Source organism: Nicrophorus vespilloides, unplaced genomic scaffold (genome assembly GCF_001412225.1).
Source record: "Nicrophorus vespilloides isolate i.1.1-1 unplaced genomic scaffold, Nicve_v1.0, whole genome shotgun sequence".
NCBI classification, from domain to species: domain Eukaryota; kingdom Metazoa; phylum Arthropoda; class Insecta; order Coleoptera; family Silphidae; genus Nicrophorus; species Nicrophorus vespilloides.
The window spans coordinates 330934-475112 of NW_017099643.1; the positions used below are offsets into that span (position 1 = coordinate 330934).

At 29.8% G+C, this 144179-nt stretch overlaps 10 protein-coding genes across 17 annotated transcripts in view; 5 read left to right on the top strand and 5 right to left on the bottom strand.

Annotated features, from left to right (window-relative positions):
* Positions 1-9351: 9351 nt before the first annotated feature.
* Positions 9352-64430, top strand: LOC108564989 (putative transcription factor SOX-15). Its single transcript, XM_017924215.1, has 4 exons — positions 9352-9601; positions 30216-30464; positions 31474-31706; positions 62191-64430. Exons 1-4 carry the CDS (start codon positions 9552-9554, stop codon positions 63660-63662), a joined length of 2004 nt encoding a protein of 667 aa, XP_017779704.1. The 5' UTR covers positions 9352-9551; the 3' UTR covers positions 63663-64430.
* Positions 64431-89896: 25466 nt separating this feature from the next.
* Positions 89897-92068, top strand: LOC108564974 (BSD domain-containing protein 1-like). 3 transcript variants are annotated; one of them, XM_017924191.1, is made up of 8 exons: positions 89897-90031; positions 90116-90161; positions 90218-90334; positions 90521-90578; positions 90629-90729; positions 90889-91100; positions 91166-91278; positions 91545-92068. In XM_017924191.1, exons 1-8 carry the CDS (start codon positions 90021-90023, stop codon positions 91850-91852), a joined length of 966 nt encoding a protein of 321 aa, XP_017779680.1. In that variant the 5' UTR covers positions 89897-90020; the 3' UTR covers positions 91853-92068. The 3 variants fall into 3 exon arrangements, with proteins under 3 accessions (XP_017779680.1, XP_017779681.1, XP_017779682.1); XM_017924192.1 differs by having other exon boundaries at positions 91548-92068; XM_017924193.1 differs by having other exon boundaries at positions 91575-92068.
* On the bottom strand, positions 91997-95521 carry LOC108564973 (ATP-dependent RNA helicase Ddx1). Its single transcript, XM_017924190.1, has 13 exons — positions 95378-95521; positions 95212-95263; positions 94970-95151; positions 94690-94912; positions 94415-94631; positions 94192-94362; positions 93756-94136; positions 93545-93688; positions 93151-93487; positions 92875-93092; positions 92596-92821; positions 92140-92230; positions 91997-92086 (listed from the first exon to the last, which is right to left on the bottom strand). Exons 1-12 carry the CDS (start codon positions 95391-95393, stop codon positions 92190-92192), a joined length of 2208 nt encoding a protein of 735 aa, XP_017779679.1. The 5' UTR covers positions 95394-95521; the 3' UTR covers positions 91997-92086; positions 92140-92189.
* Positions 95522-96083: 562 nt separating this feature from the next.
* LOC108564960 (bromodomain-containing protein 8-like) lies at positions 96084-99030 on the top strand. Its single transcript, XM_017924170.1, has 2 exons — positions 96084-96633; positions 96687-99030. Exons 1-2 carry the CDS (start codon positions 96237-96239, stop codon positions 98834-98836), a joined length of 2547 nt encoding a protein of 848 aa, XP_017779659.1. The 5' UTR covers positions 96084-96236; the 3' UTR covers positions 98837-99030.
* Positions 99031-100891: 1861 nt separating this feature from the next.
* On the bottom strand, positions 100892-101751 carry LOC108564961 (ejaculatory bulb-specific protein 3-like). The gene is made up of 2 exons (XM_017924171.1): positions 101490-101751; positions 100892-101165 (listed from the first exon to the last, which is right to left on the bottom strand). The coding sequence occupies exons 1-2, from the start codon at positions 101686-101688 to the stop codon at positions 100966-100968; spliced, it is 399 nt and encodes a 132-aa protein (XP_017779660.1). The 5' UTR covers positions 101689-101751; the 3' UTR covers positions 100892-100965.
* A 12662-nt stretch (positions 101752-114413) lies between these two features.
* LOC108564980 (ejaculatory bulb-specific protein 3-like) lies at positions 114414-115401 on the bottom strand. The gene is made up of 2 exons (XM_017924204.1): positions 115128-115401; positions 114414-114768 (listed from the first exon to the last, which is right to left on the bottom strand). Exons 1-2 carry the CDS (start codon positions 115321-115323, stop codon positions 114572-114574), a joined length of 393 nt encoding a protein of 130 aa, XP_017779693.1. The 5' UTR covers positions 115324-115401; the 3' UTR covers positions 114414-114571.
* Positions 115402-115950: 549 nt separating this feature from the next.
* On the top strand, positions 115951-139656 carry LOC108564955 (ejaculatory bulb-specific protein 3-like). Of its 6 annotated transcripts, none has more exons than XM_017924162.1 (3): positions 115951-116061; positions 138979-139189; positions 139253-139656. In XM_017924162.1, the coding sequence occupies exons 2-3, from the start codon at positions 138982-138984 to the stop codon at positions 139456-139458; spliced, it is 414 nt and encodes a 137-aa protein (XP_017779651.1). In that variant the 5' UTR covers positions 115951-116061; positions 138979-138981; the 3' UTR covers positions 139459-139656. The 6 variants fall into 6 exon arrangements, with proteins under 6 accessions (XP_017779651.1, XP_017779650.1, XP_017779649.1 ...); XM_017924161.1 differs by lacking the exon at positions 115951-116061 and adding an exon at positions 135708-135837; XM_017924160.1 differs by lacking the exon at positions 115951-116061 and adding an exon at positions 135714-135748.
* LOC108564958 (ejaculatory bulb-specific protein 3-like) lies at positions 120770-121709 on the bottom strand. Its single transcript, XM_017924167.1, has 2 exons — positions 121496-121709; positions 120770-120997 (listed from the first exon to the last, which is right to left on the bottom strand). The coding sequence occupies exons 1-2, from the start codon at positions 121677-121679 to the stop codon at positions 120801-120803; spliced, it is 381 nt and encodes a 126-aa protein (XP_017779656.1). The 5' UTR covers positions 121680-121709; the 3' UTR covers positions 120770-120800.
* The window catches only part of LOC108564957 (ejaculatory bulb-specific protein 3-like), a 24323-nt gene continuing 4271 nt past the window's right edge, over positions 124128-144179 (bottom strand). The window contains exons 2-3 of the mRNA XM_017924166.1: positions 124587-124757; positions 124128-124333 (exon numbers count right to left, since the gene is read on the bottom strand). Of these exons, the coding sequence (XP_017779655.1) occupies positions 124137-124333; positions 124587-124757 (368 nt within the window). The 3' untranslated portion in view covers positions 124128-124136. The remainder of the gene's footprint in view (positions 124334-124586; positions 124758-144179) is intronic.
* The window catches only part of LOC108564954 (ejaculatory bulb-specific protein 3-like), a 1010-nt gene continuing 126 nt past the window's right edge, over positions 143296-144179 (top strand). Inside the window, exons 1-2 of the mRNA XM_017924159.1 lie at positions 143296-143542; positions 144043-144179. The exon at positions 144043-144179 is cut by the window's right edge and continues 126 nt beyond it. Of these exons, the coding sequence (XP_017779648.1) occupies positions 143305-143542; positions 144043-144179 (375 nt within the window). The 5' untranslated portion in view covers positions 143296-143304. The remainder of the gene's footprint in view (positions 143543-144042) is intronic.

The following is a 144179-nucleotide window of genomic DNA, read 5'->3' on the forward strand; positions in this document are numbered from 1 at the left end:
ATTATGTTAAAGGTAAATAATAACTATACGATATTTACTAAGTAAATTGTCAACTATTTGTGCAAATTGAAATAAGTATTCTAGTTTGTTTAGTAATTAATTACGTCTACTAAAAATAATGTAAAAAATAATGTATAAAGAATGTATAGAATAGTCAGCTTATGAATATCCAATAATAATTACATTATTTATAACTTTTTACAGAAATATATTGTAATTGTAATAGAGTTAGTAATAATCACGAAAAATCAATACTTATATTTTTTTTATTAAAATAATGTATTTAATGTTGTTGGGAAATGTACATTGAATTTGCTATAGTAATAGTTTAGTGCAGTGCTTTGCATGCTGTGGGTCGTAACTCGATTTTTGGTGGGTCGCAACAAGATTGTGAAAGTATATTTTGAAGATTTATTCTCGCACATTTAATTTTTTTATTTTTCTTGATGTAAATTTTAAAAATTTAATGCGCTAGGAATCAAGTGTCACTTGATTCCTGTTTAAAAGTTTAAGAATTGCTGGTTTTGTGTATAAAATATACTCAATTGGAAATTGGTTAATGTGTAAAGCGTTTGGATCTATCAGATGAATGCTAGTTTTGCTGAAAAACTATTAAATTTAGATATTAAGGCCTTATTTCTACTACTTATAATGCCATGGATTTCTTTATTCCAATCTGAGATTCAAACGTATCCCTTATTTTCATTAATAAATACACATAAATTATATTTATGTCACACGTCTATAAATTAGCTGTCATTGACAATTTAGAAAAACATGTCATAATGTCATTAGTTAGTTACTGTAGATCTTCTGTGGATGTTATGAATTTGATATTGGAATCAAGTATCATCATTTAACTGTAACGGGTATTGTATAATTTAGAAGTATAATCATTCCGATTTTCTATAGTTTATTCCTTTGTGCTTTTGGGTCATCTGTATTTTGTATACATGTAGAACTATTTTTATCAGATCCATTTATATACAACAAAATAATGGCGCTAAATTTAAATCCGACGCTTTCTTGAGACACCCTATAGTAGATAATATGGATATGCCTATTTTTGATCATTCTATATTTATTTGTATATTATTACATATATTTTGAATGAATTTATAAATAAATACATAATTATACATTTTATAGAAGTTAAGAAGTCAATTTTCATTGAATATTATTATTGTATAACATTATATAAAGACTTAATAATTAATATATATTATAACAATGAAAATACAATGTTAATTTGCAAATAAAAAGTAAATGTTAGATGAACATTGACTTTTATACAAATTAGTATTGAGCTGTGGAGCTAATTTAAAAGGTATATTGAAAATAATAAATAGATTATTACTTAATTATACATCAAAAAACTTTTATAAAGAATCAAAATTCTAGAGTGGTTTTGTCAAGCTATGTTATTATATTATTATTTTTTTTTTCTATTATTAATAATAATAAAAAATCTTTATTGGTCACCAATTGTAACCAAAGGGCTTCTATTACTATTAAATACAGAAAAACCTTTTTTTGTTCGGTAGATAGGGACCGAATAAAAGAAATCGCACAAAAAAAATATTTGAAATTTTTATAAATACTTACTTATAAATAACTTTGTATAATACATTACATAAACTTTTTTATGCGGTGGATAGAGACCGCATAAAAAAAATCGCACTTAGAAAATACGTCAAAAATTTACGAAATACATGAGAAAGTGCATCAAAAACAAAATAAATAATTATATTACACATGGAAACATTTTAACAACATTTAATTCCATATTTTACATATCGAGACATTTTTAAAATGCACATATATAATTCACTGCTACTCGTGTTATCCAAAACGCGCATCTTGTAATGAATAGGTTCAAAATCAACATATGCACACTAAAAACATTACAATGTCGCCAAAGCCGTTGGAATTAGTTGGATTTCGAAAAATATGATCTACTGAACTATTAACGTTTTGTAGAATAAAGGTTTTATAATTGGTTTCTTAAACACAATTTATGCATTTCTAAGAAATTAGGGTATGAATATATAAGAAAGTTTATATTATAATTAAGTATACGAGAGCGACGGTAAAACATTTAAATTTTTAAAATTCTTTATTATTCATCAGTCAGGCATTTGTGGAGAAAGAAACCAAGTTAATGAAGAAGTTCAAAACATTATAATATTCATCACATACTATATAAATATATATATATATATATTTATGATATTAAGGAGCGGTCCGAGAAATTGTGTTAAATATTTGCATATGATTTTTCATTATTGAGGCCAATAATGAATAACCGCTGATCATTGCATCCGTTTGTGAAAATGAATGCCATTACTGAGCGTTATACCGCACGTGATTGAACAAATCATTGATAATCATTGGATTTCGGTTTGAATGTAATTGAATTGCAAAAGTGATTGCAATTGAATTATTGTGTTAACTTTATGATAATGATGATGATTATGGGAACAAAAAGGTAAAATAAATATTATGAAAGTCGACATTACTAATTTTTTTTAAGTGATTATATTTGAATTATGAGATTATGATGATGATGTTGATGATTTTGAGAGCAAAGAGGTAATCGAAATGTTATAAACTTGGAGATTACTAATCATTTGTTTTCATAGTTGAATCATTGTCGATCATGATGATAATGATTATGATACCGAGGTAAAAGAAAGGTTATCAAAATGATTGTAATTGAATTATTCCTGATCATCTTTATTCACAATTAGTGTTATGATAATGATGATGATGATTTTGATGGTAAACATAATATATAAAAGTCGTCATTACTGATCATTTGTTTTGGTTATGATTTTGAGAGGAAAGAATAATGTTATACACGTGGAGATTACTAACGATTTGTTTTCAAAGTTGAATCATTGTTGATCATATTTAATCGAATTGAGTGTTAAGGTTAAGAAATCATCATGGCGATTTGATTTTAATTAAAATTTTAATAAAATCAATGCTGAGCACTTGGATTGATTATAAAAGTACGGCGATGATGATGATTATGATGAGATGGGAGCAACGAGGTAAAAGAAATGTTATAAAAATGGATACGGAGAGGTGTGCAGTTATAATCATTTAATATGTGTGAACCAGAGTTAATTGCAAATTAAAATGGAGTTCCTTCTGAACCGTTAGCGTCGCTCTACAACCTTGCATGGTTCACGACGAACAAAAGCAGATTCACACAATCAAATGCGTTTCCCATCATAATCTCTTTCGTGGCGAGCAGAGGAGCAGAGAGGTGAGGATAGAAAGAGAGACGCGGATTTTTTTCTCCATTTATATTTACGTGTGTGTTATACACATGCGAAGGAATGAAGAATCAGCAGACATTTTCACTCCTCTTCTATCCTTCTCCGATTCTTTGGTTTTGTACGGGACGGACGATCGCGTTTTCTGCGCCATTTTACTTAGTAGGGTAAGAAACCGTTCTTTCTTTGCTCCTCGTGTGTACGTCATGTGAACGTCTTTTATTTACAAATATGTAGAATTGCTCTATCTTGATTGGTGTTGTTAAGATGAGGAAGGGAACTGATGAAGAAGTTCAAAACAATTTAGTTCTTGTTAAGCGATTTACTGCTTAATATATACGTGCATAACCATAAACAGTTCTTCCAATTTGCATATTACTCATTATTGTAATTTACTGTATATATATTTTTTTTGTATTTATAATTAGTAAACTTACTATTAAATAAAAAACAACTTTCACAAAGAATATTTATTTTACCGGAGAGATTATTCTTATTGAATATGGAAAATTTAAACAGATTTTCTTTTTGCAACTTTTGTAACACAGTTTTCAAATAATTACACTATAACACTTATTTTTACGTTATTATTTATAATCTGATACGATTAAAAGGAATAATTATTGCAACTATCTATTTTATTACCTTTTTACTTTATTGCTTTATTCAATCCTATTTTATTATTTAAAATCATAACAGATTTTTTTTTGTAATTGGACAAACAATAATAATTTAATTCATAATGATTTAAAATTCTTATTATTATTATGATAATAACTAATTAAATAAACATTTAGATATTTTATCAAAATAAATTTCTAATTTTACATATAATTAAATAGTAATAAATATATTAAATTACTTTGAATTTATAGACATATACATTTTTCAATAAAAACTTCCTCATCGAAAATAATTCATCAATCAATATCATTCCTTTTTATTTTCTGACATTTGAACATTTTAACACAAATATGCATACTAATGTCAACTGTTTGAATGAAATATAGGTATATATTATATAAACTAAATATATATTTATAGATTATTTATTTGCAATAAATATAAATTTTAAAATAAATTTATTGAGTCACTGAAATTTATATTAACTACTGGCGCGGTGTATTTTATACACCACATGTATTACTGCCAGATAAATTGCATAAATGATTGTATTACGACAAGAAAAACTTTTTCAAGTTAACTAATGCTTTTTTATTAGATACATAACTATTAATATAATCATTTCTGAATCAGAATTGTCCTCATTGGGCTCTATAAAAGCGTAAGAAGAGGTATCAGAATTGTCCGCTATTACACTAACACAATATTGCACACTTTGGACATAGGTTACGTTAAGTGTCATAGATGGGGGAGAGAAAATATAGATGTGGTATCATTTCTTAGAAACATGGTGTACTTTTACACGAGTAGTTAAAGGTTAATTGTAATGAAAATATTGAATAAAACGATGATCGGAAAAATATAAATAAAATACATATAATATTGTATTTTTGTAATACAAATCAATAAAAAGCAAGAATCTAATAAAATTTATCAATTTCAATTAGTTTTTCATGTTTTAATAACAATATAGACACGTCAGTTCATTTCGATTTAAAATCGTGAACTTTTAATGAGAATTATATAAGCCAATCATTGATTTTTTATATTACTTAAAGAACATTTCACTATGTAATGAGTAAAATGTTAATGTTTAATGAAAAACATACAATTTCTTATATCGAAGAAATTAGAAATGAAATGCCTCAATGAAGAGGCTTCTAAATGACGATGAAGAGGATATCAGGAATTAATAGAACGCCGAAGATTAACGTTTTTTAATGGAAAATTGTTAGCAACTAAGACAAAGTAAATGGAGAGAGAGAAAGAAGTTTTTAAAAGGAGCTTAAAAAATATTGAAAACGTTTAAATTTTTTAGTGAAAATGTTTGAGTGATAAATGTTAAATGTAATAACTCCATGTAGGTAATTGTTAAATGAAATACAGAAAAAGCACAAACAATCAACTTTAGTGTTTTATTGAGTGTTTATTTAATTTAACTTTTGTTCGAAATAAAGCGTTTAATTCTAGATATAGTATTTTTACCTTAGAAAATGAAGTTTTTCTTAACGAAGTATGTAATTTTGTGTAACGCATCCGTTAATTGATAGTTTAATAGTTCTTTTATTTATAACATATTTATAAATAACTAACAAGTTGTTTACCAAGCATAGCACATATGATGTGTGACGGTCCGAATTCTGTGAGAAACCACGATACAATATCCATACTTTTAATACTAATCATTAATTAGACAAATCCTGCAACAAAAACATGTCACAAATATGTGACTTCATAGTCTACTTCAGAATTTCACAATAAGTAATGAATGTTTGTAATGTTTTTCTTATTATTCAAAATGTTATTTATGATGTCTTCTTAGCTATCTACACTATAAAATAAATAAGGTGGAAATTTCAGAATTTACAAAATGTTTCGTTGTAGGAAAAGTTTGGGAAACCCTAGTCTAGTTATAGGAAAAAGAAGATATAGACCGGGGGCACATATATGTGACACGCTAAAATATTGTTACAAATCTGTTACAAAAATGTATAATTATTAGTATATATAACTAATACATGAAATTAATTTAATAAAAACAATCACCTGTTAAAGTTAAAAATGAAATAAAATATTCGACTTTTTTGTAAAATTATAATTAATAGTCGTTAGTCGGTTTTTTGTTTATTAAGATTATTTTCTTCCAAAAAGTTAATTTGAAATTTATAAATCGAAAGCAGTTAGAGAAAAGATAGAAAAATAAAAGGAACAGTATTTCACTGTCGTTGGTTTCGTGTTCGCATTTTCGCTACATCCATTAGTTTTTCGTGTCGCTACAAATGCGTTTCGTATCCCATATTTCTTCTTTATTATTATTATTATTTTGTTCTATGTGCATCGCAACGTGAGGCATTTTTCCTACGTCTGCTCTGATTTTAAACGGTGCGACGATTTTGAAATCGCAAAACCATCTTCGTACCTAAACACCGGTAAACTTTCACAGGCTCTCCAGCCTCATCAGAAAAGAAGAACATCATGTTAGTATGTAGACCGCTTCAAATCATTCCCGCTCGCACGTGACATCCACATACACACACAGCCATACATTATGCCAATCCTAAATCCTTGATAACATCCGGCGCGCATTATTTTAAACAAATGCATTCTTCATAACATAGCAGACTGCTGAATATAAAAACAATAACTCAATGATACATCAATGATACCTAAGTCATACAATATAAAATAAATACCTTTAGGTTGATTAATCCCATTGTAAGTTGATATCATAGAAAAAATAGTGTTATGTTTCACGAATGACTATGATAACATAACTTAAGATATCTGTTTAAAGATACAGACATAATGGAATGACAACAAAATTACTAAATTGTAAGACATATAAGACACAATTAATCAATTTCAAAATCTCGAGCCGTTACGATTTTCATATGAAATCTTGGGCGGACGCCATTAATCATCATTATTGTGTAATTAGTCTTCGAAAAATTAGATTCCATTGCAGATTGCGTATTTTATAATTTCGAATAATTGTAAATATCAAGTATTCCACGCACACACACATATTAATATTTGTGTATTTCTTAATTACAGATACATATATTAATTAATTAGTTGTTATTTTTTTTATTACCGAAACGGGGTCGTGGGAATACGGCCGAACGCAAAATATAATTAATGTTAAATTAAATATTAAGAAGAAATCTTCAATAGTTGTAATGAGCGTTTACAAGCGTAAACTAAGTATTAAATTAAAAATTCTGAAATCATTCTGTTTCCAATGAGATTTCATACAAATTCATTTGTTTTTTTCCAATGAACTGTTTCAGTATTTTTCATCAAACTTTGGAAAATCATTACGAATGAATAGAAAAAAGAATTATTAGTCATTAAATCATTTTGTTTCCAATGAGATTTCTTTCCTACAAGTTTATTTCTATCATTGTAACATTGGTATATAAGTGATAGTTTCTTTAATATTATTCATTAAATATAATTAAACAATTCTTTAGAAAAAAAAACGGTCATTTATGTATTACCAAAATCTGTGGACTTATTTTTTTTAAATTTAGTTTGTTTTGAAATTTTCAAACCAGACTAACGGAAACCGCACTATGAGAGGTATTGGTAGTATCTATTACAAAACTTAACAGTTGTTGTCAAAATGTTTAATTTTCTTGTTTCATTGTTTACTTTGATTTTTTTATGATATTCATATACAAATATTTTTAACTTTCATATTTTTTGGGATGTATTTTTTCTTATGTATTCATGTTTGGCAAATAAATTATTATTATTATTACAAAAATATTTTTTTAAATATTTTACAGAATAATAAATTTTCAATATGTACGTATTTTTTTGTTACAATTTATATTTTATTGTGTCGATTGAGCGGAAAGACTTAGGTCGATAGCCCTTTGGTTACAATTGGTGACTAATAAAGATTTTTTATTATTATTATAAATTTTCATATTTTTTTCATTAAATCAGTTTATAAAATATTAACAATTAAATGTTTTTATATAATAAATATCTACAATAGAAGACATATAACATTATGAAATAATTATTTTCAATGAAATAAATAAATAAATAAAGAATCTACTATAAATTTACAATAAAAGATGTCTTATTGTAACCTGAAGCAATACTTGAATGAATCAATGGATTTTTTTCAAGAAATACACATTAATACATTTAACCCAAAATCATATTTTTGTAACAATAAAACAAACTTTAATCGAAATTAAGATAATCATATTTTCAATATTGTTTCCGATTTCAAAAATGTTGAAATACATCTAAATAAGTTAAATTATAATGAAAAACGAATATAAATGCAAGGAAACTAGCTTTTAAAAAGTGTACACATAATCAAATATTTATATTATTTTATTAATGACATATAAATGATCTTTATTGTTAATTTTGTTTGTTAAATTATAATAGATTAACCGCCTATTCATTCTTTAAAAAATATGGAAATGCATCAAATTTATTGAGAGCATCAGTTCAATTTTTAGCTCAAGATTATAATAAAAAAATAAATTATTTTGCAAAATATAACTAATGCTTTTTAATACAAATTAGTTAGTACCAAAACGGATTCGAATAGTGTAAGAAATGTGAAGAAATATAAATAAGAATGGATTTAATAAAATCGATAGGATGGTTGTAATCATTGTATATATTATAAGAAAATGTTTATTGATAAAATATGAATGATCTTTAGTGTATTTTTTTTTTGTATTATTCTGCGTAAAGCTTTTATTCGATGCTTAATGTAATGCTTATTGGCATTTCGACTGTAGTTCTCATTGCATCGGATATTTACAATTTGATAAAAATGTATTTTAAAAAACAAAACAAAAATGTTAGCGAAAAGCGCGATCCTTGCGTTTTGCCTTTGCTTTTTCGTCGTTCGTTAGTTTGACGGAGGTAAACCATTCCACAGGTGGCAGCACGTTAGATAAACACGTACCTGCTAGGTAAGTTGGAGGTAAGGCAGGTATTGGATTGTACCAGCCCACTTAGTATCAGTGAACAGCGCGCACTGTATAGACGCGTGTAGTAGTTGTGCTGCTGGAAACACCACGAAACCCAGGGACTTTTCGCGGATACGATCCGTCGGCCTTCCTTCAAAGCAACCAAGTGCCTTCGAACATACAACAACCAACCCTAACAAAAACAAAGCCTTCTTCGAAGTGTCCTCAGGAGAGTACCCTTCATCAAATCCTTCCGATACGCTTACCCAAAAGACCAAATAGATCTCATCCCAAACATCATCTTCAGAGACAGGAACATAGTGCGGAGGTCTGAGCAATAAACACAAATCAACGCACCATTTCATGCATGTTTGAAGTGTTTAAAGGTTTACCAGGTTAAGCGCGTAAAGTGTAAATATTGGAAGAACTGAGCAAACAGCAACCGTGCATCGACGCAAACACGTCCACCTCATAACTCTTCAATTGCACCAGATATATATATATAAACTCTTTTATTAATCCATTTAAGACGGACTGAGGCGAAAATATGGGGATAATAATCGAGTGATTGACACTTACGAACTATTGACTATCAGTGATAATATTTTTTATTTGCATCTGCACTAACAGAAAAATTATCATCCTGTCACCATATAATTTCTCAATTTTGTTGGTGACTTGAATACATCTTTTTATGAACACCATGGCTTCCGATGAGGATTGTAACACAACATTTGGATACGGGTGAGTTGTCTTTTTTTTTATAATACCTACACTTGCGACCGTTTACTATTTATGAAATGCTAATTTTATTTCCGTAACAAATGGAATTATCAAAACAACCATTCATCATTTTCATTATTCTTCTTTTTTCTGTTAATGTTTTCTTGCTCTTTTTCCCATTGGATGGATACGCTTTGAAAATCCCCTGTGAATTCACCTAGCATCTTGAGATCGTAATCTCTTCAAGTTTCCAGAATCAGATATCAAAGATAAAGCACGATCATTGAAAATGCAAAATATTTTTACCAAATACAGAAAATAACTAAAATATTTATAATCTTATATTAATATTTATAATATAACATAAATATTTACTTAATTTCTTTATATAATTTCAAATTGAAATTACAAGTATTATTTACTCAGTTTTTTTTAAATAGATTTACACAATACATGAAAGTAATTAAAATATTTTAATAATCAATTTAAATACTTAATGCCGCGTATTTCTGTACGTTAAAGATAAACATGTTAGTTCGCAAATGAAAAATATCAGCTATAACATTTCATTAAACAAAGTTTCATCTTACATTAATATTTACCACACAATAAAAAGTAAGAGCATATATATATATTATATTTATTATTAAAACTATCATTAAATTTATTTCTTGTTAAATTAAAAAAGAAATACCACACAATAAATATTTGAAAAATCCTTAAATTTTCTGGGAAAAACGTTAAATTTTAATAAATTTTATTGTTTTACAAAATTTGTTAAATTTTCGAAAAATTAATGATTTAATATTTTGTTTCATTAAAATTATCCGTTATATAAAAAAAAATAAGAAATTTTTTTGTTAGATTTGCGTAATTTTAATTTTCATTTAAAACATTATTTTCCAAAGCATCTGCAGATGTTCAAAGTTTAATTTATACTTTATTTCTATTCTCTCTTATTTATCCAATATTTCAATATTTCATTCAATATTTCATTGAAAATAGATGATTTTCAGATTTTTTTTTACAATTAAATAATTATGTTAACGCAACGTAACATAAACAATGACAACTAAAATTAAAATAAGGCTGATAGTAAAATTTGCATTAATGTTTTGCATTTTACACGTTATTTAATTACAATTACACATTTAGAAAAAAATCTAAAATATGAAAGTAAAAGTAATTTTTTTAAACTATCGTCACGTTTCTAATTGGAATTTGTTATTACTATTATATGAACAAGTGTTTTCTGTCTTTGAATAAACAGAAAATATAATTAAATTTTATTAATGATTTCTTTAGAAATTTTGACTATATTTAATGTTTCCTCGAATAATTGTTGCAAATAAATTGATTGGAAAGTTTTAATTTTGTTTTGTTTTTTGTGGAAAGTATTTACCAGATTAGCTTCTCGCATTGTGCAATTACTGCCACTAAAGCAATAATAGTTTGTGATTGGTAGGAGAAAATGAGAAGAAAATCTGCCGTAAGTCGGGCCATAACTCTTGCAGCCTTGATAACCGGCAATAATTGTACACTTTTCCAGCGAACCATTTGACGTATAAAACTGATAACCGAAAAAGAAAAAATAATAATACGCAACCTTTATTACGCGATAAAAGTTGAAACGTGAAAATCTATTACCTACATTATTCGTTTTTATTTATATGTTTTTCGTTACGTTTCGTTCGTTCCAAGATAAGTGAAAATTCTCTAATAAAATACAAGTATTGCTATTTGCTTTTATTCAAAGATTTCGTCACACACCATTTTATACTGTTATTCGGATAACAGCTCTAATTTATTGCAAATGAATTGCACAGCTGCGATTCCAATCTTCCGATCCTAATTAAATGTGATCTTCTGTTAATTACGTGGACATGGGTCACAGATTGAAGTTCGATTCGAATGTGTCCACGTATTCTATTTTAATTGAAAGTTCTTAAGTTTCATTTGTTCATCCTTGTTCTTTCTTTCCTGCAATTAACACATCGTCGGGTGTGTATAATTGCGTGTAATGTCTTCTCCACCTTTGCGACTGTCACCGGAGTGAGGAGGACGTAGAAGAAGGAAAATGCGGCTGCAAAAGAAAAGATAATTATGAAAGAAAAACTTTCACTTGGACGAATTGAGCACGCGATTTTGTATGGGGGAAAATGTATAATTGAATCCTCCTCCGGGTGTGAAATGCTAAAACAACTTGATTGTAAACATTCATTAAGAAAAACACAAATTCCATCTTATACCGATTTCATAAATTGCATAATATTTTAGATTCTTTTTTACTAGAAATTGACAATAACTTAATCTTCCCAATGGAATAAGTTAAATCTCTTCAAATAAACTAAAATTATATAATTAATAAAATAATTGCAAACGCAATTTATTTATTATTTCTATTTAATAACAAAATAATCAGGAAATATTAATGATTTATTGAAAAAGTTTTAATTGAAACACTTTAGAAGTACATCAATACCTCGAACAGCACGGGCAATTGTTTGAAACCGGACTAATCGAGCATCAAAATACATACATAAAATAAACCGCACAAAAAGAAGTATGAACTTGTATGAAGATAAACTTTTATCATTATGTATTTAGAAAATTTACTGATTGTTTTTTAAATTTATTTTTATTATGTCAATGACTATAATGAATCTGGACTGATCGAAGCTGCACTATGTATTGCTGTAATTGGTTTAAATAATTGTTTCTAGTCATTCAAGATGTGTAAAACTTAGGAAAATCTTTGCAGAATCAATTGAATATTTATAATTTACCAGAAAATATAACTTGATATTACCATAAAATAGAATTTATGTCTTAAAAATATCTTGATTCTGTATAAATAAACTTGTTTTTTGTATTTTATTTTTATAAGATAATTAACAAAAAATGAATAAACCTTGATGTTGTTTTAAATGAAACACTTTAGAAGTAATTGAGTGGAATCATTGTTTCCAGTTGTTCGAGATGTGTAAAATCCTGTGGAATCTCTGCAAATTGACGAATCAATTTGACGTTTCGTTGAAAAAAAAAATGCAGCAAGGCCATAAGAAGCGTTCACATTGCGCACATCTAGCTGCCGCAAAAACGGCTCAAGACTTAATTAAACACCTCTTTGTAGAAAAACCGAAGGCTGCATCAATGGCAACATTCAATGCTAAAAGCAATGTGGAAAACTTCGTTGCGAGTCGATTCAATGCAAAAACGACGATTTTGCTTGAATGCACCTCACAATACTAACTCGACCCTTTCTAAAAATAAACAAAAACAGAGAAGAAAAAAACTTGAATTTGAATATTGTTAAATACTTCTTCCATTCAAATTTGCTGCATCCTGGTGCGCAATATACGAATACTCCAGTTACTTAGATATGCGGATCGATGACAGGAAGTCCTGTGTTTGTTAATATTTCTGTTGAAAATCATTGCAAAAAGTTATATAATTGGTATCACGCTTCAAACTACTTCACTTCTATTATTTACATATTTATCATTTGTGTGGTTATTCAATCATTTCCTATATTCCATTGAATAGAAGATTGAATAAAAGAACTAAAGAAAATATTATTTATTTTTATTTATATTAGACTCATATTTTTTTTGATTATGGAACGATTTACATTAAATCGAAGCAGTTTGAACTAAATCGACCTTCAATTTTTTGTAGAGATTTGCAATATTTCAATAATAATTCAATTCAAAATTGTAAACATTTTGAGGATTTCAATAAGTTTTAAGAAAGAAAGAAATAATAAAAATATATAATATTGTACGCTTAATATTGATTCATTTCCTAGGTTATATTCTATATATAATAGTTTTTAAATAATTTTAAAAAGTAAACATTAAAATCTATTACTTTCATATTTCCAACGAAAAGTTACAATCGAATTCAAAACAATGTAGACTTTAAACTTAATTTTCATTTAGAAGAACTGTAATTCCTGTGAAGTTATTTTTTAAATTGTATCTTTTATGAGATAAGTAATTAATAACAAAAAAATAGAATAAAAAAAATACAAACAGTGGTATCGTGTATCATATTAGGAAGTGATTGAGAGATTACGGATTAGCGAGCGAAATACCGAAATTGATATCTGGGAGATGCATTGAATTCCTTTGAATCCATTGTCTCTGAATACAATTGAAATTGAACGCTGGAACCTTGACCTAGCTCAGCAGTATTACAAGCATATTTATACAAATTGAAAATCGATTTTCCTCTTCGCGACAAATCACCGTTCGTTTTGCGTTTAGCATTTTTAGCATTTGAATCAAATGAATTATATTAACTAAATAATTAAATAAATATAAAAGATGTTTGCAATGACGTGCAATAAGTTTTCCATAATTGACACATTCCTGAGGAAGAAGGCTGTCTCCTTGTTATGGTTTTTGGAGTAGCCGCATGTATAATTTCTTGAGAGGAAATCAAGGCAATAAATAAATCGTTTTCGTTGGAACCGAAATTTTTCGCTTCGGCCTCTCCGAAATTCTGCACATATTATGGTAAAATAATCAAATTTATTCAATGGCGAATAAGAAGAAGACAAAGTAGTAGAGGTTGATGATGAAGAAGAAGAAGAAAAGACGCAGAAGCTGGGTGAAATTAAAAGGAGAAGTATTTTGGTGAGATGCGATGGAGAGAAGGAGCAGATGGACCTCTGGATTTTTGGTCTTGGATTTGGATTTGGACTACCTTTTCTTCCACTTCGGGTCCCGACTCCAAATGATTTATTCGGAATGCATTGATTTATCGATGGGCCCGGAACCGCAAAAAGCGAAGAAACTTGAAGTGAAAAACAAACAAAACAAAAAATAACGTCGACGACGAAAGAGAGAAAGGAAACACGAGAGGCACACAAGTATCAGTCGACCCGCTCGAATTGAAACAATATACTATCAATTTTAATTATATATGCAATAAAATTGTTATCGCGACGGCGTTATGGCATTTCGTTCGATTCGATTGAAATTGGAGGAAACTAGAAACTAACATCGAACATTGCGACGTTGCCCATTTACAATTTACCATTAACCAGTTCTGGATGAGGCCACCTTTTTGCTCGTTGCGCCTACAAGAATTTCGGCGATTTGATGTGCGCGGCCAAATTGGACAGGATCTTGTCCAAATTCGCGATTCGAGTTGACATAAAAGTCCCGAACTCACGAACCTCCTAAACACCATCGTCGCAATGCAACAAAAAGAAATTGTCTTCAAATTCCGTTGGGTACGAGACGTGGATGAGAATCGCAAGACCTCAAACGTATACGTTGTCCCACTCTTCAACATTCGTCCTCATCGTACATCCATTCCCACCGAATTTCCATCGGGTTTTAATGGAAGTTTTCTAACGCATCAAAGCTGCGAGATTCTTCGCTCGGACCTCACACAATGGAAGATAGTTACGTGATTCCGATGTTAAATGCTTCCTAATGAGAGTGCACAATCCACCACTTGCATAGTTAAATTACACTTAAACATCAAACTCTTACTTCAAATTATAGAAACAAAAAGTTCTATGCTTGGACAAAAAGACCACAGCTTAAATAATAATTCATTTCATTTTCAAAATATTTATTGTTAATAATTAAAGTAAACTACAATGTTAAACTACTTGATGAATTGATATTCATTCATTCATAATTATGAAAATAACAGAAGAAAAAATTCTATTTATTGCAGTAAAAATAAAATTTTATATCGTAATTTAAGTTGATAAGTACCTAACTCAATGAATTGAGAATTTCCAAGGAATAATCTCAGTAATATAAACTAATTTTATTCATTTCAATTAAGTATACATTTCTAATTTAGGAAATCTCGTGGGAATTATTTGTATTCCATTTACTTTCTATATGATTTCATCAATGGATTAAAATTGAAATCTGAAGATGAAAGTTCAAATTAATAAATCAATGGAATTTAATAATTTCAATGAATAACACTATCATTCACTTGAGAGTGTTATTCATTGAAATAATCTCAGAGATTTATATTAATCCAGATTGACCATTTTTTTATGTAATTTCATCAATAAATCAAAGACTTGGTAAATTTTAATTAGTAAAGTAATGAAAATTAACTAAAAAAGGTTTAAATGGTCTCTATAGTATACCGTAATATATTTTTGAAATGACTTAAGTACAGGAAACTTAACTTAAACATAACGTAAATACAAATAATATTGAATATAGTGTTTCTAACATATTTTCATTAACTTAAAATCAATTTAAGAAGCACCTGCATTTATAAAAACGTTTCAAATGTAGAAGATTTTTTGTAAGTAGTGTTAATATTTAATTATGTGCAATATTTGTAATTTATAATTATAACAAAGAATAAGTGAGCTCGGATAAAAACAAAAGTTTATAAATAAATGAGAAAATCAAATATACACACGTGTATTTTCTTGCACAACATAATATACATATATAATGAGGAAAAAGGCTACGGAATGTTATTATTATAAGTATGAATAAAATATAAAATTGCACTTAACTCGTTTCTATTTTCATTTATAAAACTGCTTTTATCAAGAGTTCACGTGCTAATCTCGAGTACGGAATCTACGATTATTGCTGTTTTCCTCTTGATCTTTCTTTTATTCTTATATTATTATTATTTTTTACTTCAGTTTGATTTTTTCTCGTTTTGTTTCTGTTTCTTTACGGCTTTTCGCATTCGCGATTGCAAAAGGATTTTGCAAATGCACGATGGATGTGTGTATGCAAAGTGGGTGAGCTGGTGAGACAACTGTTTTTTCTTTGAATTATTACAAAAATAGTAAAAGTGGAAATATCGCATAACTTAATTATAATTAACTCACGACTCGAGTATGAAACTCGCATGTGGAACTAAAGTAAAATATCAGATTATATGTAAATGACACGAGTCGTCAATTTATTACATCATAAATTGCGTTTACTTTGCACAAAAATAATAATAATAATGGTACTTGATGTATTACGCCTTTAAGGTTGTATCATGATCATAATAGTTGTTGCATCAATCTGTTTATCTTGTATAAAAAGATATTGATCATATCAGGAAATATCTTCTTTTTTTTTAATAAATACATACAATTTTAGTTAAGCAACATCTATTGAAGATAGTACTTGAGTGGATGATATTTGTCGAATATTACGTAAATTTACATAATCAAATGATGGATTAGTCCGGTTTCAAACAGTACGGATTATTGATGGAACTAAACAATATATATCAAATAATACAATAGTATACTAGTAACTTACTCTCTTTCGCCGTATATGTTACAAACTTTTTTTTATCGGTTTTCTTATTAGAGAACCGAAATTGTGCTCAGAAACCGAAATTTATACTGTTTGGAAACCAAAACCGTATATTGTTCGAAAACCGAGGATTTATTATATCAGTGTAAACAATGAATTCTAAAATAACTCGCGTTTAAAATTGCAAATTACGAATTATTCACTTTGCTGCATGTTATTTCTGAATAATCTTGCATTTTAAATTGTAAATTATGTCTCTTAACTATTACGTGCATTTCAATTAATGAATTCTTAAATTATTAAACGTACATTTACAACCGACACTTTATAAAACAGTTTTATATCTCGATTAAAGTATTATTTTTTTTCTTAGAAGGTTTTATTGCTTTATTCTTAAACATCAGCATTTGCTTTTGGTTTCTATGAATATGAATGGCATTAGGAACATGAGCAGAGCGATATGTTACAAACATTGGATGCGTTTCATATATGAAACTGGTTTTTCTGCAAATCAAGTCTGGGGTGATTAGTGAATGCGCTACAAAGAGCGTTCGCAGCGTCGTAATTCATCCGAATTTGTGATTTCTATTTGCCGAGATGTACGTCAATCAAGGGGCCGGGAGGATATTTATCCTTTTTTCGAAATGGTAATAACAACTTACCACAAACATGGATGGAAATGGAATGCGTCGTCTACTCTTCACATATATATATTTTTTGTATTTATATGTGTATCTCTCCCTTCTATTTAATAGTACGAAATTGCAATTAGTGGTTTCACCATTCATTCGGTTTTTGCTGTTCGAAGATATGCCATTATATGTATTACGATGATGACGCGAAAAAAACTGTCTCTTCATTTAGAACTTTGCGCGCATTCCCTTAACTTGTATATTGCAACTAGTTAAATTCAGATTACACACTTGACTTGTTATTTGAGCTTTCCAATTCTGATTATCACTCATTACTCGCTTCAAAGATAGATTTAATTATACACAAACATTGTATAAAATCAAAAGTACATCTAATATTAATATACACTTTTATAAATCAGATAATTGTTATAGAAATTACTAATTTCTTTGATAGTATTGTTTATTTTCAGATTAATTACATAAATATTTGTTGCATTAAATACAAAAAAAATAGCTACAATGTTGTTTACTATGAAAGTTTTAAAACACATATGAAATTTGAAAGTATACTGATTTTCTTTAGTTTAGATCCAATTCGTTATTAACTTACTTCGTCAAGCTGGGCACATCTTGGAGATGATGTGATTTAATTTTTAGATTAGATTAGTTCATGATAACTATAGGATAAAGTAACATGATGATTGAGTAAGATTATGATAGGATAACCATTTATATGATTTAAAATTAAAAGTTACATAATACAAATTCATATATTTAAATAAGGAAATACCTAAATCCACTATTATGGTGGAAACCGGACTAATATAGTACTTTAAAACTATATAACAATAAATCGCACAAATAGAAACTTGACTGTGTAGAAGAAAAACGATTATTTTTTGTATACAATTTGTGTAGAATTTATTTTTATTTTGCTCAATTGAAATTTAGTTTTATTGAATCTTTCAATCCGAACTATACTGAATCTGGACTAATCGAAACCGGACTATACGAGGAATTGCTGCAATATGTAAAAACATAAAGAAACAATAATAAGTATAATAATATAGTATATATTTACTACAAAGATTTAATCAAATTTATTAATAGTAATATTAACTAAAACAAATAATATAGCTGTTGAGTTACCAATCTATAAGACAATTACACCGACAGAAAATTTACTTAACAAATTAAATAACAAATATAAGTAATAACAAATTAAAGTATTTAAAATGTGGACTTATATGTTTGATCGAATGATTGACACTATGAATAAATAGTTTGAATGTAATTCAGTGTTGTTGATCTGAACGCTAAAACGGGTAAAAAGCTTTGAAGAATCTAGTAAACAGATCGGAGTGTTGACTATGTTTATGTTAGGACAACAAATTAAATTATTGAAAATTTTGACTTACGTAATGTAACTTGTATGGTTGATAATATAAATAGAGAGTTTTATTGGAATTGTATCTATCTGATATTGGGTTAAAAAGCTTATAAGATGTGAAGGCGTTATGTCCAAAGTGAGTCGACTAAAAACGTTGACGATTGACAAACGAGTTTTAATAACGAATAAACAGTTGGGTTTTTGCGGCTGAGTCGGGTGGAGTTGGCTGAGGATCAGAGCAAAATGCGAGCGAAAGAGTGAGTGATAGAGAGAGAGAGAAAGAGATGAGGCTGTTACATCCATCGAATATTGGAAAACAGTTTTTATCCCTGTTACGATTTATTGGACTGTCCAATGCAGAAAACGGTTTATTTATGGCCGAAGTGGAACAATTAGCACCGGATAAGAAGAACCCGGTGCGTCGGATAAATAAATAAAATGCGCGGTGCGTTATTACTTAATCAATTTTATTGCGTCGTTTCCATCAAATCATCTCGCTGATTTCTCGGAACGGCGATCGCAATCGAAGACTTAAAAGGAACTGGCGGAGGGGACGTCCTCTATTAATTACCAACAAACCACCATTTTCGAATGCTCGAAGAATTGAGTGGTTATTACTAGAAAATATATGGTGGAATATACAGTTTCGTTATAACATACAAATAATACTAGGAGCTGTACCATAGATATAATTTATATGATCAAAAGGTAGACGCGAAGATGAAGATGAAAAAGAGGCAAAGATCATCTTCTTAATTTTTCATCTCGGATACAATGAATGTGCTAATTTAAACGTTAATCGAACGTCACATCTCTTATTTTTTGCAATTACTTATTTATTGAATCTCCCGGCTTCTCGGTATCATTGCGGTTTTCTTCTTCTTCCCCATTATTTCTGTGTTTCGCTTGATGTAACGATTATTGAAATTCGCAGGGAAAAAATCGTCCTCGGGAAATCCTAGAAACCGAACCGAACTGTTATCTCGATTAACTTTAATTAAACGAATTTAATTACTCCAGGTATTTACCATTAATTATTACTAACGCATTCAATGGAACTCAATTCAATTAGCCTACTATTTCTTTCTTTTTTGTTTGTTCTTCAATGAGATTTTTGCTACCGCTTTTATTTTATTTGTAAATTGCATATTTAAACGTATACGTTTATCACTCGTTTTACACGGTACTTTCTTTACACGTATTCACTTTTACACGGTTTAAATAAAATTAATTAAAAATAAATGTTGAAAATAACCTACACGATTTACACGATTTTACATTATAAAAGTTACAATTTTCATTTATACGTTTTTACAGTGTATTTCTAAAATAAAATGTATTCACTTTTAATACTGTTTTTATTTTGAATCCATATAGTTTACATTGATGAAAATGGACATATAACATCTAGCAATTTTCACAAAAATATTCATTCACATACAGTTGACCATTAGTTAAATTAGTTGTTTGAAGAATAGAAGACACGAGCGGTTTAATAGAAAAATTGAAGCACAATTAATTTTGATTGATAAATTATTGCTGACTGAGCATTTCTAGATGTGTATTACAACGGGTGAATCAATTGTGAAGTGTTTAGACTTTTTTCGTCTCCTTCTTCATATTTTTATTTAAGTACCATATGATTAATAGTCGCTCGAATCTTCCACCCGATCGACTGCTATCCTTCAGCATTTTTTTTCTACGTACGGGGACCCTCATAGAACATATTGACAGGTGGATGAATTCACCTGGCAATGAACAAAAAACGTGACGGCTCCGAACCGACCAGATGCCAACTGCGAACACGAAAAATGAACCGCCGATGAGTTTCACCATAAAATTACATTAGATTATTTCAAAACGACCAACCAACAAACAAACAAACAGCAACAACAAACGACGATTATGCGATGAAAGAGATTTGCCGACCTAATCAAGCACTAATTACAGCGTTGCGCGAAATTAAAATGAATTAAAACGACTTTCTCTAATTATTCGCGTTTTTGCATAACGGTTATGCAGGCAATTGGTTATTAGCATTCGGATGATCTTTTCACGAAAAATAATATTAACGATGATGTGTGGCGAGAAACGCGTTACACCTATGCATATATACATGCAGATAAATATATTTATATCCGTAATTGCGACTATTTCATAAACGATTTGTTAACCCATAAAAAGTAATGACTTCTTCTGCTTCTGCCAGCAATAATCAAATCCGCGGTTTCCTATCTCGTCTCTGTTGTTCCTCTCAGTACCAATCAGTTTACGAGAGACCAAGAGTAATCACTATAAAGAAATAGCTTAATTACTTTGTAGAACTTCGCAGAATCCTCGTATAAAGAAGTGTAATTCAGAGGCCGGCTTAGAGGAATCGTTAAAAGTTTTAAATATTAATAAAAAAATATATATATATATAATTTATTATATTTAAATACTGAGAATGAAAATGAAAAGAGATTTTTGTACTTGATACGATTTAATTTATTTCAAGTTGGAATTGTTTCTAAAGCTTCTACGTTTAGAATTGGGTTAGTAAGAGTAGGTCAAGATTAGAAATTAGAATATAATTTACAAGTTAAACTGGGCTCTAGTTTAATATTTTCCTTATTGTTATCATTATGATTACTTAGTTTGAGGTGAGGTTTCTATCTTTAATATGAATATCCCATATAAATTGATAAAATAACGTTTACATTTTCTTGAAATATATCTTTGAACAATAGATTTTATGTCTTTTTAGAAGATGAAGTAAATTAACTGAAATAAAACATTACCATTTGTATATAATTAATTAATTGTATATGTTAAAGTAAAATTAATATGGTTTTACTTTAATGTATTAAAATTCCTGAAAAAATCTAAACAAACATATTTATTATTTGCTTTTTATTAAGATACAAATATTTTCAAAAAACTAATTATCATTGGGTATAAATCTGGGAAACTCAATGCAATGTATTAATATAAACAAAACATTATGAACATAATTTATTTTCATCTTTGGGTAAAAGTTGAATTACTTTGTAGTATTTTAACATTTTTATTTCATTTCATTAATGATTATATTATGAGATTATAAATAATGATAATAATAGATTTACATTTTAATTTCATTCTGATTATATCAAAAAATAGCAAAAATGATTTTTTTTATAAGAGTTGAGTGTGTTCTTAGATATATGAAGTAATAGGTATGGTAGGGTCGTAATCGAACGTTGCAAATTGTTATTGATGAACAAATAGAGACGTTCAGTATGAATATTAGAAATGTTTGAAATTGATCTGCGGTCGTGTGAACTTTTCTTCTGCGTCGCACCGGATTGTCGCCGCCTCGATTATATAAGAAGGCGCTTTTTGTATGAAGTAATAATGCAAGTGAGGCGATGGCGGCGCAAGAGCAGAGCATCATCATCATCAACAACAACATCAGAAACAGAAGCGAGCAAGCAAGCAGCAGCATCAGGATCAGAAGCGGTCGAACAAACCGGGAACGATTTCATATATAAAATAATAGGAATATTTGCGTTGGTTATAAGCACAGCACCATTAACATAGTTGGTGCTTGATTTAAACGTGATATCTTGTAGCAAATGTCTTAATTATTGGCTGCAGCGACGGTGCGAATTTAAACTGTCTACTAAGGCCTTTTCTGGAGACTCAGCATCCAATAAAAAGGGGCCGTTCATGGAACGACGGACGTGACGCGACTGCGGATCTCCTTCAAGAGCCTCCGTGAATTATTTCTCGTGAAAAACTGTATGCTACCAGTTTTTACAGGCGGGCGGACGAATGGAAGGACGGATTCAACAACCATACCTTGGTTCTTGGCTCTTCGGAAAGGGAGTCAGTCCTCCATCCTTGCAAGCATCCTGCGGCTGACGCCGATGTTGACGCTTCTACTTCTGCTTCTGCTGCTTCTCGCTCTTGCGCTGGAATTTTCGGGGCTTTTGAGATTTTTATTTGCCTCCTCGGAAGACGAGGACGAAGATGCTGGAGCCCTTTTTTAGCGCCCCAAGGACCGGATCGGCATAGATTTCTTCGCGATATTATTTCCCTTTTCGGCCTCCGCGACTCTCCGTCGCTTTTGCGAGCCGCGCTTTTTCCACCTTTCCTCAGGTACATTTCGCGAATACTTAATTGCCACCCCAATTTTGGTACCGCCGCACCGGTCTTACATTCATCTACATATTTTATTCATTAAATCTCTCTTTCTCTCTCACACTCACTCACTTTATTTCTTAACGCAATTACAACCAACAGCAACAACATGTTTTCCAGCTTTCCCATCTTCAACTTTCAAAACAAAACAACCCATACTTTACATTCTTTCAATACCAACTTTTTATATATATTACCATTGACATTTATAAAACCAACTGTCAAAATTAAACATATTCAAATTTTCTAATCTATCCAAATAAGACTTACAAAACAAAATTTAAACTTTCCTATAATTATTTTCAAACTTTAATATTCTAATAAAATACACAAAAATGAATAAGGTAATTAACAAAAATTAATTATTTCTAACAATGTTATTCATTAAATTATGCAATGAACCGTTCTAATGGAATTGTACATGTTTGACCACATTTAGTTTGTTACATATAATTATTTGTAATCCAAATATGAAATTTGTTCTAAATATACCAAAGTTCATAGAATTTAATTAAAGTTAATTATGATTGATTACAAAGTAATTAACATTTTATAACTTAAGGTTAAATTAAATTACACAAGAATCAATAGGTATTTAAATTTGATTTTTATTGATCATTGTTTAATGATTAGTTTATAACTTAATATAGTAATTTACAATAAAGTAATTATCAGTACATATTTCTCTATGAATTACCAGCACTATTTTATTATTAATAGATAATTTTATAAATATTATCTCTAAATGAGATGAAGCATAAATTCAATTTTTGTGTCTATACATTGAAGACTGTTAAAGTTAATTTGTTAACTAGAGAATTCTCCAATTAGAAGAAAGCCAATTCTAATCGGAATTTCGAATAATATACATACATTAATCACAGCTCGTTTCAATAAAGGAGTCTACATTGCCACGTTTTTTTTTTTGGAGGTACAATATATAATAATGAATGTGTGAGACAAGGATGCAGAATAGAAAAGGCAACTAGAAACTAAATAAATATGTATAATATAATTTAACGGTCAATAGATTTAATATGCAAATCTTCGTGGAATTGAAGGAGAAGAGATGTAAAAAGAATATATGTATGGAATAAATTACAATAAGTCATCTCGTAAAGGTCCGGTCAATAGAGGAAGGCGAGGATGGATGTTGCTCTCAGACACACGGCACATCGGATTTAATATTATTTAAACATATTCCGTAACACCTACTAGAACTAATCTCAATTTCCATTGTGTTCCTCTTCTTCTTCTTCATCATCATCCTCCTCCTCGCGGAAGACTCGAGCTCTTCGAACAGTGCCATTCGTAAAAGCATCCCAGTTATTCTTCCGACCCGTCTCTTCTTTTTTCATTTCGTTGGCATGACCCGAGTTCTTCTATGCGGCCTATGCAAATTCTCGAATTAACATTCAGAAAAAATATTCAATTATATATAAAAATAAACTTCGCTTAATTAAAGCAACCTCGGCAGAAATTATGTAAACATGAAGAAGTATGTATATATAAAAAACGCGTGATCTTGATTAAAGTGTAAATCATAGATTTAACAAATTGTTATGACAAATAAGTACAGCTTATTCATTGGAAGTTATGAGCTTTGAAATTGATTTCAGTTGATTGCTTTGAATCATTTGTTGAGTGTGATGCATATAAATAAATGTTGCAAATGTACTATTAATCATGCATTCTTGTCGTTTCACCTATCCAATTTTGTATTTTTGTGGCGCATGCATTTTAATTTCTTAATTTATTTCTTCATTCATTTCCATATCTAAGTAATGATGAAGTTTCAAGGTTACTTGCAAAATTAACTCTCAATTAAATGCTGGATGATATTCATCTTAAAGTTTACGATTACTAAAGTTAAACATGAATGGATGATTTAGGTGGATTGTCAAATATTAGTGAAGAGTAAAATAATTAAGAGAAAGTTCTTTAAAAAAGTAATATACTACAACTAATAATTGGAAAATTAGTTTATGCAATAAATGGGTTAAAAAGAAAGTACAAATACAATATTTGGTCAATAGATAAATTAAGTAAAGTATATCGTATTTATCTACGGTGCGAAATGTTGTAATTGCTGTTACTATTAGTGAAGGATTCGAACAATTTCTGAGTAGGCTAGGTATTTCTCGCTGTTTCTCGCTTTACGTTCACTTTTCGTAACATCTGGGGCATTTTAGTCTTCCTCTCTGCCTTTTAATAGAATTTATGAAATATTTCCAAAGGCCAACAATGCACAATAAATCCAATACGAAATACTCAAAGTCCATCGTAGCCTTAAGACTTTTTTTTATTCTTGTAATATAACTATAATTAATTTCAATTCACTATGTTTTCTTTATTTACTAAAGATATTTAAACAAAAATGAAAAAAGAGATTATTCATTTGATTTGAGGTAAATTTTTATTTTCCAAGTGTTTTATAGAAAGCAGAATAAGCTTTAAATATTTGATTAATTGATAATTCTCAGAAAATGAGAAATAAGCTGAAGAATAGATGAAATTTATTGATTATACAATTATTTCTCGGGAACTAAAAAGAAAATATAAAAATTAAAGGTTAGTACACACTAGTTAGTATTTGTTCACTTAAAGGAAAGTATGAGCTACTTGATATATCACAAACGAAATAAGTTTCTTAAAAAAAAACTTACTTTTAAATTGATTATATGTCTTTCTTTTAACAGAAATGATAGTATAAATTGTAACAGGTTATACTTTCTCAAAATAATTGTACAAATTGTAGCTAATTTTACTTTATAATGATAATTTTATAAGATTTTTTTATTCTAATGTTGCGTCCACACTATTCGTGAAACACAACACAAATGTTTACCAACTACAGTGAAACCACCATTAGTTCCAGAATCTTACTTGTAATGCAAAACACTCTTTAAATGAAAAATTTCAAATATGTCTCAACACAAGTTTAGAAAATTATGTAGTAGGCCCATAATCTGGGACTTTCCTTTTCCTTGTCACTCGTTATGCGAAACGTTGCTCGTCAAACCATAATCATTTTTAACTCGTTAAGCGAGGTCCCACAGTACTACATGTAGTTAACAAAGATTGTTCCAGAAAAACTTAAAGAAATGCATTCATAACTTCTGTTAGTTAAGGAAATATATTGTTAATGAAATAATTGTTGTAGGAAACTAACAGTATGCAAAATACTAATGATCAAAATTTGATATTTTTTGTATGTCTATGAGCTAACAATAAGCAGATATGGAATGTAATAAGTCAATTTTGACTTATTTGTCAATGTTTATTATAAACAGTAATAAATTTATTGTATCTACACAATGAAGACAGATCAAATATGTACTTATTTATGAGCTATAACATTTCTTAAATTTTTAAAAATTTACTACTATAATTATAATTGTTACTTTTGTAAGATTATAATTTCTTTCATACATATAATTACAAAAGGTTACTCTACAAAACGTGAATATTAATTAGATAAAATAACGATAAATCAACCGATAGAAAATCCTGCTTTATTATTGTTCTTAATACACAAGACTAATAAACAAAGGAATAAGAAACTTCTAATGTAATTACCACTTGTCCATAAAGTTTTCACAGCATCTTTGATCCAAGTTGTAAATTTATATGAAAAGGGTCACACCTTGTAATCAATGAAAACATATCTATTTTCTCTCCAATTCAATAAAAAAAATGTTTACGTTCGACATCAATCAATGGGTTTTTCTACGCGTTTCCACCTGTCTCTTTCTCTCCAAGATCCCAAAAATAAAGATTAAGGAGAGTGGGGAAAAGGCATTAGATAAGAGCAATCGGATAAATGGGAGTGTATCAATTACGGTTTTTGTTACGTATAAATTTGAAATAATTTTCTGTCTGGCGAAACGTATTTACATACAAATATTCGCTGTTAGTTATCGCACAATCTGTAACTGGCAATCTGATAATGTGCGCATAGTTAACATGAATAAAGTGTACTAAGTGCGCCGGGCTGTCTCACTCGTGCACACGTGCACACTATGCACACGCGTGACGTAACGCACCGTACCGAAGTGCAGTATTTACAATAGCGAAACGTAACGAGTGAGAGAGAGAGTGAGTGAGATAGACAGAAAAATAGGAGAGAAAAAAGACAGGTAAAATTCAAGCTAAATGTATTTGTGTGTGCATGCACGGACATTCCGATAAATATTCAACTTGGGAAATATATTATTATTACGGAGCGATTTGCATAAACGGTGTCTGCGCCTGGTATCCTTTATTCAGTCTGCACACATAACGTAAGGACAATTTGCACATTCGATACGCCGATTATTAAACTCGAAAGCTTTTACACATAGACGTTTATTTTTGTGGTTTCAACTCTATTTTTATTGATCAGATTTTGGTATTTTTAATCCTATGTACTAAAAATACACGTAACTACATCTGTACCTGAGATAAACGTATCTCCAGTTTATTTTTAATTTATATAAGTACGAGTCATATAGTCAACAGATTACAAAAAAATACACACTTATTTCAATCTTTTCACTAATTATAATTTTAAACAATTATTTCACTAATTTTCAACAAACAAACAAAATTGTTTTGTTTATTTCCGTTTTTTATTGATATTATGATTATATTGAATATTTTAACATTTACTTTTCCATCATTTTCAACTAAAATTGAGAAAAATATGTTTTTTTAAGTACAGCAATACCTTGCATAGTGCGTGTCAGTCCGGAAAACAAACTAAATATACCAAAATAAAAATTAGTATACAATTTTATACATAAATGATCGGGTTTTTACTTTTGTCTATTCGATTAATCCGGTTTATAAAATATTACCCGCACTATGCGAGGTATTGCTGAATTTATAAAATACAAAAATTGACTTTCGTCCATTGAACTAAGAAATTTTAGAAGATCATCTTATATTCCAGATATAAACAAAACTAATATGGATAAGATTAATTTAGATGCAATATTTTGTATTCGATTTGCATGCACTAAATTTGTTACTAATAATTCTATAAATCTCATGGTCGAAATCAACAACAGATTTATAAGCGAATCCTTACGAGTAGTTACATGGAATTACTAATAACAAGAACGCGTACAAAAATAACCTTCATTTGCAACACGTAATTAGATTCTCTCTAGAAAAACGAGATTGAATTCTGGACAATGTTTTTTTTATATTAATTTCATCCCGAGGTTATGAATAAAATCTCAATTAAAATAACCTTTAGTTAAATATTAATTGATATACTAATTAGATGAAAAGCAATAAATTGCAACTAGTTAAAGAGAATTGAATGATATGCAGTGCAACGAAGATTAAATGGAGTTCCGGTCGTTGGTAATAGCATGCGATTACGCAATATCCCAACAATATCACAGATACATCAATTATCCTCTCGTTTCTTTCGATCTGCGTTGTTTTTTTCTCTCTTTCTTTATTTCTTCTTACGTCTTGCGGTTACAATTACACCGAGGATTTAAATAGAAATATAAATATTCCGTGTCGGATCCGTGCGTTCGGTCTCCTGAGACTTGTAACCGTTGAGTAATGGGGCGTTCGGGTGTACTTTCAATAAGCCTATACCCATATGAGATGAGACACTTCAAAAACCTATCGATTCTATTGCTGTCAATTAAAAGTCCTCTGGAATGATTCAAGGAACTACACCATTATTGGCCTGTAAACGCACACGAGAATTGACAATTTCAAATTTCAACAACAGCAACAAGAACAAGTAAGAAAAATAAGACGAGAAGAAATTTATAGAAAACAGTGGCAAATAAATGTGTAATAGCATCTTCAATTGCCATCTTATGAAATAGTAAATCGGTTTTTCCTTATACCCGTATTTAGAATGGAATAGAATTTACTTTCAAATGTACATGTTTTCATTGATAATCATTTAAACTTTGATTCTGAAATGCAAAGTATTGATAAATCCAACTTTTAATAAAAAAAACTGAGTATAAATCTATAGAAATCATTGCTAAGTATAAAAGCGTTTTCAATTGTCAACTTATGAAATAGTAAATTAGTTTTTCTTTATGCCTAGTTTGTAATACAATGAAATTAATTGCGTTTTGTTATAAAATGTATGTTCATTTGATCATGAATTTGGTTCTAATACATAAAATATTATATTATTTGATAATTTCTTCTCATAAGAAAACAAATGATTAAAAAAGTTATAGAAATCTGTGGTTAATAAAATTGAATGAGTAAATTGTTGTTTGTTTATAAATGTCGACTAGAATTTAATTGCGTTGTAGGTTTTATATTTTTTTTAGAAAATCTAAAAGTTTTATTTGTATTTACCGTGGACTTTAAATAACAAATATTTTTTAGATAATCTAATCTACACGTTGTTGTTATTGATTTTTTTTGTCAAATAAATTTGTGTAATTCCTGAAAAACATACGCTGTGTTGTCTATAATTGCTCACTTATACGATTATATAATTGTCTTCTTCAACTTTTCGTTAAAAAATATCAGTGTTTTGTTTCAACTGAGTTGTTGTCTATTTATTATTAGTATTCATTCGATAAAATCGTATCTGCATAAAGCCACATTACGAATCAGCTGATAAACTAATGTGATACTGAGAATTTCGAAAAATAAATTGATTTTTACCTGGAATTCATTTAATATTTATTACATAGAGCCTAGAGCACATGTTTATTAGATAAAACGTTGCGTATCACGTAAAATAGTTAATACCGAGTGCGATAAGCGATAACAGATTACCAACTTTACAATGTCTCTTGCTCTCTCCAACCTGCACATTATCAGGTTTATTTATTTATTTTTTTTTCTTTGCTTTATACGAATAGTTTCCCAATTTTCGTGGATCGAAATACGTGTTTCAATTAATTAAAAACGAGGAAACTAAACAAAGCAATTAACTGAATAGAGGATGGAATAAAGAAGAAGAAAAAAAGACTTCCGATGAGTAATGCTAATAAATAAATCGGGTATTTATAAGCTAATTAATTGCAGGCCGTGCTTTTCAATTCCACCATCAAGGCTTTTCCTATGCTTTTAAATTTATGTACGCGCGTACATAAGATTGAATAAAAAGACGAGAACTTTTACTCTCGAGTCTCTATGTGTAATTCATTAATTAGACGGCGTTAATTAACTCGTTTGTTATTCTTGTTTTTTTGCAGGATCATGGAAGACACCACGCCGTCCCCGACGACAACGAATCCTTATTCATCCTGTATATCTCCATCGAATTCACCATCCCCAATGCTACCTCAACAATACCCCATGCATCTTCCCTCCAGATGCGAGTATCTAGAACAGGAGATGGTGCCCACCACTCAAGGTCTTCCGCAAGTTATGTCCAAGACCCAAGAGATGTGGGATATGCCGCAAAATATGTACCCAGAGTATAGGAACTTCGATAACACTAGGTGAGTCGACTTTCTTCGCAGCAGAAACCGTAATTAGTAAGATAAGATTACGCTCCGTTCTAATCGTTTAATTATTACTCACCGTATTATTAATCATGCATTTGTTTCGCAAGAATATCGCGATGACCACACCATTTCTTCAATAACACGTACAATGAAAAAAAAACGCAAGTTATTTTATCATTTGTAGTTTAACTTTATCCTAAGGTTAATTTTAGACATATTTAAACTATCTATAATAGTCTAAAGTTTTCAAATAATGTGCAAATAATGAATAATCAATAAATATTAATCAATTAGTAAATTCATACAGCTAAAACTATAGTGAAAATGAATCAGTTTTTTTTTATAATATACAATATTCAAAAAAAATAAATTTCTAAATATTAAATTTAATCACAACTCTCTTAAGAAATTTTATTGAAATACTCAAATAATATAATTATATAAAATTATATCATTTTTGTTGTTTTCAAGTAAATAGATTCCAGAAAGGTAAATTTTCTAATTTATTTGAATCAAGTTATGAGAAAGTAATCGTTTTCCTTGTTCGAAGTAAGTTCCACATCTACATTTAATTAAATTAGTTAATCAAAACCATTTAATACAACTATAGATAGTTTCAAGCAAGTTCTTAGCAAGTTTAGTCTGGCGTGTAGTCGCATAAATTAATGATTAAAATGTACAAGGTATGATTTCACGCTTACTTTTGTTACGTAAGTATATACGTAGTTATAACGCACTCAGAATTTGGCGGGAAATATTCAAATTTTAATGTATAAAAAAGATTTTAAAGTAATGACTTGTTAGTATTAGAATATAAAAATAAGAAAAGTGTCTATAATCAGGGTATCCCCATAAAATGTTAGTAGTTTTATTTGAATACTAGATATTAGTGACGAAAATATATTAGATTAGATAATGTAGAAGTTTATATTTTTTTTTATTACTATATAATTTAATGATTGATTGAATTTGAAGTGTGCATTTCATTGTGTGGATTTTTCAGATTTCCGACAGTCGATTATACGAGGAGCGCCGCGTACATCGATAACATGTCGGGCTTCGCTCAAACGCGACCAAATTATGGACAGAAGATGGGTGGACAGGGACAGAAGACGCCGAAGGAGGCGCGGATCAGGCGACCCATGAACGCTTTCATGGTATGGGCGAAGGTCGAGAGGAAGAAGCTTGCCGACGAAAATCCGGATCTCCACAACGCGGATCTCAGCAAGAAGCTTGGTAAGTCCCGAAAATCAATTAAAAACATAACCGTGAACAACAACGTAAATTTAAAATATATATACGAGATAAAAATCTAATTAGCGGCGGTGGCGCGAAAGAGTGAATCATTGTTTCGTAATCCGTGTGTTTATTGTTATTAATAATAACATCTGAGGAGACGAGAAAGAATTGCTATATGTATTACAACAACAAAAACAAGAATAGAAATAAATAAAAAGAGGAGTAGGAAAACACCAACCGTGTCCGATGAATAGGCTTTCCTATTTAATATGACATTTATTGATGATGATGGTGCATGTATGTGCATTTTGTTGTCGGGAATAGTGCAGGATGTATGTCTCGAGGGGTCCAAAGGGGGCGGAAGGTGGATGTTGTTGGTGGTTGAGGTGGCGGAGGAGGAGGCCTCGTGCTATGGCCCGTGTCGGATCAAGTAAACACGTCTCGGTCTGAATGACCCATTGACCCGCACCATTGATTGACAGGGGCACTCCCATCGCACAGGGGATCATCATCATCTACACTGGCGGACCACTCCTAAAAAATCTCGACCAAACCCAAAAACCCCATATACATATACACGCACTCACACTTCCATACATACAAAAGCGTACGAGGAACGATGATTAAGAAAAAGACAACACGCGCTCGACAACAACACTCGAAATTGCTGGACACAAATATGAAACTCGCGTTTTAATGTATTCAACAATTAATTGAAGACTAAATGGAGTTTAAACTCGACGTCGGAACAGAAACCTCAGACTAGTTATGCTAATCGTCGAAACACAAACATTAGAATTATGAAACAAAAGCCAATTGTAGGTCTTTTTAGAAATGAATATTTAAGAAGAAACCAATTAAATTTCGACATTTATTCTTAAAATTTGAATATTTTATGATTGAAGATTTTACGTAAAGAAATCGACGCAGAATTGATGTTTGTCCTTTGTTTTTTATAAAAACTACTTAATAAAAATACATTTAAAAATCAAACTAAATGTCCTCCTTAAACTTGAATATTTTATCGATTTCTCGATTCTATAAAACGATTATTAAAAATACATTTATGAATCAATTTTTCATTCATTCTTATTCAGACTTGAATCTTTTAAAAAGGATCTTATTTTCCAATTACATAAGACGCATAGTTTTACTTAAAGCTTGAATTGAAGTCCTTCTTATATATTTTGATGTAAATATATACTGTTTATACATTTTAGATAAAATAATTAAACTAGAGTATTCATTGTAATATAAGACGCAAATAAATTAATTTACAATTAGAATACGTCTTCTTTTGTTTTTATAAAAGTAATCAATCTAAATATACTAAATTGATATCCATTTATTCAATAACAATAATAAGAACTCATTAAAAAATCTTAATTTGTGTTTACTTTATGATGAGATATTACATTGATTATATAATATTTAGTCGGAACCGCTTCAGAGTCCAATCAAAAAATTGTTATCTAACGCAGCTTTTTTCATCTTCAAAAGACGATAGATAACTATTTTACCTTGATGATAATTACTTTTTGTTTGAGTTAATTTCCAAATTACAGATTCAAATGCACGTATTGCATTTAGAAATTATTGGCGAATAAGTATTTTTTTTATAAAGATAAGATTAAAAGTTAAATAGATAATGAAGATAACACTCGGATAATTGTTAATCTACAAAAACTATTAGTTTTGAAAAAATAATTGTATTTACAAAATTAAACTATTTATTTCAATCTGAGATAATTTAACTTAGATCATCAATTTGATGATTATTACATTGAATTATTGAACAATCTTTGTTGTTGTATTATATATGTATATTGAAGCAGTTTTATTATAAACATTTCAAATATATTAGTTGAAAATAATATAGTAAATATATATTTAAATAAAATTAGTTTTGTTTCTAGACACAAAACTATCTTTTTGAAAAATCCAAATGAAATAAAAATATTATATTTATGTCTAATAAAATTACATGAATATGATTTAAAATAATACAGCTTTAATATACTTTGGCTAATTCATTCTAAAAAAAAAGATCAATTTTGTTTGTAATGAAAATATTTTTGTAATATTTACTTCTAAACTAAATGGACTGAAATAAAAAGCGTTTTTATTGGTAGATGATTATCCTCGCTATGTATTTTTTTTCTAATGGTAATCAAATAAATACAATTCATGAATTTACTGAAAATGAGATAAGCTTGTACATGAATGAAGTGCGTATCAGTGTTTTGATAAGATTGCCGGATTGTACAGAATCGTTGACAAACGAAAGAGAGCGAAATTTGTGTGACGATAGATCGCGTTTCGTTGCGTAAGGATGGTAGAAGTCGTGGTGGGAATCGTCTGGTAAGTGGAGGCTGTTAATTGCATGTTGCTGGTGGCATCCAATGAGACGAAGAATCAACTCGAGACGAATGTATAAAGTAGCGGGATCTGCGGGCCGGTCGAGCGCTGCGGCCATTTTATATTCTATCTGGCCTTAAAACAAAATCAACGGGAATAATTGGTGATCGCATTGGATTGGATGCGAAGAGAGTGTCCGTCCAATGAGCGTGTCGAGGGCCGAACCGACCGACCGGTACACACATATATTCTCGTGCAGCGACCTGGCCTTCTCCTAGCGCTCCATCCACAGCACAATCCGAACTCCTCCGGACTCTGCTGTATCTAATGAGATTCATGGATATCTTCTCCACCGCACTCTCTGACCATCCATTCGAAACCACCTCCTTCCTTCCTACCTCCCACCCCCCTTCTCACCGACTCGTCCTCATCGCAGGCTCTCTTTGATCCGCTCAAGGAACAAATCGGCTGGCATCCAGGTGTCCATCTCCCCACTCCGAACCGCACCGAAATCCTCGTCTATGGCAACCAATTTCACCTCACATAATCAACCTCTGATCCAATCAACATAAGTCGGTTTTCGGTATGAAGAGGCGCGACGCATCTCCGTTGAAAGGAAGTAGAATGGCCTTTTTTTCGGAACTTAATATTCCTTCCACCTTGTCTCGTCATAATCCTCCAGATACGGAATATGCATTTATGCATCTTTTTACGTATTCAAGTCTCTTCCTTTCCGCTAATAATTTTCACGTGCTCGCCCTTCAATTTATCACAAGACGTTCAACATTTTAAAATTACACTGTATAATCATCACATAATTTAATTTAGTTAATACATTCAAACATATTTCTATTATAAACAGAAAACCATAAGTTTTTTTTCACAAAGTTTATTTACATTATTTACATTTATATTCATGACTTCTTATACAATTCTTTTAAATCGAAACATTTAATGATGAAATCTGAAGTATTTATTTAATAAAATTCAGATTTTCATACTAATTTCTTTAATTTCTATAACATGTTATGTTATGTAATAAAAATAAAACGAAACTTATAATTTTTAACCCATAATTAACAAATTTGGTTTCATTTTCACTAAAAGATAGATTAATTCTTCAAAATTAGTAAAATTTATAAGAAAAGTTTTATCTAAAAAAATAGTATTTGCCTAAAGTTAGGAAATTATAATATCAATTTTGCCCTTACTTAAAATTTGTTTAGAAAATTTTATTTATATAGTTTACTAATAATATTTTATTCATTTACAAAACTTTATTTTAACCAAAAGACAATGATTTTATGTATCAAATTATTTTGTTTAATAATTTCTAAAATGCAAATAAAAGATTAAATTTTCTAACATTTTTTCAAATAAACTTCAATATTAGAACTATGATGAGAACTATGATACTTCTTATATTCTTACATATTACGTAGTATATTTATATAAGAAAACTTTAAAATAATTTTATGTAACATTAATATTATTTGCCATATGAATGTAAAAAATATTTGTATACTCATTATACATACAAAAATTAACATAATTTAAAAAAAATCGTGCGAATCACTGTTCAAAATCCTATACTTTCATCACGCACTTTGTTGTCATTAAATAAATATATATATGTTGTCTTTCACAAAAAATATCATAAATTTATAATAATGATAATTTCATAAAACTGTGACTATTTATCTTTCATGGATTCAGTACTTGATTTTCTGCAATTAGGAAGAATATTTATGTTGCTTAATGAATTTTGTTAAGGATCAGTACGTTTTAGGTAGTATATTACATAAGTTAGGTATATATACTAAATTGATGGCGATCACGCGGTATGTTGTTTTCACAGAATTCGCGGAAAATGTGTGTGTGTAGTAGCAGTAAATGAATTAATTGCAAGTTGAAGTGCGGTGTAATTAAAATATCTGCGGTATGCGCGCTGATTATTCCATAATTGCAGTACAATAATTCATGGGTGTAATTGCAGCGCATTTGAAGTGCACGGGCGTTTATTTAGCGGATGCAATAATATGCACAGGAGGCAAGAAAAGGGAATGGAAACAGACGTGTCGTTGAATACACATCATCATCGTCGTCGTACACAAAAACATACACGCAGAGAGAAAAAACCCTGACGAACAAAACGAGCCAAAAGATGAAACAAAGAAAGACGAATATGATAATGAACAGAATGAAAAGAGAGGAATGGACGAAGAGGATACAAAAAAAAACAACAAATCGGCGAGACTACCAACGACGTTTGGCCGTCGTCGTCGTCGTCTGTCCCATCGCCAAGTCAAGACACGGACCTTCAGAGTCTGTCACGTGTCTGTAGGCACATCCGTTCCGAACGACACACTAACTTACAATAACGGATGTCTTTATAGCACGAACCGACGGCTCTAACGCACCAAACATTACACCTTAGGCAACAATCTCTCTTTCTTTTTCTCTCTCTCTCCTCTGCCCCTTTTTCGTTTCAGTCTTTTCGTCCTCTTTATTATTTTATTCTTCTTCCAAATTTCGTCTTCAATTTTCTTTTTTTTTGTTCATCACTTCACGACTGCCTCATACTTTTGTTCTACTGTAAACAACCAACCACCTACATAATTATGAATTTTGGACACAGCCGAAACCCCTTTTCTGGCGTAAAAGGAAAAGGCCAGAGGCAAATAGCGTAACGTCGTCCTATATAATTTTTCTTTATAATGTTCATGCCTCGTCGTACCTCAACTACTTCCAGATTTTCTGCACTCTCCAAGTCCTTTCTTCTTCCTCTGCCGTCGCAGGTAGTAGCACCTAGCTCATTTAAAATCCTCACCTGATTCACATCCGGCACGATGATTTATAACACTTCACCTACTGATCAAGCAAACAGCAGCTTTTCATTTTTGTTCACGTTTTCTTTAGTAAACAATGACGCGAATTTATTTTCAGCATGACTGAATTTGTTACAAAAAAATAACAATTACTATTTTCAATAACTTTTATTATTATTTCAATTTTATATATTTTTTGAAAACTGAAATGAACAAAATTTTGTATATTGCAAAGAAATACAGCATTTTTTGTACCATAAAAATAAAGAGAAAAATCCTATTATAGTGGCCATATTTAGTTGAATCAAGTTTTACAAGATTTGTGAATAGATATTAGTATTTGAAAATTAATTGATATTAATGAAAACATAAATATTGTTAATGAAAAGTTTACAAAAATAAAATTGTCGATGGTTTACTTATTTACAACTGAAATGAACTTATTTTCTCACAATTACACTCGTTCAGCAGACAAGACAATTGCTATTGGGTTTTATATGTTGACAGGATAATTTTGTCCTCAGTATACGGCCAAATACTTCAGAACATACAGACTTTTAAGGGTCAGTAAATTTATAATAAACAGGATGCAAGTGTTGCCATTCCGTGATGTTGCATATAAACATAATAAAATTAATTAAAATAATTTATGACGCATCTGCTATTCATTCAATATCGTATACTTTCTTTTTACCTCTTTAGATTTAAGTTATTTATTTATGTAATTTATAGAAAGTCTATAAGATTTTTTTTAAGTAATTTAATACAGCCAAATCAAAAATAATTCTAAAAAAATAGAACACAAAGTTATTTTTTATACATAAATTAATTATTTTTGCCGTTTATTGTTTTTTTTTAATGTTCAAGTCTCTTTTTTGCCAAAAAAAAAAACTTAATTTGTAGATGAAAAAACAATCAGAAAAATTTGATAGGCGTTCACTAGTTACATGAATGCTTTATAACGGAGAAAAATATATAGTATATGAGATTGAATGTGGAATTGCAAGTACTTGATTTGTTGGTCGGCCATCGCGGCTATTATCGTTAGTCATTGACCTATAAAGAATGAACTTCAATGACTGCAAGGAGCGAACGTCGGGGGGAAAAATAAAATAAATTGTGGATGCGAAATGAGTCCAATTAAGATGCAGTTAAATCAAAACTGTGGCGAATTAGCGACGGGTCACAGGGCAGGCCTCTGTGAGAAGAAGTAACGGTGTACCATCCAATGTGTACATGTTCTGTCTGTCTGTGTATTTATGAGTTTGTATACGTATGTATGAATTTGTGTGTGTGTATTGTCTGTGAGTGTGTATATGTGTGTTACATAAGACAATTCAAATCCGGGACCCCATTGTCTTGTGGGAGAAGAACGTGTGATACTATTTATAAATACGCTACACACACACAAACTCCAGTCACTCAGACGAATCTCTGCACTTCATTCACAATTTGCTTCGACTCTCATTCATTTCGCCCCCTTTTTTTCCAGCATCGCGCACGTCGTTACTTCATCAGATGCGCAGGTGGTGTGTACGTACCTTTATTTATCTCCGGATCAAAATCTCGCAATGTCATAATGAAAGGATCACGACCAATTGACAATTTGTGTATGCATGTGTGTATATGTATTTATATATGTGTGTAAGTGTGTGTCACACACAGCTGTGACGTCCATCGATTGTCTTCGGATGGCACGCGACGACCTCTTTGTCTCTTTTTCGCCCCGCGGGGCCGCATTTTAACATCCTTCACTTTCGTCGCCTCAACAATGGAAACACAATTCGGTGCACCGAACACAATCGAAATAAACTGAAGGCAGAATGAAAATAAAGAAAGAAAAAAACAAAAGAGTCACTTTCCTTTCCCTTTCATCGCACTACCATTTTGATTGGAACGAATTTGGATAATTAAAAATAATGTGATACACACACACATATTTATAAACACACAGAACACAACACAAACGTAAAGAAAAGCGCGTTCAATAAAATAACCGTAAAGTTGTTCCAGCGAGTTATGGAGATAAACACTAACACAAATCAGCATTTGCAATACATAAATCCCGATTGAATAATAAACGTTAACGGTATTTCATTTGCATTTAAAAAAAATAGCAAGACGATTGCAAAACATCAGAATATCTATTACACATTTAAGGTTTTTTTGTCGGACGATGGCTGATTTCGATAAGGCCCCTTTTTGGAATTTCATTAAACTCTCTTCGTAGTCTTAGTCGTTGCTGCCTGCCGCTTGATGTTAGGTTTAACCTTATTGTTGCGAGTCACTTCATTTCCATCGGCTTTTACTCGGCTTATTTCATTCTGGTATTTAGTCAAACGACATCATGGCACGTCCTGGAAATGAATTATCTCTAAAGCGTATTAAATAGATTTCACATCGAGATACAAGTTGTTTGATATTCTTGTTGTACCACTTATTCCAAATGATGGATTATATTTGTTACGTTATATATAGAATTCAAATAATTTCTAATAGATGTTGTAAAACAAATTTATATAACGTATTCAATCAATTAAGTTAAATCGACACGAACATAAACCAGAATATTTCAATAAAATAAAGTAACAATTAATTTATTATTACACACTACACGATACTTGACAAGTAACTTTAAATATTTATAACTGGAATTTATGTAAGCAACTAAATGCATTAATTTATTATATCATGATTATTGCAACAAATGTTATTATTTTGAAAAATACTACAATACGTAGTCCGGACTTTGCCTGGACTATTTAAACTAAATAAAAACAAAAATTAGAAAATTTATTTTTTATTAAATTTTAGTTGAAATTTGATTTAAATGGAAATATTGAGAAATGTCTTTATATTTGCTCATAATTCTCTGCTGCAATCCTTTCAGTAATCCTTTGAGCCAATATGAAAATAATAAAATTTGCATATTAAATATTCAATTACTTTATAATTGATTGACAAATTATCATATCAATGTTGAGAAATGAATTGGTGAGACATTAACTTATTACTTTTTATTAGTAATATTGACTAATAACTTAGTTGATAATCAATATAGATGTCATTTGCACATGTAACTTTCATTTATATTCAATTTGGTCGAGATTTTATCGTAGAAATAAAAAAAAGATGTATTTTAGTAATCATATCAGAATATATCTGTTGAATACGAATAAAGATTTAATTTGAAAAATATTGTTGTGATAAAAAAAGAGAAATAAAAAAATATAATAAATGTTAAAAGTAGGTTGTGTTTTCTGTGGTATTTTGGATGACGTTGAAAAGGTGTTTCCAGTTGATCCTTTCGAGTTTCGTGAATGATATAAAGCAAGCGTATGCATGCATGTATTACTGACGAGAGGGACGAGCAGAATGGAATGGAATGAATATGAAGAACGAGAAACACTTGTCATTCCCGTGTGGTGTGTTTGAGGCTTGGGCGCAAAGCGTCCGGTTTAAGCACAGCAAAAGATGACTATCAAAGAGCGTTTTATGGACACCTCAAGGATGAAAGTTTATTTGAGCGTTCCGCGAATACCGCCGATACGCGTACGACCGTCGTCTGCACGAGAGGAGGAATTATCGAAGAAAACCAATATGCAATTAGCATTGGCAATTTGCAAATGCCAGTGATCCGGTCCAGCTTGCATCAATCATCAACAGCAGCAGCAGAGGCATCAGCATCATCATCAAAGCACAACAAAGCGCCCGTATTATAAATTTAAAAAAAAAATGAGGAACGAACGTTTATAATTGCATTCCCTGCCAAGAAGATGAAAAAGAATGGAAAGTCTCCATTACTGCAAACTTATTAACATAATTGCCTTTTTTATATATATATATGTACAATATAAATGTATCTGTATATATGCACACACATGCACAAATACAATATGAAAGGCATTCGCACTCTGTTACTGCTATTCCGGCTATTGGTATTAGTGCTATAATGACCTGAGCTCGTGACATTACGCAACGGATTTAAATATTTCGAGTTGGATTAAAGTAATGCGAATATAATTTCGCGCTCATTAAAGCGCAAATTGGATGTTTTGGTATACCCTATTACCGCAAAAAAATATATTTATATTATTGCTATAATTGTAACGCTAATTAGACCCAATTGAAATCCGATGACGTGTCTACGTTTATGCTAGATTTAAAAAGGACGACTAAACAAAAAATAATCTTCTAATTGCATATCGTTATATCACGTAAATAGCAATTGTTTTGTCGTGTTTTATATACTAAATGTATAATTCTAAGTGATATTATATCTTGACATGATTCATAATTTTTTTTTAACTGTTTGCTGCATCTTATAAATGACTACTTCCAATCTTAAATATATTATATCAATCAGAGATGACAACGTTCTTATTATTGCTTCTATGTTTTTAAAAAACATGTCATTTTTCTTATATAAATATATTTTTTTATACATGATTTACATTTTAAAATGTTACTTTAAGTAGACTGATGTACGTTCTTTATATTTCGTTTGAATTAAAAAGAGAATTAACATTTGCTGCATTATTCAACGTAGCAAGATGTAAGCATTTGCATTTAATGTTGATCTGTCATTGTCACTTAATTTTGACCTGAATTTCATTTATTCCCATAAACATTTTGAAAACTGTAAAACACATCTCAACTAAGAGGATAAATTAATTAATTTTTATAAGCTTATTGATAGAAATTAATTTTCACTTTAATTTCTTTCAACAAATTTGTTTCATAAAACAAATGAACTAAAATAATAAATTTTGAATTTAAATAAATGATTTTTTATAAATTTTGGACTCAAAATTCATGCAAAAAGTGTGTATTAATTTTGATCTAACTTTAGATTTTTTTTCTTCAAAAAAATCGAAAATATAAATCCGAAAAAAAAAAAACTTAATATATGAATACAAATAATAATGTTTATTGCATTAGTCGTACACATATACAGAAATAAAAAGAACAAAATAAATATAGATAATTTCAAAAAAGTCAACCGATGATACAAAAGGCTAAATATATGAATACATTTTAGTAACATTGTTACACATTAAATATGACCTAAATTTAAATAATTTGAAAAATGAAATACATGAAAATTAGAAAAAATAATATAGCTTTTACTAATGATGCAAATTACCACCTATGAAGATTTTAAATAGTTTGAAACTGAAATCATTAGTGGAGGGAATTGCGGCCGATGAATCGTAAGGAATAATAATTATATAGATATACACTATAGATTAAATTGTTCGTTGAACAATCGGGAGGGGTGGGTTAATAGCGTCCACACACCCACACTCGAAGGCCCCATAATCTTCTTGTATTTTTTTTCTGTCTCTCTCCTACTCCTACTCTCATCCTTTTCTTTTGGTGTTGGTTATTCTTTTTCGGCCTTACTGCTGCTTCTTAAAGGAATCGGACCATTGGCGTTTCCATTTCGCTATTTTCATTAGAAAATAAAAGATCTTTGCATCGATATGAGGCTGCGATTACATAACAGAAGCGAAATGTGGAGGATAAATGCCGCACGCACAACGTGTGGCAATCTGCTGGGATTTCGATTACGAAAGATAACGCTCGTAACCCCTTACATGGACTTGTTGCACCTAGTGCACTTCTAATTCCAACTTTGCTCCGTTTATTTATATACATTCGTGAACCAGATTCATAATTAAAATCTTCACTGCTCAACAGATTTACTCACAATTTGTTATGTGTTTCATTAAAAAAAGAATATGTAATCAGAATAGTTATAAATCACAAATTATTGCTTGATTATCAAACTGTTGGGAATATATTATGCAGTCAAATTAGAATGGTTTTGTAAGAGAACAGCTTTTCGAAGTTGTTTAGCGCTGCTGGAGTTATGCAAACTTTGGTAAATAATTTAATATTGCAATAGTGTTTCGCACAATGGAAAGTTCTCATTACTTATGCAACTCGTTTAAAAAGTGCACAACCTCTGGAGAAGGAAAAAGGAGCAAAAAATGCAACATTTCCTTCTTAAAACTTCGCGATCGAAACAGCAGCGTTTTGGTGCTTGGATCAGCTGATGATGGCCTTCTAGGATTTGCGTTGAAGCAAGGAAATAACAGCATTTGCAGCAAAAATAAAAGAGAATATTATGAAGAATATGAAAGAAATGAAACGCACATCAGTAAACGAGTAACACTACTTCATACGCGGATAAATATATAGAGTGTGGGAGTATTCTTATGGGAAAATGACCCGACGACCTCTCACCGGGGCGTTCCCACTATTGTGCTACCATATTACCCCCCAAGGTCCCCCCTTCGGTTCGCTAATTACCCGGTAATTGTGGCAGGAAGTTGAGAAATCATAGAGCCGGGGCTTTAGACCGCTTTCGAAAACCGAACCATGGGCTAAATAATTTATCCTCCTTTGCATACATTACGACGTTCATAACGAGATGATGGGACCGTTTTCGTAACACGCTCATTACGTGCTAAAAAAAAGTATAATAATAATATTGTCATTCGGAGGGAGGAAGATCGCAACGTCAGGCTGATTCTCAATGGTTTATAGTCGAGGGGGTTCCATGTTACCGTGAAATTGCGTTTATTAAAGGCCTTTTGTTTGGTAATTTGTTATGAATTTCAATGATTTCAGTTTCATCACGTCACTGCATTAAATCCAATTAGGGATGCATCTGCAGACCATAACTTTCGAAATGTAATCGTACATCGATTAAAACATAATTTACAAGAAAATAATCAGCATTTCCAACATATTCATGTAATATAGACATATATACATTCGAACCTCGGTTTCCGAACAAAATTCATACCAAACTATTCGAATCCCGAAATAATTTGCGCTATTAGAATTTCAATGATCAATGATTTTAAACTAATTATTTTATTATTTAATTAGATATTTTTTTTTTAATTAATACATATTTTTCATTTCAATAGTACAACAAAGTTATTTTTACTTTTACATATGCTAATATTTATCCAAAGATTAAATTCATATATTAACTACTTATTAATAAAAAAAAAGATTTATGCAATATTTCAAGATTCTTTTACTGACATAATTATATATCAATTATTTTTTTATTATTCATACACTTGTAAAATATATAACTAACTAACAGTAATATTGGCAGGATGTTTTTGGAGTATCGAAACTTATATAATATGGAATTGTTTATTTGTATCAAAATTGTTTGTATACACGCGGTGAATGTTAAAATTGTCTAAAAAAAAACAATTTATAAACTCAACATAATTTAAATCAGTGTGACGTGCATAGTTTAAATTTCACAATTAATAAGACACGGCCGTGCGTACGTCCATCGTTGGAAATGATAAATGCCAGTATAATTAACAAAAGGAAATCTGACGTGGAAAGTATGAATGGAATGAGCGTCTTCATTCAATGGAAATTAAACTAAGTAATTCACGGACAGTTTTTTTTTCCAAATCCAACTCGATCAATCAAGAAGTCCAGTTAACGATGATGCATTGCTCTTCAATTAGATCATAACGTTCCGATGAAGAATACATCAAATATCAGCAAGAACATTCATTTTCGGATATATTTTTTTTAACTTTTCGTTGTTCTTTTAGCATTGCATGATTCTTTATTTCGTGCTGTGTGTATTCGTCGGCTTGCCACACCTTTGATGGTGGTCCTCTGGTGGTCTGCACTATGTGGCCGTGGGGTCAGCAGGAACTCCCATCCTGTCTGCCCGTTTCAACCGGGAAACAATGTGGCACTTAATGCGATCAACACGTAATCCATACGTGTACAAATGTTACATTACATACAAATCGATGTCTAAATCGAAACGGCAAATCAATTGCTCTACGCAAAATAATTATTTCAAGCTACTGAATTCAATTGAACGAAGAAATTACAACACTTCATCAAATAATTTATTTATTCAATTCAAAACCAATTTTCTTATACTTTTTATTATATATTTTATAAAATAATGTTAGTTGTAATAAATAACTTGAGAAACTCAGGAAATATTCCATTATATAATATTTTCCAACAAGTCATAACATATAATTTTTTTTAATAGTTTCTTATGTAACATGAAAACATATCTTTAAAGGTTATAATATTGACGAATACTCTAAATTTATAGAAAACAAGAGAGCGTTGAAAGAAAGAATGAAGAGAATAGTGAAAACAGTGCTTTTTGATCTATGAATATTCCTTTTTCCTTCTAATTTACACACGTAATTGCACACTACATTAACCTTCATGAGCAAGTATACATACAACAAAAGTTCTTTATTCTTGGTTTGGTTTTTAAACCCAACAAATAGAATAATAAAAATAAAACAATTATAAAAATTATTTATTTCCAAGAAAATTTGATAAATGGATAAAGATGAAAATATAAGTATTAACACAAATTTATGTGAACAAATTTTGATAATTACATTTGTATTTCCCTGTAAAGAAAAGTATTAAATCAAACAATGATAAAAATAGATTAAAGAAAGGAAATATTGATATATTTTCATATAAGAACTTGAAATTATTTCTACTTCTTGTATAATATTAAAAATTATAAAATATGTGTTTATTAAAAAGTTTACCTAACAGTTGGATGTAATACAAGAAATCTTTTAATTTGTTATTCAAGCAAATCGTGTCCATTCTTGAAGATTCTACTTGTCACGAGTTACCGACTTTCATCACAATATTAATATCGACGACACACATTACGTAACATTCCTTTCATATATAAACTACACCCTCTTAAGTATTAATTTCTTATGTATATTCTTTATACAAAAAAAAATGAAAATTATAATTCAATACATCTTTCATAATAATAATAATGTTTTTTTATTAATTTCATCATCAATTACTCTTTAAAATCTAATAGTAAACTTTATTAAATGAATCAAATGAGGAAAAGGGATGTAGGTGAAAGTTTAAAGAATCTTCCATTCAATCTTATATAATTAAAAAAATAAATAAATAAAATTTTTGAAAGTTTGACGGATCATTATTGTAATGTAACATTTAATTTGCATTATGCATGTAAAACTTGGTGGAGGATATTATTTAGCCGAAGTACGTTCGCATAGGTCAATGACAAAATGGTTAGAATAGAATTCGCGCCCAATCACGAATTCTCATTTCGAAGGGGGGACCCACCACATTACATAACGCATATATTATTATATTGTATAAATATTTGAATACATCGCCGCTCGTATACACGTGTATATGAGTGTGTGTATGAGTGCGTGGGTTTGGTTAACGATTTGCTCCTTTCGAATCCACATTTTATTTTTCGTTATGCCTAGGCTCTTTTCCATACCTCTGCGTTACATTCCTATCAAAGTGGATGTAAATCATATAGATTTTTTTAATGAAATAATTTTCAATTAAAGACAAAAACAATTAAAGAAATTTGTTTGGATAAAAAGTTTTAACATTCTTATTAAACTAAAAACATATAAAACAGAGTATGTTTATTACAATAAAAAGTATTCATTTTAAATGAATGTACAGGAAATAAGGATTCAGTACTCTCAATTTTTGTATATAATGATAAGCGTTTATAGTTTAAATTACAAGGATTAAAACAGAATAAATAATTTGAAAACATTGTATAAATTATGTGTAGAAATGCCATTTGGAATGGAATGATTAAGATATCTAAATTACTGGAGATGGTCGTAAAGTATAAAGACTTCGAAAGCAATTAACCAACCAAATATATGCAGAGTTAATTGTCACCTGGTGGACGTGCCTGCAGTTTAACGACAAATTCGCTAATTCGTTTTTGCACGTGGATGGATGTAGTAAAGGTAGCGTGAAAATTGTGCAAATGCGTGGGCACAATTAAATAGTTTACGGCTGTCCGAAGGCATGATTTAATGTGTTATATAAATGGTCATGATGTGCGTGCACGTCGCTGGATATTCAAGCTCTCGCCCTCTTCTTGATGCCTCTTTATTTTATTTTTTCGTTCTTCTCCCCATTTTTGTTGTTGTTCTGTTTTGCTCTTTCTTCAATGCTATTTACAAGAAGGGAACTAAACGCTCGGCGTGTGTAGTACATACAAAGTTCTAATATATGAGTACCGCAAGAAATCAAATGACAAAGTTTACACCCCACAATCAGAATGTATTAGTGATGTGCTTGTGTATGTGTGTACGGATATGCATGCATGGGTCTGTGTGTGTTCGTGTATCCATGTGTGTGTGCGGTGATATATGGTCAATGGGCAGGCTGGCGGGTTCTTAATAACAGAGCGGTGTGTAATAATACATCTCTTGGGCGCGCGTTGTGTTGGTATTGCCCAGGCCCCAGCTGTACCAATGTATGTACCATCATGGTTACAGCTAACCCGCCCGTAAACCGACACCCCAGGGCACTAATATGTGTCAATTGACCGGATCTGAGCCTCTCTCTCTCTCTCTTTCTCTTCGATCCTTAATAAAAATGTTATGAACCGAGCCGCGTCTGATGTTCATAACACGATCTTATCTCGCCCCATACCTACTACTCACTTATTATCAATTATTATCTATTAAACCACGTGCGTTGTAATGACCTTTTTTTACCTTCCTCCACCTCATCCTCATACACCTCTTCTCCGGCGCGCAACCACCACCAACACACTTCTTCATTATTTATGGACACACATCCATGTGAAATCTCCGATCACACCTCTCGAACTACTATTTTTATGACTAAATCAACAAAACACAAAATCAATTTTCCACGCCAAATGCGCTAAATCTCTTGATGTAAAAATACAATGCAAGAACCCATAAGAGTGAGAGATGAAGAGATCAATAAACTGTAATTTATCTACACTTTGTTATTAATTGCGTACAACTCGGAAAACTACTTGTAATTGAGCAATTTAAAAAATAATCCAAATTCTTATAACTTTACCATTTATTAAACATAATAATTTATGTGATTCAGATTTATAATTTTTAACTATTTATTCTAATTATATCTTTTAATTTTGATTTTTATTTTACTACTGAAACATAAAATGGAAAATAAAACAATGGAATTTAATAGACGAACATTTGAACAATTTAGGATCATATCTAAATATATTCTAAAACAATGCAAGTAATACATAATAATGTTAATTGTTAAAGATGTAAAGTCTACGAAATCCTTTAAGATTAAAAACATTTTTGGTTATAAATATATATAATTTTTAACGCACAATTCTTTATAGTAATTTATTACTTCAAATAATATTTAATTATTTAAATAATAGAAAAAAATATATTAAATTGGAAATAATATACAATTATATAACTAATTAATAAATTAATATCTGTTTTTGTACTTTATAAATCGTTGGTGTAATTAATTATTATATTAATATTTTACATTTATTAAAATAAAATAATACTTCCTTTGTGAGAAAATATGTTTCCATTTGAAAAACTAGAAATTTTATATATTAGGTGTAAAATAATATAAAAAAAATGGATCAAGTCTTCTTCAAAATACATATGTTTGAGTTGAATTTGAAACATCAAAGTAATGTCAGAAATGTGAAATTATTTTTTTGTAGAGTCAATGTCAATTAAAGTATAGAAGTTAATAACCATAATTTGAGCTGTGACGAAAAATATGGAATTGTCCAAGCGTTACTTCAACAATTGAAAGGAACTAAACTGAATCATGGTGCAATCAAATCAATTTGCAAAACATTGTCGAGACTCTTACTGTTAAATTAAATTATTTTCGGACAATTTTTTTATGTGAAATGTGACTCTTTTTTTCTGATAGACGGAGTAATTAATTAGTGAATAATTAAGAGCATTATTGAAACAATATTTGGATTATTGCTAAATATAATCGAGAACAATGTGATAAGTAATTTTAGTGATTTGGAGACGTGAGGTGTTCTCAATGCAGGAAGTGAAAAGTCATAGGTAACAAATACCTGTATCAATAATGGCTTGCTCGATAACTCCCCAAACACCAATTCATGTATACATGTGAGAATATATGCGTTTCCTGTGTGTATGTGTGAGAGCGTGTATTCGTATGTGCGCGACAAGAAACTGACGACCGTTGTTTCTGAAAGAAATAAAAAAAAGAGGAAAGAAATAATAAAGTGAACCCGTTAATGTTTACACTACAATCACGGCAGCCGCAAATAAAACGACGTCACAATCGTAAATGTTGACTATAAATTTTATTGATTGCCTGTCGTTTAGGTAAGAATGTTTAATACGCGCATTGCGGAGGGCGGATATTTGCGAAACCGCTTTCCAGACTGCAACAGGAAAAAAAAAAACAAATTCGCATAATATTGTTTTCTCTTCGGGGAGTTCAACGGTTTCCAAGAGTAGCTCAGCTTCACTTTTCATCATTCACTTTGATTCGTAGAAGCGAATAACTTTAATTAGTTATTAATAATCTGTAGATTACGATAAGAGTCTATAATCTTCTTACATTCTTCAAATTATGAAGTATCGTCACGGATGTTATATGTCATGTTTCGGAACTGGAATTTCTGTTATTAGGCTATGACCAATCCACAATTTGGCATTCGGAGAGCCGATCATTTAGTTCACTGGGTCGTGGCAATTTGGAGGATTTAAAGCGTGGAATTCTATCATTTACACGCTCATCCCATGTTCATCATCATCTTTTTGTTGTCTTCTATCCTTCTTCTCCAACCTTTTGGTTCATTTTATTGTTTCTCCGAGTTGAAGAGTCCGTGTGTGGGCGGTCGGGGTTTAATACAAGAGACGCGATATTAAAATAATTGATGTCAATTTAATTCTAGTAATCATCGATATGATGTGTGTGCGCGCGATATATGTACACGTATATCTATATATATATGGACTATAGTTATGTGTAGAGAGACAGGTACAGTTCGTGTTGTTGTTATTTAAGAGAATTCGGTTTAATGCTAGACCATTGCTAAATGTGACGAATGTATAATTATTTTCCAGAAACTTTTCCATCCAGGCTCTCTTCCTGCCTGTGCACGCCGCATTACATGACTCATCGCGCGTTCGCGATCCGTAATTTATTTATATTCTATAATACATATTAAAATGGCGTTGGTGTATTACAATTACATTTTACATGTGGTCCATGTGTGTGAGGCATTAATTAATTGAAAACTGATTCCACTCTTCGCGTCCACCCGAACTCTACCTCTGAAACCTGAAACGTCGATCTCGTTCGCTTTACCTTCGCCCACCTCAAGAAAGTTACATACAAAAAAAAGTATTAATCATCCAAATCGAATTGCTAAATGTTAATCGAATCAACCGATCGCATTTGAATAGCAAACAAGAACTCTCTTCACTTATGCTGATTTTCCGCATACATTTCTTATATTAGTACTATTCAAATAACAATCAATTAATTAAATCTATATATGAATATTATATTTCCAGTTAAAAGTCAACTTTAAAGAACTTTATGAACTATTTTTTACTTAAAATTAGAAAAATATAGAAAACTTAATTTCTCTATTATTTTACTTATGACTTCGAATATATTACATAAAATAAATTATAAAACGTGATTACTATCAAAACAAATATTTTATTGGAACCTCTGTCGAAAATCAAATTTTTCGAAAACCGAAACAATCTTATTGTTCTCAATTTAATTGGGAATTAAAATTATGTCCGAGAATTGAATTATTGAGTAACTGAACTCATTTTTTTTAATTATTAAAGTATATTTGTAGATCAATAAAATATTATTAAAATTATTTGGTATTAATACATTAAAAGTTTGAGAACTATTTTTACTTAAAATTAATTTAAGTTTAATAAAAACAAATACATAGAAAACTTAATTTCTATAATATTTTACTTATACTACTATATGACTTCGAATAAATTACATACAATAAATTATAAAACGTGATTCCTATGAAAAGAAATATTTTATTGGATCTTCGGTCGAAAATCAAATTTGTTCGAATACCGAAACTATCTTATATACTTGATTGTTGACAGATTAATTGGGATTGGGATGACATTTTTTATAAATAACTAATGTAAATTTGTAGATCAATAAAACATGTTTAAAATTATTTTATATTAATTATATATAAACAGTTGTATTTGTATCGAATATTAAATTAGATCAAGTAACATTGTGTGACAAAAAATAAAGAACTCAATATAATTAATTCGACACGTGTACTTATTTTAGTTGTCATCTATGCTTGTTTATATTTTAGTGTGCTCTGAGTAATAGTTGTACAAAGAAGTATTTGATGAATACTAAGAAAAAAACAACTTAACGATTGGATTTCCTTCGGCAGACAAAGTATTAAACAAAAACAAATAAATAAATAAAGAACGTCGTACATGTTTATGAACAGTTACACATGAAGTGTGGACGTACGTGTTACGCAGAAAACTTTTCCAGAATATTTGATTGTTGGCGAACATGTAAATGTTCACCTGAGAGAGGCTTTAACCCCACGACGATGATTTTTCAAAAAAAAAAACACACATACAAATCAATATTAACTATACAGAATAAAACAACAGTACGTTACAAAACAGGAAAAATATGAACCATTTTTACATGTGAATAAGCGACCGATGAATATTAACCTGTTTAATAACGTTGAACTTTTGAATAATTGAAATATGTTTCGTTACTTTTTTTTTCGTTAGTGAAACTGCTTAATCATTCTGGGCAGGTATGGCAACCTTTAAAAAAAATGTCGCCGTATATTGTACAAACACCGATGCACCTGAATTTATTATTATTTATTTCTTTCCGTACAGTTACTTGAACTACAGCCGTGAATTGAAATTGTATAACATATTAATTGTTGCTGTTCGAATGAAAACAAGAGTTTACCAAAACTCAATACATCTGATTGTACTTTTTTTTTTCAAAAACACAATTCAAGAAAATACATAAATTATTGTTTGCACTAATTATAATGTACTACATTAAAAATAACATTATTAAGTTTCATTTCAATAAATAAAAGAAGGAAACATAAATTCTTTTCTCTTTTATGTTTCTCAATAATGATTTATTTTATATAATACGTCTGCATATAATTGAATTTATGCCAGTCTTAAACCTTTTAGTTGTTTTAGTATACAGAATGATTTATAGTTAAACAAAACTGAATTATTCCTAGTAACGCGATTCAAAAAACATGTTATTGTTTTTAACACACTTTTTTTTTATTTTGACATAATTGAAACGATTTTCAAGTAAATAACTCTAGTTAGTTTCATTTCTATAAATAAAGAACATAATTCATTATTTCAATTTTTTTCACGTTAATTATTCCCAAAAATATAAATAAAATTTTGAATTAAATAATTCAATTAATTCTAGTTTTAAAGTTATTTAGTTATTAATAAATATACATTTCGATTTTTTTATTTCATATTAAAACTGAATTATTCCTAGTAAGGTCAATTCGGGTAATTATTATAATCCTATATGAATCACATGCACAAACATGCCTCATTCGGTACGTATTTTTTTACTCATTACTCATTTCTTTATCATCTAATTAATAAGCATTGCTTGAATGAACAAGCAATTACTGTTTCCAGTATGTTCTGCAAAACAACAATTTCCTTTAAAATTCAATTTATTTACTTGTTACTCGCCTACTTTAATTATTTTATATAAGCTTTTTGTACTATCAAAATATAAATACAAAACTAAATGTATTTAAATGTTTAATGATAAATCGAAATTGTTCGAAAACCGAAACCATTATATTCCTCGTACATCTCATTGTAAGTTTATTTATTACAGAAAGTTTGAAAACCGAAATTTTGTTAGAATACGTTTTTATTTAATTTATTTTTGGGAAGATGAAACGTTGACAAAAAAGCGACAATTAATATTTTTTCTGTAGAGTTGAGTATATTGGTATAATTATCTTCGAAACAAGTTCTGAAGAGTGTTAATTAATGGAACGATAATGACAATAATGAAGCTCGTTGCGAAAATAGTTGAAAGACCAATCCCATAAATTAAGTTTGCACTCGTGAATTCAGAGTTCCTTTTTGGAATTCCCCATGTCTGTTGCGCTGAAAAGTGTTAACAAACGTGCATGTAGGTTAAGTAACATCGGATCAGACCATTGGCGGATAATGAATGGAAATGAATTCGCTGCACCTGATTAAAGCTAATTGAGCAGAGTCGGACGATCAAAATTATATACTCCTAATGAAATCCGGCTCGAGCAAAATGCAAGAGTCGTGTAAGTAAGATAAACGGTTCCAATTGTTTTCGGCGTTAATTTGGTATAAATGAGATGGAAGGACACGCAGGAGGCGGAATTCACATACATTTTCGAAATCGCGTTTGATGGATATTCCATGTACACTCACTTCATCCTCTTCCTGTTGTCCGTTTTATTTCGTTTGTTTATTTTGATAGCCCACTCCCATTTAAATATAATTTACCTTGTTAACCGGAAATTAAGTTCACGTTTGAAAAGCTACGCCCAAGTTGATGCAATATCGTGGATGTGCCACCGTTCACAAATAGTTCACTTTAAATGCATACGATTTGAGATTTTAATATAGATTCGAGCGAGCTTACGGCCTCTGCCAACCTTATTAAGAGATGCTCGATCGAGCATTAGGATAAGAAGATGTGATTTATTCCTTGGGAATCGAATCACATTCGAATATTTAGGTTTTGGAATTGAACTGGGGGTGTTGGAGGATTGCGCGGTTTGGTTACGTAAGTGTTAAAAGATAGACCGCGCGCCCGCAACGCTGCCCATAAACTTAACGCCTCACATGCAAACCTCAAGTTTATGGCACGTTTCTCGGAAAATGGTTTAAAAGTCCAGAGACTTTACGGCTTCGGCGATGGGGGTCAAAAGTCCAATGAGTAATTGCTCTTTACCTTTATTACGTTTCCTATTAATATACATACGAGCATATATACAAAGTGTACAAAATGCTTCCTTCCCTCTTTGCAACGTAATTGGTACCTTGGAAGCAGAACAAAACGAGGACTCGACGAGACTAAGAAATCTTATCGGAAACGCTTTTGTTTCGCAACAAGTGCATTGCAATCACAAAACGAAAGGAGAATGCTCTTAATTACTATTACTTTTTAGCATCGCTGTTGCCGATTTTTTACTATGGCCATTCTTCTCTCCTCTTCACCTCTTCTCTTATTCGTTACATCGTTACATCGTTTCTTTTCCTCGTTATTACTCTTGCCAATATTAAATCATTTCTACGAACAATTTGAAAAACGTTTTTAATAACTTTATCCGCAGCTTTCTCAACAGCTCTAAATAACATCATAACAATTATTTAAATAACTTCTCAATAACTCCTATTTTTTCCACGAGAAACATAAAACTTGCACAAATATTAATAACATTCTAATTAACAAACACCATAAATATGACATTGACAGCTTGTCTCCAGATAAATATCAAGTGGTGGTAAATTTAATAAGCACAACTCTTAATAGATACACGAATAATCTAGTTTCCTTCTACTATTAATATATTAATATATAACATTCAAATATCGAAACTAAATCATTATAATATTTTTTAAAATTGGCTTTTAAAATAATTTTTACTTGACAAATTTGTTATGGAAAATTTTATTTGAAATAAGTTGAAAGCCTAATCATCTGCTAGAAATAATTGTATAGTAGAATTATGTTAGTTTAAAAAAATACCTATTTTTATTGGAAATGTAAGTTCTTTTAAACTTTTGTTAGATGTATTTTATTGTAATGCAGTAATTCGAAAAGTATGCTTTTCATAATTTGTTTTATACTAGTTGTATGTAAGATGCGTGCTTTGGGGTCTATTAGATTTTACGTGGAACTATTCGAAACGTAGTAATAAATTTGTGGAAAACAAGTGAGTAAATTAGGCAGGATAGCGTACAGAATCTTTTTGAGTGGTCATCAAATACAAAGTTATTAGTGAATATAAAACATGCAAGACAAGAGGATGAATCGTCGGCTGCGGCGTGCGTTTGCTTCAATGTGTGCGTGTGCGTGTGTGCATGTATGTATGTGAGTATGAGTTGGCGCCGTAGAGAATCCTTTTGAGTGGAGAAGCAAGTACATATTTAGAAAGATGGCATGGCACGGCGATGCATGGTTAGGGCTTCAGCATCGTGAAGTTATTAGTTGTAATATTTAGTCATACCGCACCTATGGAGAGAAAGATGGTGGCGGGCCGACACGCGCTGGCCTACGTCTGATGCATTATAAACAGCTAAAATAGCTCGTGGACTGCATACTCCGCTGCCCTGCGTGTCGCCTTCTACATTTCAAAGAGAAGTCTTGCTGTTCTTTCCAATCCGCCACATTCACGCTGATTTTCAATAATATATTCTAATGTGGCTATCCTCGTCGTCGTCTAGCGTTGGAACACGGTGCGAAATTTAATGAACGCGAAATGTGTGCTAACGCACTCGCAAAACGATCGTGGATCGGCTAAAATGTGCAAAACAGGAAACTGACCAAGGCTAGGAACGGATTGAAGAAATAACTAAGAGCTGAGAAAAGTACGACAATAAAAAAAATAACTCGAATCAAACAACTGAGAGGTTGATTAAAAAAAAAGACTGAGTGTCTTCGGAAAGAAAGATTCGAAGACGAATCTTAAAGACTAATTACCTTTTCGTTGACCGTCGATCCTCCGCATCGATATTGGAATGCCTGTCTTGAGTAGCGTTGGTCTGCTCCGTGAGGCAGATATAAGTAATGAACTAAGAAACACAGATGACATTTGATTTTCTCTATCTTAACGAACAGTGAACTGCCGCTGACTGCCGCAACGCAGCTTATAGCTTTATTATATTCTTCGTCATATTCAAATCATGGCCACTAGTCCAACACTTGAAACAAGATCTACCAATTATACAAACTTTATACAAATTAAACGTTTTTTTTAAGCATAATACATTTAATCTGTGTAAACACAAAATATTATAATTATAATTAGTATTGTAATTAAATGATTTATCTTACAAAGTATTTAACACAATAACCTTTGTACCATAACTAAATACTTTAAGAAATGAATAATATTTTATATTTTTCTAATTAAAAACGTATGTATTAAATTCTAACTTTACAAAATTAAAAGCAAAAAAGCAGGTGTATCAAGTGTAAAAACTAATAATTAAATAATTATATACCATTGTTTGTTTGTAATTGATTTAGATCAAGATTATTATAACTATACCAGAGTATATTTTTCTTTAATATCAATTTAACCGTAATGATTATATCGATGCAATTATTACGTGTTTTTTTCTCCATATTGCGGCAGTCACGAATGCCATTTAAAACTGCCCGGGCTATTCAATTAAATTCCAAACCTTATAATTTGCTCGAAATCTATTTGTTGTATATTGTAGCTACAAATGTGAATCATCATCATATTTAAAGTTAAAAAAAACATCATGCAACTTGTATTTACTAGAAACTAATCAAAAACTTTTACTGAACATTAAAATTTAAGCAAAGATTTATAATTATTAACTTCAATATTTTTCTCAACTTTTAATGTACGTTATTATTTGATAATGAGATATAAAGCATTGAAAATACTTGAATAAGAATTTAACGATAATTTAGAATTAATACGTAACTTACTAGTTTATTATATAACAGTACTATATAATATATATTTGCAGTAATCGCTGTAAAAAAAGTTTAACTGCAAGTGTACGTGGGATTGGGTATTTGGATTGTTGATGGGAAGGTGTAACAAGTAGAACGTAGTCATTGAAACAAAGTTATTGGATTATGTCTGGAATGAAAAATGTAATTACGTTAAATGGAACGGCGGTTCGAAATTGTTGGTGGGTTTGGCTGAGGTAATCGAAGCTTGAAATTAATTGGAGAGTGGAAGAGAGTCATTGTTGTTATGTGTCGGAGGGGATCAGGGGCCGTGACAAGAGGACAGGACACCCTGTATATGCGGACAAGAAGGGACAACAAGGAGTGCCTGACGCCCGATGATTGCGCGCATAACTCTCTCATCATGACCGTTTCCTGTGACATCACGAGCGCTTCCGGTAAAATCGGAGTCTGCACATGCACAGTCGCAGGGTAAATACGAGAACAGACATACGCGAATAGTAGGATACAAAAAAATAAAGAAGAAGGACCGTCGTCGAAATCATCATCCATCATCCCAAAAAAGGCGCTTGCATTATTAATAAGCAAGAGCCGCCGATGGAAGGATGGAAGGTAGGCTTTGGGTCTGGTGGTATAAAGGGGGGGATCATGTGGGGAGAGAAAGACGAGTCGTCTCGTGACTTGATAGACGTATATTAATAATGATATCGAGCCGCTCGGACACCGAGTCCAGACAGCTGATGAATGCTATGTCAAACCATGCAGACAGATACACATAGCTCATACTCTGGCCAGGATTCAACAAGACATCACCACGGGACTCTCCCATCTCTCGCTTCCACCCCACTGACATAACCTGCCAAACACGCATTATGTGACAAGGAATTCATCGCGCAACGAATGCCCCCAAACCGAAAAGAAAATCGAAAAACAAAAACCCAAATAGCTTTTACTAAATCAAACTAGTTCTGAGCGAATGAGACAAGTTCGAGGACATAGCTAGGACTTGCTCAGTTCCATCGTGAACGGAATCAGATGGATGGAAATCGCTTGTAAAGAATTAAATATATATTTTAACATTAATATTGAACGATGATTGTGCAGCGTTGAAAGAACCCGAAGATATCGATCGGTCACGACCTTTCCTCGTCGGAGATTTCTGAATGCGTCCGCTGTACAGGATCGGGGCGTCGCGCGAACTTTTAAAACGATATTGTTATTGCTGATTGTTATTACGCAAAATGTGTTACATTGCAATTTGCGCGAAGGATGCATCTGCCGATGGACACAATAGGCCGTATTTCATTTCGGCCGCAATAAATACACCTTTAACGGTGCTGCCCTATGATTTATAACTTTTGGCTCCTGCGAAAACCTCGCGCCGCTATCACATTTTATACCGAAATCCTGTACACACATAAAAACTAATTTCATTATATCATATTTATGGTTATCTGTACTATTCAACATTTCCATACGACTTTATTACCATAACTTCAATTTAAAGAAAAAAAATAAAACAAACAAATTGAAAATGAAATCGAGAAGGGAATTGGATTCTCAACGATGAAATGAGTTTCGTTGTTGTTTGTGTTCGTGTGGTGGAGGAGACGAAGTAACATTTTTATTATACTCATATATGTGTGTATGTATGTTGTATTATTATTAAGATGGTCCGACCCAAAAACTGTGTTCCACCAACACGCGGGATTGAATGAAAAACATGAATTATTAATACTCATCATGCATTTCTCGTCATAGCTGTCTGGATGACAGTGTTTTGTTTTGGGTGCGGCACTTGTTCTTGTCATATTTATATATTCCTTTTATTATTTTCCTTCTCAACCCGAGTCTTCTCGCTGCGAGAGTGTAGCTTTTCCTTCTTATTCATCTCCTCCTCCACCTTCCTCCACTTTCATCATCACCATCATCCAAGTCTTCTTCTGGTTCTCCCTCTTGCTGTGTTTGTTCGGTATCCATATCCACCTTACCAAAGCACATATCGAAACAAATCACCACCCGGCACATTCTTCAGCCGTGCGCTCTCCACAACAAAGTACAAAACTAATTTCACACTGATGACTTATTTGACGGCGCTTTAAACTCGCCTAATATATTTGCAAACGAACCCACTTTCAGCCAATGACGCACGCATTAACTTACCTTGAGGAGTTAGAGCCCTTTTACCATAATATAATTACAACTAACAATATAATTTAAATATCTCAATACAATAACCTTATTCCATAAAGTAATTATTATTTAATTAAATAAATCAATTCTTTCTTTTAAAATATTTTAATTTTAATTCTGAATTTTACGTAATGCGCAGTAGGCTGCAAAAATCAAATAGATCAGTGATCTTCTTGTTACAAGGATCATTGTGTTTATGGTCAAGATGTATGATAATATAAGGATATATTTGAGTCATTATTTGCTCTCGAACGTGTTATTAGCATTCAATTACAAGTGATTACCATACGATTATACAAATTGCAATTAAATAATATTTGCATTCTTCTCTCGGTTTGCAACGTTGCTGAATTAGAAAGAAAGTATTCTGCGAGATCGTCGATTGGGTGGGAACAGTTACTTAGGTAGAAATCGATTCATTAAAAGTTATAAGTAAAAAAGAAAGCTAATAATAATGCCGAAGATCGTTCCTAAAGCAATCTGCACAGTTACGATCTCGTAGTAAAAGAAAAAGGAGTAGAAGGCAAGGCTGCCTCGTGATTGCTCCGTAATGAGTTCATACGTTGGATTAGAGCCATGCGCCTCGGGTCTGGAAGAGGATCAAGAATATCAAAGCATCGGGAGACTTCCACATTGCATCTGCGTTTGGGCTAATTACATTATTTCCTTCCTCCCCGCATCATCGACGTTTATTAAAGCTTTATGAAATGGGACTTTTTTCCAAGATACACTGTCCGATACACCTATGTTCGTCGTCCTAAGCATTCCGCTCTTGAGGTTTGCGCGATAAGCCTGCAGTCTTCTCCATAGAGGATGGAGGATGATTAATTATTGGGGGGCGTGATTGGTGATTGACAGAGCGATTGTACCGCTACGGGTGGCCCCACAAACATCCCCTAAGAACGGTCATAACTCTCTCTCTAAGCGTCCCATTTATTCTCGCGTCTCACAGTGAGTTGGCAAAGGATGCCCAGGAAACTCACCATGACACGAATTAATAGTTTTGACATTTATTCATCCTCATTTATTTAGCTTTTTTTAATATATATATAAGTTGCTGTTGTGTGTGTTCCTTTTCGCCTTAAATTAAAATTAATATTCCTCCTTTCCGTTGTCATTCAAATGAGATTTACTTTATACATTATTAATTATAGCTATCCCATTTCTCGAAATCATCATAGCATAACCAAAGCAATTACACTTTTATTCAACCAATAAATGAATTGATTAGGCGTCTAATCGTTGCCGATAACGTTAAAATTAGCCTGTTTCTAATTAATCCAATTAATATCGCTGTTGTCGAAATGAATCTAGATATGCTTTATGCATCGTGAATTTATTGCAGCAAATCAATCTGGAGGTCCGTTTGCATGGAAATCTAATTTATAATCGCACAATGTCTGGCCGAGATTGCGATCGGAGATTAATTTAAATTGACGTAACGCAGAAATGAGAGAGACGGAAGTATTTACAAAGAGAGAAAGAGAACATTCTGTGTGGTACCGGGAAATGGGTGAACCACTTCGGTCAGTTTTTCGTTCTTCATTATTTCGAGCCGTCGATGTTGTTGTTTTTGTTGGCCACTACAAAAAGAGAACCCGTTAGTTGGCTAAAAGTACCGTCGCCGTCGTCACCTAGTTTAGCGACAATGGGACCGTCGTATCCAAATCCATAACATCCACTTTCTTTCGAAGATTTTACTTCCAAGTCGTAAAAGTGGAAATGAATAAACCATCGTCCCGAGCCGTCCTTGATTGTAGAATGCATTGGACGATTGGACGAGACGAGAGTAAGACTGTAACTGGGATCATCATCGCGGCAACGTGCCAGCAGTTGTCTGGAACAAGATAGAGCAATTTCGATTAAAATGTATTACACGGATTAGTCCCGAACATTTATATTCCGAATGGAAAACTAATGACCTGTCAAATTGTACATTAGAGCAACTCCAGTTTTCAATCCCACGTAGACCAGACCGTACGTAGACGTAGAACTTTATTAGCTGGCTAATAATAACGAATTTACTCGATCCGAAGCTTTGAATCATTTGCTGCAGATATACAAATCCGTTCGGCGTCTGGTTGGAAGCGTATTTAATATATACGAGATTAAGATTATTCAAATTGCCTCCAAGAGGAGCTTTTAATAATGCAACAACAACGAAATTCAAATGGCCTGTAATTTGTTCTGTTGGCTTGTCACAGCTGAATGGCCGCGCTTCCGTTCACAATTAAATTACTTAATTTACATGGTATCCACTACCAATTTTTCGGTGGTTCGGTCGTAAACTGCTTCGATATGGGGGCCCAAACGCAATAAACTGATGCATTTTAGTGGGTCCTCTGAGCGCGCGTTAGTGTGATATCCCGCCGCTAGGCTACCTAACTATAGTGGCGCCACGCTGCGAATGCCGCATTAACTAGGCCACCCGTGGACTGCATCATCAATCAGATGATCCTTTACAATATTATAAATCTATATGTACATAGGTCCACGCTACGTCTATATTATTGATAAATCGTAAAGCTCAAAGTATGAGTACCGTAGCACTTGATAAATTATCCATGTTCCACCTATTTTCACGACTCTAAACATTTTTGGTGGATTCAATTCTAACTCAAAGAAAAGATTCAAGTCTTTTTGTCATTCTATTTTTTATTTCGTTGTAGGCTTTAATGAACCCGTATTTATAAGACCATCGAGTGGGCACGTGTGACGGTTGTAATTTCAGCGAAAAGACCGTTTTGTGCTTCCTTTTCTACTTTTTGTTGTTCCTTTCGTTTCGTCCTTTTATTCCTTCTCGCTGCTCGTTCTCTTCTTTATTCTCTACGGACCATTCATTCCGGTGTAAAAGCGGCAATCAGGGGGAGTGAATGAAAGTCGCGGTCTCCTCGGCAAACGCGGTTACTTCTTCTCTGATGTATAAATCATAATCTGAACACAATGTGGCGACATCTTGGCTTCGTAAAATCTCCAATAAAAACAAATTTATTTACATTCAATGTCACAATATATTCAAATTAAACGCGGTTAGTTTGGACTCGCGAGGCCCTCGTGCGTGGGTGATCAGGCGGCAAGACCCGTTAAATCAATCGCCAAAAAAGAAGGAAGAATTAAAAAGTAAATGTTGTGTGTATATATATATATACAAGCTGGTTAATGAGAAAATATTACGTAGAGTGAGTGAGAGATGGGTAGAGAAGGGTGAGGAGGAGTATTTGGAAATTGAATGACGGATGGTTACGAGCCATGGCCCATTGTGATCCGTTGTATTTTCGGTATTTTTGAACGCTGGGCGAGTCGAGGTTGGCAGGTAGTTGATTATTATATTTTGAAAGGGCATTTCGAAGGTGTGTCCTGTCCGGCGTTTTCGGGCAGAGGTTGCACGGTTCAATTGTCACGTGCCCCGAAATCATTTGAAACGGATGATGATTATCATCGCGCTTCTTTTGCATACGAGTTTCTTAATTGATGGTTTTTTTTTCTGATTGTTACAGGTAAAATGTGGAGATCGTTGGCACCTTCTGACAGACGACCTTACGTTGAAGAAGCGGAAAGACTACGAGTAATCCACATGACTGAGCACCCTAATTACAAGTACAGGCCTCGACGCAGGAAACATAATAAGCAACGACCACCAACGGGACCCGGGGCGAGGGTGGGAACATCCATGCCCAGCCCAGGACTTCCGAACATGTCCCCCAGGTATACAGGCTACATTCCTAACGCTAGCCTACCATCCAACGTGCCGCAGAACAATTTCAACAGTATGGAGTACAACAACCAAAACAACAACGATTTCCAGGAGAAACGTTACAGTCCGGTCGGCTTCCAGAACAAGTACAATCAGTACAGCTATCAGAATTACCCGGCTTCCTATGCCGACAAAAGTCCTTACTCTCTGCACACCCCCGACATCTCGCCGACGCATTCCCCCGAGCCCAAGTCGTTGGTAAAGACATCCAAAAGCCCTAGCCAAGAGCAAAAGGATTCTTCCGAGGAGCCCGTCCTGCCTACGCCAGAGCTCTCGCCGTTGGAGCAGGAGCAGTTCGAGGAGAAGCCGAGGTTGTCAAACATTCAACACAGCTCTAATATGTCGAACAATCTGAGCCCAACACAGAATCAGAACTTCAGGGTGCAAAACTACCGTCAGCCCAGCTCTGTTAGCTACACCAGCGCACAAGCGATCACATCAGTTCCTATGGCAAATGGAATGTATGTCATGTGCGCCAACAAAAGCAGTGTGGAGCAAGGACACGTCGTTACAGGAACGTTCTATCCTCCTGTAGCCACATCCCAAGATCAACAACTTCTAGGCTCAGGCCATCAGAATAACTTGAACACCATGGCAAATACTACAAGCACAGTCCACTACTACTCCGCTGCAAATCTGCAACAGTACTACGCCAAGGACTACTACAAAAACCCAGAGATGCATGGCATGATGGAACAGCAGGAAATGCCCAAACAGGATTACATTTCATACGGCCAGAAACCCACCGAGATGATCTTAGACAATAAGCAAGAATATGATCTCAGCATACCGTATCAAAGCTACGGCGTGCAGAATTACCCTCCGATGCAACAGCAGCAGCAGCAGCAACAACAACAGCAACAACAACAACAACAACAACAACAACAGCAGGTTGAAGAACGCAGCGATGTCGACAGCGACGTCGACACCAGAGAGTTCGACAAGTATCTCAAATTCACCAACCAGGAGTCCAACATCATCGACTCAAATCACAACTATCACAGCAGAAACGACGTGATCAATTCGAATATGACATACAACTTCCAAACTCAACATCCTTCCGTTATCCTGCCCAACACCAACGTCAAGCCGGAGCCCAATTTGCCACACTATCCCGACTATCCACATGAGATAGTCGCGAACGGCGTGCAAAAGAACGAGGACGACTTCAGTGAAATCCTCGCCGACGTCCGAAAAACGTGTTACAGCAATTAACGCGCCAACGATTAGTGATTTCAAATTGGTGTAATTATAATGTGCAATAAACTGTGTGAACCACATAACAATGGAACTCTGCGTTGTGACGCAAAAGTTAATGACACGGTACAAGAAAAAAAAGAGAAAGAAATTAGGAAGCGCCTCTTACTTTCCTTCTAGATTGTTTTTTGTTTCTTCTCCCCAATCAAACAACAGAAGAAAACTAAAAGAACAGTCTCTTCCTACCGTGCATACACTTTGAACAATGCCTCCACGACATCAATATTGAACAAGAACATGTAGATGTGATAAGGTAACTTTGATCTTGATGGCCAGTAAAATGCGGTGACTTGTTCAATTTTCTGGATCAATCTAGTAGCAGGATAAGCCGAAAACAAGACAAGAGATCGTTTTTGTTACTACCTTCCTTCTTCCTCGTGCATTCATATTTATTTCGCCCGTGTATACGCATACAGTCGCAACGCACCGATCCTAATCTACTTCGCGTCGTTCTTCTTGGCACTTTTATTTTAATTTTAAATACATTCCCGCTGACGTCAGTGTATTAAAAAAAAAACAACATTAACTTAAGCAAATTTACATAACCAAACCGCACCGAAATGTGTGTAATAATATTTTTTTGGTATATCTATGCGTGGAGAGTCAAAATAAATGGAACAATCATGCGAACCAAAATAAAAAAAAACTATCTCTTTTTCTTGATTTGAAATACTCCAAATAAGTTAAAAATTGACAAAAAAAAAAATGAAAATTAAATATTTTATGATGAAGATCTTATATGTATAATAATATTAATAATTTAAAAAATCCGATATTTATAAATAAAAGTAAATAATATATTTTTATATTCAGATATTATTAAATAAATAAGCAACTTTTTTTTTAAATAAAGAAATTCGTAATAGGATGAAAATGTTTGTTATTATGTAAGCAACAACAAAAAAAAATATTTACTTGGTTAAATTAGACAAAATATGATAATAATAATAAATAAATAATAATAAGACTGGTCAGCAATAAGACAATAAACCACGCTGTGGAATTATCCTAAGAGGTCCAACAACTTCGTTTTTTTTTCTTAAATCGTATGTGTTATGAATAATGAAAATATATATATGAAATGTAATAAATATAAATATATCTTCTTTGACAATAAGAGTACAAAGTACTTAATTATATTCTGTATGCATATATTTTATTATCTCACTATTTTTTTTGTATTTATTAGTTGCATTATATATATAGTACATATAGTATAACGTTAAGACGAACCAATTACTGTGTTTGGTTCCATCACATTTTCGTTCGTTTTATTTTTATTTTTTGTTCTGTTGAAATTTGTAAATCTAAGTGACACGTACTTTGCAAGTTTCAAGCTGTCTATAAATGTGTACGTAGCCCCTAAACCCTATTATCTATGTTTATCTCTTGATATCCTAAAAAATTGTTACATGTATAAATAAATGATTAATTAAAAGTAAAAGAAGAACCAAAGTTGTGTACATGCTGTATATTATATTAAAATATTTTTTATTTGTGTATTTTTATTTTGGTTAACTATATTATATATTATATGAAAAAAAAATTATTATATATAAATAAATATAAATATTATTTTTTAGTTTGTATCTATATTGAATAAGAATAAAAAACGTGGGTAAATATTTAAATGGATGTTTTTCGCTTATTTTACGTTTCCTCCAATTTCCAGAATGATGTGCGTATAAATTTTTTTAATAGTAAGTATAATAATCTCGTGCAAAAATTCTAATACATTTCAATTCGAGTAATGATGATGTTTGTTTGTTTTTTCTCTCTAAGTTGGTGATTAAGGAGAGTCGTGAGAAAGTTAATTAAGGATTGGTCAGCGCGCTTGTTCGATCCTCTTTTATTATTTTTTTATTATTATTATTTGTTTCCTTCTTTCATGGTTATATAAGTAATGAAGGGGAGTTTGTTATTTTAATTCGTTTAATTATGTACCTTCTTCGTTTACGCAACGGCGACCATGCGTTCAGTTCCTCAAGTTGGGAACACTCGAGGTGTCCGAAAATTACCGTCCTCCCCCAGGTTAAAAATTGCTCACTGCCTGCAGACACCAACGAAAAACTACACTAGCTACACGCATTAAAGCTCTTCGTACATATATAAATATATGTATATATTTATATATATTTTTATACAAGGCAAACATGATTATTATTTCAAACGACAGTTCATGTTTGACAGTTAATTAATAAGTATACGGTGCATGTAAGTATTCTGCGCGGCGCACATGAAACAAATGCGCTATTGCCATTTAATCAATCACTTCTTTATTTAGCCTCTCGATCCTTAAATCCTACGCACAAGTACAGAAGGTCAATACATTTGTATTTACTTATTATCTAATAATAACGATCGTTAATGTAAAGGTCGACGACCGAATTGTTGCTGTTTATCGTTTGATATAAATCATATTATTTGAAAACTTATATATTCAACAAAATACTTCCATTCCAAAATACAAATTTATTAAACAAAATAAACGGTCAATAGTGTTTTTTTTATATGTATTTTTTTATATGGTATGCATTTTAATTTTGTTTTTGTCTAAAAATATGAGAGAAAAATGAAATAAAACTAAAATTAAACATAAAAAGTATTAAATTCATTTTATTATCACAATATAACTAAATACAAATAATTTTAGTGCAATCCAAATTTAGTTAAAGTGAGTTTTAGCCTTGTTGAACGCTTCTTTATTTATATGAGGATTTTTATAGAAAATTCAACTCCTGCTAACATAATTGATTCCATACACGTTTGTAATGTTATAAAAATGTGATCAAGAGTATTTCTCTCTAATTTATAAAATGCATATTGAAAACATTCAATCAATTCATCAATTGTGTTTGGCGAAGCTTCATGTTGTAGTGATTAAATAGACCCAAATTGAGAACGTTTAAATCGAGACTCTTTGTTGGTTATGACTTAAATTGCTTTGTTCTTCATATACTGTAATATCTGTTGTAAGATACCATGACGCTGTTCATTAGTCAATAGCTTCGATTTGGCATCTCTTCTTTGCAAATTCACGTTATTTGGATTACATTTTTTATTTTGAAATTACAACGGTGACTATTTTATTGAAATTTTAAGACCAAAAATTATTTTTGTTAAAACTAATTTTTGGTCTTCAAATTCCACTTCAATAGCAACGCCTGTCATATATGTTAAGTTATTTAACTATCAATGTAAACAATACCAATATAATAAGTATTTCCAGTTGCTTTTGAAACTCTAGATCAGCGGTTCTTAACCTTTTTGACCTCACGGACCACTAAACTCAAAATTTAATCCCGCGGACCACTACAAGGACTTAAAAAAAGAAGATATGAAATAGTATTTACATTGGACCTTTTATAAAAACGCAACTTAATAATGCGAAAATTGCAAAAAAAATGTATTCAGAATATAAAATGGAAAAAATATGTTCCTTGGTCCGATACCATTTGATCCGCAGACCGGTGATTGGGGACCACTGCTCTAGATAATCTAAAATTTTCTTTCAAATATATACTATACACTTGGTCCTCTTTTTATGCGGTTTTGAAGTTATGCGGTTTTTATTTCAAGAAGCATTTTTTTAAATAACTATTTTAGGCCATTTTGACACGTTTCGACACAAATTGGCAAACCATATCATCCAAAAAAATAATAATTCTGAACGAGCATTCTAGTTTCAACGCGAGCTTCAGAATTGCATTTCTGGATATCAGGAATTGTACAAAAAAAATAGCAAAGCCATCGCAAAGTTTAATCACTGGTTTTCCTGTGGAACGTATCTACCGCATAAAAAGAGCACCAAGTGTATTTTAGGACAGAGGGAGAATCATATTTAGGAATGTTATTAAATCTGTTGTTGCTGTACATTGTTTGTTACTCATTATTTTACATATATTTTGTCTTTATATTAGATTTTTTTGCTTTAATTAATGAAAAATGTTATCATTTGATGCTATTAATAACATTGTCCAATTTTACTTAGAAATATTAGATAAAGGTAAGTGAATGTACATGGCAAGGGTCGGCAACCTGCGGCTCTTTCATAATAGAGAGCTACTCCATGTCGTTGGATACGTCGTTGGATACTTTAACGGGAAATATCTTAAAAAAATGGCATTACTCTAAAAAGGTTGCCGTCCGCTCATAGGGTCTCTATTATATTTCATTGCAGTGCCACTAAAATTAATTCAATTTAGTCAATATTTTCTTCGAAACTTAGAAGAGTATTTACTATTTTAACTTTAATTAGCCATAAACCTCATGTTTGTAAATGTTTCATTTTAATTTGTGATTTATTTTAATTTCTTTATAAATTATTTGCTAAAATATCTTTGACTTAGAGTAAAGAATATGTTCAATAGTCTTTTGTAAGTATATTTTTTTTATACACAATCAATTTTAATTATTATCATTCTAAAGAATAAACAAAATTCAAATATTATTTTATAAATGATTAACATTTGCTGGATATGGTTCTAAGTAAATTTCATATAAATCAAACGATTTGTGGGAGGACAATAAAGACTACACCGGAAATACAACAGTATACAAGTGTCAAACGCATGATATACGACAATCTTCATAATACGCATCCATGAAAATCTGTCTAGCTATAAGGACCTGTAAAAATCACCGTCGTTCGAAGAGAGCGTATCAATCGTGTGGGGCGCAAATAATAGTATAGTTTTGTTGGGTAGAGAAGGGCGCAAATTAAATATTTGGTTAAAGGCATAAGATTTGTTTGCTGCGGCCTTGGTAAAAATAGCTGATTTTCATCAATGAAAATAAAATCCAGGTTACAATTTGACAAATTTCAATATTTGTTTCGTAGATCACTCTAATATTCTCAGCGCCATAAGTTATATGGAGCCAGTACATGTGATTTCATAATCACACTGTATCTTATAGTTATCTTAGTTAAGTCAAATTTTCTATTATTTAGTTCATTTTAGGAACAATGAACATAAGCAAAATAACTGATAAATATAATATTTCAAATTATATTTACATAATTGTAATATTTTTTATGCTAATTACGTAAATTTTATGAACTTAGCAAACAAAAAACATATTTTAACAGTAAATTTATAATGTCATATTTTCCTTATTTAGAAACTACAACTATAAGAAAGTATTTAAATTTATTGGTAAAAGAGGTTCAATTATAAGAAAATGCAAAACGATGTATTTTATTCATGGCTATCGTCGATTGAAGGTGCTTAAGGCATGTGCGTTTTTAGCCGACGCAAAGTGCGTGTGCGATTTTTTCTTTATTTGCTTATTTTATTCGACATTAAACGTGGCACGGCTCACAGTTTTATTGCAGAAAATTATAGGTGTTTTAAATACAGGCTCCGAACATGAGATATTGTTAAAATGCTACAAATAATTCTGATTAATGCGCTTTTAATTCCACGTTAGCAATTGATTAGTTCAATAGAACCAATTTTATTATCGCTTTATTTAACCAAAGGATAAGAGAGAAACGAATGCGGATAAGAAGAAAAGAAGAGAAGGGAAAAAATAAAGGAAGAAGAAGAAATGTATAAAGAATCGCCTATAAGCGTATAACTTGTATTATAACTATATATAGTGGTACGTATGTGTCGGAGAGAGAAAGGGTGAAAGGAGCTAATGGAGGGAGAGAGACGGGAGGTTTCTTTATTGGTGACCACGGAGACTAAAAGGCGTCTTTGAATTTAGATGCGGAGATGTTCTTTTAAGATAACGACGAAATACCGCGAGCCAAATCTATAATTCATTATAACCTATCGATATCCTCCTCTGCTCCGGTCATCCGTCCTTGTTTCTTGTATGCACTAAACCGAGCGTGCCTTTAATCCGCGTTCCTTCAATCCTCTAAATTATAATTTTCATTTTCATTACAACTTTATTTATAAAATCATGCAGAAAGCATAACCCGACATCTATATTACATAATAAACAACTATAAAACCGCAGTACCAAAATATAAAATGTATACAAATATATACTAATAATACCACAAATGTAAATTATTAATATAAAATTTCGCAGCAACTAACATCAGAAATTTATTAAATTAGTATTTATTATCTTCTATTCGTATTCAACACTTTTTGATTTATTAAATCTGTATTTTGTGGATAATTATTAAATAAAACAACTTTAATCGTCTAATATTTCTATTTATTTGCTTTTTAACATTATATATAATGTTAATACATTTCATTTTTTAAATTCCCCCGACTTACGAACAAATTCGACTTGCGAACAACCCTTTGGAACGGAACTAGTTCGTAAGTCGAAGAATACCTGTATACAAACTGTACTAGCAGTAAACTTACTAATTGCAATCATCTACAGCAGTGTTTAATCGTATGTCGAATTATGTATATGTTACATAGGCATAAGAATTTTAGAAAGGCTTAGGTGGGAGACACAAAAGGTTCGAAATCATTGATCTGAATGTTAGAGACAAGTATAAGAATTTGAATTTATTGATGTTTCATTTCGAAATATTGTACTTAGTTATTATTTAACTCTTGACCAGTGTTTCCCAACGAGTTTAATCGTATGTCGAATTATGTTCGTAAGGGGCATAAGCTTAGGTAGGACACACAAAAGATTGTGAAACACTGTTTTGAATGTTAGAGTAATGTATAAAAAATCATAATTACTTATTTAACATGTTGGGACGCATTAAAGGAAGGGAAATACTAATTTCTAGTTGACTCTAAAAGTAGTCATTATAAAATATTATTATTACCTAATAAAAATTTGAATTTGCTGATGTTTGATTGAGAAATACTTTACTTATATATCTATTCATTAGTTTAACTATTACATAATTTTTACTATTAAATTATTTCAGAATAACAATTAATATAAAATGGTCTAATCTGGATACCAGATTTATGCATATTTATATCTTTATAACAGTAATTTATAAATAAAATTGTACCAAAACAATGAAAATACTTAAAATCTTACAGAATATAATAATAACAACATTTATTACATAGTCATAAAATTACATACAAATATAATAAATAAATATATTTAAAGAACATACATTTTCTCACTGTACATCTCATTTACTTAGTAATAAGTTCCTCTGTTTGAGAACATAACGAGCATTTCGCTTAACGAGCAAAATGAATTGTAAGATAAATGACTCGCTTGTTGAGTGACGATGAGAAGTGAAGTCCCGGATTGCGCGCCTGGATTGTACATATATTATGTAAATTTTTTGATGTTTCACTATACGAGTAAAAATCCGGAAATTTTGGAACGGATTAAACTTGTTAAGCGAAGTTCCACTGTATATTCGAATACCGATTTTTGTTCGTTTTTTAATTTGTTTAAGAATTAAGATTATATATAAGATTCATTTGACTTTTTTTATTTTCAGTAGGTTACTCCTTTTTTAGAAAATTGTATGAATGCAGCAATACCTCGCATAGTGCCATTAGTTCCATAAATATCTCACACTATTTGAAACCGGACTAATTGAAAACTATAAAGTAATCTGCGTAATCATTTAATTTGTGTTACTCAATTAAAATTTAGTTTGTTTTGAAATCTTCAAACCGTACTATAGTGAATCCGTACTATCGTGCCTTTGATCCTCTAATTCAGTAGGTCGAGACCCATTGGTCCGATTTTAGATGATCTTAAATGTATATTTTTAAGATTTAAAAATTAAAATTCATAAGTAAAAAATATTAGATGGGGTTACTATAACTTGGGTTTTCAAATAGCCCGGACATCTATATCACATCATAATGAACAATAATCTCGAAACACAAATCCACGTTTAAATACAAAATGTTTTTATTTTATGAAACTATGTACATACGTTAGGCTAGGTTGGAAACAGCACTAAACAAACAACAGATAAATGCACCAAGAACTAATCCAAAATCCTTCCGCAATGACGAAATCTTGAATACGAATTTTTGTTCGCTATCTATGCCAACGCAACGGTTGTAAATTATCCACACGTGCCCAAAATCGCACCACACACACTCAAAAAAATACTTTTTAGTTAGCAGCACACCGAAGCGAATAATTATAGCACGTTACAACATCTTTATTGCCACACAAATCTCATTATCAGACTGCGATTTTTTTCTACCGCTGCTTCAAGAGATACCACAGAAAAGAATAGAACAACGGAAATGCTAATCCAAAAAATGCCAAAACTCATGCATCATTTTTTTGTATATATAAAATATAATTACGAATCATGTTTTTCTTTTCTAAAAATAGATGGATAAATAAATATTAAACGAGATAATTAAAACTCACTTGCTTTATTTTTCATGTACGTTACAAATATCAACTAAAATAAATATTTATTAATTTAAAATGTTGTCTATAAAATTTAATTTTACATTTACAAATTCGGTTTATTTAATTCTAACAGTCTATCTATATTTTTCTATAATAGAAGATCAAAACTAGAAAAAAAGTAACTTTCTTAATAATATGAAAGATACAGATTTAAAATATACAATAACATATTTTAATTTGCTGTTTTTTTTTAAATATTTTGGTTTGATTATATCAACTATTATCAACGATTAAATAAATAAAGGAGAATATTTTAATCCCTTAATATTAATGTGACAAATATTGCTTTTTGTTGAAGTTTGTTTATCAATTTATTTAATATTAAAGTTAATGTACTTTTAAAACTATTATTGTTATATTTAAAATATTATAAATATAAATCATATGTTACATAAAGTAAAAATTGAATTATATTTAAATTTATTATAATAAAATTAACAAAATGTGATTACAATTAGTTGTAAATTCACTTTACTTTAAATAACTTTAAACAAATGATATTTACAAACAATTTAGTGACTTAAGAACAATAGACTTTTTTTGGATAATTAGTTTAAAAATATACACAAGTCTTATAAATATGCAATTTCATTTATATAAATATAGAAAAATAGTGCTTAAATGGTAATCTAAAACATTACATTGCAGTTTTATGTACATTTATTTCTGATCTGCAAGTGGAATATTCAAATATGCTATAAAGTATTGACCCAGAACCAAATAGAAAATATTACTAAACAATCGCAATTAATAAATTAATGAATGCAAATGGGTATTTAGTGTGGAAAAGCGGAGCACAGAAATTCAATAGTCTGTGCTGGCATTTTTTTAACGCATATTTAACTCGGATTCATTGTTGCATTATGGCTTGTCTAGCTTCGATAGTTACCTTAATGAAATATTTATTAGCATAGCTAAATGTTTTCTTTTTAACACTATGAATAAACTCTGATGTATGGATGCACGCAAATTCAACGGCCATGAAATATTAACAAATTAATAATTATAAGTAAACTTATGAACGTTTAACAACTCTTTCGTATGTTGGGTTTGAAATAAACGAGAATTTGATGGTAATTAATTTCTTACAATTGTCTAGATGTAATAATGATTACTCAAGTGCAAATTTTAATATTTATATTTTAGTTTAATTTTATTAGATTGTGCGCATAAATAAAATCTTTTTAGTTTTGTTTAGTTTTCCTTTTTGATGTTATTTGTTTGTGCAAATTTCATGAGTGAATGACAAAATTATAATAATGATTACTAATAACAAATTTTCATGATTCAAAAATCTTTCATAGTTTGTGCAAATTTCAAATATTAATGATAATAATGATAATTCAATGGAGAATTATTATCTTTTAAATGTTTAATTTTGTGCAAATTCAAAAAAAAAATACGTTGGATTACCTAATAATGAACAGCGAAGTTTTTCAACTTAATTTAGTTTTCTTCTTTGATATTCTCTATTTGTGCAAATTTCAAATGTTAATAACTTTAAATTACCTAATAATTATTAACTTACTCATCTGAAAAATATTTTTAAAAGCTTTTGCTCTTTTATTTCTTTTAATTTTATTCTCTTTATTTCCTGTTTGTGCAAATTTAAAAGATTAATACAATTGCCTAATGATAATAACTCAACAGCGAATTTTGTTCAGAAATTTTAATTTATTTTAGTTTTCTAGATTAGGCATCATTAAAATTATTATCATTCTTTTTATTTTTTAGTTTTTTTCTTGGTTTTTGAAAATTATCTAATAAAAAAAATTCTTTAGTCATATTTGTGGTTTTATATATTTTTTCGTTATTTGTACAAATTTCAAAAGTGAATGTCTTTGAATTACACATTTATAATAATGATTACTAATAACGAATTGTCATGTTTCAAAAGTGTTAGTTTTCTTTAGCTTTCTTCAAATTTCAAATGTTAATTACTTTAAATTTACTAATTCAATGAGGTATTATCATCGATTAAATGTCTTCTCTGTTGTTCAATATCTGTGCAAATTAAAAAATGACAATGGATTACCTAAATAATAATAATGATTATTCAACAGCAAATTATCATCTTCTTTCATATTCTCTATTTGTGCAAATTTCAAATGTTAATAACTTTCAATTGCCTAATAATAATGATTACTCAACATTATCATTTATCTAAATTTTTAATTCAATTTAGTTCTATTCTTCGTTTTTTGCGCAAATTTTTAAAGCTAATGACTTTCTCTTGTCTAAGGTAAAAACATCAAATTATAATTTTTCCAAATTTTCAGAATCAGTTAGTTTGCTTCTTCGTTTATAATTGTTTGTGCATATTTCCTTCATAAGTTTTAGAAATATGAAAGATTAATGATTTTTAATTGTCTAATGATAATTACTCAACAGCGAATTATAATTGTTCCGAAATTTTAATTTATTTTGGTTTTCTTCTTTGTGATTTGCGCAAATTTTAAAAGTTTATGTATTTTAATTGAATAATGATTGAAATGATAACTCAACAACAAATTATCATTCTTCTTCTTTATAAGTTTTTTCTTTGTTAGACTTTGTTTTTGAAAATTGTCTAATAGAAATATTAATTAGTCAAATTTGTAGTTTTTTTTATTTTTTCAAATTTGTGCAAATTTCATAAGTTAGAACAGTTGTTTTATTTAGCTGTGCTGTTCGTTGTTTGTTCGGATGTTTTGGATGTTGAAGAAGTCGGATTGAACGGTTGAACTGGCATCGCCATCTTTGCGTTTACCGGAAGTTTCGTAGATACCGATCAGATGTAGTCCGGCTCACAATCTTGCAGGCATCTTTAGTGCGCGTCACACTAAAAGTAACAGTAAAATAAAATATTTTCAGCACGCATCGGGAATTCGAGAACACCGAAACGGCGACGGGCGTTGACGACCGCAATAAATAATTTTATGGACCGTTGCAGGGATGGATGATGTTATGTATAATCGTATGCAAAACGCATGGACCCACGATACCCAGAACGTTTAATTACATATTAATATCATAAATAATACACATACTCACCCACACTAATTAAAACCAAACGCAATTGCCATATAAGACACGCATGATTTAAGGAGTGAAACGCCGAGCATAAATCACGGTCCTCGGCACGGTGCGTCCGGTTTTTTTTTTTTGTATTTTACAGATACAGTTCGTGCACGTAACCCGAAAATTCACTTTACAAATGTTATCTTCGATGATTTAAGATGATAAATCAATTAAAACGAGTAAAGCTTTATGTATTCATTTTGCTTCTTTGACAAAACGCGAGATGGCGTCAACTTATTTTGTTGTGTTCGATTCGTACCCTTACTTGTTTTTACCTGTTTTGCCAGTATCTCTCTTATGTATGTATTTTATTGAAGTCATTTTAAGTTTGCTATAGTATTTTAAGAAAGTTAAGATATTTTTAGTTAAGTTAAAAGAATCTGATTATTTTATTTGAGTTTTTGAGTAAACAAGAAAGTTTTGTTTTGGTTGTTTTCTTTTGTTTTGATTGAACAGGCAGTGCTGAAGAAGAAAGTGTTAGTTTGTTTTTGATTTCTGACTGAACAGACAGTGGCTGGCTTATTGGCGCGCAATGCGGAAGTCAAATCAGGAAGTGGTAAGAAAAGAAAAAAAAATATAATAAAAAGTTAAAAATATTTAAACTACAATTTATTTTAAGTAACTTAAAAATTACACTATTAAATTAATTAGTAAAAAATATCTAAATAAAATAATAATTACGTTTATTACAACAGTTATAAACAAACACATTTAATTGTCAGAAACAGTACTCTTCTGATTATAAGTTTTTCAAATTTAGACCAGAATTTGTTCCTAGAGGCTGTTAGAAAACCGAAATCATTAAATCTCATAAGAATTACAATAATCCGTTTGAAAGCCTGCTTGAAATATTAGAAAATATATATATAAAATCTTAAATTGAATAATAACAATAACATATTTATTTAAATACTACGAATCTTTAATGTCTAGATAAAGTGGCATTGCGGATTAAGATTTCTTAAATTTAAACCTCTTAATATTACATGCAAAATATATTATTAGAAAAATTCAGAAGGCCGACTATGCCAAATACTTGGGCTTGTTCTTGGATTGCAGAATCACGTGGAAGAAGCACATCGCAACCAAAAGGAAGCAACTGGGCATCAAGTTCGCGAAATTGTACTGGCTGATCGGTAAAAGATCTCCACTATCCCTCGACAACAAACTATTAATTTACAAGACAGTGCCGAAGCCGGTGTGAACGTATGGCATCCAACTTTGGGGAACAGCCAGCAATTCGCGAGATGCTGCAACACTTCCAGTCCAAGTGCCTGCGTACCCTGGTGCATGCCCCCTGGTACGTGACGAACGACACGATACACAACGACCTCCACATGAACACTGTTAAGAGTGAAATCCCCATGTTCAGTGCCCGTTACCAGAACATACTGGAAAACCACCGCAACAGTCTCGCGTTATCCCTCCTAGACAATAGTGACACCCCCACAGACTAAAGAGACACAACACTCTCGACCTCTCCTTTAGAAACTAAAAGTTAGTTTTATTGTCCATGAGAGTGAATATTTTTATTTAAGTTTCTTAGTGTCGTCAAAATCAATTTTAGTTGGGTTGTTATTGTCATTGAATTTTTTTTAGTTAAATTAAATTATATCTGTTTATAGGAAGATTTCCGATGGGAAATCGTTCCGCTCCACGCTTGTTATTTTGCTTTTCTGTTTTTATTTTCTTTTTGTCCACTGCCCAAACATATTCTGCCAAAAATTGGCAGGTTGTGAATAAAATAAAGGATGCAAAAAAAAATTCAAATATATTCTTCAAAATTTTGATATATTTGTTTTATTGTTTTTAATATTAGATAATTTTAATCTAAATTGAAGTGATAAAATTATGTAAATATTTAGAATCTGAATCTATTGAAAATTTGCTTAACGTTTCATAAGAGTCAACACATCTTCCAATCAATTGCAAATGAAAAGCAGTGTATTTAGAATCATATACAGTGGAACCTCGCTTAACGAGTTTAATCCGTTCCAAAATTTCCGAATAGTGAAATACTCGTACAGTGAAACTTGCCCAAAAATACACAAGTTTTAAAAATGATGTAGCAGGTGCGAAATCCGGGACTTCTCTTCTCATCGTCACTCGTTATGCGAAACGTAGCTCGTTAAGGGAGTCATTTTTCTTACAATTCATTTTGCTCATTAAGCAAAATGCTCGTTATACGAACGTATTCAAAGAATGATTGAAAAGTTAGTTATGTATTGGAAATATGGTTCTCTCAAATTGAGACATTATTAATAATAACCATTTAATTACATTAAATAATTTTGCCGAATCATAAATATCATAAAAACCATTTCGATTCGGGACACGGAGCAGTACAGACGTGTTTGAAGCAGCGTTGTGATATTTCTGTTTTTTGGCTTTGTTTGGAATATAGTGTGTGGCTGTGATCGCAGTTCATTCTTGTGACCATGGAGCGGGAATCAGAGGGCATCGATTCATTATCTTGCCCTTCGGAAGCGACGGGTTCCGGAAGACCGAAGAAAGAATCCGCAAAAAAATCTACTACAACATAAAACCAAAGATGGTAGTGCCAAGGTCTTCAATACGCCACAAGAACCTGCTATTTCAACAGATAAGAAGTATTTTGCAAAGAAAAAATTTCTGAATGTTTTCAAAATAAACGTGCGTGAGTCGATAACCAGATCGCAACTATCTAAATTGTGGTCGAGGGGTGCCGGCAACCGAAATGATGTCATTCTGGAAACGAAGAAAAGCTTCATTTTGAAGTCAGATAACCATAATGCTGTGGTTGTTGCGTATCTGACTGATATGCGGGATTGGGGCCACACCTTGCCCTACGTCGAGAGCGTTCCTCCGAAGGAGCCAAAAACACGGCCATAACTTATGTCCTTACACGGATGGATCTGGACATTACCGACGCTGAAATCAGCAAACATTTCAAGTCATCTGCAGTGGAACACAGGTTCTGCAAGAAGATCGTATCCAGGGCGATGGGACAACTAACCTATAAGATGCGCAACATTACCGGGTGCCCGTCGTCCTTCCAGAGACTCCTACATGAGGGCTTGTTCTATATGAACAAGCACTTCCCGGCAGCAGAGAGCATTTCACCGCTTCCTATACATGTGCCAGGTGGACACATGTCCGAACAAGACCAAGTGCCTGGGCCAACATCCGACAAACCGATGCACTTATCCACTTCCCCTCCGTTGTACGGCATGCAACTTGGAGGATAATGCAGCAATACCATTTTATTAGTGCAATAAAATTATGTGCAAAACAAACAGGTACAATTATATGAAAAAGGGATGAACTTACGAAAAGAAGGTATATAATAAGTCTGCATCAATTATTTGTAAATCATTATTCAAAGAACAGTTGAAAAAGTATAATATACCAAATGAAGAATTAAAAATAATCAAATCACATAGCGAAAATCTACCATATTATAATGAAAAATTAATAAAGGAATGAATGGAAAAGGCTGAAGAAAAAAGCAATTTAATGAATAATGAGATAGAAAGTAAAAGCAGAGAGGATATTAATGCATTAAAGAAGACATATTTTAAAAATAAAAAAATAACGGTTCTTAGCAGTGTTTTCATTAAAAAAGCAAAAATTGACGAAGATGTAGAATCTAACCAGGAGATGTTGTGTACATTCACAACACCTATAAACCAATCATCAATTAAATATCCAGATAAATCCAGATGTACATCTCAGGTAAATTCTTCACAAATCCAATTACTATTCATACTTATCAAGAAACAGGCAACAATAAATATACATATACCATATACCGAAAAGTATATTTAGGCACTAACATTCTTGTAGTCGAATGTTGACTTTGCAAAATATGGAATTTTGATTATATTTTTGTGTTTAACTGTGTAATTTGTATATTTTTTGTACGTTCAATAATAAAATAAATATAGTTAAAATTATTTCACATCTTTCTTTAATTTCACATTTCCACAGCTGATTTTGAATTATAATTTACAATATTTAAATGATTTCGAAATAATAATTCAAAGATGTAATACAATTAATATTGCATAAGACAGTATCGATTTGACTGATATTACCTGCATAGTTTGACATTTATTTTCTGCAAAACAATATATATAAATAATCTGATTTTTTCATTATACAATCAAGTTTCTCTCTTTTTATTATATTTTTTTATCCGGTTTTAATCAGAGAGTCGAACCGGAAACAAAAACTGAAATTAAACGGATTTTTTAACAAAACCCTAACTTTAACCGAAACGTAAAATTGCTCAATTTAAAAACTGAAATCTAAACCAGAACGAAATTTCGGTTAGAACAATAAAAATAATAAAGGTTCACAAGTTTTTTGGTACTAAAACTTATATTGAATGATAAAAGAATAAATTTATTTTATGTATGTGCAATGTTTTTGTATTTCTTAAATTGTATTTCGTTTTTAATAAGAAAATAATTAATTTTTATTTTAATCAAACTTTATTTCTTTTGTATTTTCAATTTTATAATTGAAAGCAAGAGTAAAAAGAGAATTTGGTTATTAAAATGAATCCAAAATTTATACCGGTATACATTTTGATGCTCGACACAATTTTAACCAATTTATTTTTTTTTTTCTATTTAAAATTTTAATTTTAACCGGAACCGAAATTTTTAGGTGAACTGAAACAGCAACGAAAAACATTTTCTTGTAACGTAACCGCAAACCGGATTGAAATTTATTTCGGTTCGACTCTCTAGCTATAATCAATTTATACAATCATATGTCAAACTTATAATAATCTCAGTTATTTCCCTTTAGAGAAACATCTATTGTTTTTTCAGAAATTAATGCCAACTTAGCAAATTTTTGTTAGACCCCTCGTATAGTTATATCACGAATATATTGTTATTATTATCTATATTATTATGAAATTGTTGATTTATACAGAAAATAATTTTAATCAAACAATTTGTTATTATCATATTTTCATTTCTTTCTTATTGCCACGAATATTAGAAAAAACAATATATTTTTACTGCTTTTCTTTCTTGTTGCAAGGTGCAATTATAAATATGAGAATTTATACAGATTTTAAACTTAAGTGAATTCACGATTATAAATGGATACTAATAATATAGATTACCACTTAATTGATAGTTAAAAGATACTTTAAAGTAATTTAAATGGTGATTGGATTTTTTAGTAAAGCCATTTTTAGTAATTGAAGGAGAACGGGTGTGCATGTATCTTGTATATGTGCGCTAAATTTGCATACGGTCGAAGAGGCAAAAGTGAAATAACGAGCGAGAAGAAATAAGCGGAATGAAATAATTACAATATGTAATGGAGATTTAACATTTAAAATTACGCGTTGATATTTGTAAGATTTATGGGCAGATCGGAATTCGTGTAATTACAAATATTGATTCCTGAAAACAGTTAAGCGGCAAAAATAATGGTTTCATTCCGCTCGATCTCCATCTACCTGACCATCGAATCCAATCGCAAATTACGTTCCGCGCCAACATCTTCGCATCATTACATAACCATTTCATCATCATCTCTCCGTTCGAAACTTTAAATAATCAGAGTTTATTGTGATATTTGTCATCCGTTCTAGGTAAAAAAGGAAGTATTGTATTTCACGGTGTTAATAATTTTGAATACATTTAGGGTTTATTCATCTTCCTTTTTTTTGTGTGTGTATGTATACTCGTTGGTACATCAGCTCATCCTGCTTTCTTTCATTCAATCTTTCCTTTTTTTCCTCATTTTTTTTTCGTTATCCACGAGGTGAAGCCGAACAATGCAATAATTCGTTGGTATATCGGTGCAATAAACAAGACGGAGATGCAGCGGTAAAGTATATTAAAATGATATAATATCTAGTGTTAATGAGGTCTATCTACCAGAAAGAGAACTCCTCCGCTCGCCAGAGATGATTGACTGTAGTATATAAAACTCCCACGAGCCGACCAAACAATTGCCCTCTTCCTACCAACGCGGCTCTCCTCTTAATTAACCGTAAAAATATACCCGAGACTTTTCTAAAACCATAACTCGGCCGGAAACAACCTCATCGCAATCTTTAATTATACAGTTATACAGCAACCAACCAAACCAAACCATCCGTAAGTCCATCCATCCGAGCCTCTCCTCTCCTCATACATACATTTGATAATGAATAATATAGTGAGAGCGCGGTGAAGAGGAGTGTACGGATTATACACACATTCACTCCTTTTACCCAAAGAACTCGTAAATTACTTACTTAACTGTAGCAACCGACCACAACCGTACTGATACACTGTAATTATACGATATGATTTGTTACGTACATTAATCTTCGAAATAACTCTAAATTGATACATTTTTACGTATACTATTTATTAATCCTAATCAAATAACATGACAAAATTACTTTAAAAATATATTATTCTATATGTTTTAACTAATATACAATGGAACCTCGCTTAACAAGTTTAATTGTCTAAAATTTTTTACTCGTATAGTGAAAAATATTCAAAAATACACATAATATGTGTACAGAAGTTTTAAAAATGATGTAGCCGGCGCGCAATCCGCTTCTTCTCCTCTCATCGTTACTCGTTATGCGAAACCTCGCTCGTCAAGCGAGTTATTTTCTTACAATTAATTTTGCTGGTTAAGCGAAATGCTCGTTATACAAGTTTCCACTGTACTTATAACATTCCAAATTTGTAAATGCAGACAACATCAAGTATATATTAATAAGACTAAATTTGAATAATAAATAATATATATTTACAAATAAAGATAAGATATCATAAAGGTATTGATAAGTACAGTAATTTATTCTTTTTTAAATATATGTTTTCATTATTCCATATTCAAGTATATCTTGGTATAAGTTTCTGTTCTATTTTGAAAACATTTTATGTGTTCTTTTTCATTATGAATCTAAGTTATTTCTTAGTTTTTCAATATTAACTTTATATAATTTTGATTCGCTCCGAATTGTAGTATACATTAGTGGTTTCAAACTCAAATTGTACGTGAACATATGAAAGTGAGCAGTCAGCACAATGATAAAGATAAAGCCCCAACATATTCTCTTTTTCCTTGTATAACAGTCGCTCATATATGCTCAGATTATATATCTACATCACTACAGTTTCAAATCACTAATTAATATATATATATTTTATTTTTTACAGATGTTTTTATAAAAATTTTCTATTTTTGAAATTCTGTTTCATTCATAATAAATAATACTTTTTTTTTTAACTATTTTATACTTTTTTTCACGTTTTACTTAATGTTATACTAATGAATTAACAACAGACAATAGAAGGAGCTATCAGTAATAATAAATTTCCAAAATTGAAGAAATTAATTTTATGCCTAAGTGTCTTCAGATTTTACTCAATTTACTAAAAGCTAATAAATTTAGAAAAGATATTAAATATGGATGATAAAGAGAAAACTACAGATAATTGAATGAACCTTGAATCTGATCATCTTAAGTATGGTAGAGTTTAATCAATTCAATTTAAAGAAAAAGATGTGCAAGTTGTTCATTTCTTAACAATTTTCAATATTTTCATTAAATAATAAAAATCATAAATTATTTCTTCATTGATTGATAAGATTGATGTGTAATTAATCTTATATAAAAAATAAATAATTAGATTGGAATGAAGAGCAATCAAATTTTGTGAAAGTGCCAAGTCACAAATAAGTGAAACAATAAATTTATTACATGTATTTTTAGTATACTTGTATATTTGCATCATGCGTTAGTATTATATAAAAATCAATCTGTTATGTGTTTGAACAACAGAAAAAACAAGAGAATTTTGTTAAAACATCATTGAGATCAATAAAATGTCACATAATAACAGTTAAAATAAATTGCAAGTTTTCATAAGTAAGTGAATTAAGGATCATTTAAAAGAAACAATTAAGCTGTAAGCAAAATTATTCTTATTTTACAATAATAAATTTAAATGGCCGAAATTAACCTAAAATTTTAGATATAAAACAATTGACAAATATTCCAAATATGTCAAAAGAATGTGTTACTAATTCTTCGTTCGAAAATTTTGGAAATTCCAATTGTAACAAACTACATTTTATGCTATTGTTTGATTATTCATGCCTCGATGAATTTCACCCGAATATTATGACAGCGTTAGGTCTTTCTAGTCATCATCTCTTAAAGGATTTCCATTGAGATTGGGAATACCCAAAGATTCATTTTTCTTTTGCATACTTTAATGAGATCAAAATAATGTTATATAATAATAGTAAATATGAACAAATTACGAATACAAATTTATAGATGTTCTGACAAAAATGAATGCGTTACTAAATCATTAATTTTTAAATTTAAATTGTAACAAACTAAGTTTTGTATTATTTCATTATGCATGCCTTATTATTACATAGTTAGGGGTATCAGTCCTTCATGTCTTTGCAGTCATTATGATTAATAATCCTAAAACCATATACTCGAATATTAACGAATTCAAAATAATGATAATTACTGTTTGCACTTAAGTAAATTGTAAGTTTTCTTACTATTTAATTATATAATATTAGTCCAAGAAGAAATACCTACGATCATTAGACCTTTGCATTATTATTTTTGATATTATTCGTTAATATTAACAAATTATAAACACAAATTTATGAATTAAGAAATTAATTAATATGTTTTAATGTTTTATGTGTTATTATGTAACTATTAGTCAAAATAATGCATTTCTCATTATTTATTTTAAAATTACAATTAAAACAAACTAAATTTATTGTTATGAATTATCATTATGTCTCGTTAAATTTCACCCAACACATACGTATTTGAAAGATTGTAGTCATCATTTTTTAAAGGATTTCCACTGTGATTGGGAATACCCCATATGCAAGAACGTTTTAAATTTGCGTACGTGGCAAAACTAATAGCGCGTTTAGGTCGCGTCCTGTTGTTTTAAATATCTATATATTTTATTAGGATTAGGTTTCGCTAAGTTAACGAGCGGTGACAGGTCGGGTCGGACACAGTAAGAAAGAGTTAGTTAGCAGGGGCCCCGATGGCAATAGTTGGTCGCAAGATGTCAGTTTCAGCACGGTAGCGGCTGACAGCCTTACCTCTAATATATGTCCATAGATAGTCCTCGACGCACGAACAGGAACGGACTTTGCAGGAGTATAAATACTCACATACAGGAACACACATACTCGGATACACACCGACCACAAACACACATCAATTACAGTAATTGTTCAGTTCACATTTTACAGAATGCAATTGTTATTGTTATTTAATTGTAAGGCGTACCGTAAAGTACGTGCCTTGTCATTACACGTAAACATACGGAGAGATTTATTCCGAATCAAATGTTCTTCTACCTCAAATTTCATTCAGAAATTACAATTTTAATTTAGAAAAACCAAACAAAATTAAAGATACATCAAAATTGTATAGAAAATTTGTTTATATAACCATAAAATACAAGTAAAAAAAAAGTTCGACTTTTGCGAATCGCCCAATAATAAATACAAACTAAATGATGATCACGTGTAAACCGTATTAATATTCATCGTGTATAGAATTGAGACATCGCTGAGACACGGCGAAATGTTCAAAGGCAAACTTCCTCGAAAAGCAATTGGTCAATGGAAAAAACACAGACGAAATTGTGCCACGAAAATGATAATTTTTGACGATGAAAAGCACTTCCACGAATTCCGTCCAAGGAAATCGTTCGACAAGTTCATCATCATAGTCATAAAGGATTCTCTGGTTTTATTCCATAACTTTCCAGTATTATCATCTGGATTATTTCAAGTTTCTCTGTTTTGATTTTCCATTAGATTCTCTGATTTTATTTCATCAATTTACTCGAATATCTGGTTAAATTCTAATTCTAAAGTTTGCCATAAGTTTCTTTGATTTCATGTAGGTTATGTTGTTTCATTCCATTGATTTTCTCCGAATCCTCTGGTCTTCAGAATATCTAAAGTATAGAAATTTTGATATTCTAAAGACCGCGTAAATAGATCTCGATTTAATATTCTAGATGGTTCACGTATCGAATACCATTGGTTCTCCAAGTATTTCGAGCTCGGACCACCTAGTAGACAAGAATATCATTAATTTGAATAAGATTTTAACCTAAATACTAAATAAAAAAATTTCTTCTATTAAAATAATGAAACATTTTTAATACAAAACGTTTACCATTAATTCCATAAAGAAATGTATCATTTCGTTGTGATTCTTCTATTTTTACTTTTTAATGTGTACACGTTCTTCTTCTATTTTTTTTGGATTCGAGTTCGAAGACAATGAAGCAAATAGGATCGAATTGATACAAGTATTCAAACATATTGTACGTGCCTTGAATGTAACAATGAACGCTTCAAAGCACGTGCGATTATTCCTAGTGAAACCGATTTACCTATTTAGTTAGACACGCTACCCAGCGGATTTATTTGATACGTTCAAGAGATTTCTTATACTAAATCCATCTATTTTCTTTCAATACCTTAAGCTTGCATAATAGATCTCTTAACGAAATACAGAATCATAATATTTGTTTATACACATTCAATTAGGAAAATATATGTATTTCTATGATTAGAGTTATACATGTTAATTTTATTAAGATTATCTCAAATTCGTTTTACTGTTTATTGTTGATTAGTCTGCTTTCTTATATTATTATATAAACTTGTTTATATAAGATAAGCACGTCTGACAACATTTAGTTAACATTAACTTACTCTAAAAATATTATATATTACAATTACTAAACCAAATATTTATTATATAAAATAATAACAGTTTATAAATTATACAAATAGTTACTTGCAATATAATCAAATTAATTAATTACTACAAACTAATACACTTTGCAATATTCAATACTCAATGATGTTTAAAATTAATAATAAAAAAGATATATAAATTAAATTAAAGTATAAAATGGATAAAAATATATTAAAAAAATATAACATATTAACGAAATCTTTAAAATTGAGTAGATTCGAGTTTTAGTGCGAAATAGATCAATTTGTTTTCTTGTATTTGATTTTATTAGGTAAGTTTTAATACTAAATAATTAATACTTTAATAATTAAATTTTTAATGTCTCATTTTAGTGATTGTTTTGATAATTTGTTCATAAAATATTAAAATTATCTTGTATAAAATATATTTGATATTTATTCAAATTAATTCCAGTAATTTTTATATGGAATTATTAACTATTTTTCTAGATTATAATCATACAATTATCGTTGAATTAAAGATGTTTTCTTTTTATTTCAAGATAGTTAAAATTGTCCCTCGTTTTGTAAGAGCTGCAGGGTTTACATCGCTTGAAGTATATAACAAAAGTTCCTGCTTCATTGTCGCATTTGTAGAAATTAATTAATTAAATATTTTAAAAACATAATTATTATATTTTTACATTTAATGCTTTAGTCCCACCACCAGAAATTCAGACAGTAACATTCTGTATTTTATATTTTGGATAATTATACTAAATAAGGATATTTTTGAAATAAAAAATTTGGACATATTTTCAGTAGAAAAAAAAATACAATGTTCAACTATGATTATTTATAATAAATTATATAAAACAGGAACTATAAATGTAATGAAATAAAAAAAAATAGGGAAAATGTGGTCGTTGGTATCGGTTACGGTCCTGGTTGTCGGCATAAGAGTAGTTTGCAAGAGGCAGAGCGCGGTATGCGATGGTTCAGGACCATAACTCGCTGGCTGCCATCTGACCACGCACTATCTACATACATACACTAGCTGTATCTCCACTATATACCTACACAGGTGTATATAGCATGCATGCATATACACACTCATACTCGTGCACATGCATGCATCTATATAGGAGAATGCTATATACATACGGCAGGGCGAAGATCCATATAAAACATATAGCGACACGGGAGCACGTATACATATCTCTCTAACCTGTCGCAAGGTCCCCAACATTATACATACATTTACATGTATATAAACATATTACTGATTTGGATTATGCTCGAAGACCTTATCGGAAGCAGTCCCCGCTTGAAGATAAACGGATCGTCGATGGAAAATTTTTACTCGAACCGGCAGGTTTTATTGTATCAAATTAAAATATCACTAGATAACATCGCTGGACTGCATTATAGGATAGGAGATTATCGCCGGATTAAGATTTAGCACGCTTCTAAATAATGCATTCCTCTCTGCGCAAACACACACACACAGCCCTGCACTCACTTCCTAGACTTTCAATCCAATTCGATTTTTATGCGACGAAAAAGTGTCCTGCATGGACTCGAACGTCTCAGCACTAAGCGTTTATGTCTAAAATAAGATCTGCAAACGTTTACGTGTAAACTGTATACACTTGCTTTCTATAAGTTCAATACAATTACAATCATATACAATGTTCACTATAAATCGAGTAATTCGAATAATAAATGCCCGATACTCGACGAAAAACTGACCTGCAAGCTTTAGAATGTCTCAACATATCAGAGCTAAGATATCTATAATAAGATCTAAACACATTTAAGTATACATTTTATTTTTACAATAGAAAATAATAATGTTTACCACAGAACGAACAAATCAAATAATAGAGCTTTTTTTCAAAGCTTTTCATAAATTAAATCACAATATTAACTCTATCATAAGTATTTTGTACATAGTTTTTATGAATGTTTATTTGAACATATTTATTGGACAAAATCGGTGCCAAAGGGCTTTGATTTATTTTGATATATAAATGGTAGAGATTTTGGTTCAATATTAGCTTATAAAATTGACAACCAAAATATCAATCTACTATGAAACATATCTTAAGAAATATTACTGTTTTAATTATTTTTTTCTATATTGGATAAAAATCCAATAGTTGTCAACATTTATATTTGGGTTATTATATATGTAATCAACTTTCTCTTACGTTTCAATTTTCAGACAGTAAGAGTTATAACTTTTTAAGAAAATATGATGAATTTATAAATCTACAAGATACAGCAGAGCAACAAAAAGTTTAAAACGTCTATATCAGGGGTGGCCAGACTTTTTGCGGCAAATGCTACAGCTACCTACATATAAATATTGGGAGCTGCATCTAAAGTTTATGATATAAAATAAAAAATAAAGTTAAAGTACAACAAACTTCTTGAAGCCGCATGTGGATCGTGAGCCACAGTTTTGGCCACTCCTGAACTATACCATATTTGTTTCCGAATTTTGGCTCATAAATAGACATATTTCAAATACATTTTCTTGTTGATTTTTTTTTATTGTAAATAAATATTAGAGGACTTAATTGAAAAATAAATGTTAATTAACATAAGTATAGAAAAAGTATATTAATATTATCAAGTTTCCTACTTTTTATTTAATTTTGTTTTGTATGCACGAAATATACTTGTATAACGACATCATTAAAGTAATATCATATTTTGATAATATGTACGATGGAAATACGTAATAAATACCAGTCTCTCAAAAAATTACTTGACTGGCATTTCTTAAAAATTTGAAATTATACATTTTTATTTGGTTGTTATATTTATCATCATCTAATAAAGTATCTTATTAGAATTTATTAGATTAACTAATTAAGAAATCTGTTTTAATGCTATATATACTATTTTTCTGAACAATTAAGATAATCCATCAATAAAATAATTGTTCTTTGTAGAAAATAAAAAATAATTTTAAAAACAACATTTAAAATTTTTCTATTTCAATTTAATTCTAAATATCACATATTCTTTAAATTTGTGTATTTAGCCAAAGAATTGCATGGTCCTTTAGTAGCATTATTCCAATAACATTTCAATCACTTATAAACAAAGTATATATTAAAAAGTATGCATTTAAATTTGCATGTCATTTTACGTAAACGTCACTAAAAAAAAAGATCAATACAATTTGGATAAAACTTCTTTTAGCCTTCAGTAGAGGAAGTACGGACTTTAGAAACTGAAATTTAATTAGCCCATACCTTCTACCACTTCTTCAATGTCCCGGAAGTGAAAGTATTTAATGTGTGTATGTGTATATTGCACACACAAAGCGAATTTGGACTGGATTAAAGGTGTTTTTTCCTTATTCCAAGCTTTCTATGTTTCGGTTTTCTATATAATTTATAATAGAATTATGCAAAGCTATTACTCAGCTATTTCCCATGATTATAGGTTTATTTTGGCATCATTGTAGTAATTTACTGTTATAAAATAACAACTAATAAGATTTTGCTTTATAAATATATTTATAATAAATATCCTTTTGAGGTAATTAAACAAGATATGTGTTAATTTATTTATATTTTAAGTACAAAATTTGTATATAATATGTTGAAATTTAAATACATTAGTTTATTTAATTCAGCTGAAAATTATGTTTTTATTTACAATATTTAAATTATTGTTAAAGTTTAAATATGATCGTAAAGGTAATAATTAAACTTAAATTTTGAAATGAAAATATCTCTTTAAGTTAATACTGGTAACGCCACCTTTTAGATTGTCTTAACTTTAGATTTATATGCCACCAAATGTACACAAAGTTTTGACTTTTATCGCTGCTACTTATTGTATTATTATAAATATATAATATTGTACATTATTAATGATATCCAATTACGTAAAATCGCTTATAGCAATATCAAATTATATTATAATATATTTGGATGTGGCGCCATCTAATCAACAAATTAACAAAATTAGTAGGTAACTTTATAGCAGCTATATATGTTTATATATAGGTTCATAAAAAAATAGAACGTGTGTCTGTCAAAACATTTTGTAAATAAAGATAAAAAAACCTAAACGTAAACTAATAAGAAAAAATTCTTGTGTGACATTTCCATTAACATTTTGCCCATTTGGAAAGTCGAAAACAACTCGGAAATGGCCCAGAAGTAAGTTTGTAGTATATAAATTATCCTCAGTGGCATTACCATATGTAGCTACTACATTAATATTTAACAATTCTTCCATTTTAGCAATGACAACTGGTTTGGTTCTTGGTTATCGGCTGCCAAGAATAAAGTAATGATAGAATTATAGGTGTATCTAAACACATTACTAATGACATACATTTGTAGAGCTGTGAAGTCCTGGAATTTGTCAAGAAAGATCTTGAGGAGTTTGGCAATGTTGTCAAAACTGAAGCCACCAATGTTGTTACCTCAACAGGAACAGCAATTGAGAAAACCTTGAAGGTATTGTATTATAGAACATTTCAATACTTTATTGACAAACAGTTTGTAATCAATAACTATATTTTTTTATTATGGTATTTTATTGCATGCAATTTGATAAGTGTATAATTATCTTGAAACATATATAATAATGTTTATAATTTTTTAATTGCAAATAATTATAGACTTTTTAATTGATTTTCATAGTTGGATGAACCTGAATCAACTGCTAGCTCAATGAAAAGAAGTTTTAGCTCATTCTTAGGTGAGTTCATTCATTCTTATAAAAGCACTTCCTCAAGAATGTCCTTGCAGGTCAAATGAATGAAGCATTAAATCCAAGTTTAGATGATTCAGATACTGATGTTATTATGATTGTGAAAGGAAATGAAACAGTAAAATTAACGAAATTGCAAGTATGTATAAATCTTCATCTTCAATTGTCATACAAGTATTTATCAATAATACATTCACGAGATAATTGAAATGCATCCGCAGCAGCTGTGATAAACATTGTTTATATCAGCAATGCTCCTGTTTGCATATATTTGTCATAAAAAAATAATAACTTGCAGCAAGCGCTTTACGAACTTCAAAAGGACGAATTAACATTCATCCAAGATCCAGATCCGTCTATGAAGAAGCAGTACGAATATTGGCTGGAAATTATAGATGATCAATTGTCCGAAGATCGGCTGAGCAAGCATATGTTGAGTTCGCTCACTTTAAAAAATCAGTACATAAGTCTCGTTCCATTGAAAGTCGGGCATGAATTATTTTGGAAACGGTACATTTATATTTTTGGATCATTTGTTTAACTAGCTAAATCGAATCATTGCTTTTGTTTTACAGGTACTTATTTAGGAAGGCTTTATTGGAAGATGACTTTGCAAGGCTAGAGGCCTTAGAGAAACGGGATTCTAAATTGAAAGAAGTAACAGAGGATACAGTGAACTGGGAAGAAGGTAGTTATATAAAACTCGATCTATATTAAGTAAAAAATGTCATTTTAAATTGCACCGTGTACATATTAAATTAAATGAAATATTTTATACTTACATAAAAGTTTGGAAGCAAAACAAGGTGTAGGTGATGTGCTTTTTATTTATTTATTGGATTATATATTACATATATATATGGGTGGCATTACAGTTTGAATACAAGCTTCTTAAGTATGGTTTATATATTTGCGCGTGGATTCTGTTACTTGCAATAAACTATATATTTTCAGAAGATTTTTCAAAAGATATTTCTTTATCAGAGGAGGAGCAGATCAAATTACTAGAGCAATATGAAAACGAGACAAAAGAGAAGGAGGAGCAACGCAAACAGAGCGTTGATAATAAAAAGGATCAGGTAGATGAAGATGTTATATTCGAGGCGAATACCAACACTACACCAACCAGGAAGAAGGAGACCAATAAGAAGAGCGGAGGAGGAAAGAAGAAGAAACAGGTGGAGGTGGTTAAAGGATCTCCGACAAGCAGCAGTAGCAGCACTGATGGTGACTGGGAGAAAATATCCGATACCGATAAGTAAAACGTGCCCTTAAGCACGTTTTCGTTGTGTTAAACAAGCATAGTTATATTGATTCTCGTCCAGGAGATAAACCAAGATATACAATAATTACTTTTTTTATCGAAATGGCTGTGCTCGACATGGTGCTGGCTCTTAACCCTCCTACAGAGACAGCGTAAATTAACATTATTTGCCTTTCACTTGTTCTTTAAGACAGACAAATCAAACAAAAAAAAATAACCAACAGTTTACAATCTGCAAGATATTATGTGAGATTAATGCTGCTACAGTGTTGTGCAACTACTTACTCTTTCCCAGATCGACCTTACAGCATGATGCAATAAATTCAGCATCATTCTTAAATTTTCATATATCTTAGTCGGTCGCTGAGCTGTATTCCTGATTAAGAAAAGAAGCATTTAGTATAATGGAATAAGTTTTTTTCCCATCAATGGAAAAAAAAATAAATTATTGGTATTTCCATTATGTTCAAAACTTATTTAAGGATTGAATTATTTTTTACTTTTACAATAGTTACTAGTCTCTAAAGCGAAATATTTTATAATAGTTATGACAATTATTTTATAGGGAACGAAATGGAAGATGAAAAAAGAATTGATTTTAAAACGTATTGTATATATAAACTTTTGACAACCCATAGGATTATGTTAACATGTTAAAATAGAAGCAAAACGTTTATATACACTAATTATACTTAATCATTAAATAAATGAATTTTAAAATAGCTCAGCTTGTTTCTCTACCTGTTATAAATCGCTTCAAATAGAGAATCTGGGCCTTGCTCTCCAAACTGGATAAGCTGTTGACGACTGACAACATTTGGGATGCGTGGTTCTCGTACTGCACACCATCTTGTCGTTTCTTTTGACCATAAACCACTTTACCATCGAACTCGTTCGATGGAACTTTCATATCACGCTCTACTTGTTGTATAGTTATATTCAGATGATCCTCGATTTCCGCCAGATACTTAAAATATAATATAAATAAATAACTTCAAATGAATTAACTATTGTTATTACCATTGGTTCGTTATACCACATGCAACAGCCCCTGGACTCCACCAAATTAGTGTTCCAGCAGCCTCTACCGCGGCTCTTGCACCACTCCCCATGGTACCAAACTTTCTCTGGAACTGTGCTCACTAAACTTATAGCTAAACCCATCCGTTCAGCTCTTCCAACACGCCCAATCCTATGCACGTAGTTCGATTTTTCATCCGGTAATGTAAAGTTGATCACTACAAATATACTCCCATTACTAGAAAAATCGTCGCTATCGACCAAACACAATCATACTGAATGGCAATCCTTTAATGTCCAACCCTCTAGCGGCAACATCGGTGCAAATAAGGAATTTCACTTGATTATTTTTAAACATCTCCAAGTTCGACTTGCGCTCATGAGGTTTCCTGTCCCCATGCAAGCAGACGCAAGAGTACTTCTCTTTGTTTAAAAGCTTCAAATACTTTTCCAAATTATCGCAATCCAACTTAGTGCGACAGAAGATAATTGCTCTCTCCATCTTGTGCTCGTCAATAGCACGGACACAGTACTCTCCCTTCAACATTTTTACCGCTTCGCTCATAGTTTCTGGAGTGTTTCCACCTGGTCGTACTTCGTTCTTTGCATGCACCTAAACATACAAATACGAATAAAATTTTAGAAACTCTTAATTTAAAGATGTACTTACACCATCGGTCATTATATGGGAGTTCATTGTATGCCAACTAAGATCTGTCTGTGGATTAACATTGACAACTACGTGGTGAACCGTTTCGGGTACTGAATCTTCGCCTTTCAAATCAACCCAAGTTGGAAAGTGCATTAGCTTTTCCTAATAAAAAATATATTAAATAAATAAATAAAATATACCACTAACTGGGAGAATTAGGTTGTTTTACCGCCATCTTTTTAACTTCGAAGGCGTGCAAAGTAGCACTACATACGACCATCTGTAAACGATGTCCATCAGCTGTAAACTTCGGCATTTGCATGTGAAGTCTGCAAATCAAATCGGTGAATCCCTGTTTCAATAAAGCATCAGCTTCATCCAGGACGAAGAAACGACAGTTTGCAAGCGACAAATATCCTCCTTGAATCAAATCTTCCAATCTTCCCGGCGTTCCAACAATAATGTCAACACCATTATTTTGGAGAGAAGATATCTGTTCCTTTATATTGGTTCCTCCAACAACCAACAGTTCTCGAAGCGAAGGATTACTTAAATACTTCTTAAACTTAACTATTTCTTTGCAAGTTTGTTCCGCTAGTTCTCGCGATGGCTACAGAATAACAATATAGTTAATAAACAATCTTATATGATTGATTCACGTATACCTCAATTATAATAGCTTGTGGAGCATTGTTCGCTGGTTTTGATACCGTTGTTCCTGTCTCCCCATTAGTGTTCATAACTATTTCTTTGGATGCAGTAGATATTGGCTTATAACCATTTGGCAAAGGGTATTTTAATGGAGAATTACCAAAATTAAATGACATCTCAGCATTCTAGAACAATAACACATACAATAATGACATATTTGAATGAAATCCAAATTACCTTCAATACTACAGATGGAAAGAAAGCACTATTAGAAATTTGTTTATTAATAGTGAAAGCAGTTCCTAAATCAACACTATTCTTCAAGAATTTTATTTCTCCTTTGTCCAAATCAAGAAGACATGTGATAACATCATCCTTCCCAAATGCCTCACCATAATTATCAAATTGCCTATTGTTGGACTTTTTTCCAGTTCCACCAAAACCAAATCCAAATCTATAAAATATAGTTAATAACAATTTTCTTAATATAGAAAAATTAAATGATTTCTCACCTATCTGTTCCAATCTCTAAATTTGCAGAAAGAGTAGACCAGCCCACTCTGCACAAACCTTCATCAGTGACTGTAGCTTCAAATCCCCATTTACCACTTTGCACACCCCTTGTGCATCTTGTACCATGCCATTCCTTTTGATCACGAGACTGCACTCTTAGACCACAAGGTGACACAGCTAAGGCATTTCCTCTGTCCAATGTTGACATTTGCCATGCTGGTGCTGCATTAAAAAAATATATTAATAAATCCATTAAAAACATTAGATTATAACAATTACATAAATTTTTTGAAACTTTTGCAGCTTTGCCAGACTCAATATCCTTTATAGTTTCCCACACAATCTGAATAATTGGTAAACAAAAAGCAGCAGTTTTTCCACTTCCTGTTTCTGCTGCCATCAGAACATCTCCTCCACCAAGAACTAGAGGAATTCCTTCTGCTTGAATATCTGTTGGTAAGCTAGAAATAATTGAAATTATCAAATGAAGAGAATAACAATTAATTATTGCTTGTACTCACGTCCATTCCAACTCCTCTATAGCTTTTGCTATTTCCGGAAGAACACCGAATTCTGTAAATATTACAAACTATAAACCAGATTGTTCGGCTTATTTTCAGGTTTTATAACCTCAAAACTTAATAGTATAAAAACAAACGATAAACACTATAAATATGCATAATTTACCTTCAAATGCAGTCATTGTTTTAACGAAGTCCTATTAAATCCAAGTGGATTAAAAATCAATATACCAGGGAACTTATTGTGAATATTATAAATATTAACAAACTTGCAAAAACTTATGAAATTTCTAATGTCAAGAAGAATGTTTCTGGTAGTGCCTGCATACATATGCAATCTTCTATACGTCTAATACGCTTAGTGCTTAATAAAATGTCGTAAGTTTAATAAAATATTGAAATTATATAATTGAATTATAGAAAATATCAAAAATGAAATTGTTAGATTAAGGTATTTGTGAAATATGAAATAATCTAAATTTTTGTTATACAATTATTTGAAGAATTAAGTATAATAATTTTTTTCTTCCTTCTTCTTCCCTCTAGAAGTATAATCATAATGAGTATAATAATTCTGAATATAATTCTTACATACTTAAAATTATTTACAAAATAATATCATAATATATGCAACTTGCAGTTACATGTATATAAGGTTGTATATATTTAAAAATGAACATAAATTGTATTTTATTTCTTATTATTTTCTTTAATTTTATTTATGTTTTTTGGATCTACATGTTTTTTTTTAATGTTAAGATTGAGATTAATTCATAACATTAAATTTAATAATAGTAATTGTATCATGCATTTTTGACAGTTTGTGGTGATAGCTTGGTATGTTTGTTGTTGTATATCAAAGCTGAAAGAAAAGAACATTAAACAAAATAAACAATATTAAATATATTGAATTTTATGTTGATAAACGAAAATATAAAAGGAATTTTATTGTGTCTGTATATCTACGCCTATAAACTTAAGTTATTCACGATTTAAGTGAAATACACTGATCCTAACCTCCAAATATGGCATCAATACAGGAGCGACTACAGAGAATACGTGAACCTCTTGATAAATGGTCTACCAGGGAACAACTATGCTTAGCCTTTGCAGTCGCCAGGGCAGGTGATCAAAACTGGATGTCTGTGAGCAGATCTCTGAAACCTTTTGGTGAACCGAGCAGACCAACGGATTGGTTCCATCAGAAGAATTGTGCAGCCCAGTATGGCGCACTATTGGAAAACGTTGAGACTCCTAAACGTAAAAAGCGCACATCAGGGGCAGAAACCCCCATAGAGACGGCAGGTGAAAATATTTTGAGGAGATTAATGACTGAACGGAAATCAGAATTGAAAAAGTTATTAGAAGAAGAGAAATCTGAATATTTAAAATTACAAGAGGAAATGGCAATTTTAAAATCAGGTATGTCAAACAAAATATGATTGGATTTAATTTATTACAATATTTGTATTTAGGTACTTTGACTGAAGAACAATTGGATGTAATGTGTAAACAAATAGATGAAGAGGAGCAACAGAAAGAGAAAGAGTCTTTGGCTCATTCTCAATGGTTAAAGGAGCGCGAGTTGCGTAAACAAGAAATCGAGAGGACATGGAGACCTGCAGTGAAGATCCAAAGTCCTGCAACTGGAGTAAAAAGAAAAGTTTCAGAAAGTTTTGATCAAGTTGAAGTGGAGCATGTGGAAGAAAGACCTGCACCACAGACGCCCACACAAATGACGGAACCACCAAAACCAGCATTATCACCGCTGCTGACAAGTCTACTTAAATCTCCATCACATGCTCAAAATGCTACCTCTATATTGCATTCAGCTATTACAAATCACAGACCTATCAATTCAAATACCAATCCAACTATAGCCAGTTTATTAAATTGTTCAGCATCTGTTCCTGTTTCCCCTGGAATCCAGCAGTTGGTAACCACTGCAATATCACAAGAACCTCAAATAACTACCTCTTCTGTAAAGGATACCATTTCAGATTTATTGGATGAAACCGATCAATTACCTAATCTTAAAGTAGAAGATCTAGAAAGTACAATACTCTCAGGAGATGATCCATTGCCTGAAATAAAAAACGAGGAAGTTGATGTTATCATTTCGGATCTGATAGAAAACGCAGATATAGTAACGGACCCCGAACAACATCTATTAGAAGGAAATGATGACATAATAACGCATTTGGAAAATGAGCTTGAAGAGCTGGTCAACAAAGAGAAGGCGGCGGTGGCTGAAGCAGCAGCCAAAGCCGAAAGTATTTCAGCTGAAAAACTGTTAAAGGAAAAGGAACTTCCACAAATCGATCCGTTTGAATTTCAAGAGGATCCAGTAATTTACGAGCCAACGAAGCAGTCCAGTATAAAGCAGATTATTCAAACAGCGAAGATCGATGAAATAATAGATACATCGGAGCAGGAAAATTCGCAAATATTGCATGAAACTGAAATTAAAAAAGAGCAGAGCGAAGAGTCGAAAACTGAGAGTCCAGAGGAGAACGTTCCTGGTAGCGTGGAAATAGTTGAAGTTGTCGTTATGGAGGACGAGGAAATTGGCAAAAAATTTAATAAATCACAAATTGATGAAAATATTGTTTATAACAGTAAGATTATTGATGATGAAAAACTCAGTGTTAAAGATGAACCAACTGAATCTTCTGAGGAGGAAAAAACTATTAAGGATGATATATTGTCTGAGGCTACATCAGAATCGTTGGATATGGAAATTAAACAAGAATCATCTGATGGAAATAAGGATACTACTAATGATGAGGATGAGACGTTATCTAGACGAAATACGTTTACTCCAGAATATTCAGACATATTCGACGATATGAACATTGAGGTTACCAAGATTGATAAGACGGGGAAAGCAAAACGCGATTATTCTAGAACGAAAAAAAAGGAGGATACAGACTTCGACATACTTTTGGCTGTTGAGCAAGCTGCGAATTTGGAGGAAGATAGTTTGTCAGAGAAAGAAGATGACAAGAAATCAATTGATTTGTTGAAAGGAAAATTGAAGATCGATAATGATCGTTCAAATAGTCCTTGGACCGAGGAGGAAGAGAATTCTGGTATGAGAACTAGGAGGAGGTATTCAACTCCGGCCACGCCTAGCGATTCTGTACCAAATTCCCCAGCATCCAGCACTGCGTATGTGGAGGATGACAGGGACTATAAGAATTGGAAAAAGTCTATTATGTTGGTCTACAGTAGGCTCGCAACGCACAAGTATTCGTCTTTGTTTTCAAAACCTATAACCAATGAACAAGCGCCCGGCTACCACAATGTTGTCAAGCGTCCCATGGATTTCCAAACACTGAGAAAGAACATCGAGAGCGGAACCATCAGATCTACTACAGAGTTTCAAAGGGACGTGTTGCTAATGTTCAACAACGCCATAATGTACAATAAGACAAATGATACAGTATACAAAATGGCATTGGAAATGCAGCAGGAGGGAATGGAGCAAATCAGGATTCTGCTGCAAGTCCAAGCTGAAACAGTGCCTTCGAGGCGCGAAACCCGTCTGAGCGAAGGTCCTAGCAGTAAGCGTAAGCGAGGAAATGAGGATAATACGAGGAACAAAAAGAAAAAGGATGAATGAGAATTACTGATGTTTGAAAACCATTTGTTAATACCGTGGTATTAACATTTGGTTTTCTTCTGTATATTTTTTAAACGCGTTTCGTTGTAGATAACGTTTGTACAAATTGTACTTTTCTTATATAACTTTATAATAAATGAACATATTTTTCTTAAGCTACTGATACAAAATGATGATTGTAGTGCCTAAAAATTTTACAACAAGAAAAACAAAGTTAATAATATTAATAATATTTTGCATATTTTAGTTTCTTTTTTTGTATATGAAAGTATTGTTATTTTTGTTATTATGTTCTATAGTTATTATATCAAAATATTAATAAATATTTAGATTTTCTTCGTGTCAGCATTTATTAAATTAATTGATACTTTCTTCAAAACACTAAGATAATACGAAATGATTTTATTTTTTAATAAACATACATTGTGAAGTTATTGTATTTATTGTTTTATATATCTTGATTCGATTACTTTAATATGTACATACTAACTATGTATATATATATAATAAAATATATTCCAGTAGTAGGCTATATTTATAATATAATGCAACCACAACTCATTTTGGATCGAATCCGCTGTTTAGTCATGTACAAGACATTTTTTTATAAGGAAGATATGACTTGGAACAGAAGACCTCGAATTCGACGAAGAATATTATTAATTTTATGTTTAGCTTGCATCTTTTGTTGAGTTAGTTTTTGTATAAAAAGTTTTTGAATGCTCATGGTAATTTCAAGGTTCAAGTGGTACATTTTGTATCTGAATTGAATTAATTTCGTATAACATTATTTTTTACCAAGGCTTTATTTGTCTTAGAACTGTTGTTTGACATGCATTATAAATGTATACTGCTAATAATTATTTAATTAATATCTGAAAGTAGTTTAATGATTTCAATAAGAGTTGATTTTACTAACTACAGTAATTAAAATTAAAGTGTTTAAAGAAAGTCGCTAATTTCTCGTGGTTTGTTATTGTTAACATTCGATTTCTGGAAGTTTTGTTGTCATGGATTCTTGAAATTAGTTTTTATACTGAAATGACCTGGGTTTTTACTTTATTTGTTTAACCAATATTTTTAACTTAATAATAAGAAATTCAAATATAAACAAATACAAAAATCCTATTATTTATTTATATGAAATTGAAGCTAATAAATGTAAATTGACTCGAACGCATTCAATAAGAACAAACGTAAATAAAATATTAGTAACGGAACATAATGTTCTATAATTTATGTAACATATAATTTAAAAAAATACTACAATAAAATCATTAATAAATGAAAAGTTATATAAATTCTTTTTTGTTTTAAATTATATAGCAAATAACAATTTGTTGAACATGAATATGAAAACGGAATAAGTAAGCATCATTTGGTGACAGAAAGCATAATAAATGATATTAAAAATAATAGAATCTATTTTGTACTTGAAATTCGGATAAATATCAAGAAAACTTCATTATTTTATTTAAAAATAATTGAATAATCAGGATACAAGTATACAGTCGTATTTGTATTCTCTTTCAATTGGTCATTGAGAACAAGGTGCATTGTATGGAAGTGTATAATGTGATGACTTAATACTCTATAAATTTATCTGTTTTACTTTAGTATCATTCTATTGCAATTAAGTTAATATAAAACATCCAAGTTCTTTCTACGATTGGTAACTGGTATAGTATCAATGTTTCAGATGTTTACAAGTTGAGTTATATCGATTATAATGATGATATTTAGTGATACAAAAATCTGCTATTTTATTTTGACGAGTTCTACTCATTATGTTTTTTTTTCTTATTCAAATTTGAGTTGCTTAATGGTAAACGTTGCGTTTCTAAACCGTTTTTTAGTTCATGGACTTCAAGAACCGACGACTTCTGTGCAGACTTCCAAATATTAAAAAAATAAACGAATAATAAAACAAGATTGCTTAACATTTAAAAAATAGATATATTTTTTTTACGAAAATTTGTTGTTTTTTTTTGTTGTTGTTATTGTCCACAATAAATAAAATTATAAATTAGTTATATCGCATGTTTTTTTTGTAACAATAAAATTAAATAATCCTGGTCATGTTTTTTTCTTTCGATGACGAACAGATTAGAAGAAAAATTACGATGTATTCAAGGCAATTTGATTCCTTCCTTCTCGGCTTCAGCGCGGTACTTCTTGGCGTAGTCACCGGTTGGGTCGTATTTGGCTTCGAGTTCCTTCCACATCTCTGGCTCCTTGTCGATCAAATGACGGAGGACGGTGCGGCTACCGTTCTTCTGCTTCTCGCTGCACTTGGAGCATTCGCTCTTGATGGCATCAGGAAGAACCTCTGCAAAACAAAGAGAAGCGTCATGAGTTTGGAACAATACGCGGTAAATTATATTAATTAGAACCGGTAAATAAAGTACAGCCTTGAGCACGCACATTTAAATCATGAGAAACAAAAATTATTATAAAAAAAACTTTGATTATATACAATCATCAGTTATTAGGGAAATTATAATATTTTTAAAGTAATACAAATTTAAAACAATAGAAAACTATAAACAAATGTGTAGGGCAAAAAATATTTCAGTTTTAAAGAGAAATATGATGTTTTTGATGCAACAAATAATTAAAAGTATAGCACAAAAAAATAAATAAATGAACTTACTTTTCAATTCGGCGCCATCTGGGCTGCAGTTGCCCTTCTCCAAGAGGCAGTTCACGTAGTTCTTGAGGAGACGTTTGTTCTTCAGGATTTCCTCCAAGTCGACGTTATCGTATTTGGTGGTGTACTTGTCTTCGGCCGGCTTGGCGGCGACGACTGCGAGGACAACAGCCAGAAGAGCGATAACTGCGATGCCTTTCATTTTGCCTTTTTTCTGTTTGGTTGTTACTTCTCTGAAATCACTTCGAGTTGTATGGAAATCACCTGGATAAGCCTACTATTTATACAGGCTAATTGGCATAAGAGTGGGGTTGACCCCCTCGCGTCAATTCACACATCATCAAATGCGTTCCCAAGAAAAGCACCATACGAAGATAGATAGAAGTACACAAATATCCGACGAATTCACACTTAACACAAGTTTGTTTTCAACAAACAACAATTTTGCTATTATCCATATGACTAATAAGTGAAATAAATTATAAACAAATTTATTAAGTTAATTAATTGTTAGATACTTTAACATACTTTAAATTTTCTCATCTTTTAAAACAAAAATTATATATTTAGTCTAGAATATACAACATCGAGACACAACAACTTTTTTTTCTCTATTTGTTTCATTATTGTAAATCGTTTATCATGTACATGTGAAAAAATAATTGCCAAATAAATAGAAATTTGTTTCTCAAAAATATCAGCGCAATCCAATTTATTTGCTTATAAACTAATGGAACTTTAAAAAGATGCTCAAATATTTACTTTTCCAAACGTGTTTAATTAAAATATCTTATTTAACTAGTGAATAGATTTACGAAAATAGGTAAGAGTTCATAGAATTTTGTTACTTTATGTAATCAACTTTTGATTGTGTAATAATTTTAGTTAATTTTATTGAATTAATATCAGATATATCATTAATATTCAAGTTTATAATGGCAATAATGTTTAAATTTGATGAAATTATAATTATTGATTTAGTACTTCAGCAATGCCTCACAAAGTGCGTTTTTTTTTTATATAAAAACTTAAATTAGTGTGATTTTTTATGTATAATAATTTTTTAATTCCTCAAATTTGAAATATAAAATTATTTCCATTAAGAATGAATTTAAATTAAATTATTGGAAAATTAAAATACATTAACAAAAAATATAATTTATATCAATAATATGATAATGTTCTTAATTGTATTATCATAATAAGCATACTTAATTTTGCTTGGTAATTAGTTTCTAAGTCTAATTTAAAAAAAATCTATTTAATATGAATATAATCACTTTGAAATGTATAGTAAGACCTTTAAAAATGCATTAAAGCATGAGAACATTTCAAATTAAATTGAATTCATACAGAAGTAGTTTCTTGTTAAATATCAGGAAACTGCGTGATTATTGCATAGAAAAAAATAATTGATTTATATTGATTTGTTTAATTGGATTTTTTTCAATGATGAGAACATTGCAAATTCACTTCAATTATTATGTAATAATAAAGTAAATAAGTGATCTTATATTAGAAAAGTAATATAATTATATTTACAGGAATACCTCGTATAGTACGGGTTCGGTCAACTTGGATTCATTCTTTTTAAACAAACTTAATTTTAAATGTGCAAAATAAAAAAAATAGTTTTTTTTTTGTACAAAAATGATTATTTTTTTTTACAAATAATTGTATACTTTATATGTGTTTAGTTCCTTGATATGTCTGCTTCAAATAGTACGGAATGTTGGAGAACCTGATATTGTTTTATAAATATTTATTCGCATTGAAGGGAAACTTGAGTAAATATTTATTTATTTAATTCATTGTTAATAATCTAAACAAACCACAGGATGTTATTACAAATACAATAGTTTTATTTATTTATTTGTTTGGTTGAAATATATCAGTACATTTCCTTATAAATTAAGTGATTTATAATCATTTGGTTTCTTCGTAAAATATTTATTTAATTGTAATATTATTACAAGGATATTATAAATACAATTGATTCAACAAACTGTATCATTTTCTTAGGATTTTTCTTTGATGAGAGAATTGCAAATTTGATTAAATAAAATCATATCATTATCTACTTAATTATAAGAAAAGTTGTGTTATTATAAAAACGTATTTCATATTTGTTTAAGTGGAATATTACAAGGTCGAGAAGATTGGAATTTCAATTGTATTAAACCATATCAATTTCATGTTTATTTGCCGGAAACCACATGATTTTCCTATACCTTATTTACCTAAATTTAATATTTATATATTTATTTGCAAGAAATTGGTGTTAACCAGGTGAAATCTTTGGTATTAATTTGCTCACACCATTCTTGTTTTCTTCTCTAAATTCAAATTTCTATTTCACGGCTCCATTGCAATAAATTTAAATAATAAATTCAATAAAATGATAAAAAAAAGAATTAACAAATTAGGTTAAAGTTTTTGAATGTGATTCGGTTTTAACGAATCACGTTTTTGTTGTGTTTTTTTTTTTGAAGAAGAAAAAATGCAAATTCGTGTTGGCAGTGAATCTCTCCGCGCGTTACGTAACGAGCGAAGACATGTTCATGATCATCGTGATATCAGGCTCACGGAAATATATCTAAGGTTGAAATTTAATTGTTTGAAAGAAACACCGTGCTAATGGTTGTTTCCACCTTGAGCTGAGCAGAAGTAATTGTATTTGTTTTTTTTTATAATAATCGTAAAACCGAGGCATGTTCAGTCTTCATATCTACGAAAATAGAAAACAAATACGTATAATTTTGTAATAATTAATAAACATTGTTGCAATTATTTAGAAGACATTTTATATTTTGAAATTTATAATAATAATATTAAAATACATATTTATATAATTATATTATAGAGAAAAAATGACTGCTACAATAGACTATAAGTTTTTCTTCCCTGAAAATGATATTTAATAGCATTTATTGAATGAAGCAAATTATAGAGAAGACAAAAAGCTCTGATTAACAAAATACTATTCTCTTGTTAACAGATTTAAGTTTATTAGTAAATAAATAGATTTTATTAAAAAATATTAAACTGATGGTAGAAAGATTTAGATCGATGCATAAAGAAAAAAGTATTAAACTGATAATAGCGTTTATTAAAAAAACATTAATTCCTACAATATTATTAAAGATTATTCTGAAACATTAAGACAAAATAATATATTGCTTTTCCGGGTGTAAAAACTCGGAATTTGCTGTCGTACCTCAATAAGAATCTTCTTTTCCACGTGTATCTAACAATATTTCTTCTTAATTACTCGTATATTGGCACAATAGAATAGTAAATACCATCTACCAAGATCTAGAAAGTAAAAGATTTGGACATATCGCAAGCATTTGATAAAGTTTGGCATATCGGAGTACTATACAAAATAAAGAAGAACTTGCCATATAATTACTTTAAAATAATAAAATCATACCTGGATAATAAAATGTTTCAGGTAAAAATTGACGACGAATACACCGATTTATATACACGGCAGATATTCCTAAGTAAAACTGAAACCAGTATGATATCCAATTGTGGGATGCAGCCACTAGAAAATGTATTGGTGATTATGACGAAAGAATTTTTGATGTTAATAGAAATAATTACCGTTGCTTAAAGCTAGGATAAACAACAAATTAATGTATTATTTGCAACAAATTTTTTGATTATGTAATATGATTAAAAAATATTTCTTTTTCTGTCATCTGAATACATTAAAGTTTAATATTTCCGTTTCATGTTGTTACATAAAAAAAAACAAATAAGAATTGAGAATTGATTTAAATAATAAACATATTTTTTTTACGTAATAATATACAAATAGACTTTAAAAAGTTTATTATATTGACAATTTTGGTAAAGGTGTTAATGATAATTAAAGTTTACTTAAAGATTAATATATTTTAATATGAATTTAATTTCTTTTTAATTAAATTTAATATGCATTAATGTACTAATAATTTTGTAATAATTAATTGCAACTTACCATTGTCTTTAATTATAATAAAAATACATTGTTTGCTAAATAGGATAATAATGGAGCTGCGTTACTTATTCAGTTTTTTTTTAATGTGATACATTATAAATAAATTTGTACATAAGTTTCCTGTACGTCAGTATCTATAAATATAAAATTAATATTAAATAATGGGAAACTCACATCAACATGTCAAAGCAAAATATGAAGATTAAATAGACATTGAATGGAAAATAACTATAAATAAATAAATAGATCTATAAATGCATTGAAATTATAATATCATTTATTTATTAATGATATGAAATCAGTGACAAAATTTCAAATCTTCAGTAGTGAAGACAAATTGATGGCATCAGGCCCCCCTTGATTTGAAATAGGGATCTTCGAGTCCTAAATAATAGTTACAAAAATTGATGACATGGTGGAGGTCACATTAAGAAAGTCGTGGGCCCTAGATACCAGTTACTTTTACTATTTGAGGACACTATTTTTTTATATGGGTCTCCTTTAGATCCGTGGTCCTCGGGGTACGGGGCATGAATGATTAATTTAAAGTTATTTTTTATCTTAGGTATATTCAGTTTGTTGTTATTCAATGTTTTATTTACAATAAATTATATTAATTCAAAATTTTGTTTGCTTACTAGAAATATTAACACTAAAGATACCAATGAGGTAAAAACAAACTTTACAGTAGAATTTCTCAAAGAAAAAGATATCATCGCATCGCTATTACAAACTATAAAATATAATCTGTATTTAATGTTGTTTCGGTGTTATTTAAATAAAAAATATTAATATACAATATATGTTCTGTTTTGTATATCTATAATAAACAAAAAAAAATATTATTAAGAAGTTAAAATTATAAAATCTATGTTATATTTCAATGGAACAACAATTGAAGTTAATTTTCATAAATATGACTAGTTTTTTTTTTTAATTATGTAAATTATCTTTAATTTTACTTCTTAAATATATATTTATTTTATATATTCCAAGAAAGAAAATGAAATGTAGCGTGAAACTACTAGTATCGTGTGTTTGCACAAAATATATTACGTGAAAGAGTGATTCATAAATAATATTTACTTGAGTACTTGGCAACCGATGTACGTACGTTTATTAAAAGTCATATTTCTCGGATATGCATTTCAAAATCAAACGTCCAGTTTACGTAACAGATACATACAAACATACACTCACTCTTGTACACCAAAAGCATCGTGCGTTGTACGAAAAAGAGAAATACGAACATGGTTTTTTACCAGCAGGTCTATGACATTGTTTATGAACTTATATAAAAACACGTTTCTTGCGCAGTTCATGGACCTATCCTTTATTAATAATAAATATCAAGATTAATTCATTCATAATAAAAAATGTTTCTTACTTTAGAATTAGATCGTTTGACGCTGTATTTAATCGTTAAATAACTACAAAATTGGGTGTCATAATTTTTTAATATTGAGGTTATATTGGTAATTATTTTACATTTGTCAAATATGGACTATTTAGTTTTATTTTGTATTATTTTTTCAAGTCTCTTAGCCCGTAAATTATCATAAAATTCTTATTTTATTGTTCACAATAAATAAAAATATTGCCACTTGTCATTTATTTTTGTATATTGAAATTGCATTTTTAAAATATTTAAGAAAACTGTTATACTTAGTTAAATCTAGTGTATAAAATTTCATAGCCCTGTTTTTTGGTAATCAGATTTTAGCTAACGCACAAAAAAGTAATTGTTCAATTATTGATTATACAATTTCTTGTATGCAAATTGCACGTAGAGCAAGTCTGAAGAACATTGCTCAGGCAGAAAGATATGCCTTTACGATTACCAGAATCATACACCAAAACAATTTTCTATACAATTTACCTAATGAGCTTCTGTGCGTCAGAAATAATTTGATTCTTATATTCCATCAATAATTGTATATGCTCATAAATATTTGGTTTAATACATTTTATATCCTAAATTTAAAAGATAAATGATCAATCTATAGAAAAGCATATAGATTTAAATCGTTTTCGATCAGTGCGGATTCACTATAGTACGGTTCTTTTTCCAAGGTTAGTCCGGTTTCAAATAGTGCGGATTAATGGAAAAAGCGATTATCCGCACTATGCGAGTTATATTATTACTTCTAAATTTTATTTTTTTTTTGAAACATTAAAATTATAATTGATAATATTGTTTGTATTATATAATATAATAATTTAAATAAATATTTTAAACCTGTTCACTTATATAATCTTAATTTTCTCTTTCAATTAATGATATCTACAATTATATTTACAAATAAAATCTTTTACTATATTCTGAATCATGATTGTCATCACGAATCTATTTATTATTCAAGACGTTCGCTTGTACAAATTATTCTTTCGATTCCATTGAAAAACGAATTTGAAAATAAAAATATTTGTTTCCCCCTCAATTCGATCGGTAATTCTTACTGCGTGAGAACGTAAAATCCACATTCGGTAATGAGAAATTTGAGGTTTTCTCTTCGCCAACTCGATACTTGACACACCTTACGTAATTGTTGTTTAATTGCATCGTTACGTTCATCAATTTGGCGAGATTCGACCTTAATAACCGTTCTGGTTATTAACAGGAAATGATTTTTTTTAAATAAATTAATACAATAATAATGATATGTTCATATTCACAAATATCTATGAATTTATATCTCATATTTTATTTTTTATGGATTTACGGAAATTATCTATAAAATCAGTTTCAAAATAAATGGATTTATTTTGAATAGCATTTCATTATTTTGCAAATAAAAGTCTTGGTCATTTTTATTATTTAAAAAAAAGGAAACAGTAATATGTTTTAAATTGCGCAATTACCTTAGTTTAATAAACTTCTTGTAAGTTCCATTACAAAAAGGACATATTAATTAATATAGGTTTAATAAATAACACTTCCCTGTCTCAGGTTAAAAGAACCAAGTACCTGGGAATTCACCTAGATCGTCGCTTGACCTGGAAGAATGCCAATGGGGGCATTGAAATTTAGATCTATAGAGAATAAGTTATTAATATATAAATTGATATAATACAGAGGTAGCAATCCAAGACGTTGAGATAAATTCACCATGGTATTCCACAAACGAGGAAATTCCTTTGTTTACTAAAACCTAGTAGCTAGTAAGAGAAAAGATCATAAAAACAGCTAAAACGATCTAGCAACAGGGTTGACCAACACAACTAGACATCGACGATTCAAGCAACAAGAATTACCAAACTATTTCTTACAACTGTGTAAACTGTGCGTATTTGTGTAAAACGTTTGTTTGTCTTTCGAGCCTATTTTGGTATCTGCTACTACTTTTCAAAATAGATTCCTTTACTGTTTCCATTTGAAAGTCCTCATGTGTTCAAAATGATCTTTATTATGCTTTTCGATTAGAAATTCTGCGTAATTGCAATGTTCTACATCGTTGTTTCTCAACCTATGAATCTCAATATATCCCATAACTGTATTTTTTACAATAACTAGCAGAGTTCTCTAAACTTAACTTTAAGTTTTTTTACTTGTGAATGATATTTCCAGGTTAAGCTTCTATCTAGATGCATTCCCAAATATTAAAGTTTGTCGTTTTTTTAGGGCTTATGATTGTCTTATTAATGTTGAGTAGATATTCCAGATTTTAGTCCAGATAGAAATCGAAATTTTATTATTTTTATGGAAGCTTATTTAACTCACTCAATAAGTTCGTAAGATGACATATCATGACAAACTGACGTTTAGTTCACAAGTTACAGTGGTTTTAGTAACGCTACTTTTCTAATTTTCAAAACAATAAAAAAATCTGAATTTTGTGTGTTGATAAAGCATTGCTTTTTGATGAAAACCTGTAGAAACCCATAGATGTAACCTGTATTATACACCATATAAAAACATTTGAAACTAACTGAGTGAACGATGGCTACTGGACGAATCCTTTAGTTGTTACCTGAACTACAACGCATTGTGAATATATTGCTAAACTTCCAAATTTATATAGTAAAGAAAAAATAAAAACGTAAAATGTTATATAATAGTATTTATAATTGTCATAAAACTTATTACAATAATATATTATTAACATGGTATTAAATCATATTTATTTTAACCCCACAGATTAGTTTCCCAGATAGACGTTAAACAACGTCTATCTGGGAAGCAGTGACACAAAAACTATTTCATTATTATGTACTTATAATCTAGTAAATATTATTAAAATACAACTGTGTATAGAGCAGTAATGACATGTATGTCAAAGGTGATACGTCAAGACAATTTAGTATCACCGAAATCGTTTACATCATTAAATTTCAAACTGGGAATCGCGGATTAGTGCAAAGAGAAACGCAAAAAGTTTACTAGAAATATAATTTTAAAGAAATGTAAGTTTTCATATATAAAAAATATCGGAATTCAATCTTATAAAACGACTTAACTCTTTCTGTGCCAGTGGTTTCACCATGAGACCACATAAAGAGTATTATTTCCAAGTTCTTTATCTCTTAGTGAATCCGCAGTGGAATCACATGTTTTTTCAAATACTTATCAAAATAGAAAGTATTACACATTTTTAACATAATTTATCCAAAAAATTGGCAGTTAGATAAGTTAGAAATAAGTTAATTACTAATTTCTTAGATGTTATTTTCTTCTTTTTGTCATATGTCATATGTGGATCAGATGTTTCTTGATGTGCATTTTACGTAATTATTATTTATGAATCATAAAATTAGACAAGAAGGAAGCTGATGGTACGATAATAAATTGCATGATTTATAAGAGTCATTTTTTTTATAATTCTATTCAAATAGAATCCATAATAGACACTGTTTAACTATCAATAGCTGTGATGCATCAAGTGTTTTATTGATTGTAATCTTACGTAATTATTAACTAGTAAATATTAATCATAAAGGAAGATGACAATTATTATAAATTGTAAGATACTAAATTTTATGAATTACTAAACTTTAATTATTTTTATGTCAAAGGTCATCACTTAAAATAAATTCCACGATAATTATTGACAAAGTTTTAAAATTGGTGAAACATCAATATTTCATCATAAAATTATACACGAAGGAAGATTATAATTATTATTAGTGGTTTTTCTTGGAAAATTAACATATAAAAATAATGTATTTGCATTATATAATATTAACATAGTAAAGTATTTTTCTGGGAATTTAATGTTTGCAGCGTATGCAAAAATTGCAAATTTCTGCGGTTGTTTTGGGTTGGTATAGCCTACTGTGCACTGCGGGTTTGCGGTCTATGCAAGCATTAAATGTTCCGATTACGCTCGTGTGTATCGTCGTTCAAGTAGAACATTTTTGTATTCCGTGTTTTTCTTCTATTTTCACCTTGTAACCATTTTACAATTGTCATCTTATATTTTCGTGCATAATTCCATATGACGACAATAAAACGCTTGTAACGTTTAAATTATGGGAGACGCAAACTGGAACAAAACAATGATAGATTATGCTAAAGATTTATTACTTTAAAATAATTAGATTAATTTTATCGTAATATTATAATGCAGGAATATACGATTTTAATACATACATTATGATACTATAATAAAAAATAAATAATTTAAAATATTATTAATGGGTGGATAAACTGCGGTCAATAGCCCTTTATAGGTAGGTATATAATAAATTATGTTTATTGTTAATGGTTGCTAAAATATTGGATGATAATATAAGTCCTCTACGTTTTTTCCAAATTAAGAGAACAAGAGAAGACAACAACAGAAAATTACAACAAATAAGTAATATTTTACAATATATTCCTGCCAATATTAATTAAATCTAATGGCTATAAATATTCTTTTTTTTTGGTAAACTTTCTAATAGAAGTTTTTACCATTATTTTTCTTCTTCAATTTGTTTGTTGGCTGTCGTATTGTAGGTTAACTTCAGTAGTATATTGATGGTCAGCAATTCCACTATTCTCTTTGTCTGTGTATCTGCTACTATCCTTAACTTGGCTGGATGTCCATATACCTCACTCATTTATCTGTCCATTTAGGATGAATAATGGCCATACCGCTGCAAGCACCGATGGAGCTCATAAAGGGTCTGGCATTGTCGGGATTTGCCATTTTTTTTTACTTTTGGTGCGCATTTTTTGAATTTGGAAAAAATACGGACAGATCTTATGTTAACACGCAGTAGCGTTTATAATTCGTGTTCGAAATTTATTCGAAACTTAATCAAAGATCAATATGGGTGGATGACCAGTAACTTATGGTAAATAGAAATGGTACAAAGTTCTTATGGTCAAAATAGAATCTGTATAAGAGGTATTTTTTAAATAAATATGGATGAAGTAAATACTAAAAATAAAGAAATCAATAGTTTTTCACATGTAGTAAGAAATATTGAAGTGTTTGCAGTGTATAGATTTGTTGGACGACACAATTACATGTAGCATTACATGTAGCATTACATGTAGCATTACATGTAGCTTCATGGATAGTTACAAATGGAGTCCATGCAGGAATAATACGATTATACCGGAACACATAGCGCTGTGCTTTCACAGAATCTATGTTTGTTAGAGATGAGCAGGATATTAAGAAGTTACTGCAGGTTTCTGGTGAAGGCCTTTCCAATGACGACCTTCGAGAACTGTCAGAACAAGGAATTGAAGAACGCGAAAATAGTGATTCTGACGACGATGAAACAGAGAACTTGCTACAGATTTTCTTAGAAAAAGTTTAGAAACGATAATTGAAATAGTTGATCAAATTGTAGCAAATGATCCAAATGTTGACAGGAGTACAAAAGCAAGGAGAGGTGTTTTGGATGCGATCGCCTACAATCAACATTTCCTTAATGAAAGAAAAAGAAAATCAAATCAAAATAATTAAAAATATCAAAAGAGCCTTAGAACTTAATATTTCTGTATACAAACGTTTGTGTTATATAAAAATTATATTATAATGCAAATTACTACGCTCTTTGGTTTAGTGCTCTGTCTTCAGGAACACATCTAAAGCGCTAAACGATGTCTTACTGTTTGTATTTCACAAATATCCCCCCACTTAGACTATGCCTATAGCAGTTCGATCACCACATTTTTAAGATAAAAAGTAGATCTTATGTGCACAAAAGTTGGCCACCATCTATAGCCCCGTGGCAGCAGGAAATTTTGCTTCTCCTCCTGTGTATATTTTTAGGAAGAAGGGTGCATTATTATTAGTGGCCCACGGGTGCCAACTATCTTAGGATGGGCCTGCATATGTTTATAAGATTTAGAGAAAAAGTAATAAATAATGAAAAAAATAGTTTTATGAACTACTTTAAGAATTAAAAAAAAATGGATTTTGTATAACTTTCTTAAAATTATATAGTCTGCATATATAACAACAAATTAATCAAAAGTGAAAAATATATACATCTAGTTTTGTTTCAGAACATGTATCAACTAATGATACAATTATACATGATACATGATACAATTATACATGATTTACTCGTTGAGTCTATTGTCAGATGGACAAACATGAAGTAACAATATATAGCAAGACAAAAATCACAATATAACTAATGTTATTAATGATATCATTTCATGACATATTGAATTATTACAAAAGACTGATTCTGGTCTTTTGCAATAGTTATTAAATATTATTAATATTTAGAATTATCTACATGAATTATCTATAGATCCCTTTAGATTAGTTTTCTTGTTCATTTAATAAAACTTTTGTACATGTATTTGTTTGTTTATAATCATAATAATCATTATAATCATACGTATATCAAAATACTTTATGAACAAATGAACTCATATTTGTGTTTCCAATCAAAAACATTTAAAAATAATAATAATATTATGATTAAGTTATTCAATTATTATTGTTATACATTTACGTAGTAAAACCTGTTTTTGTGCGGTAGATAATGACCGCATAAACAAATCGTACAAAAAAAATATTCGAAATTTTACATATTTTACATATGCACACTGATAGAAAACATTACAATGATGCCAACGACGTTGGAATTGCTTGGATTTCATATATCGAATAAAAAAACGTATAAAAAAAGACCGCACAAAATTACTTACATTTTAAAATTTTCTATATTCATTCCACAAAAAATATTTAATATAATATTATTAAAAATACATGTAAATTATTGTATTATAAAAAATATTTAATATAATATTATTAAAAATACATGTAAATTATTGTATTATAATTATAAACTTGTGCTGTTTTCGAAATGAAACATTAGGCAAAAATATAAACGATGAAATAACATAAAATAAACAGTCGCGTGTCTCGTTCAATGTCCAAAGTTTGCAAATAACAATTTTATTAGAAAATAATGCATCGACCAGACAAACCAGTTAATAAACTTTGCACCTTTTTTCCCCACATCCAATTATTGCCAATTTCCAATTCTATACATTCAACGTAATTTCCAAAATGACGATATTATTTTATGCATATTATTCGTAGACCTTCAATTATAGTAATTTATATGTGTCAAAGTTTAGTTTTATGTAGAAATATTTCCAATTACCCTTTTTTATTTTAGACTTATTTTTGAAAATGTTTATGTTATTTTGTATATTCAGATCTGTATATAGAAATAATTTCATGTATATTGAAAAGTTTAGTTTTGTCACTTCAGATCTGTTTAAATTTTATATAATTAGATAAATCAATTTATTTTAATATATTTAGTTTCATAGATTATGCTTTATATATTTTGCTTAAAAAGCTATGAAATATTATTATTTCATTTGTATTTGTATAGTTGGTGGAATTAATACTATGAACAAATAATTTCTGATATTTATGCGATCGAATTACACTTTGGAAATAAATATTGTTTTTGTGCTATAAACCGAATACGTGGATTTGGTGGAAGGTAAATTTAGTTGCGCAATAAACTAAGATATAACAGATTTTATTACAGAAGTTTACGGGGAAAGAAATAAACAATAAATGGTTAGTAAACAGCATGCACGGAAGAAGATAAGTGCACGTTAGCTGCCTAGACACCGTAACTTGTCGTTTTTACATGATTATTATATAATTATCTGGCGTGTTTAGATGTTGATGCCCTCCTTCTTGGCCATCTCGCGGTATTTGGCGGCATACTCGCCGGATGGGTCGTATTCCTTCTCCAATTCAGCCCAGATTTCCGGCTCGTTGTCGATCAAATGACGAAGGACCTTCCTGCTTCCCTTCCTTTGGTTTTCCGTACATTTTGCGCATTCCGTCTTAATTGCTTCCGGAAGAACCTCTGAAAAAATATATTAGTTCCAGGAACATTTTCATCAAATACTTCGCGAATTAAAAACTTAATTTTAATATTAAGCTACGTTCTACAAAATGATTCGATTTCAAGTCAAGTGCGCCTTATAGAACGCTGCGTCTTGTACAACGAAAACTACAATGATAGTAAATCTAGATACTTTTGTAAACTATGTTTTCTATTCTAAAATAAAATTGAATAAATTTGATAAGCAAAATTACCCGGCGAAAATACCAATAAAGCCCAAAATGAGCCAATAAAAATTAAATATAATAAATAATTAGTAAAAATTCTTAATTGGTACTTTTTTCTTAATTGCTGTTAAGTGTTATTTATGAGTCACTTACTCTTCAGATCAGCACCATCGGGACTGCAGTTACCCTTTCCAAGGAGACAGTTCGTGTAGTTCTTCAATAAACGTTTGTTGCTAAGGATCTCATCCAAATCGATGTTATCGTACTTATCTGTGTACTTTTCTTCTGGTCTCGCCGAAACGGCCACCAAAACAACCACCAATAATCCGAAAACTGCGAAACCCTTCATGATATTTTTTTATTCTGTGTTGGTCTGTTTGAATTACTTTACTACCGATCAGTCGGATGCGTAATGTGCCTACTAAATTTTTGATACATGTTTATATACCATCGACATTAGAACCAGGTGGGGGCTTAATTATGGCCTACGTCTATCTAATATCAATGTACAATGTTTGTACAATGATAGCCACTTAATGGTCTCCTTCAATACGTTTTACATTTATTTGATTGTATTTTTTTTATGTTTATGTTATAATACTCGTCCTTCCAATTTTAGAGGTACACAAATTAATCGAGGGAATTTAAGTTATAGTTTATTAAGAAAATTTCAAATTTAGCGATACCGTTTGAAGGCATATTTTTTTTTCTTAAATTGCGCAAAACGAGCCGTGTTTGCGCAAATCATTTAATTCCCATTTTCGCAACGCCGGCTGTTTGCAATTCACTTTAATTAGTTTTTGCGTATACATGTAATTTTTCTTTTTATTTTGTGTCATCTATCATTTAAAAAATTCATTGAATTTAATTGCATTTCTCTGCATTTTTTCTATATTTATTTTTTTTGAACTGTGCTCAGGTGATTCATTTGTAAAGTTGTTATTTGTATAAAGTGTCGCCTGTTTCCAACCAAATTTAAATTTTCTCATTCTTAAAATAATTCGTTTAAATAATTCAATAACAATTATAGTGTCCTTTTTATTGGAAAAGTAAATTAGAATCTCCCAATTGCAACATCTTATGAAATGTATGTATTTATTATCATTATTTTGTAAATCGAAAATTTTATATTATTTAAAAGCTTTTTTCAGCCTAATTTATATATTTTTTGCTAATTTAAATTCCTAGTATTAACAGATTTTTATTTATTTCAAACGAAATTTGTTATTATTCATTCTCATATGTCTTATGTTTTTTAGTTGTAAAAATATTAACTTAGTTTAACAATTATTGGAATTAAAATAGTTTTATTGGAAAATCATGTTTGCTCTTTGAATACACGTAATTTCTTCTTTTTTTTATATATAGTTTTTATATAATGGTTTGCTTAGTTTTATTTACTTATGAATCACTATAGAATGAAACAACAATTTGAAAATTTGATAGACTAAGTACGCAAGAATAGAATTGAGCAATACCTCGCATAGTCCGGATAATCGTGTCAGCTAATATCTCTAAATAAAATAGAAATTAGCTGCACAAAAAAGAATTAAACGATCATTATACTAATATTTCGGGCTGTTTGAAATCAAACTATTCGAGGGACTAAAGATAGAAATAAACCGCACAAAAGGAGACGACCGTATAAAAAAACGATATAAGAAATAAGTTTGTATTTTATTTTTATTTTGCACTATTAAAATTTAGTTTGATTTGAAATTTTAAAACCGGACTATAGTAAATCCAGACTTGCAGAAGCCGTACTATACGAGGTATTTATTAATTTATAAATGTAGTTATTTTCGAATAATGTTCATCGATGAAAGTTCTGCATACTTCAATAATAACAGACCCAAAGGAAATATATTTCGATCTGTCATTTTCTGAATTTATAATATACAAATATTTTCAAATTTAATTTAGTAAGGACAATTTATTGGGTCTTCTATTAAAATTATTAACTTATATGTATTATTAATATTTTAAAGAAGAGAATGTATTATATTATATAGTAATAAACATAATTTACTATATACATATTATCTTATACAGGTCTAATGGCCATAACTTCTTTCCTCCCAATATGCAATTATTAGTTTAGGAACAAAGTACAAACTTCAAACTTTATCATATATATTGGTTTTCTACAAAATAAAAAGATATCTCCTGTTTTTTTCCAATTTATTTAATTTATTGGATTTTTTTTTGTCTATTTCACTCAATTTAACTGAAAAACTTTTAATATAATTACATAAAAATGGATCTATTCCGTATCTTTTGATCTAACTGTTATTTCATAATATTAATTAATCTATTTTTGTCCACTGTACACAAGCAGGTGACCAGTATTTATTGAATTTTCGGCAATCTAGTGATAAGTAGCAAAAACGTATCATATATATTTGTTTTTAAATATGTTATATTTTATTATATAACTATAAAAACAAGACAACTACTCTGCACTTGATGAAAACTCTGACCAACAGCAACCATTAGAGAGAATAAAATGTCCGTATAAAGTGTCCGTTACAAGTGTCAAAGGTATCAAAAAAACCGAGAGATAACTGATTTTAAATTTGATAAAATCAATGATTTACTTGTTGTGCATTCAAAAATTATAACAAGAGTATGAGAAGAGTTTTTTTTAATTGCTAGATATCCACGCTTACTGATTACATCATCAAAAATGCATATAAAAGATTAATTTTTAGTCGTCACACTCTGACTATTCTAAATAATATCTATTCACTTTTCACTAAAATGCATACATAAAAAAACAAAAATTGTATATATAATTAAAATATTGAATTAGGAGATTCACGTCAATTGGATATTGTGTTTCTTTTGTATAAATAAATTATTATTTCCTACAAAAAAAACATGAAATACTCATCAGCAATATACAACATGATATTTTGGTTAAAGTTTATTTAATAATTACTTTACATACTCCAGGAAGTATAGTTATTTTTTTGTTATTATCGTAACCTTACTTATAGTAATTGTATATTGCTTCGACTCATGTAATTACGTATTATTGTTATTCACCAGTCAAATTTGTTTCATGAACTTTACATGCCTTCCAGATGTATTCGCTTGTTTGACCTTATAAACAAAACACAAAATTTTACTAACACCATGGTAACCTTCGGTGTAATATGTAATACAAACAAATATGTTTAGTATTAAAAAAAATAATAATACATAAAATAACGAATTTCTTCATAAAATTATCTTAACAAAAACCATGAATGTTATGGCCAAAAATAATTTCTTAAAATTTATTATGTTATAAGCTACATAGTTAGAAACATATATAGAAGTAAATATTTGGATATTTCCTTTATACAATAAAGTCTCTTTGTGTGAATTTTATTTTTATATGTATTTGATTCCTCTATTAGTCCGGATTCAAACAATATAGGATATTGGCAGATCAATTACCCGGATTATGCGAGTTTTACTAATTTAAAAATAATTTTAGTGAAAATAATTGTTAAATTGATAATTTTTTAGAAGTTGTCTTTAATAACTATTTTTTTATAATTTAAGTTTTTTTTTTGCAATTTAATATTAATCTGAGATTATTATGAAATATTTCGAAGATAATAAGTTTACAAAATATTTGCAATAAATGAATGGAAAAGCTTTAATTTTCATTTACACAAAAGTTTATCTTTTTTTAATAACAGATAAATTGAATATTTGTATAGAAGTTCATTTACTAAAAACAGGTTTTTTTTTAAATATTATGAAAATATTCTTTATTACATAGGAATTGCGACGTTAACCAATAAAACATTTTTGTTATATATATTTTCTTATATTTAAAACCACTCATGTATCTTATTTTTACAAACGCGTGTTGGTATTAATAGACCTAATTGTATTATTGTACTTTGGCACATGCAATTAAATGAATCATTTATACATGTTGGAATATCCAATGTCAAAATTAGTTATTTTAAGTACAAACTGTTCGATTATAAGGTACAGTGGAATCTCGCTTAACGAACACCTCGCATAACGAGCATTTCGTTAACGAGCAAAATGAATTGTAAAAAAAATAACTAATAAAAATTAACTATAGTCCGGTTTGAACATTTTATAATCACAGTATCTTCTTTATACGTAAATTATTGTTATTTTTCTTTTATACTGTCAGGTTTCTTTTTGGGTAGTTTAAAAGTCTTCGATTAGTCCGGTCTCAAATAGTTCGAGCTATTGCCGGAACCACTCGATTGTTGTATAATTCAAGTTGTAAATACTTCTTAATTAATTCAAAATTTATTAATGTTAACATGTCAAGAAGTTATTTATGTATTGTGTAATTATTATTCTACCTTGTAGTACTTTAATTGTGGCACCGAAATGCATAAATATGCAACAATTTTAGTTTTTGTTTTGAACTATTACTGTTATGGAAAATATATGTAAACAAGTGATCGAAGATATGAACTTACATTAAATTTATGATAGTATATGCTATATGAATAATGTATAGATTCAAACGCTTTTTCTGGTACTAATTGCAATTAGAATCTAGTATGCCATTAAATATTATATGGATAACATACAAATAGTAATAACTTCACATTGAAACGCATTTTCGTTATTGTTTCAAATGTCTGCATTGAATTGAAATTAATGAATTAGCAAAATATGTGTATCTTATAATCTTGTGGTTACCATATATAATATGAATCATCAAAATCTTTGAAATAATTATGTTAATTCAGTGTAATAATAGTTAATAGAATTTGCTATATTTGATCGTTTAAACTTAAATGTATTCCAATTCAAATGTTTGTATCACTTTCATATATGGCTTAAAACAGGCATGTGCGACTTTTGTTTTACTTCGGTAGCTAAATTATTATCTTCGAGTCAAATCTCAAATTTTATCTCCGATAAAATAATAAATTTTGTCACAGTTTTCTTTTATATTGTTGATTTTATATTTTATTTATAGAAAATTATATAAAAGAAATCTTATTAATTTAATTTAGCATTATTTTGAATATAAAAGTTTGTATTCTTCAGGCATGTTTTCAACTAAAGTACATTTAGAAAACTATCGCCATTTGAACTATATTCTTGTGTTTTTGTATACACTATTAATTAAGATTATATATAATGTTTTATTTTAACACTTTTCTCAAATTATATATGTGAGCATTATTATTTAGTTAGTCAATCATTTAAAAGGAAAAAACAATAATTGTAGCATTTTTATTGATCGAATGAAATGCTATGAATTGACAATACAAATCAAATTAGTGAATTTCTTATGTTATGTTTGTTACGTAATTTTTCATTAAACTCGTTTTACACGATAATTTCCTTCTTTTACACGGTTTACAAATAATGATAAAAAATATTCGTTAGTTTTATATATATTGATATTTTTGTAACAGTTCAAGTTTCCTACATTAGTGTATATTGAATATGATTTTTTTAGACAAATATTTGAAATAAAATTAAATTTACGTTCATTTCACATATTTGAGATTAGGATAACTGGTAAATATGTATACATGTATATCATGATTCCTGATACACTTTTTGTCAAATAATTGATATAATTGTATGTTCTTTGTAGCTGCTGAAAATTAATAATGTATGGTAATTAAAATTAACGTAAGGCAACAAATTAAAAAAAAAACTTTTATTTTATAAACTTTTTTTTATGTTTTAATGCAACAAGAGTTGTTCATAAACTATTTAAAACTAGAAACAAAACAAAAAAAGAGTAAGAGATAGATACAAAAAAAAGTATTAATGACAACATATCGAAGTAATCAATTAAGGAAGTAAACGAGTTACTTAAAGGTTGACTCCTTCCTTCTTGGCTTCCTCACGGTATTTGTTCCTGTAGATTCCATCCTTATCATATTTGGCCTCAAGTTCTTTGAAAGCTTCTGGCTCATTTTCGAACAAGTGGCGGAGCACAACTTTAGCGTTAGCCTTTTGCTTTTCGCTGCACTTGCTGCAATCGGTCTTCAGAGCATCATCAATAACCTCTGAAAATTGAAAATAATACATAGTTTTTAGATTTAGAATGTGATCGGTATTAATCAAATGAAGTGGCGTAGCAAGTGGATGTATGTGAGAATAGTTAATAAATATTTGGGCCCCACGCAATTTAACTTAATGAGGGCTCCATAAAATTTGAAATTGGGATCACAAGAAAAATTTTCGTCTAAGTTTTCAAGTGTCGTTAATTAAAATATAACTAGTTCTTTGTATCCAGTAGGCGTTTTGACACGTGAGCCCGTCAACTCCATATCCCAAATTGTTAAGTCAAACTTTAATATTATGTAATAGGGAAGATATATAAGTAAATATAGTTTTCTTTGAGGTTTTATTTTTTTTTCTTGTAAGTTTGAATAAACTAAGAGAATTATAAAATTAAATATAATTTTTCAAAATGTTGGAGTTTATAGAAATCTGTTGGATTTTATGATATAATTTAAATATAAATTGAAATTATTAGGTACTAATAAAAACTATCTACTTACTCTTCAAATCGTTAATTTCTGGGGTGCAGTTTCCACGATCCAACAGACATTTGATGGCATTCTTCACCAACCTTTTGTTGGAGAGAAACTCATTGACGTCGATATTGTCATGCTTGGTGGTGTAATGATCATCGGCAATAACCAGAGCGCAGAACGCGGCGAATACTAAAGCTGCCTTAAACATTTTGGATTATTTTAATGGTGCTGCTGAGCTATGCACTTCTTATGCAGTTCAATTTTCGGTGCCGATTATTTATACCGGCTGCTTGGTCAAAGAGTAGGGGATTAAAAACAAGAACAACTTGCAAGTTTTTCGGTTCCTTCGAATCTCATACGAATAATTCGTTTTCTGTGTATCAAAACAAGATGCAAGACACGAAAATATGCAGTTTAATTTGATGTTACAAAAATGAATCACAATGAACATAAATAATCTACAGGAAATTATATACACTTACACAATTAGAAGTTCACAAAAATATTATTTAATAGATAGTAATTTGATTCTAAATAAAAATTGTTTAATATATAAATATAGGACAAAAAGGCCTATGGTTAATAGCCCTATATATCAGTTAACTTTTTTGAAATTTTATATATTTATTTTGTTCTTTTTATTTCTGTATATGTTTTTTTTGTACGACTGATGCAATAAATATTATTATTATTTAGAAAAGTAGTGCTATTAATCAACAATAACACAATAACATTATATTTTATTTTACAACGAAAAAGTTATATTGTAGTTGTATCTTCGTAGTAATTTAATTAGATTCTGTTGTGAGAATGTTAGAAAATATATAAAAAAATTACTTGAAATACTTGATAGTATGAAATAATTTTTTAAATTAATTTTAACGTTATTTTAAGTTTGAAAGATTTTATTCTTTAGGTATATTCTCAACTAAAGTACTATAGAATATTAGTATTTAAGAAACAATTTCCATTTGTACTATATTCGTGTCTTTGTGTATTTGTAACTCTTTGAATGGCCAGAAATTCCAGAAATAATAATTTTCTAAACAATTATTATTTCTATAGCAAATATGCCATCAATATTTGGATTTGAAAGTGGAATAACTTTGATTTCCCAAGTACCAAAACGGGGAAAATCAGTACTTCTAATATCCAGTATGCACCACACTAATAATAATGTGAATGAAAAAAAAAACTGATATCATATATTTCTATAATGAAACTGGATGCAGTCAAAAATGCATCCACACCTTTTCATTCTATATTAAATATCGTTACTGTCAATAGAGTTATATACAAGGGATCTAACAAAAGTTCGCTAAATTGGATGGGAAAAGCAAAATAAAAACAATTTTATTTTAATACTTTTAATTTTCATCCTTTTGTAATTTGTCTACATAATTTCCATTTATTTCAATATATTTCTTAAGTCAGTAGAGCCACATTTCAAAAAAATTCCTCAAAATCGGCTTTTTGGAGATTTTCAAGTATTACATTAAATGCATTCATTGGAACTGAAGAGTCTCTCCTTTATTTTTTTTTAATTTTCGGAAACACCAAGAAATCACAAGACGCTACGTCGGTTAAATAAGGTATTGTGTGAATTTCATTAATAATGATTGATGATCGTGATGTAAAAAGTAGCGACGAAGCACCACTTTTTTCTGGTTTCAAAACTAATCTTTGAATACTTATGGTAAATAAGATTCTGTATACTACTTAGCAGTTACCGTCTGACCAGTTTCCAGTGAGATAGCAGCTACCACTTTTGTTCTGAAAAATTAAAAGTAATTTTGTTGCTGATTTTTCTTGTCTTCCTTTTGCTGGAGTGATTTGCATCTTCTGCGCTCCATACCATGGACTACTGCTTGGTTTCCGGGTCATACTTATAGAATCAAGATTCATCACCTGTTACGATTTATCTAAAGAATTTTTTCCTCCACCAGGGCTACATTTGTATCATCGGTCGAAGATTTTGGGTGACCTTCACGAGGTTCGTTCTCCACAGAAAAATGTCCGGTCTGAAATCTTTGAAACCACTTGGAAATAGTCACAAGAGATATTGCATTCATTTCATATGCAATTTAGAATTGCTGAAAAAAATTGCATAGGCTTGAGTAGACGTCGAAACTCGAGAGAATGGCAAAACAAATTTATTGCTGTATTGGTGGTGGAATTTCTACCGACCTTACATCACTAAACTTGCATTTTCTCCTATCCAATCATACCGACCTTCTTGAAATTTGACATGAAATATCGTTAGATTTTAACAAGTAAGGCGTGCGTAGTGTACATCATATGTGTACGAATATGAAACCAAAAGATTCACCGAAATCTTAGAATTCTGATTGCAAATACCATGCATGTTAAAATGCTTGTTGAAACACAACCTAATGAACGGATTCCTACATCGAATAGGATGATTCCTTTGTCCAATAATTCAATAATTTGATCTATTTTGAAAGTATGTATTTAGTTGAAAACTAATATAGCAGGAACAAATAAAATTAATGTAAGTCAAAAGATATTCAAAAAAGAGACTTTTATTATATAAAGTTTTTTTTTACGTTTTAATGAAACTAGAAAAGAAAGAGTAAGGAAAAGATATAAAAACATTAATAATAACAATATAGAAATATATCAATTTAGGAAGTGAACGAGTTATTTAAATGTTGACTCCTTCCTTCTTGGCTTCTTCACGGTATTTGTTCCTGTAGACTCCATCCTTGTCGTATTTGGCTTCAAGTTCTTTGAAAGCTTCTTGTTCATTTTCGTACATGTGACGGAGCACAATCTTGGTGTTAGCCTTTTGCTTTTCGCTGCACTTGCTGCAATCGGTCTTCAAAGCATCATCAATAACCTCTGAAAATTGAAGAAAACATAGTATTTAGATTTAGAATTACAAAATTAATGAATTTGTGGGCTCCACAAAAGAAAAATTTTAAATTGAGATCCACAACAAAATTGATAAGTTATCAAGTGTCGATAATTGAAATATAACGTGTGTTGTGTATGTAATAGGCCTATTGTGAAACACACCCGCAATCTTCCCAAATAACAACTCACTGCATTTCATTAGGAAATAGTATAATTTAGTATATTTAAGTCTACTTACTCTTCAATTCGGTAATTTCTGGTGTGCAGTTTCCACGATCCAACAAGCAGTTGATGGCATTCTTCACCAACCTTTTGTTGGAGAGAAACTCATTGACGTCAATGTTGTCGTGTTTGGTGGTGTAATGATCATCGGCGATGACCAGGGCGCAGAACGCGGCAAATACTAAAGCTGTTTTAAACATTTTGGATTATTGTAATGGTGCTGCTGAGCTATGCACTTCTTATGCAATTATATTTTCGGCGTCTATTATTTATACCGACTGCATGGTCAAAGAGTAGGGGACCCAAAACAACAACAAAAACAAATTACAAGTTTTTAGGTTCCTTCAAATCTCAATCGAATAATTATTTTTCTGTATGTCAAAACAAGATGCAAAATTCGAAAAGATGCAATTTAATTACCTTTATTTTGATGTTACAAAAAATAAATCGTGAGGAAAATTAAAGAAAAAAGCTGCACGAAGTGTAATAAGCATATAAATAGAAAAATATTGTTATTAAAAAAATGTATAACATAATTGTCATTTAATAACACTTTAATTCGATTCTATAGTGAGAATATTAGAATAAATATAATAAAATAGATGTAAATACCTAATAGTTCGAAATTATAATAATACATTAACCATAAATTTAATAATACAACTTTTTTTTATAGCCTAAAGCGACGAACGACTTTCTTAGTTTTATCTACTGGTAAAATGTCATTTAGTCAATATTTGCATTTGAGATCCAACGTGTCTTGATAATATTTAGATCGTCTTCCTCTTCCTCTTCATACTTTATACATATCAATACTTCATTTAGAAGCCAATTGCGTAAAAGCTGCTGAGAACCATAAAGAGGTCTTTTTCAATCCTCAGATTCACTTAATACAACGAATCAATGTTTGCAATATTCATCTCAAAAGCAATGAAATCGTCATTTTTTTTCAATAATATAAATCCAAAACGATAATGATCCAAGCTTGACGAATACTGATCGAAAGCTGATTTGCATCATAAAAGATCATGCTATCAATTTGGTGGGGTTAAAAAGGTATTGTGTCTAAGTACTGCATTCAAGGAACCGATCAATTTTGATGTTTACTGTTAACAAGTAATGAAACTGGAGCAAACAAATAAAGAAAAATGAACAGAATTAGCAAATCATGTTATGGAAAATTATGGAGTATTTAGTTGTTATTCCCTTAATTTTATAACTAAGAATGTTTACATTAACTCAGCAATAAAAGGGGTGTGGGAGTTTATGGAGTGAGGCACGGTTTTGATAAGAAACTCCGCTTCAGGTCACTGCTATTTTGCGGAAAATATGAAGGAACATTTCAATCGGAGACTGCCCTTGATAGTACTGCCTATTCTGGATCTTATGTTCTTATCTGTGATTGCTCTAGAATGCACCCTTAATGATTGAACACAACAAGAAGAATGTTTTCTAAATTATCGAGAAAAACTAAGATCTTTTGCATACAATAAATTTCTAACATCAACATTTTCAAAAGCTATTAATTTTATTCTTCTAGTACAACTTATGGCTATATTTTATCGGATGATTGTCAGTTTACCTTAACTTTTAATATTTTTTTTTGTTAAATGAGGCTAAAAATTGCGGAAATCGTTATATCGATATAAGAAGTAACGTTAATTAAGGTATGATTGTACATTGTTCTTTATATTTGTTCGATACTCAACAAAAGTTTCCAAACAATTTACCGAAAGAACATAGGAAGAGCGCGGTACATGATTACGACGCCATCTATTGTTTTTCTTTCTAGATATTATATAATTGACTAAATATCTTCAAACAGTATTGTTTTCTCCAACACCTATTGTTATTATTAATTAATAATATTAATTTCACTTTCAAATTATTAATAAACAAGGAAAAATCCAACCACTTTCTATTAACATCTTTTTTTTCTTAAAAATATATGTAACGTCTGGATATAAACAGAAATTCACATTGACTAGGAAATGTACAGTAATTATCTCAGCAGCGGCGTGGAGACTCTCTAAATTATTATTGTAATTTATATTTAATTATGAAATTACATGGCGTATAATAATTATAATAATGGGTGATGTATGGAGAGTAGTCATCAAATACCGTACATTTTTCTGTATCATTTCCGCACTAGATTTCCATCCACTAATATTATAAGTAATTAGATCGGACTGATACCAAACTCATTTGTGGCAAACCTCATACATATTTCAATAATACATATGAATTTCAATATTTTATTACATTTTTGTATAAAAATTTATTTATAATTTTAGTTACATTAAATCGATTTATTACATTATTTACTTTTCAATCTAGAGAGTGCAAAGGAAAATTAGAACCAATAAATTAATAAATTTTGTCTAAAATAACATGAAAAAAATGTGATGAAAATTTTTCCTTAATTAAAAATTGTAATTTATCAATAAACAAATTGATATGAATCATATATAATTCAATAAAAATGAACATGACATCAGTATAAAAATAATAGACACGTCCATAATTATATCAAGTGTTTTCACAACGATTAACCTTGCAATTAAATGACCGTCATCATTATTTTTTCTTTTTCACCTTTTTGTAACTAATTGTAAAATGCTTCTGTTTTAAAAATAGATACTTTAAATCACAATATAATATTATAAACCTTTATATAAATTAATAAAAACTATTACTTTAAAAACTTCTTGAAATAAAATATTGAAAATTGTTACTAATTTATATATTATTTTATTTATCAAATATTTCCCCAATATCCGTGACTATTTGAAACTGGACTAATTAGTTAGTTTAAAACTGATATACATAAACTTATTAAAACAGACTTGACTGTATAAAGAAAAAAGTTTATTTTCAACTTGAATATTGCTATATTTATATAATTGAATAAGTTATGAATTAATCAAACTCTTATTTTATTGTATATACTTTTTTTGTTTATTTGCATGTTACACGCGATGATTAAGGTATAGAAAAGAACAGTCAGTATAAATGAAGTGAAGCTCAAATAATGATCACGTCTTTAAGTCGATTAATTAGAATAGCGACCTTCGTCTGTCTGTGAACAAAACTGGAAGAGAGGAAACAAAGAAATTAATTGATTCGGTTTTCCTTAGTCACTTCATTATATTATGAATTGCTTGCAAACATTTTAATTTGCACGAAATCTGCATTTGCGACGAGTTTTATATACTTTACGTCAGTCATACTTAACAAATATTATAATTATATTATAACAAGTTATTTTTTTTTGTATTATTATTAGATAATCGTTCAAACAAACAAAATCATAGGTTTTCATCATGGTTATGGTCTTAGGTTATATTTTTTGTATATACATTACTTTTATATTCTTGAACATATTAAGTTCAGATAAAAATATATTTTCATGTAAACAAATGTTTTTAATTTATAAAAGAAATCTAATTAGAATAAATATGAAATATTAATTCGTTATGTAACTTAATTATTTTTTTATATGATCATTGTATCTCTACATTAGAAATACAAAATTTCTTCTCGTAATATGGATAGATCGTTTCACCCGGACTGTTTGAATCCGGACAAATCGGGGTACTAAATAAATATAAAAATTGATTGTATATAGAGAGAAAAAACTATTATTTATGTATAAACAAAATTGTGTACTAATTCTGTTGAATATACTTTTATTATACTCAATTAAAAATTTAGTTTGTTTCGAAATTTCCAAAACGGGCTGTAGTGAATCCGGACTGATTGAAGCAGCGCTATGCGAGGTATAACTGTATTATTTTGTAATTAAAATCTTGCATTGAACTAAAAATGTTTGGTTTTAAGAAAAAAAAAAGTTATAAATAGTTAACAATGTTTAATTTTCGTTTCATTTACAAAATAAAATATTGATGTAATCAATAAAATTATCTGTACTATACTTAAAATAATTGTATTTTATTTTTTCATTCAAAACCTATATATACAGTAGAACCTGTTTTTGTGTGGTCATTTTTATGCGATTTTATTTTCGTGCGATTTTTTATGCGGTATATGAAATATGACCAATTCCAACGGCGTTTGCACAATTGTAAATGAAGAAAAAGAAAATAACATTCAAGAAATTATAAAGTTATGACTTCGAATAATCCGAAAACCTTCTTAGCAACGAAGACAAAATTAAAGAAGTTAAACAACTAATGATTTAAAAAGGTACAAATTATTCTGATTCAGCAATAATCTTTATTGAGCAATCGTTATTAAATCCAATAACTTCGTATACGCAATTGTTAAATGAAAGAAAAAAACAGCACAATTAATCAAATTTAGACTCAACTTTGAAAATGTTGCATGTAAGTTGATTGTTGATTGATTGTAAGTTCGTAAAGAAGGATCTTATCCCCAATCTGTTAATAGTATTTTTAACACGCTTAATGAAGTAAATTCGTGGAACTCATTCTATTCAAAATTATTAAAAATAAACTAAAATATTTTTTTTCCGATACAACTTTTGGAACTGGTTCAATAATCTATGTTGATTAGATCAAATAAAAAAACATGAGATCAATTAATACGGTATGTATGCATAAAGAGAACTAAATTATGCAAATTATAATTCAACGTATACATTTTAAACAAACATTAAAATTATATTCAAAATATATAAATATATTATCCAAATACAATTTACTTTAAATTAGTAATTAATTTATGTAAACTTTATAATCTATAATGAAATAAGTACTTAGAATTGCATTATTTCTATTATAAATGAAATCGTTGGAAATAACGTTGACATAAATGTTTTTAAACAATAAATAATTTAAACAAGCAATTGCAACTTTGTACTACATTATTTTTTACGAAAGAATTGCTGCGTTTTACTCTTATTCTACCAAAAGAAAAATATAGCACATGGTCACTGAAAATGCAATGTCAACTTGATGTCAAAAGCAGGTAATGTTCATAAGAGTAATACAGATGTGGCCTTAACGAGATTTAATCGACGACGACAATGAAATTTTATGTCTCTAGCCTTTCATACATAATAATGAAGATCTTTATTTTAAGAAACAAGTATATTGATTTGAGTATTTGTTTATTTTAAGCTATTTTTATAGGATTGTGATATAATTTTTAATTCAATAAAAAATATAAGAAGTCAATGTCTGACGTATTGATTTTGGGTAAATATGTTTGTCTTCTACTTTGTGCTAATTATTCATTATTTTATTGTGATGTTATTTAGGAAAAATATGGGAGCAAATTATAGGAAATTTACACCGAAATTTTGATTTCTCGTCGAGGTGGACGAGTTTATTATTCATGTATTGTAGCGTGCGTTCTGTGTATCCCAATGACGTAATAACACTCCACTTCCAAAATGAAAACAAGAAACAAACGAGTATCAGGTATAAATGAAACAAGAAGCGCTCGGATGTTACCACAAGGTGGTCAGCAGTAATCGGTAGCTGCTGATCCCGTGGTCCTTGACACTCTCAAAGGACATCACTATACGAAATCGGATCGATTCTCCTGACGCAAGGAGAGAATTTCACGCTCAATTAGATCACCTAAAATCCATTACTTACGACTGTCATTCGATTCCAAAATACACACACTCACTTGTTGACAATTAACGAACCATCTGCAATTATCGGTAATTGGAATATGCGACGTATATTCTCTATACTTCTCATATTTTTTTTACCATTAGTCTCGTATTTGCATCCAGGAAGGAGTTATTATTTGTTATTGTAATTGTTCCCAAGGTGACGATAATAGAAAATTCTAATGAAATAAATAACAAATAAAATACAAAATAAAAAAAGAAGTTCGCATAGAATCCATGGGATTCCTAAATTAAATTTGAAACATTAATAAAAATAATTTATTTATTTGTTTCAATAACAAAATAGAAATGTTTGATAGATCGATAAATAAATGTAACAATCTGTTACCAATATTAAAATTGTTCAAATTAAAAAATGATATTCAAGGATTTTTTCGTCTATAAATATAAAGCAAGTTTGAAAAGTGTCAGACAAATTACACTTTTGTTATTTAATATTTCCAGGAAATGATACTCAAATAACCTTGTCTAACCTCAATTATGTACATCTGTTTTGGCTTTAGGGCAATAATTTAAAGTGGTATGATGTTCCAAATAATACTTTAAATAATCATAACTAAATAATTATTCTTATCTATCCCAATAAGAACGCCGGATTTAGTTTTAGAAAAGTACAAATGTTGATTTCAGTTCTTCTGTCAGTTGTTTCTTGTAGGTATGCTGATCCATTTTGTCATGAATGTGAATACTTATTTCGACTGAAAATTCCACAAAGTGTACATACTGCAAAACATTGTCCATTGTAAAATGAGTTTTAACAAAAATAACGAATAACACCTCCATATATTCTAATCACAAGATTAACAAATGGCAATTATAAAAACGCGCCAAATTTAAATCAGGCGCTCTTACTGGAACACCCTATATCATTTTTTTTGTCACTTTTTATGAATATTTATTAAATCGGTTCGCAGTTGACATTAGGAAGTTGTTGCCCAGTGGCACCATTCCATCACGTTTGTATATAATATTGATTTATTTTTTCATTACTTAATTCTCAATTGAAGATCCAAGGGCTTGAAACTCTTTAATCTTCTTGTTGTCACGCTATTATCGAGAATGTTGACCGTCAACGGGTTCGTATGAGAATCAAGCCAGTTCATGTATTTTTTGGTGAAATCTTTGGCAACCTCTTCCACTATTTTTATTCCATGCTGTTCCCCATAATTGGATACCGTGTGTCCAAAGTGGTTTTAATATGACATTTTATACTAGCAACTTGTTCTCCAAAGTCAACTGCGAATTTGCGCTCAGTAACCAATACATCTTTCTAAATTTTATTTCTAGTTGTTCACGCTTTGCCTAGATATGATCCTTCCAAGTCAGTCTCGTGTCCAGGTGCATTCCCAAGTATCTCATCCTTGAAGATGCTGGAACTATTTATTGTTGAGTTTGACTGGAAGGCAGATGTCTCGTTTTAAGGTGAAAGAAACATGCATCGATTTCGACTGGTTTTTACCAATTCGCAATTTTCTGAACCATATCTCGATCAGATTAAGCTCTTCTTCAAGATGTTAAGATGCAATTATTGGGTTTTCGTCTGATGTCATGATAGCTATGTGCTATCTGCAAATGTTGCCATGTTTGTTTTCTCTGTTGGTATATCTGCAGTGTATAGGAGATATAAAATTGGGCCTAAGACATTACCTTGTGGAACGCCCGATTTGATGGGACTAAGTTTCATCCAATTTTACTATATTAATTATGTATATTAAGTATATTTGTTGGCGGTAAATTAAATCTACATGATAATATTTTTAATATATATTTTCTCAATTTTAAATAATGGAAATATACTATAATTAAACTTTTTCTTTCATGATTTATACACATTTTATAAAAAGGTTAATGAAATGGATAGAATTCAATTAATACAGGTTTACAATACAATAAATTATGTTATAAATGTAAATGTAGTTTGAAGATGTATGATCATGTTTACCAATCTCCGTATTTTTAACAACTTTCACATTTTGATATTCTTTTAGTTTCTTCTCCTAGTGTCAACGATTATTCTAGCATTTCTCAATAAGTTTTTCCAAATACTGTACATGTTTTCGGATATTTACAGACTTCCATACATCAAAGCTTTCTTATCAATAGTAAAGTTAATCGAGGTACATATATTTGATAAAATATTTCATTAATTTGTATTATTATGTTTATTAATTCCTGTAAAAATCCAAATAAAAAAGAGTTTAATTAAAACAAATTGCAAAAATATATTAGTCCATAGCCTATTGGATAAAAATACCAATACATGTTGTAATTATTATTGAAATAAGTGAAGATATTTGAATTACATATAGCAGCTAATAATATGAAAATAAAGTGTTTGATATTAAAATGTTTTTATATATTTTTTTTTTTATTTCAAAATTTAAATTTTATATAAAAACTATAACAGCTTCTTACTGTTTTTTTTTCTTCTCAGATTAAGGTCATTTTTTGTCGATCTTCCGTGGATTGACTTTTATAAATAATTTATTTCAAATTTGACGACAAATACGACGGAAGTAAACGACTAATGGCGGTAGACATTTGTTTTTTTTTGGTAATCTTCCAAATGGACGTTTTTACCATTATATTCTTCTCTAATTTGTTGGTTAGCTGCCGACTTAGATAAATAATTTACTATACAATAATATATTTTGGAATTTCTTAAAGATCCGAACTAATCAAATCATTTGATATTTATACGTGGTTACGTTATATGAAAATATAACAAATATAGTATGAGAGATGCTGTAAAACTTAATGAAACTCATAAAACTAACTGAAACACAGTAAAAATAAATGTTGTTGAAGGATTCATGTAAAATTTATTACTATAAATAATAGAGACTTTGTCAACGTGTATTTAATTACTAGAATAAACTAATTACGTAAACATCGTAGTTCTAAGTAAATGAAATAATAAAAAAAAGAAACATTAATGTATAACTTTATACAAATAATTTCGTCGAACTTATTTTATGTGGAACAGTCACAACTAATAAGTATAATTTGCATAACAACAATAAACGGTTGCATAAAAAAAATTGTACGACAATTACTCGGAAGGCAGGTAAGAATGAAAAGGACCAAGGACTTTACAATTAATGTAATTGCATTTTATCCGCACCGTAACGTCGCACAAGGAATAATGCCTCCGAAGACTAAAATATAATGCATTTCTATATGAATCTGTTACTGGACAACGAATGAACTGATCTGCATTCTGCATTTAACACCGCACCAGACATGTATATCTGCATGTAAATAAATACCTATTGAAAATTTCCATACGTTAATCAATCTTGATCTTTCGATCCTATCGCCGCGCATAAATTATTTCAAATCGATTGCGCAACAGACGTTCTTGTCCACGAATTGTGTTGCAAAATGAAAATGGGAAGCGTTGCGTAACCTTTCGGAAACGTGTATTTGACTGTTTCGTAAGATCAAATACAGTAGACATATAGTTAAGTCTATTGGAAATAGATAGATACAAATGTAGGCAACCAAAAGCGCTTAATTTGAATTCATGTAAATAATGGATTCTATTTTGCTCGAATTACAATTAAAACTTGATGAGTTTCATACCAAAACGCTGCAAGTTTACATGGAAATGAATGGGTAAATACCTTTGCAAATGAAATAAATTAGTTCTGGAACTTCTTAAAGGTAGCCTTGAATACGTAATTAACCATTTGATTAACGGACATTAGAATGTAGCAGTTGATATTGTTTTTCGTGGAAACATTTAAATAAATACACCATTATTATATAATATTGATTTTCCTTAATCCTTTTATTATTTATAGATTATTTGGTGATTTTTCAAATCAACATATCATCATAAAAGTCGATAACCTTAGCCGACTTTTTTGTACCACAATAAATTATGCTAAAGATTTTTTTTTACTAACAACAAATTAAATATTAAATTGAATCTTTTACTATCAAATTATACCTTATAGTCCGAGTTCTGCCAATATACTCTATAATTTGAAATCGAATTAATTGAAGAACCAAATAGATATAAAAATAAAGAAAAAATCCGATTTTTTATCATATTTTCTTCGAATTTATTTCGTTCAATTAAAATTTAGTTTGTTTTGAAATTTTAAAACCGGACTATAGTGAATCCAGACTGATTTAAGCCGGACTATGCGAGTTATTTCTGTATCTTGTTTCAATAATGTTAATTGCATTTTATTCTTATATATTGTTATATAATATAGTGAATACGGACTGATCGAAGCCGCACTATGCGAGGGGTTTTTGAAACTTGTTTCAATAATGTTAAATGTTTTTTATTATTATATAAGATAGTTATATAAGATAGAAAATGCGAACTGATCGAAGCGGGACTATGCGAGTTGTTTTTGTATCTTGTTTCTATAACATTAATTGTATTTTATTGTTATATAATATAATTAAAACGGACTAATCAAAGTCGGACTATGCGAGGTGTTTTTGAATCTTGTTTCAATAATGTTAATTGTTTTTTTTTATAGTAATATAATAAAGTCAATCCACACTGATCAAAGTCGCACTATGCGAGGAATTTCTGTATCTTGTTTCAATAGTGTTAAGTGTATTTGATAGTAATATAATATAATCAACCCGGACTGATCGAAGCCGGACTATGCGAGGTGTTTCTGTATCTTGTTTGAAAAATGTAAAACATATTTTATAGTTATATAATATAGTTTGTCCGCACTGATCAAAGCCGCACTATACGATGTGTTTCTGTATCTTATTTCAATAATGTTGAATGTAGTTTATAGTTATATAATATAATGAGTCCGGACTGATCAAAGCCAGACTATGCAAGATATTTCTGTACCTTGTTTCAATAATGTTGAATGTATTTTATAGTTATATAATATAATCAATAACAGGAGTAGATTGGCAAAGTCTTATGTACGCAATGGAATGGAAATATCTTGTCGACGGAATTGCTTCTATATTTGTTTATTTCCTATGCATATTTGCGGTATTTAATTACCATACATAATCACTTGCATTTCACTTGACAATGAAAATGGCCGACCGCGCGTGTCCTTGAAATGGGAAATTTTTATCGAATCATTATTTAATTCAATACGCGATCATACCTAGATCGAATTAAAGGTTACTCGATCTCGAAAACATATACACACTGGAATAAATCCATTTGATATACAAATTAATTCACTTCGAAACAGAACTAGCAAACTGAAGCAATTCATTTGATTGGGATTCAGTAAAGGAGATGAGCCTCGACCTTGTTCATTTGTTTTATATGTTTATTGCAATATAATTAAAAGTCAAGTACACAGCATTTTAAGGTCGCTCTCAATTCAATACGTAAATTAATTATTTTAATTTATTTTTTAAATAAAAAGTTGTTTTTCTTAAGAAGTTCATTTGTTTTGCTACAACTTGAATTTCATTATTTTTTTAATTAATTTTGTGGACAACACAACATTTTATATGGACAACACTGCCATCTTTTACATATATGCATAAACCGTCATACTTTCACGAGATTGAACTTTATTTTTCCCATGAAAACAATCGTACGTAATTAGATGTATCTATATATATTTTTTTATAAGTTTCTCATCTGCAAATGAAGAAACATCATGAGGATTGATTAAATCAAAATGTGAGTATCAATAATTTATCAAAGTTTTAAACCAAGTATTCTGTTGATGTATATTGATTATTTTTTCGTTGCGTAATTTGATATGTATTTGTGTGAAAAGTTATTAATGTGGATATATCAATAGTGCATGAGACACCAAACCTAACGTTCAACTATAGATCATAGTTCTAACACCGCTGTTACGTTGGTTATCTAATCAATCTTTAGCTATTTCAATTGTTATGTAAAGATTGTGATTTACGTTTGTAAACATCATTAGTGGCCTTAAATACTAAAGTAAATAAGTTAGTAAGTATGTCAATAGTTAAGAAAAGCATACTTACCAAAAAGTAAAACAAATTCATTAGATAATAATTCAAAGAATAAGGAAAAAATTATTTCCAACTAAATTATTAAATATTGCTGTAAATGTAAAATAAATTATAACTAATTATTTATTAAAAATCAAGTATTTAATAAATTAAGTTTAGTAGTTTGAGCTCAAATACTAAGAAGTGAATTTAAAACTAATATGTGAGAATAATAGTGTTATACAATAAATACAATAAATTATCTTACATTATTATATTGAGGCGCCATAATTACCAAATAAATTAACTAGGCAAATATTGTGTAGTGTATAAGTTATATTTAACAAGTACTTGCGTTTCTAATAGAATTTGGAAAATGTTTGAACAAGTCTTCACTAAATTAACGAAAAAAGAGATATTTCATCCTCCAAAACCGCAATATTTTTTCTCTTTCTACTCTCACCTCAAAGTGATGTCCATGGATTTCAAGGGTTTTTCACTTTCAATAGTTTGCTGGCATCGGTGTCTCTTTGAACATTTCGATATCTTTTCTTGACCTGTGCAAATCGTTTCAACGGTATTCAAAATTGTGCTTAGACTAATTTCAATTGCAGCTTACAGATGTATTACAACCTGTGTAACGAATAGAGTTTCTAAGTATGTATTTAATATAATTATAAAACTTAAATTATTAAATAATAGCTTATTTACTAATAAAATTTGTAATAAATATAATAATATAGTTTCATATTATAATTGTTAACTATTGTATGATGACTTTAAACGATAGGTTAGAACACTAACCCAATCTTATAGAGTTAGTATAATTGGTTGCATATAGTAATATTATATTTTTTGAATGCAATATAAACGTTATTAAATGAGTAATAGTCGCCTGTATTACATAAAAAAAACAACTAAAAAATAACTTAACTTATTATGTTTTCTTTATAAATATTGGGTGGTAATTTCGGTTTTTTAGTGTGAAATATTTTTTTTTATTTGTATACAAAGAATAAACTTTAATCAATTATATTGTTAGCCATGTTTCGGGTAACTTCATAATTTCGTGCTGATAGAAATGTTGGTCCTTATCAGTAAAAAAAACTAAACCAATTTCAATTTCAGGACATCACAATTAGTGAAAGTTTTAACATTGAAAAGGTTTTGCAAATTTTGAAATAAATAATAATTTGATTAATTATCTCTTCAATTAATTATAATAACGATATTTTTAAATGCATTTAAATGCAGACATTTAAGTAATTTTCAGTTCTTGTTTGTGATACATTTCATACAATATTTCTGCAATCTCTTGCACAGTTATATGATCCTCCAGAACGGATTTTTCAACATTAAATAACTTTGTGACTCTCAGCAGTAAAATAGCGTCTTCAGAAATAATAAAAGTAAAATATTTTTTCACTCCTGTTAAAATTGATCCTAAACTAACAGATTAAGCCAAAACAATGAGGTTTTAAAAGAAGCTAAAAGTGATATCTTTCAAATGGCAAAAGGAAAAAATCTACAAAGATAAATAAATAAAGTAGATGATATGAACATAAAATATAATGAATGAATAATTTCTAATTTCAAAAATAATTGTTTTTTTTTGAGGTATAATTAATAATCCAACTAACAAATAAATTGAAAATGTCTATCAAGTAAAAAGTACAAGTTTTTATGCATATTTGTCGGATCGCAGTAAATGTACAGTGAAACCTCGCTTAACGAGCACCTTGCAAAACGATCATTTCGCTTAATAAATTGTAAGAAAAATGTTTGCGCGCCTGCTACATCATTTTTAAAACTTGTGTACACATATTATGTGTATTTTTGAATATGTTTCACTATAAGAGTATTTCACTATACAAGTAAAAATCCGAAATTTTTGGAACAGATTAAACTCGTTAAGAGAGCTTCCACTGTACTTTCTTCTGTTAGTTCTAAAAATTTAGGAATTTCTGGTCCCTCAAAGAGTTAAAGCATCAGAAATACATCTATTACATAATCAAAAAGTCAAAATAAATCATTAATGTTGAATTAAGTAAATATTTAATGTAAACTTTGTTATATTTGACTAACATTGTTATATAATAATTATTAATTCATATTTAATTTAATATAAATAATTAATAGTTTATTGGAATTACTTTGTTAATAAATAATTGGGTTATAACAATATATGTTGAATTGAATGTGCACGTTAATTAATATCATTCATGAATGTAATTTAAGAAAATGATTTTTCATTGACGGTTCTAATAAATTGTACTTTGAAACATACATCGAGTAAGTATCTATAAATAAGAAAAACGTAAATGTATATGGAAAACAAACAAATAAATTATAAAGGTTTAATTTTAGCTGCAAAGTTATGTTATTCATGTTCATTACTTCATTTATTTAATAAATACTCATTTTTTATATTAAATATCACAATTAATATGAGAATGTGTATTAAAATTATTTTTTTTTATTATAAAAATACGTTTATAAATGTATACTCACTATGCGATAAGCGGAGATAATAAGAGAGAAATCAGTTAGTTGATGATCGATTCGCAACGTACTATACAAAAAATTGCTTTCGCAGAACCGAAGACATTATAATAATAGGTTTTCGGGAAAAAACAAATACAATTTTCTTCATGCGACAGGTTAATTTTGAAAATTACATAAAACTACTTCCTTCGAATTACCCGATCAAGTATATAAGGAAGATTTTGGAAATATTCATACATTGTATTCAATAAATAATAACATATCATTCTGGTAAGTCTAATTTAGAATTAAGTATTAGTTTGTAAAAATTGGAAGAATTGATTTTAATGTTGTTTTTTTTTTCCAGAAAATGCAGCCGGGATTTTTGTTCAGATTCTGTGTTTTTGCTCTTGCCGTTTGGTTTGCGCACGCTGCTGTCACTGAGAAGAAGAAATACACTACGAAGTATGACAATATAGACATCGAGGACGTCATCAAGAATGACAGATTGCTGAAGAACTACGTGGATTGTTTGCTGGAGAAGGGAATTTGCACTCCCGATGGATTGGAATTGAAAAGTATTTAATGATGGCTCGCAAATAATATTTTGTTATATAATTGTTTGTTTTGTTTTATATAAGAAAACATGCCGGATGCGATTGAAACGGATTGCAGTAAATGCAGCGAAAAGCAGAAAGACGGTTCCGACAAGATGATTCGTTTCTTGATCGATAATAAACCAGAATTGTGGGCACCGTTGCAGGAGAAGTATGATCCAACGGGAAGCTACAAGAAACGTTATTTGGCGAACAAAAGTGACGTCAATATCGAACCAGTCCATGTTTAAAAAAAATATTCATCTAACTAGAAATGTAGCAAAAGATTATAGCAATTATTTTGCACTATTTAGCAACTTCTTTGAAAACTGGTTAGTGAATGTTATAATTTTATAGATAATATATCTAATAATGCAAACTGCATGCAATGCTTCCTGTTCGACTAAATTACGTGCAATTATAATAAAAAAATGAACCATTAAATATAATTATTATCTTTCAATTTTTCACTCTTACTTGATTCGCAGAAGTAGTGTTTCTTCGAAGTTATGATTCTTCTAGAAATTGGAGATGATATTGCCGTGTCCCGGGATTAAGAAATCTCTTAGGATTATCTCGTAGTTATGTCCAGTTATTAAATTCAATATTCCTAATTAATTTTATTGTACATATCAGTGTTTTTATTGAGAAGTCAACTATACAACTGTTGATCTCATGGATTATTAACTAAGAGTTACATTCTCCTCTCAAGTTAATAATTAAGAAGTAAGTGTTCTTTCTTGGACTCTCCAAGTAAGACCGTGTTCTCACTTCGATCCTCCGACTAAGACTATCTTCTTCATTGGACCCTTCAACTAAGACGATCCTCTGCGTTAGACCCTCTAAATAAGACTAAATTATATTTTTTTTTGTTGATGTCATGTAATTTTATTTAGAATCTGTTCATCAATATGAACATTGAGTAAATTTAAGATGACATTAGGTAGGTAATCTCTAAATTATATAATACAAAAATGTATCCGTGGGCGGTTAGAAAATCAGTTTTGACCTTGTGGAAAATACAACCGTTTCGTTATCTAAGTTTTATAACAATAGGGTAATAGTGTAGGTAAAATACACACAACTATACGATTTAATGTGTAACCATTCTTTGGAATACAAGTTATTTTAAATAATCACGAACAAGTAATATACAAATTTGATGGATAAATGAAATATGATTTGTAATCAAATCACTAAGATGAAAGTGATAGACCTAACAAATATACATATTTATTATATAATAGATGATAATAAAATGATCGGCCACGACAATATATTGGGTTTGCAAAAAAAAATGGTTTTCACGAATAATTATGATTTTTTCCTTTTGTCATTTGAAAGAGGTCACTTTTAGCCTCCTTTAGAAGTCAATCTCGCGTAATTCTCTTAGTTTGTGGTCAATTTTAACAGGAGTTCAATAATAAACATTTTAGACATAGTTTACTTTTTTTATTTCGGTAAAGCCAAGAAAGCTGCTGAGGTTCACAAAGAAATATGTGAAGTTTATGATGTTGATAGTTTAACAGAATTCACGTGTTTCTGAAGTTTATGATGTCCAAATCAAAGTCATAATTGAATCGGTTCATAGATTACACAAAGGTTAAACAAAACAAACACAACAAAAGATTATTTACAATATCACAAACCACATCGAAAGCAGAATAGCATCAAAAAAATCATGCGGGATGAGATTACAAATGTGATGTGTAATTTTGGCTGCATCCAAAGAACCAAACGATTAATTTAAATTTTTACTGTGCACACCTATTGAAACTAGATGAAGCAATAGAAGCAAAATAGCCAAAATTGGCTAATCGCATTCCACCAATACAATGCAAATCCTCACGCATCTTTGGTAACTCGTAGGAAATTATTGGTGCTTGATAGGGAAGTCGGGATAGACTTCATTATCCGATTCTATTAATCACGAAATTATCAGTATTAGTAGTTTTCGCCAATATCCCGGAGTTTTTGAAAACGGACTAATTGAGGAAAAAATAATCCTCACAAAAAGATACTTCATAAAGTGTACTATTTTTTTTTAATTTTGTTTTATTTTGTTGAATTAAAATGTAGTTTACAAAAATTTTCAAACTGGACCGTAATAAATTTGGTCCTGCTATAAATGCTATTAATAAAGTTACTACTTTTACAAACATATAGATTTTTTTGTCATATTCTTTCTATCGACATTTATGTTGCATCTTTTAGTTAATAAAACTATTGTCTATTCTCATTAAAGCACGTATTTTTAATGATCAAAGTTCGTCAATACTAGATTATATTATTGTATAATATATAAATCGGTGGCAATCGCAAGCCCGACAACCGAAATACCGTCAATCAGATTCCCGACGTTCTAAATGCCGACTGTATCGAAATCCCGACGTTAGAAATCTCGACAACCATAAACCCGACTATATCAAAATCCCGACTATATTAAAATCACGACAACCATCATCAATATTAAAATCCCGATTGTATCAAAACCCTGACAATATCGAAAATTTTTACAATAACATTTTTAAATTATTTCGGGATATAAATATACGTCCTTCTATTTATCAATAGTTATTTGTATTTTTCTTGCTCGTAATATAAATTTACTCAGAAAATAACACGTAGATTTCTGCTTAAAAGCAAAGTATTTTGTTTTGTAATAGTTAGTTGCACGTTGTTAGTTCCATCAATTTATAAAACAACAATATAAATAAAAGTTATGAACTACTTTATTTTTCTTCTTTAACAGTAAAGCGCACTTCAGTTAAATTAAAGTCAAGTTCATTATAAAAAGTTGAAAACAATATATTTACAATTTCATCAATTTTAAAATTTACATATTGAAAGAAATAGTTTTGAAATATTTCAATTTTTCATTTGTTATTTTATTGATAAAACTGAAGCACATTTTGAAAATGCAAATTAAATTTAAGTTTACTTTATATAATTTTAAATTTAACCATAGATATGAAAATTGCCTGCAGTTTTTATTTACGTTAGTTTATTAGTAAAATTAAATCAAAATTTAAAGAAAATGTAAATTAAATTAAACTCAAATGTTTTAAATTCGCAAAGTTATTAATAACAAACTGAGTCTGAACAAATATATAATAAGTAATCGAGTAAATTAGTGCAATTACAATTTAAAAAAAAATATTATTAAAAATAACATATATTTTTTTCCTAATTATATGTATGTGTATAATTAAATGATTAAATCTACATATAAATAAATAAATTATATTTATATTTTAACTACTTTTTTTTTATTATTTATATACAATTTTTACACTATGTTTTATACATTTTTATTATTATTAAAACTAATTATGTTAATTGCATTTTGTTCCATTCTTATATTTCTTCTAGCTCTCGTATTATGATCGTGTGTGTCGCAGTCGAAAGACAGGCCTATCCGGGTCTTAATATGGTTTTTACTATTTTGTGTATCAGAATGTTTGTCTGTGCCTCTATCAGTGTCCCCACATCCGGTATCTGCGTGTCACGGCTATTTGAAAACATATTTTTTTTAACTTTGCTTGTTGTTTTGCTAATGCTTTTAAGTTTTCTTTTGTTGTTGTTTCCCCACACCGCCACACCGTAACACATCCACGAGGTAAACTTACTTTCAATATTTAAAATACTATAAATAACAAAAGTTTTAATTAAATTCTATAAACTTCAACATTTTGTCTCTAATTTTTGCAATAAAAAAAATAATAATTTTATGGTTGATACAATAATTGATATTATTATTATATGTAAAGTTATTAAATTATCTGTTAAAAACAATTAAACTATAATAATTTTGGTAATTACATTTACAATCATTTATACTTTTCATTATTTTAATATAAAAACTTTATTTTATGACTATAAATAATAAACTAGTAAATATTTTTACATATAACTACCATTACGCAGAAAAACATTTTTATAGATGCTAAAGTATAAGAAAATGAAACTTTGATCTTAAAATGGTATGATTCCATGCGATTTCGTCCACCTTGAAAGTATATAAATGATAGTTGGATTGCATTAAGCAAATAGTACTCGTTTTATACGCACTGGGTTACTAACATATATACATAACAATGTTCAAATTATCATTGGAACTTGTTTGTGTCCTGGCTGCATTCATATTAATAAATGACAATCCTAAATCTATATCGGCCAAATCTATTATTGATAAACGAGAGGTTACAGAATATCCAACAAAATACGATGATATTGATGTTGATAAAATTGTATCCAGTAAAAGGTTAATGCAGAACTATGCCAATTGTCTCCTGGACAAATCATCTTGTACTCCTGAAGGGACAACCTTGAAAAGTAAGTATTTTAATAATGTTAAAATAATTCCATTTTCACACTTATCAAATTGAATTACTAATTAATTTAAGTTTAAAATACAGTAATATCAATTTAAAAGATCGATATAGTAACATCATTTTTGTATGTCAGTGAGTGATCGGTTAACACAGTGATTCTCAAACTTTTTGGTCCGCGACCCCCTTTTGAGTATAAGAAGTTTTTGCGACTCCCCCAAATATTTTACGCGACCCACATTTTGAGAATCACTGGATTAACAAACAGTTCAGAGTGCAAACAAATCAGAGAACTTTTGTGAAATAATTTCATATTCGAACAACAAACACATATTCGGATAACGAACTGTTTATCGGCAGACTGAAGTTTCTTTTGGGAGTTAACACTGGAGATGTTATGAAGTCGTTTCTTAAATAGATGATTACTTAACAAACAATTCTATCAACAAAATAGAATATGATCATTAATAAATTTATAAAGTAAACTAATATATTTTATTCCAGTGTATCTTCCGGATGCAATTGCAACAAGATGCTCCAAATGCTCAGAGAAGCAAAAGAAAATTGTAGGAACAGTTCTATCACATTTAGGACAATTCCACACCGAACTGTTTAATGAATTATTGGATAAATACGACCCT

Excerpts from the sequence above, each read along its gene's own strand:
- LOC108564989 (XM_017924215.1), top strand. The coding sequence starts at position 9,552 with ATGAACACCATGGCTTCCGATGAGGATTGTAACACAACATTTGGATAC. Across the intron at positions 9,602-30,215 it reads AACACAACATTTGGATACGG|GATCATGGAAGACACCACGC; the intron begins GTGAGTTGTCTT and ends GTTTTTTTGCAG. Across the intron at positions 31,707-62,190 it reads GGATCTCAGCAAGAAGCTTG|GTAAAATGTGGAGATCGTTG; the intron begins GTAAGTCCCGAA and ends TGATTGTTACAG.
- LOC108564961 (XM_017924171.1), bottom strand. The coding sequence starts at position 101,688 with ATGAAAGGCATCGCAGTTATCGCTCTTCTGGCTGTTGTCCTCGCAGTC. Across the intron at positions 101,166-101,489 it reads AGATGGCGCCGAATTGAAAA|AGGTTCTTCCTGATGCCATC; the intron begins GTAAGTTCATTT and ends TTTGTTTTGCAG.
- LOC108564958 (XM_017924167.1), bottom strand. The coding sequence starts at position 121,679 with ATGTTTAAGGCAGCTTTAGTATTCGCCGCGTTCTGCGCTCTGGTTATT. Across the intron at positions 120,998-121,495 it reads AGAAATTAACGATTTGAAGA|AGGTTATTGATGATGCTCTG; the intron begins GTAAGTAGATAG and ends TTCAATTTTCAG.
- LOC108564955 (XM_017924160.1), top strand. Across the intron at positions 139,190-139,252 it reads CGATGGATTGGAATTGAAAA|AAAACATGCCGGATGCGATT; the intron begins GTATTTAATGAT and ends GTTTTATATAAG.
- LOC108564974 (XM_017924191.1), top strand. Across the intron at positions 90,579-90,628 it reads AAGTTTTAGCTCATTCTTAG|GTCAAATGAATGAAGCATTA; the intron begins GTGAGTTCATTC and ends ATGTCCTTGCAG. Across the intron at positions 91,279-91,544 it reads TACAGTGAACTGGGAAGAAG|AAGATTTTTCAAAAGATATT; the intron begins GTAGTTATATAA and ends ATATATTTTCAG.
- LOC108564980 (XM_017924204.1), bottom strand. The coding sequence starts at position 115,323 with ATGAAGGGTTTCGCAGTTTTCGGATTATTGGTGGTTGTTTTGGTGGCC. Across the intron at positions 114,769-115,127 it reads CGATGGTGCTGATCTGAAGA|AGGTTCTTCCGGAAGCAATT; the intron begins GTAAGTGACTCA and ends ATATTTTTTCAG.
- LOC108564960 (XM_017924170.1), top strand. The coding sequence starts at position 96,237 with ATGGCATCAATACAGGAGCGACTACAGAGAATACGTGAACCTCTTGAT. Across the intron at positions 96,634-96,686 it reads AATGGCAATTTTAAAATCAG|GTACTTTGACTGAAGAACAA; the intron begins GTATGTCAAACA and ends ATTTGTATTTAG.
- LOC108564973 (XM_017924190.1), bottom strand. Across the intron at positions 93,689-93,755 it reads TCGAAGTTAAAAAGATGGCG|GAAAAGCTAATGCACTTTCC; the intron begins GTAAAACAACCT and ends ATTTTTTATTAG. Across the intron at positions 92,231-92,595 it reads TTTGAAGCGATTTATAACAG|GAATACAGCTCAGCGACCGA; the intron begins GTAGAGAAACAA and ends TTTCTTAATCAG.